At 40.0% G+C, this 144,179-nt stretch overlaps 2 protein-coding genes across 3 annotated transcripts; one reads left to right on the top strand and one right to left on the bottom strand.

Annotated features, from left to right (window-relative positions):
- Window positions 1-60,716: 60,716 nt before the first annotated feature.
- On the top strand, window positions 60,717-128,750 carry lrrtm4l1 (leucine rich repeat transmembrane neuronal 4 like 1). Of its 2 annotated transcripts, none has more exons than XR_007969646.1 (3): window positions 60,717-61,214; window positions 92,034-93,738; window positions 127,394-128,750. XR_007969646.1 is itself a non-coding variant. In XM_052117694.1 (3 exons), the coding sequence occupies exons 1-3, from the start codon at window positions 61,211-61,213 to the stop codon at window positions 127,457-127,459; spliced, it is 1,707 nt and encodes a 568-aa protein (XP_051973654.1). In that variant the 5' UTR covers window positions 60,717-61,210; the 3' UTR covers window positions 127,460-128,750. The 2 variants fall into 2 exon arrangements, 1 of the variants encoding a protein (XP_051973654.1); XM_052117694.1 differs by having other exon boundaries at window positions 92,034-93,670.
- Window positions 128,751-129,936: 1,186 nt separating this feature from the next.
- On the bottom strand, window positions 129,937-131,461 carry LOC127636386 (piggyBac transposable element-derived protein 4-like). The gene is made up of 2 exons (XM_052116834.1): window positions 131,279-131,461; window positions 129,937-130,606 (listed from the first exon to the last, which is right to left on the bottom strand). Exon 2 carries the CDS (start codon window positions 130,603-130,605, stop codon window positions 129,937-129,939), a length of 669 nt encoding a protein of 222 aa, XP_051972794.1. The 5' UTR covers window position 130,606; window positions 131,279-131,461.
- Window positions 131,462-144,179: the final 12,718 nt, after the last annotated feature.

The raw sequence follows: 144,179 nt of genomic DNA, 5'->3' as shown, positions 1-144,179 counted from the left end.
AGCGGATACAAAGAGAGAGAGTGAGAGAGAGAGAGAGAGAGAGAGGTACTAACATTGAGTAGGATGGAAACAGATCAACTTTGATGTTCTTAGCTTGTTGCAACATTCAGGAGGAGGCCTGTCTTGACTCTTAATGGCAACATAATCACGGCATTAAAGAAATAGAATGCATTGATTTTTGCACAATGCACCTGATTAGCCGGAAGCTTTATCTTCAGCTTTGAGTACCAGAATACGCAGCTGGGGAATACAGTTAAACGGACCCCTCGCACTCAATATCTCTCCATGAGGTGTGAGGTTTTTCTCGCTCATTTCCTCCACCACTCTCTTTCTCTGCCTCCCACCTCTCTCCATCAAGCCTCATCAGAAGCGAAGGATTGCGGAATTGCATCTGTCTATTTTTAGCATAAGCATGACAGATTTATACCTTCCTCCATTGGACTCTCACCAAATGGAACTTGAAATATATAACACTAAAAAGTTAGATGAAAAAGAAATGAGGGGATTTTTTTAGTTTCATAAATGTGACAATTTTTTCTGAAACGGGAAGCAGTAAGATGCCCATGGCTGCACACATTTTCATACAGGGCCTTGCCAACTGCACATTATAACATTCATTATGAATGAATAGCTTATGCGTGTGCTTTAATTGCCTTCTGTCTCACCATACAAGGATTTTTGGGTTTTGTGTAGGTGGAATATATGTGTTTGTTCAAGCAAGTGCTCTTTAATTTGAAGCTATTATTTTTTTCTCCCATTTTCTCCCTAATTTGGAATTCCCAATGCTCTCTATGTCCTCATGGTGGCGTAGTGACTAGGGTGGTGGAGGATGAATCTCAGTTGCCTCCATGTCTGAGACAGTCAATCTGTGCATTTTATCATGTGGCTTGTTGAGCGTGTTACCGTGGAGACCTAGCATGAGTGGAGGCTTCACGCTAGTATTTGGCATCCATGCACAACTCACCACGCACCCCACCGAGAGCGAGATCCACACATTATAGCAGCCACAAGGAGGTTACCCCATGTGACTCTACCCTCCCTACCAACCAGGCAAATTTGTTTGCTTAAGAGACCTGGCTAAATTTAAAGCTAATTAAAGTTCAAGCTATTTTTTCTATCTTAAAAATACTGTCTTTGAGCCATACTTAATATGCAGAGACAACTCTCAGTAAGTCATTTGCAGGTTGATTTTCCAACCTGGTCTCATGACAAGTTGGTGAAATTATGTTAACTTGACTTTAACCTATACCTAACCATAAAGCAGGATTTAATTTGAGGGTACACACATAATCTGGCTAAAATATACTCTTATATCTGAGAAAATACTTGCATAAACAACACCAAAGCGTACAATTCTGGTGACTTTGAGAGAAGCATTGTTTTTATTAACTATTGGCTAAAGCATTTCTAAAAGAAAGTAGCCTAACCGTTCAGAACAAAAGCATTTGCACATGGTGCAGTGTTCAAAGACATCTATCTAACAGTTGTTTACATTGAAAACAATTAAAATTGGTGCAAGCGAATGCAAAAACAAAGTTACCTCTCAAAAAGGCAGCCTATTGTTTCAGTTGATTGTAGAGTAAATATCCACCTCTTCCAGCTCTCTTTGTTCTCATAAATGTCCTGATGCTGTTTTACAGTGTGAGAAACCACTCCAAATGATTCAGTGAGAAAGGAGTCACAATAAATCGAACTGAATTGCTAATGGCGAGTAGAATTCTGTTGGTCACATGATTCTAAAATGGCCACCCCCATTAGAGGACCCCCTCCATGTAGAATAAAACTGCAGTTATAAGGTTACTGATATGACTGCTGATATGAGTGCTCGTGATTATACATTTCTTGAGGAGAAAAAAAATGAGTGCACCTTGAATCCACCACAAACTCAAGCATTATCAGCAGATTGTGTTGCACTTTTGACAGACATCAGTGCCTACTCCTCATAGCCACCCGGTGTTTTCTGCTTCTCATTTGCATTGAGTTGAGCATAGCTCAATGTTCTGCTGCTCGCATCACTCGCTTTGCTCCGCTGTCAAACCAACAAACCCCCACATGATCCTGCTGCTCAGCTCTCATAGAGAAAACTCCCACTTGAAAATGCCAGCTCACTTCACACCAGTGGACATACACATTAAGTTTTACTTGCACTGAAAATTAGTCATACTGTATTTACAGATGCAGTATCATCAGTATGAAAGCTTAAGGATGTTGGCTGATCCAGCATTAAAAGTTGCGACCACATCTCCATTCATAACAAGCTATTGCACCGTTTTGTTTATAATGTTTAAGGTATTTTGAAAAAACTGTTCATAGGTTTCTGGTCTTAATTGATGTCCCAGCCTGGTCAGGTTACTCTGTTTAGTGGTGTTGGAGGGGCTTTGGACACTCGTTGAGACCAGCTGGGTCTCCTGCTTAAACCAGCAAAGACCTGAAGAACATCTTAGGCTGCTTTAAGCTTTTTTTTTTTTGCATGGACAACCAAGCTCTGTAGTCATCCAAAAACATAGAAATTCATCCAACAAACAACATTATTACATTAAAAACGTAAACAGTGCAAACACTCACCGTCTTTCACACCTCCAAATATCCAAAGCATTAAAATCACATCAAAAGTCAATAATTACTGTACTGAAGGGTTAAAAGAGCAAAAACAACCACGATATCCTCTATCTGTTCAATTCAGTGTGATTCACAATAGAAGTAAGCAACTTTGCATGCTCCGGAAGCTGAGAAGGACATTGTTTTTATTGTTGTCCTTTGTTATTTTGCCAAGTTTTTTTTCCTCACGTTATCCATTATTAATATCTTAAAACTTAATGTCTGTATTTATTGTGAAAACCTTTAGCCTTGTAGCAATCCAGCCAAGTGGAAGATTCGATTAAAAAACATCATAATTGTGAATTGAGGTTAAGAAATATGGTAGCAGGAGATACAGGTCAGTAGCTTCAGTTATTGTTCACATCAACCATCAGAATGGGGAAAAAATTTGATCTCTGAGATTTCGACCGTGGCATGATTGTTGGTGCCAGACAGGCTGGTTTGAGTATTTCTGTAACTGTTTATCTCCTGGGGTTTTCACGCACAACAGTCCCAAGAGTTCTCTCAGAGTGGTGCCAAAAAAAAAAAAAAACATCCAGCGAGTGGCAGTTCTGCGGATGGAAAGCCTTGTGGATGAGAATGGTCAATGGAGAATGGCCAGACTGGTTTGAGCTGACGGAAAGGCTATGGTAACTCAGATAATCACTCTGTACAATTGTAGTGAGCAGAATAGCATCTCAGAATGCACAACACATCGAACCTTGAGGAAAATGGGATGCATTGGCAGAAGGCCACATTGGGGCACTTTATTAAGACCATCCTAATGTTCCTAATAAAGTGCTCAGTGAGTGTTTTAAAAATTACAGATCATATACTGTATGTGGGCATGTTTCCAATTGCACAATTTATTTGTGACAAATAGACTATTCTAAAGTACAAGTGCAAACATGGTGTCAGGATCCTGTCACTTTGGTCAGTCATGTTTATTGTGTGGTGACAGAATCCTCACACCCATGATCTGTGTTTTTGTTTGAGCACATGGCTTAGTGTTTAATTCCTGACTATGTGGTCTCTGTTTTTTGTTTGATCACATACTATTGCTTATGATGGTGTCTGTTTGCCATGTGTTCCTCTGTCAGTATCATGTCCAGGCCCTCTTGTTACATTGTAAATAGTTAATTTGCCTCACCTACCTTTCCTATTTAATGTTCCTGTGCTCTCTGTCCTGTTCCAGTTGGTTGTGGAAGTTCTACCTGTTTAGGAGTTGGTTTGGTGTTCTCCCTGTTGGTCTGTGTTTCGAGTTAGTCTGTCCATCTGTTCCTGTTTGAAGCCTTATTTCTATTTCCCTGCCGGTTCCTGTCTTTGAGGCTTTCCTCTCCAGCCTAGCCAGTCGACTACCCTCCTGTTCTGTGTGTGTGTGTGTATGTGTGTGCGTGCGTGCGTGCGCGTGTGTGTGTGTTAATAAAGCCCGTATTGCTCTCTGCTTTTGAGCTCTCGCACTCTTCTGACCCGCAACCGTGACACATGGTTTTTCATGTATACAAACTAATATGTATATTATATTCCATTGTACAAATATATGATACAGCACAAATATTGGCAAATACAGTTTATTGGCAAAAGTCACTACATTTTGCTGTGAAACTACATAACATAAACCAATGTGCTCTCATTAGTTTTTGTAGAAACTCATATGTAAAGTGTGGTTCTAGCACACATACACTTTATTATATTTGGATAGACATTTTCTTGAAGGGCATTAAATATTAATGTATTGATATCAATACCTTGATATGAACCTAAAAGGTTTCAATAACATTTCTACATCCCTATATGTAAAATGGTTTACATTTTAGATGCTGTACACTTTACATACAAGAGCCTATGAATACAAATGAGAATACTTTGGCTAAACTGTTTTGCTTAGCTTTGGAATATCTCCAGATACCATATTTCCAGATGTAAACTCTATATGATTTCCCCTCAAGAAAAAGCAACCATTTACAAATATAGACAGCAACAGCAAAGGAATATGATTATGTTCAGAAACAAAAATAAGACATAAGTCTCTTTCATAGCTGCTGGGTTTCTATTATGACCCTGCGGTATGGAATAAATGAGGCCTTATGGGGCTGGCAACTTTAAAAATGAATTTCTGTTCAGTAGAATATGCTGTTTCCCAAATGTGTATGTAGCCTAGACTTTCTGTTTGTTCTTTTTGGTGTCTTTTGAGCTATTCTGATTTAAAACTTTGCAAAGCAGTAATAGAGTGCAATCTTTTAATCTTCAAATGACCTTCGGGCTACTCTTATCTCTATAGTTCATATTCAAGAAAGATACACTGGGGAGCATTAAATGCGTTCACCTCTTTAATCTTTCGCCAACAATGGCGCCAGGCAGTGGGGAGAACAGGGGTTGAGGTTCAATACCACAGCTACAATATTTTTCTCACCCCCTTCCTCTTCTCTGGATTGATTTATCTTTTTTTCTGTTTTTATATGGTTTCACTCATGAGGAACCATTCCTTAACACCATATGATGATGGCATGACTGTATTGCTTATTGTTACGATTGAGGCAGCGAAGGCAGACGAAGGTTGAGGACCCAAATGCAGTTATCTTTATTGACTAGAATACAGGCAAAACACAAAGGAAAGCCCACAATGGGGAAACAAAACATAAACTAAAAAAATAGGGCAGGAGGACACATACCAGGCTACAACATACAACGAACGACAAGGAGTGAACAAAAAGCAGGGCTTAAATACACAGTGAGTGATGAGTGAATAAGACACAGGTGAGAACAATGAACAAAAATGGCAGTGATGATGGCAGGTGGATGCTGGGAAGTGTAGTACATTTAACAATGACAAGTGAAACCCAGGGCAGACAACAAGGGAATCGTGACACTTATTAAGCGTAGGCTAAAGTAATCTTAATGAGCAGTGGGTTGAATCTGTAGCCCATGGCTAAGTACTAAAATGCCAAGTATGTGCAAATCAAAAATAAATAGATACAGGGGCATATATACGACACTATCTGTTTTGTCAGGGATTTAAAGTAGAAGCCTGAAATATGAATGGCTAAAAGGATAAAACATACTAAGAGAATGCAATTTTTTTATCAAAATAAATATTGCTTAATATATTACAGGATACACAAAGACTCCATTTCCACCTTGTATTAAGATGCATTTCGGGTGATCTGATCACATTTGGTCACGCTAAATACAGGTATATACAGGGTCTAAAACGTTTTATGATTGGATCACAAAAACCACATACGAATGTGGTCAAAAGCGCATGTGACCAGATTGCATTTTAGGTGTAAACACTGATCCATCCTGTATGTGTCCCGGCAGCAGTGACACATACACCCCTACACATCTACCACCCCTCACCTGTCAATCAACCACTGTGCTAAAACAATAGTTTAAACTTTGCCTTTATGAGTGGCTTTTATAGGAAATAACATCCGATCAGAAAACGTTACAAAGTGGATACATACAGTACACAATTACAAGAGCTTCAGGGATCTTCTTTAGAGCATATGATATCAACACAGATGAGGCACAAACACCTGAAGCAACTTTAATACTGTTATTAGATTAACAGTGCCGTTTTTTTGTACTTTGTATTTTCTGACATTTTGAGTTTTATAATCATGCAGTAACACAGTGACAAAGTGAGTGATATATGTCATCATGAAACAGAGACGCTCCCCTCCAAATCAGGAGGGGAGCATGAATCTCCAGACGTTGCACTCTAGGATCGACCACATTCTGAGAGAAGGTCCAGCCTGTCGTGCCCTCCCATCAAAGCAGAAGTCGTACTATTTGCCTCCGTGGAGAGCGCCCACTGTCCCATTTGGTTCATCATGTACCAAGCCCCGCTGGGCATGGAAATGCAAGTATGCATTTCGCCTGGTTTACCTCCTTCATTCTGTCATCAGTAAAGTCCGAGTGGACATGGAAACCAGTTCTGGTTTCCGGAGATTATATAAATACTAGACAGCCCTCCATGGGAAATCCCACTGAGGAGAGGCCTTCTCTCTCAAGCACAAGGTATGATTTGGCATCCCCAGCCAGAGCTTTGGAACCTACTGTATATGTATTGACTCTGAACGGAGCACATCGAACGAGCCAGAATTGGATCAGTTGGTGATGAACACCATTTTACAGGCTACAGCATGGTCCACAAGACACCTCTATGCACTTAAATGGTGCATGTTTACAAATTGGTGCACTTCATGTGGTAAAGACCCGGTGAATTGACCCATATGAGATTTTGACATTCCTTGAAGAGCCACTGGACACTGGTCTTACCGCATCAACGCTCAAGGTTTATGTAGCGACTATCTCAGCATCCCACACCCTGGAGGGTGGCTCATCGATAGGCAAACATAATATAGTCATAGTGTTCCTTAGGGGAGTGAGGCATTTGAACCCCTCTCACCCTGCTATGTTGCCGGCTTGGGACTTCAATTTAATGTTGAAGGTACTTACAAACTCCCCATTCGAGACATTGGAATCTGTTGAGCTGCAGGTACTTTTCTTAAAGCAGTGTTTCGCAACCACTGTGGTGTGTCGCTGCTTGACGCTGGGTTCAGCCTTCAGAACCAAATTAAAACTGCCATGAGAAGTCATCTGTCTGAGGCAAAGACGCAAAATCTAATGACAATTGCCTCAGCATCTGTCTCCCTTGATGCGTTTGATTATGCAAAGGCGAGCACTCAGTTTAAGTTGATGCAGACCAGGAGGAAGATTTGAGTTGTTGATTGAGTTCTGTTCAGTTAATTTTCTTTATGTGTTTTGTTCATATTTTAATCTTATTTGTTTTTTGTAATATTGCGTTTGTTAAGAATGCAGACGAGGGCAGACGAGGAGTGGGGATCTAAATGCAGGTTCTTTATTTTACCAAGGTGAAAACAAACAAACAGGAACAAAAAAACATCCACGGGGGGAAAACTGAAACTAAAACATGAAAACATGGAAGGTACACGGAACTGGATGAACACGACGGGATGACAACGGCAAGACAGGCAACAGGGCAAACATGAGAAAATCAAAACATCCACGAGAGGGAACCAACATAAACATGAAAACACATCCACGGGCAGGCGAAACATGAAGAAACAACCATAACATTAACATTCAACGATCGACAAGGAACGGGGAACAAACAGGGTTTAAATACACAGACACAGGATGATCACAAACGACAATCAGGTGCGAACAATGACAGAGTGCTGGCAGTCATGAGGGCCGGGAATTGTGGGAAGTGGAGTTTTTTGACAAAGACTAGTGAAACACAGGGCAGACAACAAGGGAATCGTGACAGCGTTGTTCATATGTCGTGTTTTTGTGGCCTCAACTGTCACTGCGGGGAAAAAAACATTAATCTGCTTTGTTTGGTGTCTCTGTTTTTCATCTGTTCTCTTAAATAAATAAATGCATAATCTGATATAAGCTCATCCTGCTTAAAAATGTGAACTAAAATAAAAAAATATTAAATGTCGTATTATCATTAAAATCTGAAAATTAAAACGACAGGTATAGATTATGACAGAATTTTTACGACACTGTCCATCAAAATGACGGACAATGAGAAAGTCTAACACAAGCATTGTATGTAATTTTTATTTTTTTGCATAGCTGAATTTCAAACATTACAAGTAAACACGCTACTAAGACGGGGAGAAAACATGGACAGGTTCTTGAAAAGGAAAAATATTGACAATAGTTAGCCTATGTGGGATCATCATGTAGAACAGTACAATCACATATGACCAAAAATGTCTTTTTTCAAATAGTGATGGTGCTGTTTATTACATCAGTAATGTCCTGACTATACTTTGTGATCAGTTGAATGCCACTTTGGTGAATTAAAGTACCAATTTTCTTCCAAAACAGCTAAATCTGAACATTATTCCAAACTTTTGGCTGCCAGTGTGTGTGTGTATATATATAAAAGCAATATCACACAAGCAAGAGTGTGTTATGGCCCTATATCAGCACTGCTGTGATTCAGCCGCAGGCATGAGGCCACAGTCTGAGTGCCGTAGTTAATCACAGAAGTGCTGATTTAGTGCCATATAGCACAATTGCGAGTGTGCTTATATGCAACAATTCAATTAAATAAAATTCATCCTATTTTCTCAGTGGAAAAATATTCATTAGGTCAATTGTCCTATAAAATATACTTAATGTTTCAGAACTCCAAAATTTCCTCTCCAGTACAAAAAGAGCTTGCTTCAACAATTCTTTACACTGCAAAAACAACACTTTTTTTTTAAATCGGCTACATCATGGCGTCAGGATGTTCATTTGAATAGCCCCACCTCCACAACATATGTAATTGTTATGGTGAATTGATAAAGAGAGAGCGACTGAGGTCTTCAACACTAAAAGTGGTACTATTGTTACTGTAGTTTGCTTGAAGCAGGGGTCGGGAACATATGGCTAATTTTCGTGCAGAACATGTGGGTGTAATTGCAATGCTTGAAGTCATAGACACTGTTTTGATTTCCTTTCTCCCGAATTTGTCGTACAGCCTACTCCAGGTGAACAAGATTTGAAATTAACACCCGAATATTTTGCTGATGTACCAGCTACTGTGTAAGGCGTTTAATTTTAATTTTTTATGTGCGCCCAGGAGGTGAAATAGCACCCAATCTCAATCTAGTTTGTGAGCTCCTTGTTCAAATGCAGGTATTTCATGCACAAGTAATTTTGCTCATCTACCCGCAACAGGAGGGTTACCAGTAAGACGTCTCAGAGTGACATGTCAAAAGTAATTCTGTTAGTAAAAAATCATGCGCTTTAAGAAACACACTTTATATTTTTAAAAACAGACAAAAGAAAATCCATCAATGCTTCTGTCTGATTCACTGTTTGTTCAGAGGCATGCATCAGGACCCTGTCTCGTGGAACAAGCGCATGTAAAGTGTTATCACTCCTTTTTCTATGTTTCATTTGTCTGAAAACCTTTTGCAAGAACTATGTCTATGCATGTCTATGAGAATGCTGAAAATGATCTCCGATCATCTCGTGAGGTGCTGTGAGTTTAGTTTGTGTTATGAGTGTAGGTGAGCAAGATGGCAGACGAGGGGCGAGGATCTAAATGCAGCGAGACTTTATTTAAATAAAAGGGCAACACGAAAAAACACGAACAAAGGAAACATCCACAATGGGAGAAAGTAAAACAAAAACACGTAAGGTATATGAAGAGTAAAAAGGCAGGGTAAACATCGACGGGAAACACACAAAACAGGCATCCACATACATCAAAGACCGACAGGGGAATGGAGAAATAAACAGGGTTATATACACAGAGGTGATGGAACTAAACGATACGCAGGTGAAAACAATGAGTGAGTGCTGGCAGGTGGTGAGGGCAAGGAGAGTTGGGAAGTGTAGTTTTCTAGACAATGACTGGTGAAAACACGGACCGGACCACAAGGAACGTGACGTGCTGAGTGAAACAGAAAACACGGAGCAGACAACACAGGAACGTGACATAATCCCCCCTCAAAAGGACCGGATTCCAGACGGTCCTAAACAACAACAAAAAAATAGAAAAAACAAACAAAAGTTCAAGGAGAGGGGGGCTAGCCGAAGGGGAGAACAGACAGACCAGAGGGGGCACAAGGGACACAGAGACAGACCAAGGAGGCACAAGGGACACAGAGACAGACCAAGGAGGCACAAGGGGCAATCAGGAAGTCCACGGAGGCACAAGGGCACAGAGGCAGTCCATGGGGCAGGGACACGTCCAGGAGGCCTGGGAGGTGGCCTCAGGACAGGGACAGGTTCAGGAGGCCTGGGAGGCGGCCACAAGACAGGGACAGGTCTAGGAGGCCTGGGAGACGGCCACCGGACAGGGACAGGTCCAGGAGGCCTGGGAGGTGGCCTCAGGACAGGTTCAGGAGGCCTGGGAGGCGGCCACAAGACAGGGACGGGTCTAGAAGGCGGCCACCGGACAGGGACAGGTCCAGGAGGCCCGGGAGGCGGCCCCAGGACAGGGACAGGTCCCAGAGGCGGCGCTGAGAGGGGCTCTGGAGACGAAGCTGAGGGAGGCTCTGGAGGCTCAGGAGGCAGAGCTGAGGGAGGCTCTGGATGCTCAGGAGGCGGAGCCGAGGAAGGCCTAGGAGGCAGAGCCGAGGAAGGGGCACCATAGGAGGCTTTAGGGGGGGAGACCTGGAAGGCTCTGGAGGTGGAGCCAAGGAAGGGGGTGCCATGGGAGGTTTCAGGGGCGAAGACCTGGTAGGCTCTGGAGTTTCTGGGGGCCGAGTTTTAGGAGGCTCGGGATGCGGAGCCGTAGGATGCTCTGGAGTCTCTGGGAGCGGAGCCGTAGAAGATTCTGGAGGCGGAGCCGCAGGAGGCCTGGGAGGCGGAGCCGCAGGAGGCCTGGGAGGCGGAGCCGCAGGAGGCCCGGGAGGCGGAGCCGTAGGAAGCTCTGGGAGAAGGGCCGTAGGAGGCTCGGGAGGCGGAGCCGTGGAGGACTCGAGAGGCTCTGGAGGCGGAGCCCTGGAAGGCTCGAGGGGATTGAGAGGCAGAGCCCTGGAAGGCCCGAGAGGCTTGAGAGGCGGAGCCCTGGGAGGCTCGAGAGACTTGAGAGGCGGAATTCTGAAAGGCTCGAGAAGCTTGACAGGCAAAGCCCTGGGAGGCTCGGGAAGCTGGAGAGGCGGAGCCCTGGAAGCTCGAGAGGCGGAGCCCTGGAAGGCTCGAGAGGCGCGGCCCTGGAAGGCTCGAGTGACTTGAGAGGCGGAGCCCTGGAAGGCTCGAGAGGCGGAGCTCTGGAAGACTCGAGTGACTTGAGGCGCAGAGCCCTGGGAGGCTCGAGAGGTGGAGCCCTAGAAGGCTCGAGAGGCAGAGCCCTGGAAGGCTCGAGAGGCTTGAGGGGTGGAGCCCTTCCTCGGCTCCACCTCCTAGGCCTTCCTCGGCTCCGCCTCCTGAGCATCCAGAACCTCCCTCAAAAGGCCTTTCCTTTTCTCCTCCTCCGGGCAGACGAGGCTGGCCATGGCAGGCGTGGGCTCTGGATCGCTGACCGTGGCAGGCGGGGCTCTGTCTCACTGACCGTGGCAGGCGTGGGCTCTGGATCGCTGACCGGAATCAAGAGGGGTGGTTCCTCGGCAGCGAGTTTCTCTACCACGAGACTCACATACTCCCTCCACGTGTGCTCTCCGGGTTCCGGCGCTTCCCTCCGCCGGCATGATGGTAACCCGATCCAGTAGATGGATTTCAAGGAAGCGTCGTCGAACCCGGTGTAGATGGCGACAGTGGAGAAAGAGATGTGAGTACTCGTGAATGGTCAACTCTGCCTGGGCCAGTTCGGTAAAAACCGCTGTGTGACAACCGCCAAAGGAAGGGACGGCAGCTTAAGGGGTAAGCTTTTTATTTTACTAAATATACACATATATTTTGAGTCACAGTCTTTCTTGGACGGGTTGTCGGGTTCCCCATGCTCTGTCGCTGCTGGACTTTTATGCCGCTCTTCTCATGTTACTGAAATCAGACACAAGTGTTAGTCATCATTTAGCTCAGGTGTGAGCGCCCTTACCGCTTTTCTCTCCCGGACGGGCGCTTGACCACGCCCCCGCTGCCACATACCCCCACCGCCCGACTCAGGCCGGGGGCGTCTACCACTCTCCCCCCATTTCTGGAGAGGAAGTCAGCGGCAGCCATCTGCACCCCCGGTCTGTGGACCACCTTGAACTTAAAAGGCTGGAGGGCCAGATACCAACGGGTGATCCGGGCGTTAGTATCTTTCATGCGGTGGAGCCACTGCAGTGGGGCATGATCAGAGCAGAGGTTGAAGGCCCGCCCCAGCAGGTAGTTTCGGAGGGTGAGGACCGCCCACTTGATGGCCAGACACTCCTTCTCTACGGTGCTATACTTAGTCTCCCTCAAGGAGAGCTTCTGGCTAATGTACAGCACCGGGCACTCCTCTCCCTCCACCACCTGCGAGAGTACAGCCCCCAACCCTCTGTCTAAATGTCCGTCTGCAAAACAAAAGGGAGAGAGAAGTCAGGTGCATGCAAAAGCGGCCCCCCACAAAGTGCAGCTTTAATCTGTGTAAAGGCCTGTTGGCACTGCTCTGACCATTGGACCGGATCTGGAGCCCCCTTTTTAGTAAGGTCAGTCAGCGGGCTGGTGACATCCGAATAATTAGGTACAAACCGTCTGTAATAGCCAGCCAGCCCCAGGAACTGCCTCACCCCCTTTTTGGTCTTGGGTCTAGGGCAAGTCGCAATCGCCGCGGTCTTGTCAATTTGGGGACGCACCTGGCCATGACCCAAGTGGAACCCCAGATACCGTACCTCCACACGCTCAACCACAAGCACTTTTTCGGGTTTGCCGTGAGCCTCGCCGCACGCAGCGATCTCAGGACGGCCCTCAGATGTTGCAAGTGCCGTTGCCAATCATTGCTATAAATGATGATATCATCTAGATAGGCAGCAGCGTAAGCAGTATGCGGTCTGAGGATCCTATCCATGAGGCGCTGAAACGTGGCTGGTGCCCCGAACAAACCGAAAGGAAGCGTCACGAATTGGTGTAATCCGAATGGCGTGGTGAAGGCCGTTTTTTCACGGGATATTGGTGTCAAGGGGATCTGCCAATAACCCTTCGTTAGATCCAAGGTCGAATAAAACCGAGCAGTACCTAACCGATCGAGCAGTTCATCAACACGGGGCATTGGGTACGCGTCAAATTTAGACACTGCATTGACTTTTCTATAATCCACACAGAAACGTACAGACCCGTCGCTCTTGAGAACAAGGACGACCGGGCTGGACCAATCGCTGTGAGATTCTTCTATTACTCCCATGTCAAGCATCGCGTCCAATTCTCCCGAACTATTTTCTTTTTATGTTCGGGCAAGCGATAAGGGTGGCAACGTACCACTACGCCCGGCTCGGTCTCGATGTGGTGTTGTATGATGTCTGTGCGGCCCGGTAGAGGAGAGAACACGCTTGCAAACTCCTTTGTAGTTCGGAAACCTCTGCGAGTTGGCGTGGTGAGAGGTGGTCTCCACAAGGAACCGGGATGTTAGGATTGCAGGCTTTGTTTACCTCCGGTCCGAGCTCCGCCCTCTCGGAACTACCATTGCCAACGCCACAGAGGCCGCCTCTTCCCTCCACAATTTCAGGAGGTTGAGGTGATATATTTGACGCCGCCCCTCTATCGGCACGTTTAACTTCATAATCGAGGTCCCCTACTCGTCGTGGTGACCTCAAAGGGTCCTTGCCACTTGGTGAGTAATTTCGAGCTCGATGTTGGGAGTAATACAAGCACTTTATCTCCGGTGCAAATTCCCGTAGCTGAGCACCCCTGTCATACAGCCGGCGTTAGTGTTCTTGAGCCTGGAGCAAATTCTCCTGTGTTAATTGCCCCAGTGTGTGGAGTTTTGCTCGAAGATCAAGAACGTACTGAATTTCATTTTTAGCATTAGAAGGTCCCTCCTCCCAAGCTTCACGGATGACGCCGAGGACCCCACGTGGGCGTCGTCCGTACAGCAGCTCAAATGGGGAAAATCCCGTGGAGGCTTGCGGAACCTCTCGTACTCGCGAATAACAGGGGTCCAGCCACTTATCCCAATTCCTAGCGTCTTCGTGCATGAATTTACTGAATCATATTTTTGAGTGTTTTATTAAATCGTTCCACCAGTCCATCCGTCTGAGGATGGTACACGCTAGTGCTGAATCGACTTAATGCCCAATAGTTCGTAAAGTTCGCGAAGTGTTCGTGACATAAAAGTAGTGCCTTGGTCGGTGAGGATTTCTTTGGAACCCCCACCCGGAGATTATCTTGAAGAGTGCCCCGGCAACACTACGTGCTGAGATGTTGCTCAGAGGCACTGCTTCCGGATACCGCATTGCGTAATCCACCAGGACTAACACAAACCGATGTCCGCGTGACGTCCGTTCTAATGGCCCGACGAGGTCCATTCCAATTCTCTCGAAGGGAACCTCGATCAATGGAAGGGGGCTTAAAGGCGCTTTTGGGGTGGCCGGTGGGTTTACCAGCTGACATATGCGGCACGCCGCACACCACCTGCGGACGTTGCCGCCAATGCCCGGCCAATAGAAACGGGCTATTAGACGAAAAAGTGTTTTCCGTTCCCCTAGGTGACCGGCCATAGGATTATAGTGAGCCGCCTGGAAAACCATTTCCGGCGGCTCCGTGGAATCAACAATTGTGTCACCTCCTCCTTTGTTTGAGCATCCTGCGTCACTCTGTACAACCGATCTTTAATAACTGAAAAATACGGATATGAAATGGCGATACCCGGCCGGAGTTGCTGACCATCGATTACTCTCACTTGGTCAAAAGCGTGCTTAAGGGTTTCATCCTGCGACTGCTCCAAGGGGAAGTCCCCCTCAGGGAACTCCCTGAGAGGAGGGGTGACCCCTCGCCCCTTCCCTCGTCACTCGAGCAGCCGAGGACGGCCCCGCCCGCCTCCCTGCCAAAGCATCGCACATCACACACCTCTTCACTTTCATGCAGGACCCATCCGCACAAACTCCCTCTAATAAATTTCTAAAATTTGGCCAATCAGTACCCAAGATTAGCGGATGGGTGAGGCGGAACTAACCGCTGCCTCCACACTATGTTTTTCTCCCCGAATTTGATCGCTAAAGTCACCATGGGGTACTTGTGAATATCCCCATGCACACACCTCACCCTCACCCGCTTAGCTGTGCCCAAAGCCCCGGGTTGAACCAAGCGCTGGTGGATGGTGGTCTGATTACATCCGGTATCCATTAATGCTTGGTATGTATCCCCTGGATCCTTACCGGGACCCGATACGCTCCAGCCCGACCGGGGCAGCCTGCGGGACATCGGAGACCCGCACCACCGTCCCCACCTCCATCAGCGGACACTGATCCCGAAGTGGTCCGGTCTCCGCACCTCCAGCAGACCGGCCCAGGCGCCACGGCCGCACCCGTGCTGGCGGGCGCCACCACCTGAGGAGGAGAGCGGCTGAAGGACGGGGAAGGGTTAGGCGGGTTCTCCCACGGCCGGGAAGTTGGCCTGGTGTATCCTCCATGCCTGCGGGGGGCAGGAACGGGCCCTGGGGAGAGAGCAGAGCGAGAGGGAACGGGGGGGGGAGCAGGGGAAGACACAGGGGAAGGGGAGAGAGAGAGAGGGGGAGGGCTCATCCGCCCTCGGTATCGCCGCCAAGTGGTCCTCCGCGAGCTGAACAGCTGCCTCCAGCGACGCCGGGCGGTGGCACTGGACCCATTCCGCCGTTCTCCTGGGCAGTCGTTGCGTGAATTGCTCCAGTACCAACTGATCGATGACTCCCTCGACGTCGCGGTCCCCCGCGAGCAGCCACCGCTGACAGGCCTCACGGAGCCGTTGAGCAAACGCAAACGGGCGGTCGGACTTCTCAAGCTTCATGCTCCGGAAGAGCTGGCGATTCTCTTCCGGGCTCCGACCAACCCGTTGCAGAATGGCCCTCTTCTGGTCAGAGTAAGCCAGGAGGTTCGTCGCCGGCAGTTGTTGTGCCGCGAGCTGTGCTTCCCCGGACAGGAGAGGAATTAGACAGGCTGCCCACTGTTAGGGCAGCCAGCCCCAGATTTCAGCCGTCTTCTCGAACAAGTCGAGGAAGGCCTCAGGATCATCTGCTACCCCCATCTTCTGTAACGTGGGCGGGGGCAGCGTAGCGTGGGTGTCCGGGGTCGTGGCTGGGGCCGATGCAGCCTCCTGGCTGAGGAGGCTCCGGATAGCGAGTCGGTCCTCTGCCTGAGCCTGCATGATCTCAAAGAACCGCCGATCTTGATCCTGCCGAAGCTCAAGCAGGGATTGTTGGTGGCCTTGATGGAGAGTAGCGAGGGACTGGAGGATTTCCGCCAGCTGGGAGGACTCTATGGGGCGATCTTGTTCCATAACAAAAAAAAATTAAAAATGTTCCCGGGTTTCTGCACCAATGTGACAACCGCCAAAGGAAGGGACGGAAACAGGCGTCAGCTTAAGGGGTAAGCTTTTTATTTTACTAACTATACACATATATTTTGAGTCACAGTCTTTCTTGGACGGGTTGTCGGGTTCCCCATGCTCCGTCGCTGCTGCACTTTTATGCCGCTCTCCTCATGTTACTGAAATCAGACACAGGTGTTAGTCATCATTTAGCTCAGGTGTGAGCGCCCTTACCGCTTTTCTCTCCCAGACGGGCGCTTGACCACGCCCCCGCTGCCACACGCAGCTAGATCCATTTTTGGGTCAGTCTTTCTGTTATGAGTGTAGGTGAGCAAGAAGGCAGACGAGGGGCGAGGATCTAAATGCAGCGAGACTTTATTTAAATAAAAGGGCAACACGAAAAAACACGAACAAAGGAAACATCCACAATGGGAGAAAGTAAAACAAAAACACGTAAGGTATATGAAGAGTAAACAGGCGGGGTAAACATCGACGGGAAACACGGAAAACAGGCATCCACAAACATCAAAGACCGACAGGGGAATGGAGAAATAAACAGGGTTATATACACAGAGGTGATGGAACTAAACGATATGCAGGTGAAAACAATGAGTGAGTGCTGGCAGGTGGTGAGGGCAAGGAGAGTTTTGAAGTGTAGTTTTCTAGACAATGACTGGTGAAAACACGGACCGGACCACAAGGAACGTGACATGGAATGTGACGTGCTGAGTGAAACAGAAAACACGGAGCAGACAACACAGGAACGTGACAGTTTGCTTTATTTCCACAGAGCAGTTGTGAACTCAACTCTGCAGGTTCAGTAATGTGATATATACGATTTTTTAATCACTTTGTTATTTTAATAGCTTTTTTTTGTTTGTTTGGTTTAAAATGCAATTTGAATTTAGAAATGTATTTTGTTTACGTTTTTCGTTTTTCAATAAAATAATTAAATATTTAAAGCAAAATCAATAAAGCAAAAATATTCACTGACTGGGGGTTTGGCCATATAATTGGATAACGTGATATTTTAAAGGCGATTATTGTTTAAATATTTTTTTCACAGCCCAAAAGGGAAGTGAAAAAAGACCCACACGTGTACTCAATTCCATATTACAACATGTTACCTATTTATTTTTGAATATATGTTTTTTTGTGTGTTTTTGAGTTGTCTATGGGCAATATATAAATAAATTATTGAAAAACTTTTTTTTTGAAAGTAGTAAATTGTTAAGTTAGCTATGGCTCTTTTGAAAAAAAGCATCAACCAAAAATAAAATAAAAAATTCCTCCTTAGTGAAAAAAGGTTCCCGACCCCTGGCTTAAACTAATGCAAATATTAAGATGTCATAGGTCCCCAGACATTGTTAGTTCCTGGTTATAGAAAAGGGCATTTCTGCAAAGATTTCTATGTCTCTAATGCTTTACATACGTAAAAGCACTTATGTTTTATATCCTGTACATTTTTTACATTTTAGTTTCTATCCATATGTACAATTGTATGTTCAAATGTTGTATACAAATATCTGATTGATCGCCTTGTATATTTAGTAGAACAGAAGTTTTGTTGCCTGGGTGATATTGCTTAAATCAAGTATGTTTGTCCACCAACATTTCATAGAAGTATGACAACCTGTAATGAATGTTGGACACCAGCAGTAAAGCCCTTGAGAAAGCACTGTTAGCTCTCAGACAAACAATGCAGCTTACTCACTGAGCAAAATCTGTTCTTAATAACTGTATTATGAATGTGGCATGGATATGAATCAAAACACTGGCATACAGATTAACTTAATGCTAAAGGCTAATGTACCATCTGTTGATGCCTCTCAACTTTTAAGGTCACTGTAAATAAAAATTAACTGAATTCAAACAAGTATAGATTGAAGTGTGATTGATTATGGCTTGTTGTGGAAGGCCTGCGAGCTCTTGCCATGAAAATATTTGCAAATAAACCCATATGTCACAAGTAGGTCAATTTGTAACAGATAACTTGTTCTTGCAAATCTACCTGTTTTAATGTACGTAAAGTGGGCGGTTTTGTCAAGTCAATTATTTAGGCATGTATTGCAAGGGCTTAATCCACTTAAGCAGGAAAATAACACCCCAGCTGAACAAATGTCTATAAACTGATGAGCTGGGGGCAAAGAGCTTTTTTACCATAATTTTGGCAAAAAATCTTTGTATTAAAGGAAATGTGGTAGTCAAAGACATCGCATTGCTTCCCAAGGTTGGCTGGGGATTTTAAAGGGGTCAAGACATACTCTTTTTATATATATATAAATATAATTTTTATTGTCTTCCCTGAGGTCCACTTATAATGTTATTTTTTATGAATAAATTTTTTTGCACCAAAACAGCAATCATTTTCAACCCTTTCTATGGCCCTCTGTCTGAATAACTTGGTTTTAAGCTATCCTGAACTTGACTTTAATGTAAACTCACACTGTTGTGATTGGCTAATTCATGTTTATTCTATTGATTCATGTCTTTTATTTTGGTATTCTAGTCCCTTTTTCCCTTGTCATGTGATTTCATGTTTCTCTCCATGTTCATGTGTCTTGTTTTCATTGGTTTATTTTCTTATCAGTTCTAGTCTGTCATTGGTTTAAGGTTATTAATCTTGTTATATTGTTTCTTGTTCTGTTTGATCATTGGTTCATGTTTCCCCATGTCATGTATTTAAGCCCTCAAGTTAACCATTGTCCTTCATCTAATATTGTATGTGAATGTGTTTATGTAACTTTGTTTAACCAAGCCAAGCGCATGTTTATGTTTAATAGTCAAGTTTATGTTTTGTAGTCAAGTCAAGTCTAGTTCAGTTCATGTTAATGTTTTGTTTTGGTTTCATGTTTGATATATCACTCTTCAAGTAATATAATGCACTTGGGTTCCTTCATCTTCCCATCTTCATCATTGTCTATGCCAGCATCGTTACAGTGAAATTGTTAACTTACATTTTTGATTGTGTCCAATAGTGTTTTAACAGTTCAATTGCAAAGCTTAAATCATATCGTGACTGGTTCACAAGCAATCTACAATACACAAACGTAATACAATCCACAGAAACAATGGTCTTCACATCTCACATGTTCAGTGATAAAAAGAAAGACATTATTCACTCAAATCACACTCAAAATTATTGAGGTTTAAGGGCCCCAGCACATTCTCAGGGACGTTCGTTTTCATTCCTTGCTCAGAGCCAAAAAGAAGTTCAAAACAGCTGAGCAATGACATACTGTGTGCCAACATTCAGCCACTGGCTACACCGCTGGCGGAGGCGTTTAGAGGCACATTTTAATATGCTGATGCACAAGACTACATGCAAAATGTATTATCAGTGACTTCATGCCTCACTCTATTGAAATAAATCACATGATTTAAATATGCATTAGAAAATGTGTAATTTGTTCGGTTTACATTCTGAAATCATAACATGCATTAGCGGCCATCTTATGCACCGATTACACTGTTATTGGAATTTATGATGACACTGATACCACTACAAAGATGGGTGTCTAAAAGAGTGTTAATGTGCAGAATACAGACAAAAGAATTATAATAGGCATATCTTACTATGGGCAAATGTGTGAATGGATTTTGGCTGCAGATAGCACATGAGTGAAGCAACATATCAAACAATAGATTGAATGGGCACTTAAGAGTATTTGAGTAGAGTTGATTCCTTTGTAGACTAATTAAAAAAATCACATGCCATGGTCTTGGAAAATGTCTCTACAGAAACGATCGTACAGATGTAGGTACATTTGCACCAGATCGCTATAACTGTTCTTGTTGACAGATCTTAACTGACTGAACGGCAATTAGCTGTCGGCCTCAAAGTAGGTGGAGCGCCAGAAAATGCTTCAGTTATGCCAGATTTTGTTCTAAATTGTCACACACATTCGTAGTTCGATTTTGTAGGAAGTGTGCTGAGTCCTTAATGTTATTGATGTGTCAACCTATTTGATATGGGCTCTATTTACATTAGTTGATCAATGATTTGAATTGAGAGTGAATAATCAGCTTATCCTGATGATAGCTATGCCCCTGGTGTATATTTCCAAATATTTTTCTTGCATATACAAAATATACTGTACACTTCAATCCCTATATTTAATTCAAGTATTTGTAACCAATTAAATGAAAGCTTTAAAGCATTTCATGTTGCCTGCATTGAAAAAAATCTCAACATGTGTGAAGAGGTTTTCAAAGAAGCGTTATGCTGCATGTGCAAAGTTGATTCTGAGTCATTGATTGAGTGGGCGGACATCAGCCTACCTGCGAGTCCAGGATTTTGGCCTCACATTGAGAAGATATGTAGACATTCTGAACCGTTTGCCAGTCATCAGTGTTTAAGTTAGTGCATCATTATCCCTTCAAACAGCAATGCTAATGCAGAGCAAAGTGCGCCTTTCCCACACTGCCTGTCTGACATGACACAACAGAGGCACACACATGGTTTGCCCGACCCTGCTGGGAAGAGGAATTTGGGTCTTGCTGGCTCGATGCAACACAGGGATCAGGATAAAACACAAAGAGACACTTAGTAATGAAAGCTATTTAATAAAAAATCACAAGAGAGACCTGAGTGAAAGAGATTCAGTAAGAGTGAATTGCAGCCATTGATAGCATTGTTTATTTGAATGTGCTGTCTGTGTTGTTTTAGCACCTGATTTAGGAATTTTTTGAGGCAAATCATGTATCTGCATAAACACAGCAAAAAATTAAACAATGAATGCAATTTGCATAGCAAAATTCCATATTGCGGCATACAATTGACAGCCAGTCAGTTCTGAGGACTTGGATGCATTCGACTGCTTTAACTGGCACACTTTACTGAGTTTGTGTGTGATGGAGGTACCCGAATCAGCTCTTTAACTCTACACCACATGTCTGGATATATAGCCAGTAATAACACTTTTATCTACCATTTCCTCCTCATTTGATGAATAAAAAATATACACAAACATCTCTTTTAAATGTTACATTTTTGTGAATATGACGCAGTCTTAAATATTCCTAATTTACATTCTAATTTACAGTAGGCTACATTTACATTCTACTATCATCTACTTACCTTCATGATAGCTTTCTTCTGCTGAACACAAAAGGTGATAATTTAATAAATTATTAATACATTTAATAGCAGTACACAGTGACTCACTTTAATGCTTAATAACGCATCCAAAGGTGTTATAGAAGTAGTCCATGTGCCATATTACAAGTCTTCTAAAGGCATATGATCACTTTGTATAACAAATAAACCGTAATTTAAGTTTTTTTCATTCATGAGACACGACATCAGGACACGCAAGAACCAATGACGCGACATCAGGACACGCAAGAACCAATGTCGTTTGAAATTATTGACATCACACCATATTGGATTCAGCGCTGATTTCTCAACAATTTAATTTGAGAGTGAAAAATAAGTTAAATTACGGTCTGTTCACTATACAAAGTGATTATTTGTCTCTTAACTTGATTATGGATGGTTAGTAAAGACTCAGGTTATTAAGATGTAAGATGCCACTTTCACCACACTTAAAAGTGGTGCAATGGTTTAGTGAATTTGCCGTAAAAAATAAAATAAAAAAATCTGTAGATGGATGAAAGAGAATTATTTATTATGGTGCTTTTCCGCACATTTTGGCGTATTTAAAAAATAATTGTTATTCAAAATGAATTACCTCTGCAATATTTGAGTCCTATTGCGCTTGCATTTACTGATTACAAGATGCAGAGCTCTGAATATAAATGCTGTATGTGCTCTGCCAAACTAAAACATAAATTCAAAAAGAGAAATAGCATTTATTATTTATTAGCTTCTATCTTTAGCCTTTTTGATGATTCAGAATGCAGCAATGCGTTTGGCCTTCAATCAAAGTGGAACCACTTCACAACCCACTTGGTCTCACTCCACCAAGGAAGACTACAGTGGCAGGCCATGCATTTAAAGTCTAGGCCTTCAGTGTGTTTCATGCCATTAAGAAAACAGTTTCACAATGAATAAGACAACCTATGCCTTTGGGCATCATACATTATGTCGCAGCTAACTAGTAAAACCAACTGACATTTCAAAAACACGTCCACGTGAAATGAACGACACCTTAACAGACATACAAAAATCATAATTTTTCATATGAATCTACCAAGGAGGTCTATAATACTATCTACTAATATTTACAATTCAAATGTTGCTTGCAACAAATTTAGTTTCATCAGGGTACACGGTTATGCTGCGTTCAATTCAAGTTGGATGTGGAATATTCCTACTTGATATCTCCGACCATTAATGCATTCCATTCCCCGAAGATGATGTTTGAGAAAACAAAACTGCAAAGCTCCCATTAGCTTAGCAGGGGTTTGACTCTCATTAGAGATGTCTCCTATCAACCAATATTAAAAAACAATGCTGCAGCGCTAGCATTTGTGCTATAGGTGAACGATTATCAAAAGAGATTATAATGTTTTATACACCTGTTTCTGCAGGTGTTTGTTAAACAAGCTTTAAAATCATGTAATGTGGAAACGAACACATTTATCAATATTACTTAATAAAGTGAATATTTATCACTTACTTTGTATATCTCTCTGAGTGTCAACATGTTTGTTTGACATCATGCACCTGCATCTCGACGAAATCGTTGTTGGGAATATCTGCACAAGCCTATGAGTTTTGTAATTCTGTAAATCTGTAAATCCCAGGAGATCAGCAGATACAGAAATACTCAAACCAGCCCATCTGGCACCAACAATCATGCCACGGTCTAAATCACTGATCACATTTCTCCCCATTCTGATGGTTGATGTGAACATTAACTGAAGCTCCTGACCCGTATCTACATGATTTTCGACATTACACTGCTGCCACATGATTGGCTGATTAGAATATCACTTGAATTCTGTAGGAATTCCTAGTAGGAAGTTGTAAAATCGGATATTTGTGAAACAGTTGTCACACTTTGCTTGTAAGCATCAAGTATAAATTATGAATGGACAAACTTTGCATTTTTCTCTATTTGTTTGTAGATTAATTAAGAGTGGAAAGCAGTTAAAATGACATATACAAAACGGTGATTGAGAATTAAAGTATGAAAAATATATATTTATTTGGCATGTTAAGCCAGCAGAGAAGGCTTTGCTGGCCCTGAGAATTCACCAATGGAGGACTATAATATCTTTCTATAATATCTTAGAGAAGTTGATCATTAGTATTTCCATTCATCTTAATAGCGACTTTTTATTTATTTTTAGCAATTATTTTCATTTTTGCAGTTATATTTGAACCTATTGGCAAGGTACATTTTAGTGGAAAGTCAGGCATGTATTGCAAGTATGAAGTCAGTTTTTAATCACACGGGTGTCAGATTAATAATACTTTTTCTTTTTAGCAATAATATAATAATTTATATTTTGTTATCTAATGCAATGACATTCATACATTTTTAAGTGTGGCATAAGTGTCCAAATACTTTTTAGGGGCAAAATATGTATGAAACAAGCACTTACATTAACACTGAGCAATGCTGGCATGAATCCTGGAAAGATCATTTCTCATTAAATTGTGATGGTTACGGCAGGCCGGAGGCTAGCTGACTTCATCCTGGAACAAACCCATATGGGTTTAAAATAACTGACAGTGAATAAAGATGGTAAAGAATAATGTTTTTTTTTTTTTTTTTTTTAAGTTGTTTAAATATTACTGTGATACTGAATCACCAGATGTACAGTGTGTCATTCAAGTGTTGATCTTCAGATCATAATACATGAACAATAACAACTGAAAGACAACAAGCAACTTGTTTTTAGAGAAATGTAACAAAACTTAGAGAGATTATATGTACAATAAGGAAAAACTCATGTAAATATAGTAAGAAATATACTTTAAACTTGTTTAGCCTCTGAATCAGGGGCGATTCTAGGGTCAGAGCTTTAGGGGTGCTGAGCACCCAATGAGCCCCACTGCCACCACCCACCCTCTTTTCACACAAAAACAAAAAATATGTCTATTGAAAAATATCTTTTTATCATTTATCATTTTAACATTGGTTCAACTAACTCCAAAATCCAGATTTTTTTTTCATTCTTTTTTTTAGACCTTTTCAGAGCACCAGCTTAATTGTGAGAGTTCACACAGACAGCCCCCTGTAACAAACACAAAACCTTCTTCACTCAGCTGGTTTTCCTGACCATTAACTCCATGTGCCTCCTTTTGTATCAACAGTCATCAGATTGGTTAGATTAGATTCAAATTTATTGTCATTGAACAAAGTAACAGGTACTTGGACAACAAAATGTAATTCATCTTCTGTAAATTATTTACAAAAAAATGGTTCTTGAAAGGCTCTTTTTTGTGTGCCAAACTGAGTATGAGGGTATTGAGACAGCTTTAACTGTTTAGGACCAGTGTCCTTATCCCCTAAATCTGAACAGCTCTCTTCTGTCTCTGCTGCTTTGGCTTGGTGGTCTCTATGTTGCACTCCCTCTGTCTCTTCATTTCTTTCACTAGTCAATTCCCTCTCATCCCTTATGGACTCTCCCTGTTGTTTTCCTCCTCCTTTATTATGAAAAAATGTGGTGTAAAATAATGTTACAAAAAGTAAATGTAATATAGGCTACTTAATGCCAATAAGTTAGTATAGGAGTATGAGTAGTTACTGTTTTGCTTGCCACTATTCACTATATGTCAATTTATTGTTGTTGTTTCCTCACTTGGTTCTTCCTGCATGCTCTCCCTTTCCCTTTCTCCTTGTCCATCTCCCTCTCTTTCCCTTAGCACTGACAATCATACACAAATATATTGTAGGCAGGAGAGTTGAGGTCAGTTTGTCATGTCACAAAAATGTTATGGAGACCATTTACAGATTCTAAGGATATGATCAAAAGGCACACAGAGGCGTGCCATTTTAAATGTCTTTATTATTATTATTATTATTATTGGGCTTAGAAACGTTTTTAAATCACAAATTCCTTTCACAAGAGAAGCTGTATTCTGAAAAGCAGGGGACCATTGCCTAGATTAAGTAATTTGATACAACAACAGATAGCTGGTTTGCATTATCTGTTACTTTAGCTTAACACTTTTCAGAAGAACAAAAAAAACAAGGTCATAATGGACTGTCCCTAGTCTCTCACCTGAATCTGTCTTTTTTCTTTTAACCTCTTAACCAGCACCCCTATTTTTGAGAATTTTCTGAAAATGACATACCCAAATACAAATGTCTGTAGCTCCTAAACCATATGGTCCACATTCATAACTCTGATATTTTTTTAAACTAGACACTTTAAACTTTGTTACCCAAGAGTCATATTAATTCAAAAGTAGCATAGGAACCGAGTAAAACAAGGTCAAATTTACATGAAAGTGACTCACGATTTCTATGAATGAAATTCATTTAGGGAAAAATGTATCAGACTTTTATGTTAAAGGCCTGAAAACACCATAAAGATAAAACTGAATGTCTGACCATGTTCTGATTCAAATTTGAAGATGATACTCCCAAAAATGTAGTTTCTGTAAGCTTTTATTCAGGGAAAGTCTAGGCGTCCTTTCCAAAAGGCCATTTGGAGACTCCAAATGGACATCTGGTAACCAAATGACATAAGGAGTAAACACTACATACTACATACATGTATATCAATTCAGAACTGTTCTGCTCATCAAACCACACAAGAAAAAATTATTTCAGCACAACATTTTAACATTTTAACAAAATACTCTTTATTTTGAACAATTCTGATAGCAAAAACAGTGAAACAAAAAAACTCACTTCATGTATGCATTTCAAAAGTGATCGTTTTACAACTAATTAATAAATGATATAAAAAGAAAACAACATTTGTAATTGCAACAGTGTTTTTTACACAAATAAATTACAATAAACTGATAATTATAATAAATATCCAATTACTAAAGAAAAAAAAAAAGCAATTACAGTATTTACAGTATTTATGTTGATCCAAGGCAGTCACTAACAAGGTTTGTTACCAACTGGAAACCAAAGCCACTGAAAGACAGGAAAGATAAAGATAAAGATATTTTTGTTATATTATATGCATCATAAATATAATGTGTGTGTGTGATATAAATATTATGTCTTTATGTATAATATACAGCTATCACCTAGCTACTCGTGTAGCCTCGTGTCTTTGCTAGTCATTTTATAATCAAAAACATGATATGAACAGAAAAACTGCCAATAATTCATAACCATAAAAACTCAAGACGATGTGTTTCAACTTACCGATCTAATACGGGATCGAGTCCATGGAGAAACATCTCCTCTTCAGCCGAATCGACACTCGACACATTGCTCTCTCTGTCTAAGATGTCTGTTTCTGCGTCTTTCTGCTGTTCTTCGTCGCTACTCCTCATTACCTCCTCCAAAACACTCTCAACACCACAAAAACTCCTCTTCAGTCGACGATCCATGATGTAGATTGTTAGATATAATGTTAGAATAAATCCGCGCGTTGAAACGAGCTCCGTGTAGCAAAACAATGGTAAAAACTGTGCGCGCTGTGCGTAAAATGACGAAGAGCGCACGAGTGGACGCACTTGTATTAGACCTATGTATTAGACAGATCTTCTGAGGTAAACTAAGCAAACTGTCAATCACTGCAATCGTGTTTTAGTTGGTTAATACTCCCATCCATCAAAATTTTGCTGACCAGACATTGGGTGGCTTTTATCCAGTCAAAAACCGAGGTGCGAGAGTGACAGGTCCCGCAGCCTGTTGTTGCGCTCCCTTCATATTTTGGTCATTACAGAGCCTGTGATTGAAGGAGAGAAACAGGGAATGGCTCATTTTATCGGAAACAGTCCAAACTACGGGGAGAGATGGTTTTGAACATTGGAATACAAATTAGAATCGATATTTCATTGAAAGTGAACATGATGGATTACTCTAACTGGAAGCGCTCATGAAAACTGAGGAGGATATTTCCTTTTTTTTCCCTATTGTTTTGTTGTTTTGGAATAAAAAGTGGGATGCATTTTGAAGAGCAGACCCTTACATTGAAATGTATGCTGGTGTTTCTTGGATTCGTCCGAACTGATCTGAACCGTAGGAGATGAAAGATAAGTATTGCCGTTCATTTTGTTCATATTTACAGGGTCGGTCTGTCAGCATTTAATTTAACCCTTTCCTCTCTGGTGTATTGATTGCAAAAACAAGTTCAGAACGTGATTCTTGAGTGTTTTAGCTTTCAAATGATGCATAGTTTATGATAGTTGATTGAATATTTGTTATAAAACAAAGGTAATAAAATTATAAACACGCCCCCACGGCCCGCCCACGCCCCCCTGCTGGTATAAGGCGTTAAAGAACTGTGGTATGTCCATTGCTCACTGGCAGGCCACACACACGCGCACACACACACACACACACACACACACACGCACACAGAGAGAGAGAGAGAAATGCTAGGAGTTCAGGAGTTAAGCCTGGTTCAGGTTAAATCCTCTGTGTGTAAGGAATGAATAAATACAGCAAAAGAAAAACATTAAACTTTCTTTTATTGTCTAGTTTGATAGTCAGCCACAACTGAAAAATAACAGATATAAATCTAGGAATGAATAACAATTCATTTAAAAAGCCACAGTGAGTGTTTTCACACATACTGGTGGTATACAGTGATATGTTTGTTTCACTCTGGTCCAAACGCCAGGGCTTCATGTTTCCATGACGACTGACCAGAAAAGACGCACGTGATGTCATGTTTACATGACTCCTGATTGTTAAAATGAGTATCAAATTAACGATAAACTTTAACAACAGAGACACACGTACGCACTACACAGGTACGCAGTTTATTTGTCGCGCTACTGTTTTTGTTTCACGCTCTAGCAGTTAATAAACAGAACTGCATGCGTCTTGCGGAAGAACATTGTAACCGGCGCTACTTCTCTCCGTTTATGACTATGGATGAGTCACCCAGGTCCTGTGCTACTCCACAGCGGTGGCGACCCGCTGGACTAAAATAGTCCGAAAATAAACACTTATTATAGGTGTACCATGGTGATTCAGGATACTGACTCCAGTTCTCACCGATATGGTTTCGGCATCGGAACAACTCTAGGTAAAAGGAAAGAAGTTTGAGACACAGACAAATTTTAGAATAACAACATTCCTTACTCCAAGTTTTAGGGGTGCTGAATAGGGCTCGCCCTTGCTCTGAATTAAGGTTTCTCACACCATTATCTTTTGTCATTTAGTTTTTTAAATATACAATCTTTTCTGGAAAACAATACAAAACTACTGGGTTATGATCAGTGCTTGAAGTGGAACAAAAAAGTGCAAGTACTCTACTCTACGAAAGTGCAAGGGGGGCATTACTGAAAATAATTGATAATAAAAAGCAAATTTTCCTGTGTAATTTATTTGAAGCTTTGTTTTTCATTATCAATTTATATTTAGTGAAAAAAGGTTGTGCATATGAGCTAATATCACCTCTGTAACAGTTTTGACATTTTTTGTGAATTTTCTTTTAAGTCTGTAGTTTTGATGCACCCAGCAGCTAAACAATTATATACATAAATACATTTGATTGAATAAGACGTAATAAAATGCGCTCACTTAAAAGTTGCTGGTTCATGTTTTGGTGAAGCTTGTAACTGAACTATGTCCAGACAAGCTTAAACATGTGCGCTCCTCTGGAACCGCCGATGCTGTTGTTGCACGTGTTGAGTGTTGTTAAACTCACCGCAGAGTTTTACTCAGTAGAGGGCTCTGATGTTTACCGTGATTTTATAAAAATTATTTGGAAGGTCAGATAAAGTAATTGATGGACCTCATTGAATCACTGACTTACATTAAATAAAGACATTACATCGTACCGGGTGACTCTGAGAAGTGGTGGTACACAAGAAAAACTGCCAGTACACTGTGGAGTAAAAAGTGTAGGTACCGCGTACTGCTGCATACCACCCACTTCAAGCACTGGTTATGGTGCCTCGGAAGTCAATATTAAACCAGGTGCCTCCATTCAGAAACGCTGCCTGTTAACTATTTTTCGAATACACCCGATGAATGTTTTGACAAGCTTTGAAAAGCTCCATACCTTGAGTATGCTTTTACTTGCTCTATCTTTTACTTTTTCTTTAGCAATTAATTTTGTAAATGCAAAAACTGATTGAAATCTGGTGGGTAATGTACTGTATATACTGAAAAATTATAATAACTGTACAACACCTGTGGAGTCGAGGGCGTGGTCGAGCGCACGTCTGGGGAGAGAGGAAGAGGTAAGGAGGTTCCCCTGAGGTGAATTTGCTGATAATTACTGTTTCTGTGTTTGTAGTGAGAGATGGGGGAGATCAAAATGGTCCGGTGCTCAGAGAGAGAGGGAGAGTTTAATCTGAGTGCAGTGTGTGTATTGTGGAAGCTTCACTGTCTGGGTGAAAAGAAGCAGTTTTATGTTGGCAGCTGAAAAGTGTTGTTTTTGTTTGAGTTGCATCCAGAGTGTGTAAATAAACTCACCACTTCCTCCTTTATTTGCCCAACTACGAACCTTTGTTACACTGGTGCCGAAACCCAGGAAGGATACACTGCTATGGAGTCATCATCGCCATTCAAGGAAGTCTTCCATTCCCTTGACAGCATCCACCAGGCCCAACGCGAGGCCCTTGTGGATCTACAGGTGGAACAACAAAAGCATTTTGAGATGCTCCTTTGAGGTTGATACCTCTGGAGGGGGTCGCGTTCGCAGCTCGCGAAGTGGATGAGCTTTCGATTACAACATCGGAGAGTTCAGTTTGTTGCCATGCACAGTTGATGGCCATACTTGCCCGGGCGGCTGCGAGCGTCGGGATGGAGTGGAATTCCCAGCTCCCCTCTGAACCCTCGCGGCCTGATGTTTGGTCCCGGGGCTCTGAGCGTCGTTTACGCCTATGCCTCACCCCCGTACCATTCTTCCCGGAAGTGCATGTTGAGCTCACGCAACCGTGGTGGGCACCTTTTACTGCCCGGACCCGGTTCACGGGCTCATCCTCTCACACTACCCTCGACAGTGGGGCAGGAGGGGGTTCTCAGTTCTCATGCTCCTCGCGGCAGCCAGCATGAGCCTCCTCGCTATGGCATACCATGCCCAGCATGTGCCGCCCCCTGTTGACCTGCAAGCCCACTATACTGGGAGTGTTGTGGCTTCTCGGGCGTTGTCCCGAGGTGCCTCTCTAGCAGACATCTGTAGAGTTGTGGGCTGGGCAACACCTAATACCTTTGCAAGGTTTTATAACCTCAGGGTTGAGCCAGTTTCATCCCGTGTGTTATCAGGTGACACAAACAGGTAAGATCGGGTCAGATGGCCAGGTGTACTGCTTGCGCATAGAGCCTTTCCCCCTCCCTCTTGGAGGAGCAAGGTGAGCGCTTCCATCAGGATATACTGGACTTTGAACGCCGCTTCCAAGGACAGTATAACGAGAACATTATGGGAGGATACATTTGGGGGCTGATATGTGAAAGTGATTTACAGTATAATCGTAAATCTCGAAAAACTACTCGCTTCTAAATTTTTTGTAGTCATTGTTTTATTATTTTAGTATAAATACATGTTAATTTGGATTCATATGTTGTTTTTTCTGACATTATGTGAACGAAAAGACACAAATTCGCCCATTTTCTCATGTGTGCAGTTAATGGTTATCCTAAAACAGCAATGTTTTGACCAGAAATCTCCCTACAGAAGGATTGACTTAGAAATATCTTTTTTTTTAAATCTTGTAATAAATAGTTTGTATGCTCTTTTTATTTTATTAGCAAGAAGTCAACAGTAGGGATTACTTATATTATCCACCTTTACGGTCTAGCTACAATAGCTGTCCAGAAACAGAGCGAAATGAATAACGAATATGAATGCATAAATGAATAATAAACAATAGCATTATTGTGCTAACAGGTGTGTGTACATGTGCTGAATGTTCATTAGACGTTTTGAGAGATTGTTCATTTCTATTCAGCGTTGGCCTATGTGAATGCATAACATTGCGAAAGTGTAAAATAAAATGGAACTGTGTTTTTCCTGAACTGTCTATGTTTTCATGCAGTGATGCTAAATGGATCAATGCTACAGTGAAAGACCATAATTATTAGATAAGACATGTACAGTAGTGAGATGTTTTATCATTTTTGAAATTAATTATTTCATGATTTTCCTCTTCCTGCGTTTTTCCTGCCTGCAATTCACTTTCTTCTGAGTGTCTTTGCAAATGTGCATGTCTTTCCTTAAGGGGAAAAGTTGAACTTGTGAACACTATTTTATTATCAATTAAATTTATTTGTACAGTGCTTTTAATAATGCATACTGTTTTATAGTTGCTTTACAGTGAACATTAAACTTTTGTGTACAATGTATGTTCAAATAAATATGTTTATTTGTATTGCATGCCGTTCTTTTTGTACGGTACTGTGGCAGCGGTGGTGTGGTCAAGCGTCCGTCCGGAGAGAGGGAAAGTGGTAAGGGCACTGCGAACCTGAGATAAATTTTGTCTGTCTTACAGTGAGCACGGGGAGAGTGGATAAAAGAGCCACACCGCCAGCAGACCGGGAGAGAGAGCCTGGGTCTTAAAGCTGAAGTAGCATTGTGAAGCTAAAGAGTATTGTGAAGCTATTGTGTAAGTGTGAAGCTGACGCGTTGAAACGCACCAGTAAAAACACAAGTTACTCCATTAAATCTGCTTACCTGAGTTGATGAAACCTGGTTCCCCGTGTCCTCCCTTTACATTGGTGCCGAAACCCGGGAAGGAGGAGGGATGCTGGTCACGGAGTCCTTGACATGGCTGTCCACCTAGGAGAGCGCAGCTGCCATCTGGCGGGGAACGGCCGCTGACTCTGAGGCGAGTGGGGACTGGACTCCCCAACTGCCTGGAGTGATGGAGCCGCTGCCAGGGGCAGAAAAATGCCCTGCCGTCCCCCAGAAACGCGGAGGGGTCGATAGAAGACCACCATCTGCATCCAACCGCCTGGAGCGGTAGGGCCGCGGCCAGGGGCGGAGGAGTGTCCCCACGAGTTGCCAGGAATGCGGAGGGGTGTTCTGTCTGTCGGGGGTCATAGGTCTGACTCGGGTCTGCCCGGGGAGGACCGGAGGAACGAGGACCACGCGACGGTGCATCAGAGAACCGGTGAGTGAGTTTTTTTTACCCCACTCTCTCTCCTCTCTCTCTCTATCTGTCGCTCCGTGTTGGCCTTTGTCTTTTGCCTATTTTGAGGTTGTTTTTAACCTCCTGCCTCCTCTCAGGTCAAGCAAGGCGGGGATGACACACCGGCAGTTGGGGCGTAAGGCACACCCCCCCAGAAGCAATGCCAGGAGGAGTGTAGAGTGGAGGAGGGTGGTGCTGGGCTGGAACAACGCACGCCTGGTCCCCAATCAGCCTGTTGGTGGCACGCGAGGGATAAAGGTGGCTGATGATGACTGTTCGAGAGAGAGAGAGAGAGAGAGAGAGAGAGAATGACATGCAGCTGCTCTGTGTTTATGTTTGTGTGTTTTTTGTCTATTTCTTCATTAAACTATTATGTATATTGTCAAGTCGGTTCCTTGCCCATTAATCGCTTTACAGGTACATTTTATCGTGTGGCTGCTAAGACATCATCATTTCCTACACAAGAACAATAAATTCAATCTATTAACATGATCAGTTGTTCAGTCAACACTAAAACATTTAATGTAGGTTATAGCATTTAGATGGAGATTATGTATGTAAATTGACAATTATAAAGCTAGATTGAGCTTATTACACATTCACCTACTGCAAAATAATTGTATTTTATCTGAAAAACAGCCGCATTAGTGTCATTGCATAATTCCTGCAATACACAAGCATCCTGTTGTCTGAACCTCCCCTGTATCTGCAGTAAGTACATAATCTCGGTACAACAAAATCGTCAGGTTCTGACTAGACTCAATATATGCTCAATTTATGCTTTAAAATAAACATAATTATTTACAGTTCTCAAAACATATCCAACTTTACAGCTGTGAAGGCACTAATAGGCTACATACCATTTCAGGTTAGTCTGCTCAGGTTCTTCCATCGATGGATAAAGACTCAACAAAATAACTAAAATGCTTTTCAGTACCACTGCTCCCTATACGCATACTACGCAGTCTGCGTAGGACACCAACTCCCTAGGGAGGGCACCAGAAGGACCTGAAAGCAGCTGTGGAACACAGACGATCGCTTCACGCTCATATAATTTTTTCCTTTTAATAACATGAATCAATCATTTGGAACTTCTATTAATAAAATATATTAATTAGGGCTGTCAATCAATTACATTTTTTAATTGAATTAATTACATGTGTCCCGATTAATTAATCGTGATTAATCGCATATACAAATATATGCTGATAAAGCCCCTCATATAAATATAATTAAATATATAATGATGAAATAATGATACATAATTATCTTTAAATATGTAAAAAAATTATAATTATAATAATAATTAATATATATATATAATAAAAAATATTCTGATAATTAAAATGCATTACATTCTTGTGGCAGAAGAGTTAATCATTAATAAAACAATACAAAAAGCGGCTTTAGAATACAATGTATTGTTTATTACCATATCATTGATCATAAGTCAATCATTGACATACAGTTCACAGCAATCCATTTCACAAGTGAATTTGTTAATCAGTTTGGGATTTATTATGAGGGCTTGTTTAAGGACTATCAATTTACACCTGCGTCAGACATGCTTGTGTAGCATCTCGGGTGCGTTGCAACATAAATATAAAATTTTTAGGTCACTTTGTCAAGTTAAATATAGTTTAATACTTATAAGACATCTTGAGATCTCTTAGTTCGAATTTGAGCTCCATCAAGTGTTTTGAACGGAAGAACGTAATGCATGTCTGTGTTGTTCTGATGCTCAAGGGTTTTTTTCTTCACTGTGTAAACTGCGCATTGCCACACAGCTGAAATTTCACTTACTGCCCTCTGGAGTAAACAGGTGTTACTACAAGCTTGCATTTCTCAGGAATCTTCCATATCAGTGTGGGCATTGCGATTAATTGCGTACATTTTTTTAAAGCATTATTTTTACTCAAATTAATTGCACTGAATTAAGGCATTAAATCGGCAGCCCTAATATTCATATTTTGTATCAATTTGATTCCGAAGCACTGGCACTTTTGATATCTCTTCATTGTCAAAAAGCCTAAAGTCAGAATAACCGCAAACTTTATTATTTATTTTGTATACTTAGTCATCACAAAACATAACACTGAGATAAGGGCCCTAAACATTAACATAAGGTCACATTCCACGGGACAATTCAAAAGATATATATGGAGGAAAAAAAAAACATACGAACAAGTAAATGACTGACTGATTTGAATCACACTAATTTCATCATTTCACGTATTAATAGCACACACATAAATCCCAATGAATTAGTGATTAGCACAGTCACTGTATCTATTCAATGGTTCTTCCTATTTTCAAATTCTGAAATAGATCATCTTTGTTCTATGAGAGAAATGTCATGATTCATTGCTCTTTTCTTTGTAAACCTAGTTGCCTCAGCTTCTAATGTGTGCAATTCATTATTGTAAACAATACAATCAGCCTTTTCCACCCTTTGGGATACAGTAACAAATGAAGCAAGCCCATGAAGTTTTTTTTTATATATATATATTTATAAATGATCCAAGAACCAACAGTAGCATGTGCTGAATGTTAGCTGGATGCCTATATTGTTTTTCTAGGGCTACTATTCCCACTAGATCCCCATTCAACTTTGCGTGCATTGGGGACAAATAACATTACATAACAGTGGTTATACCATTTATTAAAGATTTATTTTTGGTCTATGAATGAGAGCAGCACAGTATATGGAAATATCTAATGGTATGTTAAAGAGCAGTCAATCAATTACACACCCTATCCTTCCGAATCCATTAGGGCAAATAAATTATGACTGAATGTTCATTTTTCCCTTTAAACCACTAAACAGTGTTTCAAGATTTTACATAAAGTGTCTCTCAAAGGAAGAGCCCTGGAGAGGTTCCCCAGATATCTTTGCGACAAAGATCTCTGGGGGACTCTCTGATTGTAAGGAATGCCTATTCCATAGTCATTAGTGTAAAAGAGAAGTTCTCTGGGTAATGTTAAGCACAAATTGCAGAACAATGCCCACAGGAGAATACTCTCAAATTCTGGTTTGTTGCCACAATGTCAAGACGCCCCCTGATAACCCCCAGCATGTTATCCATAAACAATGTTTATCCAAATGTCAGCAGGGCAAAGAATCAAGTACCAGCCATCTTTTTTTTCTGTCATCCATTATCTGGCTTCCAGGCATTGTCAAAAGTTGAGAAATCAATTAGTATGGAGGATTTTGACAGCAGACTCAACTGGCCTCATGATTGCCCTGTTAATAGAAGGAGGCAAAGTGTAAGTAATGACGACAGCCACCCACGACCCCTCTGTGCCTGAAAACATCTCTTTTTACAGTCCACCACAGCTCCAGGACGTTGGATCCAGGATTTGGAAATAGTTACACGAAAATGCATCAGCTTTGTGGCATCCAACAGTCAATGTGTAAGGACTTTAGCAAACCATTTTAATGAAATAGATTATTCATTGAGAAAAGAAAATTAGGGTGGGACTTAATTTTATCTATTGATTGTATCTAACAGGAATTGATTGGATTGTCAATAGTGGGAATTACATAACAGAAAGGAGTCAAACCTGAAAGCTAGATTAGGGTTGGAAAGGAGGGGTTGAAGAAGGGTTTTTGACATTAGCCAAAAATGAATTTAAAATCTAAATGTAATGTCTAATGTTAAAATATATGTTTTCTAATTGAACATTGCGCACTTAAATTCTTTGATCAGTTCATAAATAATTTATTTGATTTTATATGATTTATTTGAAGAACAGTGTCATGTCTATCCTTGTATTTTTCATCTGGTCGATGTTGATATGGGTTTTAGAAAGTAATTAGTAATGCAATTACATTTCAGACATATTAATTAGTACAGTAATCTAATTACAATGCAGGAGATGCAATAAGTAGATAGTAATTACTTACTTAGAGTAACTTACCCAACACTGTTTGGCAAGTAGTCTTGTAATAGGCTGAATAATGAGTCAGATGGTAATTTTCACAAAAAGAAACCACCAACAAAAATCAGACGCGAACCGGAGGTTGATTTCAGCTGTTCAACGTTTTCTTTCTTCTCAAATGTATAATTTCAATGCAAATCAATATTTTATGTCCATGCAGAGGCATTTCCAGCATTGAAGGACATCCGGGGCTTAGCCCAGACAATTTTATTTTCACACTAGCAACCACTTCTCTGTAGTCCAAAGCTGGTGAGAGGGTATTCTTTGAGTTTTGCTCTGGCTGGGCCTGTTTCTACAGTTCCTAAATCTTCCACTCTAGTTCTATCCTCGACTTACTCATCCTCTCTCCTCCCTGACTCATCTGTGATGCAAAAGAACAGATACAGCACATAACTTATTGCAAATCAGCTTCAAACACCTAATTCATCAAGTGCTACTTATTTCAAATTGTAGATCAATACCATTGAAGAAAATGTATTGGGAAGAGCAGATCAGTGGGATTGCCCTAATATCTTTCATGATTGTTGAATTGTCATGTACATTACCATAAAGTCATCACAAAAGAGTTATATTATAGTGAGTAAAGTGAGGTAAAAAAATACTGAATATAAATCATTTATATTTTTTGACATAAATAGTCAAAATGATGTATAAGATCCTAAGTTAAAGCAGCACATGAATGACTTTAGTCTAAGTTCATTGACACACTATGGCATCGAACTGTATATAACTCTCATCATCTCTATGAGAATAATTAATCTGTCAAAATCCTTTCATTAGGAGCATTGGGATAAACAATGTTTCACTTTTAACTTTAAAGTAAAGTGACTGATTAATTGTTACCAGTTTCCATGACTGATTCTAGCACAGCTGCTGCTGCTGCTCCTCAGTCTGTTGCTCATCTTTGCTACACTCTACAAAACTATTTAATCAAATCAAAGTGTATATTTCCTACAAATTAATATCACAAAACAAGTCACACATACATTTTATGCTAATGCTTATTGGTTATCCTTAGCGAAAACAACACCAGATAAACAAGAAAAGTACACTCCAAACAGGACTTGAACCACGGTCTCCGGCATAATAGGCAGGTGCGCTTATAACTAGGCTAGAGGCTACAACATGTCATGATAGTCAGTAGTGGATGTTTTGAGGTTTAGCCTACTGTGGATGAATGCCAGCTGGATGATGATCTTCAGACTTTACGGACAAAAACAAATGGGAATTCTTACCCACTGACTTATTTCGGGAAAAATCCCCAAAGCCTCATTTGCTTAATTTTTGCTGTCTTTCCTGCTAACTGCTGTTAACTCGCCACTAAGTAACGTTAGTTGATGTCAACGACTGTGCAAGCTCCTCCCCTACCTGCTGCATATTCAACAGAGAGGAAGAAACGGAGTCGCCCATAGGCTACCGACAGCAAAGAAACTTATTCTATAGGCTAGATTATGCCTATGTCTATTTTTAAAGGCTGTATGCAGTATGTGCAAAGCCAAAGCACAATGAAATAAGGCAACTTATGATTTCGGGGGTTTACATAGGCTTTTGTCCGGTTTCATATTTGTCAGTCAACTTTTCAAAATACATTCGGGGCTATACTCAAAAGTGGAAGCCCCGGCAAAATCGGCTGCCACCGCCTCTGTGTCCATGTATTTATTTATTTAGTTATTAGCAGTGTAATAAGCAGGATAATGTACAGTCAGCTTGTTGTTATCACAAAAATAAACCCCTTCAGGGTGTTACAAGTGTCATGTCCACTGTTGTCTTTTGTTTTTAGTTCCTGTTTCCTGTTTGGGTTTTTGTAGTCCTTTTGTAGTTCCTTTTTATGATTGGTTTTCCCCTGATTGATTCCCCAGCTGTCCCTCATTCCCTTGTTTGTTCCATTCTGTATTTAAACCCTGGTTGTTTGTTCAGTCTTTGTCGGTCGTTGTTTGTGATGCTTGATGTAGATGCTTTGCCCTGTTCTCCCTGTTCATGTTCCCTTGATGTCCTCATGTTTTGGTTTCCTTTTTCCCCTCATGGTTGTTTCCTTTGTTCCTGTCTTGTTTATTTTCATTTCGTTCAATAAAGAACCTGCATGTAGATCCCTACTCCTCGTCTGCCTCACCTACGAACATAACAGAACGACCGACCGCAATGGATCTAGTGGTTCTCCGGGCAAGCTGCCGCCTCCTTGATTTGAGGCAAGGAAGCCGCCCGGTGGAGGATCACGTTAGGGACTTCCTGGACCTAGCGAGTGCCAGCGACTTCCCTGACTCCTCCCTGGTGGTGTTTTTCAAGGCTAGCCTGACCGGTTCGCTCCATGGGCAGTTGCCACCGGCGACGCGCGGCTGGACGCTCCGCGATTTAGTGGAAGAGACACTGCTGGCATGCGGCTCGCCGTTCACTGTGGGTATGGTTCAGGAGGATCCTGCCTCTCCTCCCACAGTGGTGACCCTCCAGTCGTCCTTGGCTCGTCCTGTGTCGCCTACGAACATAACAACAAGACACCTTCACATCACTGTAAGGTATGGCGGAGGATCAGTGGCCTTAACAGATTCCCGAACAAACAAGAACTTACTGTTAAAAACCCCCCTAATTACTGAAATAGCGCCAACCAGCCTCCACAAGCACAATAAATGTATTGACAAAGAGACAATGAACTATTGACAGAGAACCGCATGTGACATCCGCATGCTCACCACGTGCTTATCGTGTGAAACTTTGAACGTAAAAATGTGTGTGTGTGTGTTTTTTCAGTTAAACACAGAACTGCATATTGCTAATGAAATACGTGTAATCCCTGTATGTTGTGTATTTCTGAGGTATATCAAACTCGTTAGAACTGTTTCAGTTGTGTGTTTTAAACTCTGAGGCCTCATATTTAATAGCCTCAGTGTATATTCCCTTATTAAGTGTACTAAATATACCTTTCTTGGTATCAAATTAAACCTTACGATTTGTCCGAGCTGAATTCGAATATAAGTTCTCTGTAGAATGATATTACGTGATGTTTTACTATCTTTTGAGTCATTCAGCCCAAAATCTCTTACTGTCATAAACATGCAAATGAGCTTTGACAAAGGAACTCTCTCATGCCCAGAGTAATGGAGGCCTTTACGACCTCCAAAGGAATGTTCAGAGAAGTGCTGACCCTCCCTTCATTCTCTTACTGAGAAAGAGAAATGAACCCTGTTAATCCTATATATATATTCTATATATCCATGTGATAAATATTGACATGTATCTAATGTGCCATCTCACATTTTCCCTTAAATGTGCTTGATCTATGTTTTCTTGCAAACTAATGGGTTAATGTTTCAGACTTTGCATACTATGGTTAACCAAAATCATATGTGTGGCATATTTGGTCTCTATAACTTGGTATTTTGAAGATTGAAATGACTGTGTACATGATATGTCGATAACAACAACATATTAGTATTAAAATATATATTTCCTATTTTCTTTCTTGCACATGCAATGGGCAATTTTACAACAAAGAGCAATAAACCAAATTCCCGCCTAGAACTCAAACCCTTCTTATTGGTCGAGCCAATGAGAGGTGGGACCTGTTTCCCGAGGGTATAAAATTGCTGCGCCCACTTCCTCTCATTCTCTTCTCTTCTCTCTCTTGTCGCTTATCTCTTCTTCTTCTTAGCTCTTCCTCGCTCACTCTTAGCCTCTCTTGCTTCCTGCCTTTCTGGTCCTCTGAGCCTTGTGCTCTCTCACTCTCTCGCTGAATCATGCCAAACTAGAAGGCCCCAAGGACTCCCAAGCGTGTGCCAGGCTACGTACGGCCTTGTCTCTGATTCTCACTGGTTCTCTCTCTCATCAAGACAACATCATCAAAGATCAACTGGAGCCTCAACAAATTGCATCAGGACAGTTTAATTCAAATGGGACATGCAAGTATCAAACTTAGTCTCATTATTTGATACATTAAGTATCCTTAACCCCTTTCTGAAAAGGGCATGTCAGAACTAATATGATGGTTTGCTCAGGCTGTTGATCTGCTGAACTTCAAACAATGCTATAACTTCTTGCCTTCCTGTATTCTGCTTCAGCCCTCTTTCCCTTGGTAAACTGTATGAATGTATGTATATGTATGTTAGAGTAGTTTAAATGTTTAGTCTAGTTAATAAAGTCTTGTTCATGTCACATGTAAAGTCGTCTGTGTCTCAAGCTCATATCTAAAGTCACTAATCATAGATTTTGACTACTTGCTCTTAATACTTAGTAAGAAAGACATTTCCCTTGCCCCGAAATGTACATTTCTATTAATTAATTAATTAATAACCAAAATTGAGTGTTCACGGGATGAACCGAGTATTTGGTTGTAATGTTAATGTAGCTACATCAAGTTAACCCGATTAACTGATCCAAATATTCATAATTGATTATAACAAGTTATGATTGATTATTAATATTTCATAGAGCTGATTCGCTACCTAATGGTGGAAGAATATAGAGCTGATTCGCTACATAACGTATTCACATCATTTTGCTTCACTTCACTGGAGTCATATGATTTACTTTTATGCTTTTTAGACCTTCAAAGTTATGTAAGAAAACATCCAATAAAAACAATAATGAATGAAAAGAATCACAAATCTGAATTTCTCAGCAAAAATGAATTGCATTTATTCATTTTGAAAAATAAAAAAAATGTCTGCACGATAATTCAATGTTAAGTATGCTTTGAGCCATTAAAGGGGCAACTTGAAGTTTAACACATGAAATTTGTTTTTTAAAAACAAGTCAAATGCTTCCAATACAAAAATGCTTTATAAAACACAGAGTGAGAGAGATTCTACTGCAGATTCTACTTACAATATTAACCATAAGCAAGAAGCAAAACAAATTCAGAGATGTCCATTAAATGTCTTCATGTTTAATAATGGTAATTTAATCATCAAATATTTTCTGCATAATTTACCTTTTATATGCTAGAGCTGACAGTAGCCTTTTTTGTGCAATATGTTGTGTCTGAGAATGAAATTCACATGTAATTGATCAAAACTGTTCCAAACTGATTTGAAGACAAAATAGGTGTAGACAAAAAGCACCATTCTTTGTTTTTTAAAGTGATTAGAAATCTAACCCCCCCAAAAAAAGCCCAACCTTCTCAAAACATTACCTCAATCTGAGCAACCCTATGTGCATGCTGAAGCAACATGCATGCTTACCTTAACCTCTTCTCATTCTGGTCTAATTTTAAAGAATGATGTAATAAAAATGATAATGGATTTGAAGATGACATGAGAACAGTTTGTAAAGTGGCCTTGTTAACAATATATTAAAAATGTAATGAGATGATCCAAATTGTGGGTATGACTCAATGGGAAATGCTGTGTTGTGACTTACAAATGCTTATTATACTGTAAGTTAGTTGCTAGTTATAGTTCAGGCACTCAAATTTGATTGGCTAAGCAATATTTGTATCTCTCCTCGTCTGTATCATGCATCATGACAATTTCTGTAGATTACATCATTACACCTAGCAGGTGGCAAAAAATTAGCATCTTTTATGTCAAGAGTGAGTCCTAGAGTCATTGACTAAACCAATTTGTTAAACAATGGAAGTGAACTTGAAACTTAAAAGATTAATTCAAAACACAGATTGGTTCACAAACGAAACACCACTAACATGAGAGCAGTGGAGAAAGCAAGTTTTTGCATTGCTTTGGATTCTATTGAGACTATTTTTGCTGGTAGAGAAGAAATGCACTAATGAAATGGACATTTTTTGTTTAATCTAAAACATAAGTAATTCAATATTATTTACTGGTCTATTGAACTATTACAAAAAAGCAATATCAGACTCTCAGTCGAGCTGTTTATTCAGTCATTGGGCAGTAGGCACAAAAGGCTGCAGGCAATCACAGAACAACAGCACTCTTGCTCGTGTGATATTGCTAAAATCATTATAAACTCATTTATGAGCATTTAACGCTTAAGGGTGTTATGCCTGTGCAACTAGCTTCACCAAACTAAATAGAAAGAAATTAATGATGAATGGTTGGATGAATGGTATAGAAAAAGAGTCACTGAACACTTCCTCCATCTTCCATTGGTTGGCCAAACAGAAGTCCTGCCCCAAACTCACGGAGGCCATTTGTTGAGCTAATGTGGCTATGACATGATGCTTAAGGCAAGCAATGTATTGATAGAACCACATAGTCACAGTTTAAACTGAATAAATCAACCTACAAATGGACTACTGTTAGTTGTCTCTGTATAATAAGTAGAAATACAAAGCATTTTGACATGTATACAAATTCAAACTTCAGTTTTAAAATAAACATGATAAATAACACTACATTTACATTTATGCATTTGGCAGACGCTTTTATCCAAAGCGACTTACATAGCCCTTATTACAGGGACAATCCCCCCAGAGCAACCTGGAGTTAAGGGCCTTGCTCAAGGACACAATGGTGGTGGCTGCGGGACATCCTGGTTACTTTCGTAACCTCTGTTCCCTGATGAAGGGAACGAGACGTTGTGTCGATTTTGTGAAACTAGGGGTCGCCCTTGGGAGCCCCAAACACCTCTGATCTTTGAGAAAGGCCAATGGGAATTGGCAAGTTTAATTTTTGCATGCAACTCCCCCAGACATATGAGTATAAAAGGAGCTGGCGTGCAACCACTCATGCTAGCTAAACTAGCCTGCCACAGGGCTAGGGAGGAAGGTCATCCAGGGTCCACAACTTTGTGAACATGACTGGGAGTAAAAGCAAACGTCTTCATCTCAGGGAGGGGAAAGGTGCTATGTGCAAAATGTACACCCAGTCAGCTGTCCTGGAACTTACCTGCTCATACCTGACAACACACAGGACAAGCCCGGCTCAACCCGGAGGTTGTATAACCTCGCAAAGGTGCTGGGTGTTGCCCCTGCATCAATCCCATGTCAGGACTACCCCTGTGAAGTTCTTTGAGTGCCTTAGCTTGGTGTGCTTGCAGGAGAGCCATGGCATGCAGGGTGGAGGTGGCCTGTCCAGCAGCACTGTAGGCCTTATCCGCCAGTGATGATGGCCTGGGCGGGAGCCTAGGATGGCTCTGTCAGGTGGCGGCGCTCTGTGGGCACAATCGCAACAGCCTGGTCCACCTGGGGAATCGCAGAGGAACCCTGGACCATGGTGCCCGCCACGATCACGTGAGCTCCATCATACCCCTCCAGGAACAAAGGTACCGGGTCGGGGCATGGCCGTGAGCAGCACTCGGGCCCAGGAATCAATCATCAAGCCACAAGGGTTCAGGGAGCGAAGGATTCCACTCCAGCCGAGTCCATCAACACAACGTTGAGTAAGTGACAGATAGGAAACTAGACTTTAATATTATTAGAGATAAGTGAAACAAGCTCATATTGACCTAAACATCTCTCCCAACATCTATTTTTGTAAACAAGTATTTTACCCATTTCAAAATATCAGAAATCAACAAACCAAGCCTTCTCAAAATAACACCTTAAATAGCACTTATACATAGCAATTCCAAGCTCTCTCTTTTATTTGAAAGCCACATACTAGACAGTCAATCAGAAATCATGTGTCAAGCCCACTGCCACAGAAAACTGTAAAGTGCCTTTCAATGTTTGTTGCAGTCATGTTTTCTCTGACATAAATATAAGGTTATGAAAATCCACTGGATTTGACTTCTGTCCTCTGTCCATTTAATCACAAAGACTCCATAAGAACAGCTCACTCCAGGGAATAGCCCTGCATGAAGACATTATTAGTGATGAAGCCTTCAACAGGGGACTATTAGGCCATGTACTGATTGCGGTCTCTTTGCTCTCTTCTGCTTTGTTTATCCTTATATCTCTTCTCCTATTATTTGACTAGCATCGGAGTTATTGGCCTTACAGTGTGGTGTAGGGGTGTTATGCTAGCTTGATCAATACATACAAGACAGCTACTGTGCAATGCAATTAATGTCTTCCCTGCTTTTTGAGCAAGCTGTTGAGGGCTGTAAATATCCTCCTTTTCCCTCTGTCAAGTTTAGTTACCCCTCACCACCTGTGACCATTTATTTGTGCACATGCACTTGTATGGTTGTATGTACATTTTATATAGTGCTTTATGCAATATATATGTCATGGTCAGTGGCGATTTATTTAAGACTACACAGGAAGCATAGCTTTCCCTAAAAATGTATAAGAAATGCTGAAATTATGTGTTCAATACTGTCAGAGGTGCAAAAAAGCAATGTATACACGTAAATACATGGCGGCATGTAAAGCGGGGCGTCGAGGGACACGCTAAAGGGGGCGCAATTACTCCAACTCCAAAATGTAATTTAATACATTTAATAATAATATTTTTAATAATACTGTTAGTTTTTTTTTTTTTTATAATACTGACCCCTGATGTAGAGAATGTGTTAATTGGTATAATAAATTACCAGGAAAGTAAAGATGATAAAAACATTTATAATTATGCTTAGCCTTTATCATGTTTTTTTAATGCCTGATGGAAAATTATCAACCTTTATAGAGCAATACTTCAGGCAGAATATTTCACCAGTCACAAACTTCAGAAAATTGTGCATCATGCATTAGAATGAGAACACAACTATTGTTTACAGTATCATAGATAAGTGACATATTTTAAAAGTTGGCAGTCACAAAAACTTATAAAATACCTATATTTTTTATTCTTTCTGGCAAACAGCCATGAAAGGGAATGTAAATTGTGGTATGTATGCTACATTTATAAATTGCAGCATCAAGTTTTATTATAAAGGGGAATAGCTTTCGCAACTCAGTACTCAATACTCACTACTCATGAGTACTTTTTAATGATCTGCTATTTTACTCTTACTTGAGTAGTTTTTAGGACAGGTACTTTTACTATAGTCAACCACATTTTTTTAAGAAATAACAGTACTTTTACTTGAGTATTATTTTTCTACCCCTGCTAAAAGAGTTTTCATGACCTCATCCTTTAATAACAAGCTCTTTGCAAACCCTACATTGCGACTGGTTTACCAAACAATAGGTGCTGAAAGTGCCACTCAAAATGTTAAGATTGGCTTTCATGAGTCTTTCCACAAATATACATATATATATATACACACACACAGTGGCAGGCCATGCATTATAAGTCTAGGCCTTCAGTGTGATTAATGCCTTTAAGAAAACACAGTTTCACAATGAATAAGACACCCTATGCCTTTAGGCATCATACATTATGTTGCAGCTAACTAGTAATGCCAATTGACATTTTAAAAACACGTCCATGCATGAAAGCCAGAACTTGAAAGGACACTTATTGCCTAATTTTAACTGCAGCATGACTGATTTCTGAAATGAACGTCTCCCGAAAAGACATTCAAAAATCATAATTTTTCATATGAATCTACCAAGGAGGTCTATAATACCTGGAAAAATCGATCTAATAATATTTGCGATAAATTGAGTTTCGTCAGGTTACACGGTTATGCTGCGTTTCATTCAAGTTGAATGTGGGATATTCCTACTTGATATCTTCGACCATAAATCAGGGCTCCAGTCTGCGACCAAATGGTTGCATTTTGCAACTTTTGAGACATGTGTGACCTGCAAATTTGATGACATTTTTATTTCATGTAGGAAAAACGAGGAGGGAGCAAGCCTGCCAGAGTTGGGTCCGTGAGTGATTAGTCAGCTGCGTGGGTAACGCCATCTACACTCGTTTGTCTCGCTTTCGTGGCGTCACACTCATCGTCCGTAAAAGTCAACCATGGCGAAACAAACCATTTCCGCAATTTTTTCCATCTACGGCTCTTCCGTAGTCAGAAGAGACCGTGGCGAAAAAGTCAAGAACACACTGTTTCCGACAGGAATGGCTGAGGGAGTTTACGTGGCTTAGATTTAGCAAAAACACCAACACCATGAACTGTATCTACTGCACTAGAAGTGGTCCACAGCATGCAGGGTAAACCAAGTTTCCAGAGGCAACTGGCACTGCACCGTTTCAACATGACACCTTAATGAAGCACAACAGCAGCTTAAAACATAAAATATGCAGAGACAGATACACAAATGAAATGGCATCACCACTTCCCGTTTCGCAGGTAGGAAGCTACCATTCTGTCATCTTATGGGGCTGCAATGGTAGTGAAATTCAACAAGGCCTATTTCATAGCGAAACAGGAAATACCATTCACCAAATTCAAGGGTCACATTGAATTGTTGAAAAAGAATGGCGTAAAAGTTTATCATACATACAGTAATGACACAGCATGTGCGCAATTCATTGGCGCTATTGCAGATTCAATCAAACAGAAGACCCAATAGAAGATTAAGGATGCCACATGTCTCTCATTCATGATCGATGGTGATATGGATGTTTCAACTAAAGAACGTGAAACAGTATACGCAAAGATCCTGCAACAAGGGAAACCAACAAATATTTTGATTGGCCACATGAAGTCCAGCATGCACATGCTCAAGGTATGTTAACTATAGTAGATGATAAAGCAAATAATTTGACTGCAGTTTAGTAGAGGCACAAGTTTTTTACTTATTCTTATGCTGTAATGACAGTAATAATACTTTGTTTACATTTCTGAATGTGCATTTGTTAAGCACCATTCAGTTAAAATGTGACTGTGAACTAAAATAAAACAACACATTGTAGCTTCTGTATTTATTACCAATGCATTTATCAGTAATACAGTTAAAATGGGGAACATGTGAATAATAGCCTTGCAGGTCGATTTAAGGTGTGAGCCCTTACATTTTCTGCCTGTAACCCTAAAATTTTCAGTTAGGGCTACAGTTCTCCTAGAAAGAATTTGGAAGATGACGTTTAAGAAAACAAAACTGCAATGCTCCAGTTAGATTTGCAGGGGTTTGACTCTCATTAGAGATGTCTCCAAGCAACCCAACTGATAAACAATGCTGCAGCGCTAGCATTTGTGCTTCAGGTGTACGATTATCAAAAGAGATTATAATTGACCATGTTTTATACACCTGTTTCTTTTGTTAAACAAGCTTTGATATCATGTCATGTGGAAATTAACTAATTTATAGATATTACTTAATAAAGTGAATGTTTATCACTTAGTTTGTATATCTCCCTGAGTGTCGACATATTTGTGTGACATCATGCTCCTGTATTTCGGTGAAATAGGAGTTGAGAATTTCTACAAGTTGTACATCTGACTTCAAGATGCATCCATTGCACTTTTCCTAGAAGTTGTAAAATCTGACTTTTCGAGTTGAATGTAAAGCAGCACGTCTTTTCAAAACTTGATCTGACACTGAATGCTCAAGCAGCCTAATTTACACTTTGAAAACTCCTGATGTTGTTGTAACAATGCAAAAAGCACTTACCAATTTACTCCTCCTTTTCTGTATAATAAATTAAGCAATCACACGGTCATGCAGAACATCTTGTGTTTTTAAATCCCTAAGGATCTCTTTCTCAACTGTGATGCCAGCAGTGATGACTGCCGACTGGTCAGACAGCTTGATCTTATTCTTTTCTCTCTGGAATTACATACATCACTCAAGGCCAGCAAGAAGGCCCTGAACGGGACATATCATAAAGGTCACACCCACCAAGAACAAATAAATCAATCTGATTGGCTGATGAATCTGTCAATCTAACATTAGTTGCTCATTCATTTGCACTGTTGAGGGATTCTGAAGAAATTATGAAGTAATGATGGGTCGTTCGCGAACGAGTCGGCTCTAAGAGCCGGCTCTTGTCGTTGAACGTTGGGAGCCATCTTGCATATCAGAAGAGACCAATCTATTTATAAAAATATAAAAAATATTAAGATATGAATAATCAAAAGATTTAAATGAATAGAATTAACTAATTCAAAGAGCGAAAAAAGAAATAAAATAATATAGGCCTAAATGATCAAGCGCACAAACATTCGTTCTGACTGTCAGCTCAGACTAACAGCCTCACCTGTTGTTCCTGTCAATCTGACACACCGTGTCAACCAATGAACCAAAGATACATGAGGGAGGGCGGAGCCAACTTATTATGTAGTTCAGATTGTATTCGTTTTGAATTGTAACATGTACTTTGTTTATAAAAATTAAAAAGTTATACTTTAAATGCACATGTGTAATAGCATCCTTATTTTTTACGTTTATTTCAATTTGTGGGATGCTGCTGTTTTGATAATTGATATATATATATATATATATATATATATATATATATATATATATATATTTGATATTGTGCAATATTCTATTATGTTGTTCAGATTGTATTTGTTTTGAATTGTTATATTTATATGCTCTTTGTTTATATAAAATAAAAATTTATACTTTAAAAGCACCTCTAAATCTGAGGCCATGGTTCTCAGCAGGAAACCGATGGAGTGCATACTCCAGGTAGGGAATGAAGTTTTGCCCCAAGTGAAGGAGTTCAAGTACCTCGGGGTCTTGTTCTCGAGTGAGGGGACAATGGAGCGGGAGGTTGGCCGGAGAATCGGGGCAGCGGGGGCGGTATTGCACTCGCTCTATCGCACCGTTGTCACGAAAAGAGAGCTGAGCCGAAAGGCAAAGCTCTCGATCTACCGGTCAATTTTTGTTCCTACCCTCACCTATGGTCATGAAGGTTGGGTCATGACCGAAAGAACTAGGTCAGCGAGTACAAGCGGCCGAAATGGGCTTCCTCAGAAGGGTGGCGGGCTTCTCCCTTAGAGATAGGGTGAGGAGCTCAGTCATCCGTGAGGAGCTCGGAGTAGAGCCGCTGCTCCTTTGCGTTGAAAGGAGTCAGTTGAGGTGGTTTGGGCATCTGGTAAGGATGCCCCCTGGCCGCCTCCCTAGGGAGGTGTTTCAGGCACGTCCAGCTGGGAGGAGGCCTCGGGGAAGACCAAGGACTAGGTGGAGAGATTACATCTCCACACTGGCCTGGGAACGCCTCGGGGTCCCCCAGTCAGAGTTGGTTAATGTGGCTCGGGATAGGGAAGTTTGGGGCCCCCTGCTGGAGCAGCTGCCCCCGCGACCCGACTTCGGATAAGCGGTTGAAGATGGATGGATGGATGGACTTTAAATGCAAATGTTTAATAGCAATCTTTTTCATAACAAACCTTATGAAATACATTGTGGTTAAGGTAGAGTATGATTTCATTTAATAATTTAATTATAATTATTTTAATACCAGTTATAGTCAAACTATCGCAAACTGTTTGACTTGATAAATTACAAAACATATATAAGAGCCATTTGTGTCAGGGTAGAGACCAGGAGATCGGAGGTAAGTGATTCAAATATAGTTTTATTCAAGTATAGAAGGTGAAAGGTAAGTATCAGGTGACTTTTCAGGTGCTGGTTTAGTGAAGATAGTTTGTTGCACGGAGAACAACTGGAAATCCAAATGACTTGGATTGTAGAACATTCACTCTGTACCAGTTCGTTGACTCCTTCTCTTTTCTAGGAGCAATCGGGCCGGTTTGATCAGATCTCAGACAAGGGTTCAGGAATCGGATAAGTGATCTGGAGATGGCAGAACAACAGTGCATAGGGTTAGTATGAATCAGGTAAGAAAACGGAATACTCAGGTTTTCAGAATCGACGGCGATATCAGGACTCAGGGAGAAATGGTCTGTTCCTGTTGGAGGCTTGACAAAGACTGGATACAAGGTGAGTGTTTTTATGAGTTGGCTGATGAGGTGATAAGTGATGACCAGGTGTTTGTGATTTAGAATTCTGGGGAGAGTGATCTTTGAGTGGTGGACTGCAATGAACTTGACTGATCTCTGACATTACCCCCCTCCAGAGTCCACGCCAGCTGACCTAGTACCTTGACGTCGTGGGGGTCTACCTCGGGGTCGTGGAGCAGGCCTTTCAGGATGAAGTTCGTGGAATTCTGTGAGTAACATGGGGTCGAGGATGTCCCTTCGAGGTACCCAACACCTCTCTTCTGGGCCATAGTCTTCCCAGTCTACCAGATATTCGAGTAGACCCCTACGACGTCGGGAGTCCAGGATTTCTCTAACAGTATAGATGGGGTCGGCTTCAATGGGAGGTACTGGGGGGTTGTCATCGTGCACTAGGTCTGTGGAGGGAACAGGAACAAGTGGATGATGGGGTTTCAAGAGTGAGACGTGGAATGAGGGGTGGATGCGATATTGGGCTGGTAAACGGAGCTGGTAGGTGACTGGGTTAAGTTGTCTTACAACGGGGAATGGACCAATGTATCTCGGACTTAGTTTACGACAAGGGAGTCTTAGACGGATGTCTCTGGTCGAAAGCCAGACCAGTTGCCCAGGCTGATATTCGGGAGTGTTACTGCGGTGAATGTCTGCGAAGTGTTGTTGACGGTTCAAGGCTTGTTGAAGATGATGATGAGTTTGGTTCCATACCCTCTCACTGTTTTGGAACCAAGTGTTAACTGCGGGGACTTCAGATGACTCACCGGATCATGGAAACAATGGTGGTTGATAACCCAGTACACATTGAAATGGTGTTAGATTCGTGGAGGTTTGTCGAAGGGAGTTTTGAGCATACTCTGCCCATACGAGATATCGGCTCTAGAGATGTTGATTCGAATGGCAGAAAGTACGAAGGAAACGACTGACATCTTGTATTTTTCGCTCCGCTTGACCATTTGCTTGTGGGTGGTACCCTGATGTTAAACTCACTGTAACATTCATTAGTGCAAAGAAGGCTCGCCACACCTTGGAGATAAATTGTGGCCCTCTGTCTGACACAATATCCTCCGGGATGCCAAAATTCCGGAAGACGTGTTCCATCAATAGCTCTGCAGTCCCGAAGGCTGTGGGTAAGTTCTTGAGGGGAATTAATTTGCAGGCTTTGGAAAAACGATCAATAGTTACCAGGATACATGTATTCTCGTCTGAGGGAGGAAGGTCAGTGACGAAGTCAACTCCAATGTGCGACCAAGGTCGTTGCGGGACTGGCAGAGGCATGAGTTTTCCAGTGGGTAAGTGACGAGGGTTCTTGTTCATGGCACAGAGAATGCATCCTTGGATGAAAGTCTTGATATCCTGTAACATGTTGGACCACCAGTATCGAGTTTGAAGAGTGGAATAGGTCTTATTAACTCCAGGATGACCTGTGCCGACAGACGAGTGTGCGGAGGAGATTAGAGAGGTACGAAATTCTTCGGGTACGTATATCTTTCCGATAGGACATTCTGGAGGACTGGGTTGGTGTTGAGACATTTCAAGCAGTTGTTCATTTAAGTCCCACTGAATGGGATTGACAAAAAAATTTTCGGGGAGTATACTCTCAGGTTCTTCGTGGGAAATTTCGGGGGCATGGAGACGGGACAAGGCGTCTGCTCGGACGTTCTTCGAACCTGGACGATAGGAGATCTGGAAATGGAAGCGAGTAAAGAAGAGTGCCCATCTGGCCTGGCGTGGGTTAAGTCTCCTTGCCTCTTTCAAGTACTGCAGATTCTTGTGGTCTGTGAGAACTAGGAATGGATGTTTGGCTCCTTCTAGCCAGTGTCTCCACTCTTCTAGCGCAAGTTTAACGGCCAGGAGTTCTCGATTACCAATATCATAGTTCACTTCTGCAGGAGATAGCTTGTGGGACAAAAATGCACAGGGCATGGGTTTAGGTGAGGAAGCAGAGTCTTGTGACAACACCGCTCCTACTCCTGTTGTAGAAGCATCTACTTCCACAATGAACATCTTTTCAGGGTTCGGGTGTTGGAATAAGGGGGCTGTGGTGAATGCGGTTTTGAGAGATTGAAAGGCATGTTCAGCCTCAGTGGTCCAGAGCAGTGTTTTCGGTTTTCCTTTGAGTAGAGAGGTCAGAGGAGCTGTAAGCAGGCTGTATTGATAAATAAATCTTCGATAGAAATTCGCAAATCCAAGAAATCGTTGTAACTCTTTGACAGACTGTGGAGTGGTCCAGGAAGTAATGGCTTTGGTTTTACGATCATCCATCTCTACTCCTCTTTCACTGAGGTGGTAACCGAGAAATTCGACTGAGGTTTGATGGAAGGAGCACTTCTCTGCTTTCAGGAACAGGGAGAATTCACGTAGCCGTTGGAGTACCTGAGAGACATGTTGCTGATGCTCCACCAAGTTTCTGGAGTAGATTAGGATATCGTCTATGTAGATAATGACAAATTGAGTCAGGTAGTCTTGGAAAACTTCATCCATGAAACTTTGGAAAACTGAAGGGGCGTTGACCAGACCATACGGCATGACGAGATATTCGTAGTGTCCTGCTGGAGTGATGAATGCAGTCTTCCACTCGTCGCCCTTTCGGATTCGAATGAGATTGTATGCACTTCTCAAATCCAGCTTGGTGAATATCTTGGCTTCTCGAAGTTGTTCAAGTGAAGAGGGAACCAATGGGAGTGGGTAACTGAACTTGACGGTTATCTTGTTTAAAGCTCTATAATCTATACACGGACGTAAACCTCCATCTTTCTTTGGGACAAAGAAGAAACTGGCGGCAGCAGGTGAAGTAGAGGCCCGAATATAGCCTTGTTTTAATGCTTCTTCAATATACTGTTTCATGGCTTCTTGCTCAGGAATAGCCAGAGAGTAGATTCGCCCCTTGGGGATGGATTCTCCGGGAATCAGATCGATGACACAATCCCATGCTCGATGGGGTGGTAACTTGGCAGCCTTGACGGGGTTGAATACATCTGAATATTGAGAGTAGCATGAAGGAATAGATACCGACAAGTTGTCTATGGGGCTTTCAATGGAGGTTGAATTCATCGGGATGGTGTCGGGCAAGTTGGCGATGGGCGATACGGGGTGTTCAAAACTCATGGATGAGCACAGGCAACCCCATTTCAAAATCTTACCCGATTTCCAGTCAATGTTAGGTTGATGTCGTATAAGCCATGGACGGCCAAGGATAATGTCAGTCTGGCTATTCTCAAGTACAAAAGGTTCAAACAGTTCATGGTGGGTGTCTTCAATACAGAGTAGAATAGGTTTAATTCGAGACGTGACATACCCCTGATTAATGGTTTCACCCGTCACTGCATGGATGGCGTATGGCTTGGAGGTGGCGGATTGTTGAAGTTGGAGTTTCTGACAGAGCTGCCCGGAGATGAAGTCTCCTGCTGACACGGAATCCACAATGGCTGTAGCAGAGACATGGAAACGTGTAGATTTCAGAATCACAGATATCGTTAACGGAGCTGATACAGTGGCGGACGTGCAGACAGAACTCACAAGCATTCTAGGAGGTCTTGTAGGGCATGAACGAAGAAAATGTCCTCCCATTCCACAATATAGACACAGTTTTAACTCTCGACAGCGAGAACGTTCAGCTTGGGACAGTCGATAGTTATCCACCTGCATCTTCTCGACAGTGACTTCGGAGGGTCGTTTATCGGGGTACTGAGGTGGTGAAAAGGTGGGTTGCTGGGCTTCGCGATAGCAGCCTTGAGATCTTTGGTGCACACGGAGAGCTTGCTGTATGAATTTCTCGACCCCCAGGCTATCATCATAAATCGCAAGTTGAAGGCGAGTGCAGGATTCAAACCACGTCGGTAGATGGAAATGAGCTTTTTCGTTCCACCCACTGGCGGCGGCTAGAGTGCGGAATTCCAGTGAATATTCAGCAACTGACTTCTTGCCTTGGTGTAATTGCAATAGCTTGTCACTGATGGATGAATCATCTACTGGACGCTCGAAAACTTCTTTGAAATGGTTTATAAATTCTTGTACAGAGGAAGTAACGGTAGATTCCTGCAGCCACAAAGTTTCAGCCCATCTTAATGCAGCTCCTGATAACTGTTGAATAATAAAAGCAACCCTCGACTTTTCAGTGGGGTATAACTGGATTTGTTGTTCTAGAGCGAGCGAACACTGTAACAGGAAACCGTTGCAATCCTCCGCCCGGCCGGAGAATGGCGCTGGACGGGAAGTTGGATTGGTGAAGCAAACCAGAGAAGGAGCGGGGTTTACGGAAGTGCTGGAAGCTGGCTGACTGGGATTAACAGCGGCGGCTGTCGGTTGTGCAGGGTTATCAATATTACAAACAGATTCCATCGCACTGTTCTTCTTCCCCTTTTTTCGGTCAAGCCTTCTGTCAGGGTAGAGACCAGGAGATCGGAGGTAAGTGATTCAAATATAGTTTTATTCAAGTATAGAAGTTGAAAGGTAAGTATCAGGTGACTTTTCAGGTGCTGGTTTAGTGAAGATAGTTCGTTGCACGGAGAACTACTGGAAATCCAAATGACTTGGATCGTAGAACATTCACTCTGTACCAGTTTGTTAACTCCTTCTCTTTTCTAGGAGCAATCGGGCCGGTTTGATCAGATCTCAGACAAGGGTTCAGGAATCGGATAAGTGATCTGGAGATGGCAGAACAACAGTGCATAGGGTTAGTATGAATCAGGTAAGAAAACGGAATACTCAGGTTTTCAGAATCGACGGAGATATCAGGACTCAGGGAGAAATGGTCTGTTCCTGTTGGAGGCTTGACAAAGACTGGATACAAGGTGAGTGTTTTTATGAGTTGGCTGATGAGGTGATAAGTGATGACCAGGTGTTTGTGATTTAGAATTCTGGGGAGAGTGATCTTTGAGTGGTGGACTGCAATGAACTTGACTGATCTCTGACAATTTGGGAGCCAAAAGAGCCAGTTCTTTTTGGTGAGCTAAGCCGAACGAGCCGGCTCACTGAAAAGTCATCACTATTCTAAAGGCCTGATATATATAGCCTATATATATATGTAACAATAGTTCAATATCTAATGATGAAATAATTATACTTAGTTATCTTTAAATATTTTAAAATTATATATATATATATATATATTCAGATAATTAAAATGCATTACATTCTTGTGGCAGAAGAGTTAATCATTGATAAGACAATACAAAAAGCGGCTTTAGAATACAATGTATTGTTTACTACCATATTATTGAACATAAGTCAATCATTGACATACAGTTCACAGCAATCCATTTCACAAGTGAATTTGTCAATCAGTTCAAGATTCATTATGAGGGCTTGTTTAAGGACCCATCAATTTCAACAAGCGTCAGACATGCTTGAGTAGCGTCCCGGGTGCGTTGCTTCACAAACATAAAATGTTTAGGTCACTGTGTAAAGTTAAATATAGTTTAATACTTAGAACACCTCTTGAGATCCCTTCTTTCGAATTTGGCCTCCATCAAGTGTTTTAAACGCAAGAACGTAACGCATGTCTGTGTTCTTAAACTTCTTAAACTACTTCTTATCAAAAAATCATCCATGAGCAGCAATGACAGCTTTGCAGATGCTTGACATTCTAGCTGTCAGTTTGTCCAGATACTCAGGTGGCATTTCATCCCACACTTCCTGTAGCCATAGATGTGGCTGTCTTGTTGGGCACTTCTCAATCACCTTACAGTCTAAGATCCATAACACTCTTTTCCAATTATCTCTTGTCCAATATCTGTATTTCTTTGTCCACTCAAATATTTAATTTTTTTTGTTTCAAATGTGGCTTTTTTTTTGCAATTCTTCCCATAAGTTCAGCACCCCTGAGTCTTCTCTTTACTGTTGTACATGAAACTGGTGTTGAGCATGTAGAATTCAATGAAGCTGTCAGCTGAGGACATGTGAGGTGTCAATTTCTCAAACTAGAGACTCTGATGTACTTATCCTCTTGTTTAGTTGGTCCTTCCCCATCTCTTTCTGTCCTTGTTAATGCAGTTGTCCTTTGTCTTTGAAGACTATAGTGAACACCTTTGTATGAAATGTTCATACAACTGACGAGTTTCAAGAGAAAGCTGATTCTTTTTTTTTAACTTTTGTTTTACCTAATATTGTCCTTAAGACATGCCAGTCTATTGCAAACTGTGGCAACTCAAAAACAAACACAAAGACAATGTTAAGCTTCATTTAACAAACCAAATAGCTTTCAACTATGTTTGATATAATGGCTATAAAGTTTTTTAGGTCAGTAATGCCCTGACTGTACTTTGTGATCAGTTGAATGCCACTTTGGTGAATTAAAGTACAAATTTCCTTCAGAAACAGCAAAACCTGTAAATTTTTCCAAACTTTTGGCCGCCAGTGTAGGTATAATTTCTGGGTACTTTTTACACCTCTGCTGGTGAAGATCTGCAAACGTCTGGCAAACATTTGCAGTGTATCACATGATCATTTGCATGTGAAAATAATGAGTTTGCGACTAGTTTGCCAGAACTCAAAATCTTTTGTAAGGGTGTTTTTCACGGTGCATTCTGGCAATTTTTAGGGAGTGAACATTTCAGTGCACTGGAACAATTCTGTGACAGGGACAGCCCTAGAAATGGCCAACTCACTTATCAGTGCCCTGACTACTGAACTTGGGAGCTGACTGAAATGCACTGTTAGCCATTTAAGCAAATAGCATCACTTGTAAGGTTTGTTGAGGCATGCTGATTGCCCCCTGCTGATGTGGCTCATGAAAAAAACAGTGCCCGTAACATGTAATCCAAGCTTAAATTGCTCCAATAGTAGGAAAATACTTTAATAATGGAATTTACATACGGTTCAGGAGACATGATGAATTGTGTTAATTTTTGTAATGCATTATTTTTTATATAAATTATCACACTAAATTTACACTGTAAATTGAAATCCCTAATAGATATAGATGTTGAAGATTAGTTAATTTATTAAGTGATGGTCTGTCTCCTGACAAAAGTTTATTCAGCATCCTAAGGCATTTCCTACATTGACTTCCATTCAAACCGAACAACCACTTTTGGGTGTTACACATGTTTAAGCTAAACTTGAAGGCTCCCCTTGGGCTATGTGTTTAAAGAAATAGAAAAAAGATTTTAGCCATATGAAAGTTCTGAATCACTCCTACTGAGCAGACAGAACTGACCAGTTATGAACATTTTCTTTATTACATTTAAAATGTCACATGCTTATTGAAGATACCCCAAAGGTAATGCATGTTATTTTCTCTAAACAAAGAAAATCACAGGCTAGAACTTTTTGCGAAGGCGCATGCTATTTAATGTGTGAACTTCAAATCAGAAGGCCTGTTATGGCGTGTTGTTATCGTGAAATATTTATGATGCCTTGGGAGAATTACAGAGAGGCCTGCAACTGGCTTATATCAGCACACCAGAAGCTTTCTGTGCTGTTTCAAGTCAAATGGTTGACAATTGGTTTCTTGTCGAGGCTCAGTTTTCTAGCACTGATTATCACATCTATCATTCACTCTCTCAACAGGCATGTAGACACCAAACGCTGACATTATGCATTTCATAAATCAGCAACCAATCACCAGAACCAGTAAATGGCACCAGTAAATGAAAAAAGTGTGTAAAGCGTGTTTTGTTATTGTCACAGACTCCTAAGCTATTGGTCTTAAGTTATTTATTCAATAGACTATATGCATTTTATATAGGCTATTAATCATTAACACATATATATGATTCAGAATTAGTGTCACATCTCAAGCAGCACTTAAATTACAAATCTTACTTTTCAAAATCTTTCATCTGCATGGTTTCGTTAACTACATGTCTACTTTTACAAACAAATCGAAACTAGCTGCAAACTTGCCGAACATTTGCCACTCGCTTTTTTCACAAGCAAATGAGATTTTAATTCACTGCAAATGTTTGCCAGAAGTTTGCAGCTCTTTGATTTGGCAACAATGGACCATTTTCTGCAAGTTTACCACAAAGCTCATTTGCATGTGAACATTATCAATGGCAAATCTGCGGCAAATTTGCCATGAACTCTCGATTTTCATAATGGGGTAGGTGTTTGGGAATTTTCATACCTTGTTAATGTTAGTGTATTACAAATTGTCAGTGTTTCAGTTACAAAAATCAACATCTCTTTTCTACACAGCTGTCTACACAATGCGAATAACAGAAGATATGCTACTATCATTTGTGACCTTGTTTTACCATTGTCCAATGCTTTGTCACCGGCAACATACTGTATGTGACTAATTGTACTTGCAGTGCTTAAACTGGATAATCCCCTGCTTGAATATATTCCATCCTTTTAAATTATCTGCATGTCTCCAATGCGGCAATATATCAAATACAGTCATAGCATTCATTGTCCACTCATACAGACTGCCAATATGCGATATGCAAATAAGAATTTGTTTTTATTGTGAAAATGTTGTCTGAGACAGGCAAGTTTTGAAAAAATAATAGGACAGAAAAATCACAAAGACCTTATTGAAAACATCAAAAACCTCAGTTACAACTTGTTAACAAAGCCCATTACAAAAATAATTGACTTACGGAGCATAAAATTAGATGGATTCACAGGTAAAGCCTGGGAAAAAAAATAATCAAAATGCATTTTTTGAACACACCGGCTTCATGTCAATATACCCACAAGGTAAAAAAAAATCCTAGGCTTAAAAAATATCATATTTCAACCATTAAATTCCTGTTAATGAAAGTATTTAGAATAAATTCATGGCAAGAACAGGTATTTCTTTATGAAGCTTTTGATCTCTTCAGCAGTGCTTTGAATCATAAACATACAGCAAGTCAGGTCACAGCTTGAATCAGAAGATGGTTCAGAATCATTTATTTCTATAGCTCGTTAAAGAGCATGAATGTTTTATAGTTGAATTGCTGTCTCTCCTTATCTATATGTTCAATGAATATCCTTAACAAGGCCAGCAGGGATGATGCACTTGTGTCAGTGTTGGTATTTGTAAGAAGTACCCTGAGCATAGAAACATTTCTAAATTACAAAATATTACGTAACAAACAATTCCTGTTTTAATGCATGCCCTTAAGAGCGCAGTCTGGTTAAGTCACATTGATTTTCTTCATATACGAATAGATTTTCAAAGATAGCTTAAAAACCTGAGGTTGTTTATCAATGGTACATGCCTTTGTTGAAGCCATCAGCCCATTATTTCTACTTATTTACTTTAAATTGTGTTTAATAGTAGAATTTCTTGTGAACAACTACACTACCCATGAGCCAGTATAAACAGATCTATATGCATTGCATTCATTGCATGGTTTTTGCGCCTGTGCGTACAGTTTAGTTTGTATGCTTTTTTGTATTGTTAAAGGAGAATAACAATAAAACTTGCGAGAAACAAAACTACATTTCTCATCATATGGTCACACTAGAATGATAAAATAGATTGATAAAGCATTTCGTTTCATTTGTGCTAAAAAAAAAAAGCTTCCTGCCTTTGCTAGTGAGTTAAAAAGAGAGAAAGAAATATGAAATTGCAAAACGGCTTTGTTCTTTCCGACTAAAATCACTTGAACACACGTCACATTGTATTTAAATTTTAGAGCTTTATTCATGATAAAGCACATATCTGTATATATAAAAATATTTTGCACTTTTAAACTTAAAAAGATTGCTTCTATATTTACAAATTGTTTTTACTATACTTCCAATGCGCAATGCTTCATGGGATTGTAGTTAATTCCCTCGTAAAAGACATTAAAGGATTTTCTTGGGTTCAATATGTTAAGTCTAATAGACACCATTTGTGGCGCAAATCTGGGTTACATTGTGGCACTTAAAATGGAAGTGAATAGGGCCAATCCGTAAACGTTAAAATATTCACTGTTTCAAAAGTATAGCCACAAGAAATAATGAATATGCCTGTTAACATAATTTTAGTGTGATAAAGTATAAATCACTGTGTCCTTCACTACACACCTGAGACATGGTTACGGCACTCTTCAATCTCAGAATTAGTGAGCTCTTTTTTTTTTTAAGGATTTTATAAAAACTTATGGAAATAATGAATAATTATTATAAATATGTGCTTAAATTAACTGTTTTTAATGTGTACAAATATAATATCATTGATTTAAATCAACATGAAAAGGTTCTAAAAATAACTTTGTGTAGAACCTTTACTTTCAAGAGCATAACAACTGCACATTTCACTTTTTGACACATTCTTCTTTTAAAGAACAATTATTTGTTATAGATATATTATTATAGGAGTAATATGCGTACGTTTATGTACACTAGTTGAAAGTCTAGCAGCAGCGTTCTGGAACATTTGTAGCTGTGCAGTGAAATATTGGCTTAATCCTGTATATAAAAAGTCACAGTAGTCAAAAAAGCAATATTGACATTTGATCGATATTCTTGATTTGACCAGGGCATTCGGACAGGGGGTTGTGTTGGCATTCTGTTTACTGATGTTTACTGCAGCAGGTTTGCCTTCAGGTCACCTTTATTATGACTGTGATAGACCCGAGGGCGGGAGTGCGCAAACTGTGATATTTCTCAGGGACTCGATTTAGCGGAGCTGCTCTCAGAGATTGTACTGCGGCGGCGGGCACAGATTTCCTCTCACACAAAGCCCACAGACGTACACTTAAGACTCAGTCTATTTTGGCTCTGCTTACCTCTGGTAGGCTACTTGGATGGTCGATAAGCGAAGCATGAATTAAACATTTCTTCTCCAATTATACGAACCAGAACAACTTTTGCTCTTTTCTGTTGACAGTTTTTGAGACTTGGATGCGTGGAGCGAATCAAATCACATTCCGATTGCAGCACGGCTATCATGTTTTTAAGTGCTGGTGGATGTATACCGGTTTGCCATTTTGTTGGATTAAACTGGGGAGGGGGCAAATAACACGTTTTCTGGGGTTTTGCGACATGGAGTCGAATCTGAACCGAAAATGATTTTTGTTCGGCTGTAATACTGCTCCGACCAAAGGTAAAAGTCTCTGTCCATCCTGGTGCCGTTGAGGAAATCCTGAATCTGTGCAGTAATCGACGGCAGGGATTAAACCAGAGCGGAATTAAAAGAGCGTGGAAGATATGGGTGAGTTACTCAGCATCCAGGAATAAAGTTTATCGATAACTATTGATGCGTATTCTTGAAAATAGTGATACATAGTGATTTCTTTTAAATAAAAAAATTAAACGTTTGTCCATTTGCATGTAATGCAGCTGGTGAACAATTATTCCCCCCAGATCTTTAATATTTTTAAACGAGTTGTAGCCTATATATTTGTTGTAGCCGTTTTTCATGAGAGTATAAAATCGCAAAGGTGTTTGTAACGTCGCCAAATCCACTTTTCTCGCGTATTTTGGCGTGACACTCTTATCACAATAGCACAGAATGATTTACTGGTTTACGTTTCTTTTCTTTGTTGCCACCAAATAAAGCCAAAGAAAATCAATAGTTTGAGCTCACCACCTTTCTTAACAAGACGAATGCCTTGAATTTGGATAGTCCAGTCACTGAGGCAGATTGAAGATTGCTGTTACTGTGTAATTCCGCAGAGGAAGATCTGTGCCTTCCTGTCAGATTCTCTGTGGGGTTTGACAGTGAGGAATAAACTTTAAGCAACCTTTATTATAAAGACCCCAACTACCATGTTAGGCTTATGTTTAATTTTTCAACCTTGTATCGGGTTAATATTTGTACCTGAATTGTTTTATTGTCTCATAGAACACATTTATTGCCTCACAATGTAAACAATGAAAACGTGCCGTTGTGAACTGAAGCTATTTCCTGAAATAATATTTCTCTTGAATAAAATTAGTTAATTTAGATGTTACATGTAACCAATTTTACCTGACAAAACATTTTACAGCATAATTTGAGACACATAGCCAAGCCTACTGGATATCTCACAACTGGTAATTTGTGTATGTTTAAATTATGTGCTTTAAGTTTTAAATATGTATGTTGTAAATCTTCAAAAGTTTTCTTTTTAAACCTTCCCATGCTCCATGTATTATTCTGACTAATTATGTCTTGGATTCCACAGTCCAACCTACCAACCTTTCTAATACGATTTCATATTTATTCCTGCTGAATGAATAGCAGAGATGGGCCATAACAAATCAGAATGATGGATTGAGTTTAGAAATGGCCAGTTGTCATGAAAGAGTCATGAATCAAATTCATTCTTGAGGATATGAACTTTAGTTCAGTTTGTAAACACTTGAATGCTCAAAGAGCCAAACAGGAGAGTTTTACATTACAACTGCTTCATCATTACAATCTCTACCAATTGTCAGTATTTGACACACTACCTTACATTCCAAGAAAAACATTCAGGTTTAATCCAGGATAAAAAATAATAATGATTCAAGCCATAGATTAAAGGAATAGTTCACCAAAAAATGAAAATTCTCTCATTATTCACTTACCCCGATGCCATCCCAGACGTGTATGACTGTCTTTCTTCATCAGAACACAAATTACGATTTTTAGAAGAAAATAGAGCTCTGTCAGGTGCTTATAATGGATGTACACTGGTGCCTGCATTTTGACAGCCCAAAAGTCACATTTAGGCAACATTAAAATAATCCATGCGACTCCAGTCGATCACTGAATGTCTTCTGAAGCAAATCAATACATTTGTGTATAAAATAAATTGATAATTAAAATGTTATTAACTTTTAAAATGCGCTTCCTGAGAGCAACTGACGCATCACGTAGCTGTTGCATGACATAATTTTGTCAGCGAGTTCACCGGATGTGGCGCTTATTTACAACAGAAGAACAAACATCACGCGAGAGTTTGACCATTTCAAACAGCATCAGAGCCCTGGATTTAAAGTTAAAAACATTTTAATTCTCCACATGTTTCTTAAATAAACCTATCAATTCCCTTCAGAAGACATTCATTGATCAACTGGAGTAGCATGGATTACTTTTATGCTGCCTAAATTTGACTTTTGGACCGTTATAGTGCTGGCACCCATGTACATCCATCAGGCCTGGCTCCAGCTTTAAGATGTAAGGTGGGACACAGGGCCCACTGGGTGGGCCGAACAGTTGGAGGGGTGGGTGTAGGTGTAGTTCTCAAGGTGGGTCAAGTTCATGATTGGGTGGGCCAGACTCACTCAGGCCCCCCTGTGGAGCCGGGCCTGACATCCATTGTAAGGACCTGACAGAGCCCTTATCTTCTTTTAAAAATCTTCATTTGTGTTCAGCAATACAGTCATACACAAGTGAATAATGAGAGAATTTTCATTTTTTGGTGAACTAACCCTTTAAAGTAAGAAGTTCATCCTTACTATTTTAGTTTGACTGGGTACAAAGTTTCTAGGCCTGGAAATTTCCCTCTGTTCTGTCAAAATACAAGTTTACACTTTCTACTCTCAATTTTCTAAACTTTAAGAAACTGTTACAGTAAAATTGCTTGTTTAAAGTCAGTTAGCCTTGCAACTTTGGAAATCCAAGCATACTGTACAATTGCACTGTATAGGCTTTGTAAAGGGATAGCTCTCCCAAAAAGGAAACTTCTGTCATCATTTCTGCACCTTCATGCCATCTCAGATGTATATGACTTTATTCTGCTGAATAAAAACAAAGATTTTTAGAAGAATATTTCAGCTCTGTAGGTCCTCACAATGTAAGTGAATGGTGACCATACCTTTGAAGGTCCAACAAGCATATTAAGGCAGCATAAAAGTAATCTATACAACTCCAGTGGTTAAATCCATGTTTTTAGAAGTGATATGATAGGTGCTGGTGTGAAACATATACATATTTAAGTAATGTTTTACTAAAATTGGCTCTTTTACTTCCACGTTCTTCTTCTTTTGTTTTTGGCAATTCACATTCTTCGTGCATTTAGCCACCTACTGGGCAGGGAGGAAATTTATAGTAAAAAAGGACTTTAAAATGTATATTTTTCTCACCCACACCTATCATATCACTTCTGAAGATATGGATTTAACCACGAGTTGTATGAATTACTTTACAGAGCTGAGTTGCTGTTCTAAAAATATTAGTTTGTGTTCTGCAGAAGAAAGAAAGTCATACACATTTGGGATGGTTTGAGGTTCAGTAAAAGATGAAAGAATACATTTGAAAGAATTACATTTTTGGGTGAACTATACCTTTAATATTTAATGAGGAAATCTAATTGGTCTCTGCATGCTTGTGTTTACAGTACAAGCTTCTGTTTTTTAAACTTCTGTGCCTATTCCACTCTAAAGGGGGGGTGAAGATATTTTATTTATTTTCAGAGCAGTCACCTCAAAACTTTTACCATTTTTAATATTAAAGTATCACTGTACAGCCTGTTACTTAAATGCAATTAAAATATATTTGACTAGCACTGCCAGCACTACTTGTTGAGATTTCTTACTGTAACACATCTACTTTGTTAATTTTACAGATTATGCTAATTGTACCATCGCAATTGTGCCATAAATAATGCTTTTAATATAAATCACTCTTTGTCCTTCACTACAAACCTGAGACATGGCTACGGCACTCTTCAATCTCAGAATTAGTGTGTGTAGAAAAATTTGCTTTATATGTGCAAGAGGTCCTTCATTTCTTTATCACATCTTCAGTTTAACTAGGTCAATATTGTTCGCTGTGGTCTGCACAGATACAATTCTACAAACCCAATTCTGAAAAAGTTGGGACATTCACCCTTTGCTGTTTTGAAAGCGGTACAACTACACAGTTTATGATGTTTTTCCTTGTGAATTTAATTGATTTTGAAAATGTACAGTAATTTCAAATCAGATGATTGCACATTTTTTTTAGTTGGGGTTGTAGATTAAAAAAAAAGAATTTAGAGCTTTGTCACTGTAACATGGTAGATGGGTTCCATCCTGCTGGGTAATTTATGCTTATTTCATGCCCCAAATATTTTATTATCCTAAAAAATGTTAAGACATTGGAGGACATATTAAAGAGCAGCTGCTGACATTGATATTGAAGAGCCACTGTGTGCTCTAAATAAGAATGGCCTCACTTAAGTTATCAAGATGTTCCTTTGTAATCAGACTGTGGGTACAGGAAATGAAGCACATTTGAGTTTTAAGGTTCATGAAACAAGAAAAGTCACACTTTTGAAGCAGTTGGCTTTAGGTGTTTCACATTTGCTAGTGAAAATAACAGTGCTTCATAAATAAGAGTGCGGCAACCGTCTAACCTTTGATTAGATCTTTTGATTTGAATTGGTCGGACGGGGGGAGGGTTTGCAGACTACTCGGCCGACCGGCCAAATAGTTTCGGTGCTCCTGATGACCAGTTCATCCCTGTTTGACATAGTCAGCAACGGTAGATATCTGATAACATCTGTAACTTTAACATTACTTATCTAGTGTTGGTGAGGTGTTGGGCAAATCAGCTGTTCCTACTTGAGCTAGCTAACTCATTCATGAAGCCATAGTTAAACCAGAGATAAGTTGGCTAGTTTGCTGTATTCAGTTAATTAACCACTTTGCTCTAATGAATATGCCTTTAATCTTGTAGAACATTGCTTTGAGTATGCAACATCTAGGCTTACATGTTAAACTGTATTATAAATCATATTGTCAGATGTGAAGACATGCATAAAATAACTAGATTTTTCAGAGAACAGACAGACACTGCCAGTCAGTGGAGATAGGGGAGCTTGAGAGGTATAACATGACCCAAGACAGATCAGTAGATTTATTTAGAGTTGACAGTTATTTTTTAAATGGCCAGACTTCTATAATTTCAGGGTGTGAATCGTCATCCATACAATGCAAATACATTAGAGTTGGTAATCTACCTTCATGACATGTAAACAAATAAACAATAATTTAAAAATTAGCTCACTGGCTCTCCAGTACTAATTCAGTAAACTAAATAATGTAATTTACCAAAATGGACTCATTTTAAGTTATGCAAGTATCCTGTTAAAATTATTATTAAGCCCATTATCTCTCCCAACCCTAGCAGTGCCCCTTAAGGTGCAAATCTGCCTAAAGACTAATTTTGACAACATTTAGGAGTTCACTAGCATATAGATGACCCCAAAGTAAACACACATGGACTTAAAGCAACAAAACTTTGATTTTGATTTCATGGGGTCTTATAATATAATATTTGAGGGGGAATTGTGACCAAATCATGGCCAACAGGGTTATAGTTTGGAGAGGCAAACAACTTCAGAAGGACTTAAAATACATAAAGTGCTGTGAGTCAAGTGTATCACTGTCATGCTTATAAGGGGAAGTTTTGGGTTTGTAGAGAAAATGTAGGCAGAAAATATGCTTTTGCACATTTCCATTTCCTGTGGATTGTGCTCATCAGCCATAATGGTCCCAGGTCAGTTGCATTTCATACAAAAAAGTACACTCAATGTTTCACTGAAGTGTGGTTAAGAGAGATTGGAAGTTCACATTCTTTCATATTTTACCCAGTCTGTTATAATGCTTACAGCATTATAATTTGTGTTCACTTGACAACTGTGCAAGCAGTGGGATGTCAGTTATGGATTTATTTATTTTTTAGATTTAAGTTCAAAACTAAATGTATATAAATACATGTGCATGTGTGTTAAAACCATTTGATTTCATTTCAAGCATTTCGGCTACAACTGCTCATGTTTTTTCCAGGTTATGCCATTATCCTGGTACTTTGGGTAATAGCTTTAAATTCAGCACACCATAACACTAGCATTTAAATGAAATATTAGCTTGTCACTGTGCCAAGGAATACGGTAGCTGAATCTGCTTTAAGTGCCAGCATCTTCCTAGCAGTTTGAAAGGGGCTGTCATAGTCGTACAGTGTTTTAAATGAGTGGCTTTTAAATGAACTAACCTTCGATGAGCTATGGCACATAGGCCTTCAATGTATTTTAGTTAGCGGAGTAAAAAAATGGTGTCTGGATAGATTTTTATCTGCAGTATTATTCACAGGTGGCAGACTTGCCACCATGGCCTGCCACAGATCTCTGATTCATTCTACACAGAATTAAATTTCCAGTCAAATACTATGCTGCTTATTCTCTTGGTTTGAGTCATTAGAAAGACATGCAGAATCAAGGGGGGAATTCGCTAAAAATCAGTTGCGCCTGCTGATATTGGGGTTTATTTGCACAATGTCTGCATTGTTTTAGTGCCCAATTCACTGAAGACATCATGCAAATCAGGTAACAGGGCAAAAACGGACAGATATTTTTTTGTTTTGCACAATATGCATGCCACAGATCAGTTCTGAATGCTGGTTGTGAAGGGTGCAACAGACTACCATGATCTTGCATTTTTACTGGGACCGTACAGCATCACTGCACCAATGTGATCCAGAGACTTGAATCACTCTTTCACCCACCTGGTATTAAGATGCATTTCGGGTGATTCAATCACATGTGGTCAGCCCTAAATACATGTCTAAATGGGGTCTAAAACGTTTTGTGATCGGATCAAAGAAACAACATACTAATGTGGTCAAAACTGCAAGTGTCCACATCGCATTTGAGGTGTAAATGCTATTCCATCCTGCATGCGTCCCAGCAGCAATGAAGCACCACCCCTCACTTGAAACAAAGACTCTCCCCTCCAAATCCAAACACAAGTTGTCACAGGATACGCATTTAAACAACCATGTGTAAACAGCCATGTGTCTCACCTGAACACATCTGATCGGATCACCCAAAATGCATCTTATACCAGGTGGAAACGGAGCCTTTAAAATGCTGAAATTGTGAAAGTTTCCACCCTGGTCTGGATGTATCACTTGCTGTAATGCTCTTCTCCATCATTTGATATAGACAAAAAAGTACACAAAAATTAATTTTTAAATAACATTTTGTTTAAGCACAATGTTAATTGCCACAAGTAAATAGTGCTGAGCTTTGTAAATAAAATGTTACATATAAAAATATCTGTTTGTGCTGAAAAGAACAACAATGACTTAATTTAAATACAGTGCAGCACTAAGAATTTAAAGTGCCAGTTATTTGCATATGCTGGTTATGTGCACGATCCACTAAAGAAATTGCGCAGATCAGGCAACGGCGTAAACACACCCACAAAATCTATGCTGGGAATTGACTCCACTCAGGGTGTGGTTCGGACTGTGTTTATTTCCTTAACCACTACACTACTACACATTTCAGAAGCCTTAACAGCACCAATTCAAATGACAGATAATAAAATATGTGCTGATAAATTATCATAATTTCTCAACTGAACCCAACACTTTTGTAGTCCGTCTGTAATCAGTAAAACACTCCTTTTAATCATCTGTATGAATCGCACAAGCCCTTCAACACATCAGACAGCTCTTTTCCAGACCACTATAGTGTACCAAAGGTAGTGGACAATTACACACTTACTTAAACCTATTTCTAAAAATGAACAACTGATGAGTGGTAACAGGCTTTTTTTTTTTTTTAAATGATTTGCAGTAGTTCTTCAAACCACAGGTGAATCTGCTTAGCCAACCTTCCTCAAATTCATCCTGTGGGATTGAAGCATTGCATACATTGGCCTATAAATGTATTTTAAGACATAATCTACAATCAAGTTTTTTTTAACAAACTGCACAATGATGACTAAGGCATTACAGATATTCCAGCCTCAATTTCTGTAATAGCATAATTTTCTGTAAAGCTGCTTTGAAACTCGGGTGGGCTTGTTAGGCACGTCAGTAATCTTCCACAACTTTTTATCCTCTGCCAATCTGGTGAACTCTTGCATTAGATGTTCTGGCCTAAGTGTTTAAGATCTTTGTACACTTTTTCTCGATATGAAAAGCACTGTCTACCACGTGGGTTCGATGTTACTTCCGACTTGTAAAGGGCATAGATTTTCGCCGGTTCGCACTCGTTCACAACTGCAGCTGTCTCGATCTAATAGTTGAACTGATTGGAATTTGGCCAGTTTTCTTGTAAAGTTCTTGATTAGTTATATGAGCTTCAGCTTGATTGATGCCCAGCATGATCCGATAACACTTTCTGGTCAAGATGTCGAGTTTGTGCTCCAGTGCCTCAGTGAGCGCCCAAGACTTGCATCCATAGAGCAGCACAGATATGCAAGCTGCATTGAAAAGCCGCAGCTTAAACTTCTGGGTGATCTCAGGATGGTTTTGAGCTTGGTAAAGGCAACCCAGGTGAGGGAGATTCGATTCTCAACATCTTTCTCGGTTGATACAATATAAGACCCCAAATACTTGCAGTCATCGACAATCACGATTTTGTTTCCATCGATGACGAGTTGTGTTGTGAAATGGGCTTTACATATACAAATTACTTGGAATTTAATTCATAGAAATTGTCAAGATTGCCATTCATGCTGTTATAAGTGAAAAGAGTGCTTTATATTGTGCTGTTTATTATGAGATTTAACTTTACCTCCTGTTTTGTTTTTTGGTAATGGAAAAAGAATTGAGTAAAGGAGTCTGGAATCAATTCAGGAATCTAAGGCGATTGTAAAATTTCTGGAATCGAACAGCCCTATCTGGTACAGGTACACTAGAGGCCTTCAACCCGTTTTTCAAGTTTTCAAGTAGGACTTGGTTCAGGTCAGGTATGGGTTTGAATTTACACCTTATTGTAAAGTGTTACCAAAAAAATAAACAGGCATACCTAACTTGTTTCGCACAAGCACTGTCATTCACAGACATGCACAAATGGACGGATGTGTTTTTTGTGAGCATCTGTTCTGTTTTCCCCTTGTTTTCCTATGTAAACACATGCTGGACGAATGTCTTTGACGGATGCAGCGGCACTTTTTAAACACCATGTCAAGTTAAAAAGAACTTCAAATTGTCAAGAACGCTTGTCAAGACACCTGCTCTCTGTTTCATTCTTTGTGCTGCATCTAGATTGTTTTTAGCACAGGTGTCACAAAGATTCAACAATCTGAACACATTCAGGCTGCATAGAGGTGACTGTTGCACTGTTTCATTTTATCACACATTGTTCTGCACCAAGCAAATTTTCAGCACAAAAACGGTCAGGGTTGGGGAGTAACAAAATACAAGTAACTGTATTTAATACATACTGTATTTAAACTTCAAAATATAAGTAACTGTATTTCATTACAGTTTAAATCATTGGCATTTAGAATAAAGTTACATTCAAAAAGTATTTTGATTACTGAAGAGATTACTTTGCATTTTATTGTCATTTGTTTCATTTAATAATTAGTCCTTTCATATGGAAAACATTTCTACATATAAATGATGCCATCCAAATTGCATTTGAACAGCGGTGAATCACTTTCTTATGATGTCACATTAATACGAGCAGACAGAGAAGTAAGTTTGAATTAAGTTTAGAGCAGAAGAAATAGACCTTGTGTAAATTGTAGGCTTTACGCTAAGTTAATATGCTATTTCGCGCCGTTTTACATGCACGTCGTTACAAAGCACGATCATATTTTTTGGAATCAAGAAAATTCACGTTGGATCATAATTAATTTTTTCTAGTAAGACCTTTAATATTCGTCAGGGGTGTCCGTTGTCACCATATCTGTTCCTGATATGTATTGAAATATTAGCAATTAAAATTAGAAAGAATATAGAGATCATAGGTTTGAAGCCGAATGGCATAGAGACAAAACTTACAATGTATGCTGATGATGCAACCTTTTTTATACAACCAAAACAATCTACTTTGGAAGCCTTGATTACAGATCTAAATATGTTTTCTAAAATATCAGGTTTGAAACCAAATTTTGAGAAGTGCCATATATTGAGAATAGGGACTATAAATGGTACAGATTTTAAGTTAAGTTGTTCGGCCCCTATTAGATGGACAAATGGCTCCGTAGATATTTTAGGTATTCACATACCAGACAATTTCAAAAATATTGTCAAATATAACTATGATAAAAAAATGCAAAAAGTAGATAGAATTTTACAGCCATGGAGGAGCAGTTCACTTACATTACAAGGTAGGGTCACATTGATTAACTCATTGGTAATCCCCCAATTTGTTTATTTAATAACGACCCTTCCAACTCCTGACACGTCCTTTGTTAAATGCTTTGAACAAAACATTTTTTAATTTTTATGGAATAGTAAACCAGATAAAATTAAGAGACAATATTTATACAATTCATATGAAAATGGTGGACTAAATCTAAAAAATTTTCAAGCAATGAATAGTTCGATAAAGGCTTCTTGGGTTAATAAAATATATAATCACAGACAATGGCTTACCAGTAAAAGATTATATAAATTTTTTTATTTCTTTGGTTCGGATTTATTTCCTTTTTTTCAACTAAAATCATTACATATCAAAGAAATATTTCAGAATCAATTAAAAGAACTTTCTCCTTTTTTTAAAGACGTACTTAAAGAATGGTTGAATTTCCAGTACCATTCTCCTGATACTCCAGATGACATGTTGAATCAGATACTATGGATGAACTCTGAAATTACTATAGGAGACCAACCACTTTTGTGGAATATATGTATTCAAAATGGTTTAATCTTTGTGAATGACTTTTTAGATACATCTGGTCACATTATTTCATTTTATGATTTCTCAATACAATTTAATGAATGTTTGGATTTGAATCGATACAATCAGATTGTTTCAGCAATTCCAACTGGCTGGAAACAAAAAATACAAAATAAACACAAGCAATTGGTTTGTCTCCCAAAAGTACGATGCTGGAAATGGTTACATAATATAAAAATAAATAAAATAATTTACAATTGGAATTTATATTCTGCAGGATTTGCACTTTTTCCTCACAGGGTCTGCCAGTACTGGGAAGATGAAATCAATGTATCAATTCCATGGAAAGAATATTTTAGATCAATTTATAACACTACAGTAGATTCATATTCAAGAATATTCCAACAAAAAAAAATTTTTAAAAGATAATTGCAACTAAAAAAAATTTATATTTATATCACATTGAAAATAATCCATATTACAGATTTTGTGAGGAAGAAGAGGAAGACCTATGGCATTTATTTTACTTTTGCCCAGTAGTATATAAATTCTGGTCAAGTGTCCAAGTTTGGTTAAAGACGGCTAGAATGGAATTCACCATAACACCTCAAACTATTGTACTTGGTCATTTTACAGGTAGTTTGCTTGTGATAAATACCATTTTATTAATAGGGAAAATGTTTATTTTTAAAACAAAAGTATCATCATGCTTGTGTTTAGGTTACTTTAAGAATGTTATATATATTTATTTTGTTTTATAAACAACACTGCATAAGATATTCAGGTTGTTCAGAGAATGTATTTTTAACTTGTGTATTTTGTCTTACAGTACTGGCAGAGTTTTATAGTCAAAACAAGTGAAAAAAATCTACCAGTGCTGAAGAAGTATTTCAAAGTATTATTTGAATATGTTACTGACCTTGAGTAATATAACGAAATATGTTACAAATTACATTTTACAGCATGTATTCTGTAATATGTAGTGGAATACATTTCAAAAATAAGGATTACACATTACAGTTATTGCTATCAGCTGTCAGTTACTGGCAGTTCGTTGGCCTGAATATCAAATGTTGCACCTGGATTATGAAATTCTGTGGCTGCAAAATCTCTACATTTTGTCTGAAAAGACCAAGAAGCTGAACTCTCACCAGTGCTGCACTGAACTCTGGCTAATACATTTAATAACCTGGCATAATGTGTACACCATGCCTATTACCTGAGTGATGAAAAAGCAGGTGATTCTTGTACTTCTTTGTTTGTGCTTATAGCATTTTTCCAGGAGCTTGAGGCTGCAGGTTGTAAGGTTATATTTTTTGTGTTGTTGCCTTATGGACAGTGCAGTGTTTGTTTGTAGGGGTTAATTATGCAGGTCAGTCTGCTCCAATTCATTACACATTTCCTGTTTGTTGCAGCTATTTATTGAATTTAACGTTCATGGAATGTGGGGGGCACCTAAAGCTACATGACCCTAAAATAATGATGCTTTACAGACAAATGTGTGTCCTTGTAGATAGGCAAATAATTTTTGCAATTTACTGGCAGAGAAGCATAACTATGAAGGTAAAATAGTGCCTAAATGGTTTGCATGTGCAGAGTGAGATCTGTGAAAGTGTAAATCAAACTGCAAGCGAAATTTAATTTAATTTAATTTGTGTGCGCACAGAATGTTTTTTAAAGGTGTAAATCAAGTTGCAAGTGAAAGAAAAAAATTATTATCAACACTTTAATGCTTGGCATAAATGTAATTAATGTGTTGTGAATTTGCAATTTAATATTAACACCTAGTAAATATGGTCTGTATTGTTCTGACTTTCTGTTTTTCGCACTTACACTTTTGGCAATGTTTTTGCACCTAAACATGCATTACCAAAAACATTGCAAACCTGCAATAAACGATATGCAAGCAAAGAAAGGGTGTCATGAACAATGACATGAATGTTGTTCATGACACCCTTTCTTTGCTTGCATTACGCTGATTGCAGGTTTGCAATGTTTTTGGCCATGTTTAGGTGCAAAAACATTGCCAAAGGTGTGAGTGTGAGAAAAAAGGATGTCAGAAGAATACAAACCACATTTACTTTGTGTTAATATGAAATTACAGATTCACAACACATGAATTAAACATAAGAAAGCATTAAAGTATTGCTAGTATTTTTTCTTACACTTGCAACTTGATTTACACCTTTACAAAACGTTATGTGCGCATGCAGTATATTTTTACGCTAGCAATTTGATTTACGCTTTCACAAATCTCACTCTGCAAATGCACACTTTTCTATAACTATTGTAACTTAATTTACATTTGTACAGATCTTACTCTGCACATGCAAATCATTTAGTCACTATTTTACCTTCATAATAACCACCTATAATAGTCAACAAGTCAGTTGTGAACACAGTGAGATGTGTCTGGGCCATTTTTGTTCTTCAAATAGCCTCAGGGGACATCTAATGGCAGGTTTGATGGTTTTCATTGCCATATGTTTACTCTGAGTTTCTTCATACTAACTGCAATGGATGACAGTGATATGAGATTCATTGCTGAGGTTCTGAATTGCCTGTCACAATTTAACCCTTAAAAGAGAGTATTAGGTGGCACAGTTGGGAGATGTAATAACAGGGATCTCTTTCTCTAAAATGTTCTTAACAGCACCAATGGAATTACAGTTTTGGTAAAACTGATGACTCTGTAATTTTCTGTGTATGCTTGGATGGCCTCCGTCTTGCTTTTTTAGCATTAGTATTGTATTGGCAATGAATGCATGGTACACGCAGTACGAGTCTTAAAACGTTATAGAGCTATGCATTTAGACTCCAATCAATTTCTTCTTTGTTGTGTATATTGCTGTATTCCTTTTACTGGCAAAGAACACTCCTGTTGCACTTAAAATGTATGAGCAGATTGTAATGAAATTGCCCATTTTGCATCATCTTTTCTGGCATAGGTAATACAAAATGAAACATATTTTAGGAGTAATAGCTCTAGAGTAATTACGTGTGATACAATGATTTAGCTCTAAATTGACTTATCAATTTTTGTGGAACAGTATAAATATATAGTTGTAAGATATTGCTGGTCATTAGTCACAGCTTAAAGTTGATGTGTGTGTGTCCAGGTATTCCCTACATTATGGGGACCAAATGTCCCCACAAGGATAGTAAAACCTGAAATTTCTGACATTGTGGGGACAATCAGGTGGTCCTCATGGGGAAAACAGCTTATAAATCCTATTATATTATGTGTTTTGGAAATTAAAAAATGCAGAACATTTTCTGTTAGGATTAGGTTTAGGGAATAGAATATAAAGTTTGTACTGTATAAAAACTATTATGTGTACGGAGAGTCCTCATAAAACATGAAAACACAACATACACAATAGATATGCACAATTCTGCTCCTCGTCTCCCTAATTGCCAGATTGACTTGTGATCTCCTAGCTATCTAGCATTCTGAGTGATTCTCGGAGGTCTACCTGCCTGCCTGCCCGCCTGCCTTCCTGCCTGCCTTGATCTGCTCCCAGACTGTTCTCCTCTGATTACCCCATTCCTCTCCCAGTTACCATCGTTTTCACCTGTCTTCAGGATTCCATGTTCCTCGCCCTTACCATGCAGTCTCCCTTCACTCTTCAGGGAATAGTTAACTTCCCTCAGCCCTCTGCCTTTGGAGCCTTCGCTGCTCATGCTACTGCCTGCATGTTCCTAGCTCTGCTTTGCCTGCTTGTCTTGCTACTTTTAAATAAACATGACATTAGTACACTTACCAGTTTTTTACTATAACGTGACAGGGTAATTAGTAGGGATGGGCAATTGTACTCGAGTACTCGAGTACTCGAACATGACAGCGACGATCGATCATAAAAACAATGATCGTGAGTTTAAAAAAAGACAGATTTTTTTCATTTTTTCTGATTGGTTATAGCAGAATTTTGGGCGGCACCTTGAGCTCTGATTGGTTAGCGTTGCCAGAGCGTGCGGTCCAAAGTCCAGACCAAAGAACAGAGAGAAACATGCCTTCAAATCTGCATAGTGATGTCTGGCTTCAATTCGACAAAATAGATGGAAATACAATTCAATGCAAGATGTGCAGCGCCAAACGGTTACACAAATGTACCACAAGTACAATGCATTATCATTAGTATTTGTACATAAAATGTCTTGCGATACCAGCGAGGCAACTCAGACGAGCATCGCATCTTTTACCGTCAGACAGAAATGCAACGTAGCCAGATCCACAAATAACAACAGCAGAAAGAACCTGAACACAAACTTATCCAGTACTGTCGCAACATTGGATCCAACACACAAACATCTGAATTTTCTTGAGACAGAGCTTCGAGAGAGAGAGTAAAGGAGCATCTGAAACAGCTTTACAGCACTGTTACAAATTCTGTCACACCCATACAAAGTGACTCTCTGCCTGATCGAGCAGCAATTACGGCGCTCGACACACTTTTTGGTGAGGATTACGGTGCGAGTAATTTTTGTTCGCGTGACAACGAAATCTACATTTACTTCAGTGAGCCACTGAATCTCCGTATACCAGGATCAATTTGTGGTGGAAGGTAAATGAGAATCGGTTTACAAGATAAGCATTGTACTTCGCTGTTCCTGCGACATCTGTTCCAGCGGAGCACCTTTTTTCCACCGCCGGGCTAATTGTACCTGTGCAGGTAGACCGACTCCTCTTTTTGAACAAAAATATGTAGGATGTAGCCTATGTTTAAGTTTCATCAGTCGTGGTAAATATACAGAATGTCTTTTTTCTGTAGCTTTGAAAATAAAAACTAAGCCGTTCGTTTTTGTTGTTGTTTCAAAAGCACTGTTGAAATAAGCTGCTAAAGTAATATTGAAGACAACGTTTAATTAAAAAATTACACTTGAATAAAGTAGCCTAAAAGCAATCACGATGAAAATCAACACCTTTTTGTCACAGTTTTTATTTTGTGTTGAAAATATCCTTTAAATTATATTCATAATTTATCAATAATCATCATGTGTTGTTCAATAATTTAAGTCAGTTTTACTCTGACTAAAATGTCATAATTTTAGCCAATATATAGGCGATGTCAGCAATCACTTGATGAAGTAGATGAAAATACTGTAATCAGAAATATACATAACATTATGAGAACAATATAGAATGTTGTGAATTATTTTTGCTTGCCCGTGTTTCAGCGCGCTGTTAGAAGCGCATCCACAACAGGAGTTACACTCTCTGACTAAAGCACGTAACTGCATTTGCATCCTTTTGTGCAGATACAAGTTGTAATGTTACGTTATGTTGTGTATCTAGGATATCTGATTAATCTCATAGGATGCGTCATAGAATGTGCTTCAGCTTACTGGAGTTAATTTATTATGCAGCTTCACCTAATGCAGCTATTCTATTTCAGATGTTTGTTTTTCGATAACATTGATGCAGCATAAGCAGTGTTATTTTTTATAGTTCATGTTTTCATTGACATGTTTTCATGTTATTTTATTTATTTAACATTTTCATAACAATCTTATATTATTTTCATTATCTCTATGACGGACACGCCCTGCCCCCGCTCACGCCCCGCCACTCGAGTACTCGTTTTTGAGACCTATCAATGATCGAAATAAGAAATCAACAAAAATGCCCATCCCTAGTAATTAGTCGTCTTTAAAAATGGTTATTTTTAATCCAAATAACACTTTTGAGAGTTAATTGTAATGTAGGTATAGTCTAATACAGAGAGTGCCAGAAACGGTCTTTCATAAAGTGTGCACTTGAAAATGTATTTTTTTATATTGTTCCATCAATGGAGGAATGGAATTGATGATAGCAAAGAGCCTATTAGAGCTGCAGAATGAGGAGCGACGAGAGCCCAAAAATGAATGTATTTTATGTACATATTTTAGAGAAATAATTTTTATAGTACACTGAACAACCACTTTATTAGATACACCTGTACACCTACTTATTCATGTGTTTATCTAATCAGCCAATCATTTGGCAGCAGTGCAATGCATACAACCATACAGATATGGGTCAGGAGCTTCAGTTAATGTTCACATCAACCATCAGAATGGGGGAAAAATGTAATCTCAGATGGGCTGGTTTGAGTGTAACAGGCGATCTCCTGGGATTTTCACTCACAACAGTCTCTAGAGTTTACTCCGAATGATGCCAAAACATTATCACCTCGAGAGGGGAAATGCTCTAATTCAAGCTATACCGTTCACCACCTAATGCCGAAAGGGAGTGGTGGGAATTTTGGGCACGTAACCGGGCCAGGGTCTCAAGATCATATGAGAGTGTCCTGGCCTGAATTCCAGGCATTCACTGGTGACAGAATACCTGCAGATCCCCAACCCTCTTGATAGAGGTGAGCACTACTAGGAGTGCCATCTCCAGCGACAGTTCACGTAAAAACGCCACTTCAGAGCGTACAGCTGCCTCATGGAGGGGGCTCTGGCCTGAGTGATCGTGTATATCACCGCTGGCGAAAGGCCTGCTAGGTCTTCCATGTTCCATTAGCCAGAAGTCCAGGAGCTAGATGTGGAGGTTCTAGTGGTCTGGCCACGGGTGCCGGATCATGTCCTGCCCGTGAGTGAGAAGGTGCCGCCTCAAGGAAATACGCAAGGGAGGGACTACTGCCAGGAGCATCAGGTCTGAGAGCCAAGTCCGTTTAGAGCCAGTACGGCACAACAATCAGGACTTGCTCCCCATCCTCTCTGACTTTGCACATTGTCTGCGCAACGAGGCTCACTGGGGGATATGCGTATTTGCACAGACCCTGAGGCCAGCTGTGTGCCAAAGCATCTGTGCCGAGGTCACCTGTGCCTCCTCGAATCTCTCCCAAATCAGCTGGACTACGTGGGGGTAGAATCTCCACTCGCTAGAGCGAATCCACTGCACAAATGAGCCCGGGAAGTACCACAGCCGAGTATGAAATATGCCACAGGAGCTCCTGAAATTGATTCAGCGGCACTGCTGTCTTCCGCTTGAAGGTTTTCAGGCAGGCCTGCACTGACTGTGCACGCTTGTTTGTGAGGCGTGCTGTCATGGTGACCGAGTCTAGCTCCATGCCGAGAAAAGAGATGCTCTGTACAGGGGAGAGCTTGCTCTTTTCCCGGTTGACCTGAAGCCCCAGTTGGTCAAGGTGCTGAAGCACAAGGTCCCTGTGTGCATACAATAGATCTCACGAGTGGGCTAGTATCAGCCCGTCATCAAGATAATTGAGCAACGATCTGTGTTGAAGAAGGATCGACATATGGAAGTTCAGGTGAAGGCCACAAACCAATCCTGATGTCGCACTGATTCCAGAATGCGCTTCTGCGTTAGCATCTTGAACCAAAGACTGTGTAAGGCCCTGTTCAAGGTATGCAGATCCAGAATTGGATCTCTTGGGCACGATAAAATAAGGGTTGTAGAAGCCCTTGTGCATCTCGGCTAAAGGGACGGGCTTTATCGCTCCCTTCGCCAGAAGGCTAGCGACCTCTGCCTGAAGGACCGAGGCATTCTCACTTCATACGAGGTGAAGAGGATGCCACTGAACCTGCTCTGGCGTCTGATGAACTGGATCGCGTAGCCGAGACGGACAGCCCTGATAAGCCATCGTCTCCACACCTCAGCCTGTTCAACAATGTAACTGGTTGGACTTATTGTTGTAGCATCTTACAATTCTTATTGGTGAAGGAGTGAAACTGTAACTGCAGAAGCAACTATTACTAATATATTCAGAAAATTAAAAAAAGAAAATCATCTATTTTTGTATAATTTTTTTTATTGATTAGGACCAAAAGTGGTAGGTGTAGATGATGTGACTAGTGTTTTTCAGGTTATAAAAAGTGTCTGATATGTGAATAATTCTATCTAATTCTATTCTCTTCCTAACTGTCACAGTAAGTATTCTGATCTTATCATTATTTCCATGCACATTTTCCAACTCCAAATCATATAAACTTGAATGCTTATTGGATTCAATCATTTTCAGGTGATATGTATTTGTGTAATGAGGGAGGATGTGGTGAAAGTGACTAACATCTTACATCAAGGTGTGCATAATTATTAGGTAGCTTCATTACCTCAGGTAAAATGTAGGGATGCACCAATTCCGATACCTGGATCGGTATTGGCTCCGATACTGTAGCTTTTATGCAGCTCGGTTATCGGTCCGACGAGCCCGACCCAAATCCGATACTGTGTGTTTGTCATGTTCGTTACTGTCAAGCTCAAAAAATGACATAAAATAACAAGAAAAACACAATTAAAGTAGTTCATATTACTCATGCATTTTATTCAAAGCCACTTGAAGATGTGCGATAGCTCTTTGAATCACAAAACGTTGTGTTTAATAAGTAAATATATAAAATGCACGCGCAGCTCCAGCATGAATGACGCTGCTCTGTTTACACACACATACACACGCAGCTATTTTTAGCCTTCACGCAGTGCGCAATATTTGACCGCCACTCACGAACAACATCTCGGATGTAGATGCTCAAAGATCAAAAGATGCATTTAGAACAGCACAGGAGGTGTTTTTTTTTTTTTTCTTTTTTTTTTTTACTAGAATTTGAATAAGAAGCAAATTAAACTACTATGAACTTGCCTACAAACAGACACACAGGACTTTCTGGAGAGTTCAGAATGTCAAAATAAAAGCGTGAGGGTTTAAAAGTTAAAGGTGCAAGACTGATATATATTACTATGCATTACTATTATAATAATATATTATTATTATTATTATTAGCATTTGTTTACAAATTATATTCATATTTAAGGTGAATGGGTTCCAGAAAATATATGTGTGAATGAAAAGTGAGCTAATATCTTACAACTAAATTGAACAAACAAGAGATTTGAATCCTTTAAAGTCCAGATACAAGTTGAAAAATATTTGCAAAAACAAAAATAAACAAAAAGGCTTCTTTTCTACTGATGACTTATGCTGGAATTTCTGTTAATTTTGCTGCTACATTATCCAGTATACTAGTTAATAATAAAGTTTTTCTTAATAACTTTACATTTATATTTAAATAATGTGTAGTTAGAGGTCTGTGTTTCTTTACATATTAAAGAGTTCTCCCAATTAGTTCCAAACAATAATGTAAAGATATTCTAAACTGAATATGCAAAATAACAACACTTGTATCGGATCAGGATCGGTATCGGCAGATACTGAGATTTCCGGTATCGGTATAGAAAAAGTGGTATCGGTGTATCCCTAGTAAAATGGGCCAAAAAAGAAAAGTCAAAAATTGTAAGTAGATAAGCTTTTAATGCATGACCATGGGACAATCAAACATTTTGTTGCAAATATTCAACTGGGGTGCAAAAAACACATGGAGAAGAAAAGGCGCAAATTAACTGCAAAATACTTGAGAAGAATTAAATGTGAAGCTACCAGGAACCCATAATCCTCCAGTGCCACCATATTCCAGAACTGCAACCTACCTGAAGTGTCCAGAAGTACAAGGGGTCAAGTGCTCAAAGACATGGCCAAGGTCAAGAAGGCTGAAACACGACCACCACTTTTTAAAGGTATTATGGACAGATGAAATGAGAGTGAATCTTGATGGACCAGATGAATGGGCCCGTGGCTGGATCACTAATGGACTCAGGGCACCACTTCGAGTAAGGCACCAGCATGGTGGAGTAGGGGTACTGGTATGTGCTGCTATCATTAAGGATGAGATAGTTGCACCATTTTGAGTTGAAGATGGACTGAAACTCAACTCCCAAACCTACTGCAAGTTTCTGGAAAGTACTTTCTTCAAGCAGTGGTACAGGAAGAAGTCCTCAGCATTCAATAAGGCCATGATCTTTATGCAGGACAATGCTCCATCACATGCATCCAAGTATTCCACTGCTTGGCTAGCCAACAAGGGCGTCAGATATGCCCAATTAATGACTTGGCCCCCTTCTTCACCTGATTTAAATCCTATTGAGAACTTGTGGGCCCTTCTCAAATGTGAGATTTACAGTGAGGGAAGACAATACACCTCTTTGAACAGCATTCGTGAGGCTGTGGTTGCTGCTTCAGCGAAGGTTGATCATGAACAGATCAAGAAACTGACAGACTCCATGGAAGGAAGGCTCATGGCCGTTATTGAAAAGAAGAGTGGAGATAGGTCACTGAATATTTTTGAAAGTCCAAAAATGTTATTTAATTGTCATTTTGTGTTATTTATTTGTTGCACTTACTTCCCTCCGAGTTTCCCTGATGTGGAGCTGACGTCAACTGCTCAGGCAACGCATTCCCAGCCAGTGCTGCACAAATCCCACACCAGACTACCCTATTACAGGACCCATTCACACACATTCCCCTTAATAATGTCTAAAATGCTGGCCAATTCATACCCAAAATCAGTGCTACCAGGGCTACCCACCTATATTCTATGTTTTTGTCCTTGGAATATAACAATAACATGCACTTAAAGATATTTGTGTATATCCCCATGCACACAACTCACCTTCATCCGGCATGCTATACCCAAAGCCTCACCTTGAACCAAGCTTTGGTGAATTAAAGTCTGATTGCCACACAAATCCACCAAGTCTTGGTATGTACCCCCTTTTGAATACTCACTGGTATCCGGTATATCCCTCGATCAGGGCCGGCTGATGATATGGAAACCTGGACCCACGGCACCACATCCATCACTGGGCATTGATACTGGATGTGTCCTGTTTCCCCGCAGCAGGCCCAGACTTTACCTCCACACCTGCGTCCCCGGATTTACCAACCTGGCAGGGAGGGGGAACAGAAACAGAGGGATTTAGAGCAATAGAATCCCCACCTGGTCTGGCCGGGGGTTAAGGATAGGAACATTATGGCAGTGGGAAAGGGAAGAGAGAAATGGAGGGAGCTGGACAGCCTCTTCAAGTGATGCAGATAGTGGCAGTGCACCCACTCCACCCTTCCCTTTGGTAGATGGTCAACAAACTGCTGCCTTTCCAGCGCCGCAGTCCTCATCCAGCAACCACCTCTGACAGGCATCACGGAGCTGTTGGGCAAAGGAAAATGGGCAGCCATATTCACAGAATGGCTGTGCCTGGATGTAAAAATTGTCATAGTCAAAGGCATATTTGTTCTGGAGCCAATCAGACCAGTTATATTCACTCAGACTTTTAAAATGACATTTATTTGCTGAATATAAAACAGAAAAGTAATGTCTCTCTTTGGCGTAGGCCCCGTCTCGAGGTCCGAAGAAGTTGTACTCGGAACCGTCATATCCTGCCGGAGATAGGAGGCAGGGGCGAGGAGTCTACCCCAGTGCAGTACGGGACTCAACTGGTGCTGGTGGGGTGGTGGAGGTTGCCATGTTAGCACACTGAAACAGCAATGCGATAGATTGTGAGCTCTTATCGACTTATAAAACAATGGCTTACATGTGATTGGCTAGGAATTAACCAGCTAATGGTGCGATGATGTACAGCTGCTAGTCTTACCGGTAGAACTCCGCTGTGCTTACATTTCCTGTCTGTCAATAATTTTGGGCATTCTCATAGTATTGTCATTGCAGTGAATTATACTCAGCCTACTTATTTTTTTTAATGTCTGTAATTGGTGTAACATGGCATTATTTTTAAGGTCATAAGGCCCATTACACCTATTTTACACCTATTCCCCATATTAAAAATATAGCCTATTGAAATAAATAAACAGATTAACATGGTACATAATCATAAGATTGAAGTGTGTCATGACAACCTTATTCTTGGTATACTACCTTCATTATTAAGAAATAAAATACATCAATAGACTTCCAGCCTTAAAAAAATTACAAGGACAAATCAGAGTACACATGAATGCAAGGATGGAGAGGAGAGAAATAATGTCAAAGAAGAATAAGGGAATGGAGTGGAAGGTGGGGAGTTTAGGTGGAGGGAGATATTTGATGAGTGGGATGAGGGTGCCGGTGGTACATTAACAGAAGCCACAGATAGTCACTGCTAGAGACACTACCAGGCTTCTTTATGGACACTTAAAGACTGTTGATATTTGAACTCAACAACAAAACAAACACACCCCTCCCTTCAGTGCTCCTTCAGAAGCTAACTATTCCAGAAATAAAAACTATTTTTAGAATTGAAACCAAATTTCGTACTGCATAAGACAGAAGCTAGACTGGAAGTCATTCATTTCCAATTGAGAGTTGCTCGGAGGCAGCATGGAATTCTGATCCACTGTGAAAGATTTGAGCTTCAGAATTGGATGCATTGAAATATTTCAACTTGTGTGGCTAGACCATATGTGTCCATATGAAGAGAGAAATATCAAAGTTTTGTAGCGTAACCTTTGTTCTAAACTCATGCTACTTTGGCAGATTGGACTGTGATATGGTAATGCTAACTGAAAATGTATCATACATTTAATTTAATTCATCCACCTGTTCAACAAAATCACACACAGTAATGTCAATGTAGCAAACCTCAGAAAACAAACTCACAAAACCAACAACCTTGCTAACTTTTTCACAGCTTCATTTGAATCTTTCTGTATTTATGTCTTGAGGGCTCTAATCATGGTCTGTGAGTGCCTTCACACTTGCAATGAATACAATCTATTTTGAGCAAATTGTAAGTTCATCATGGCTGCCACTTAGGGGCGAAATGCGACTCATAAATGAATGTTGGAAACATTGACAAGGTGGCTTAAGACTATACATTTTTGTATAAGAGAGTATTATATTTATTGAATATTTATATAGCATTATTTATTTATTACAATATAGTACAGCTTTATAATATTGTCTATCAATATTGGTTATCATTCAGAACATAAATAATGTTCAGTTTATCTGTGTAAGAATCTTAATATTGGGTTATCCCTACCAAAGCTGTGAGAATTTTTTTTTATAAATAGGTAACTGTCAGTTGGACAGAAAAACTAAATTTTAAATTTTACCATAAATAATCTCGAAATTCGAATAATATTCAAATTTGAAAGTCTGATTTTTAAATTGATGTTGTTTCCTTAGTCCACAAGAGAGTGCATTAAATGCATAGACCACACAGCACCATGTTATATTTCAAAGAACATTTCTGTCTGTTAAAAAAAAAAGAGCATTCCATTTTCAACTAATGTGCATAAAATAAATAAATCAAAAGTTTTAGTTGGTCCATATTCTGAAATGTCAAGTCAGAGGTAAAATGGGAAGAATGCTTCAACAGGCAGTCCACATGGTGTTACACTTGCACTGATGCCATAATATACTACTCCAGACTAGGGTTGCAACGGAATGAGATTTTCACGGTATGATAACCGTATCAGAAAATATTACACGTTACAATGACTCTTAAAAGAGTGAAAACAGAAAGTTTTTTTTTTTGGTTAAACAAACACTTAATTATGATTGAAACTTGAAACCATTTTTTTATAATTGAAACTTGAAACCATTTTTTTTATGGCTGTATGTGTAAAAAAAAGTATCCCTTTTGAAAATAAATCAAATAAATAGAATAAGAAAGCTAACAGAATTATAATAATAAACTGAATTATAAACATGGTAAAAAAATAACATGTAACATGTAACATGTAATAACATGTTATATAACTAAAGCATGTTGATTTACATGTTAGCATAGCATGTTAAATTAACTAATAAATGAAAAATAACATCAGCTGTGTGAGCTTTAAAGTAATGTCCTATGATTATTAACCATTAACATACTGTAGGTGCATGACAGACTTCTCCTGTCTGTACCTTTATCTCAGTGCTTCTCAACTGGTTTTGCTTCCAGACAGATTTACATTGGATATCAAGTGGCGACCCACCATAGTAAAAACATAACCTGTATTTAATTTATCCTGAGTCGCATTTCCTTTTATGCTGCATAGTTTTGTTCATGGATTTACATTACAAGGACATGCATCAAGTGACATTATTTTTGTTGTTGATGTCAAATCTACAGCAAGTTTTCTCGCCCTCTTTTAAAAATTGAAGAGCATATTTACTTATATGAGCCCATTATTATCCCATTTGTTTCCTAATTTCAAACATAATTCAAACAGATCATACATATTACACAGAAGGAAAGCTCCTCATTACCATGATTAGGTCAGTGTAGCTGGTCTGAAATAATAGTAATAATAACTAGATGGGTACATTTCCTGAAGAAAATGTGAGTGGTGCTTGCCGTGGTGAAACTCGTCAAACAGCATGCTGTAACTCGAAAAGAACAAAAATCACGGTCGTAAATAAATCAACCCGGAATTCTGTACGATTTTCTGGTGCAGAAATATGTGATTTGTTACTCGGTTGCTAGGGTAAGCCTGTGTGGTTGCTATGCAGTTACCAAGGTAATACAATATGCGGCTCCTTTCCATCCCGAGCGAAATAAGTCAACCCGGAAGTCTCTACGTTTTCCGATGCAGAGATATGTGATTTGTTACTCTGTTGCTAGGGTAACCCCATGTGGTTGATAGGCAGTTACCGTAGTGATACTTATGAAGTGTCCTTGCCATCCTGATTGGAATAAATCAACCCAGAAGTCTCTCTGATTTTCTGGTGCAGAGATATAGTTGTAGCTAAACGGTTGCTAGGGTACTCTGTTTAGTTGCTAGGGAGTGGCTTGGCAGCTGCCAATCGTGAAACTTCAAAGGCTGCTTGTCAGTATGAGTGATATAAACCAACTCCCATGCCTCTGTGACATTCAGAATCGAAGATATGCCTCTATGGATTTTGTTTGCTAAGGTGCTCGACAATGGTTGCTAGGGAGGGGCTAGGAAGTGTTGACGTGATTCATGATTGGCTGTTTGCTGCCCCGAGTCAAACGAGACCACCCTTGTGTTTCTATGACGCTTCTATCCGGAGATATCCCTTTGATGTCTTTCATTAGAAGTCTATGGGACTTGTTGCTAAGGTGCTTTAAATTGTTGTTAGGGCGTGGCTTGATAGCTTCACAATGATACCGAGAGACTGATTGGTCATCTGAGTAAAATGAGCCCACCCCCTTGTCTCTACGACACTGTGATCCAGAGCTATGTTCAATACAAAATCCCTATTTCATGGTCCGTCCTACACCATTGTAAGTCAATGGGGGCAACTTTGGGCTGCTCCTGCCCCCTAGGGGTGCAACTTTTACCCCATATAGAGGCATGCTCTTACAGAGCCTGCCAGCCTCTTCAAATGTAGCAAATCACACGTTTCTGCGAAATCCTCGCTCGGAGCTGTGATGCGTCAAAGTTTCTCGCAATGTTAAGTCTATGGGATTTTGCGGCCGCTTTTTGCCCCTGGGGCAAATACCGTACTCCGATCAGCTACAAAAGTCATAGCACACGTGTCCTCAATAGGCCGTTCGATTTGATACCTCATTCGTGGGTCTACGCCAAACGGTGCGGGACGAGTTAGGTGCCGAACTTTTGTACGGAGATATAAAAATAAAAACTAGATAGGTACATTTCCTGAAGAAAATGTGAGTGGTGCTTGCCGTGGCAAAACTCGTCAAATAGCCTGCTTGAAAAGAACAGAAATTGTGGTCATAAATAAATCAACCCAGAAGTCTGTATAATGTTCTGGTGCAGAAATATGTGATTTGTTAGTAGGTTGCTAGGGTAACCCCATGTGGTTGCTAGGCAGTTACCATAGTGATACTAATCAAGTGTCCTTGCCATCCTGATTGAAATAAGTCAAACCGGAAGTCTGTATGTTTTTGTGATGCAGAGATATGTGATTTGTTACTCGGTTGCTAGGGTAACCCCATCTGGTTGCTAGGCAGTTACCATAGTGATAGTAATGAAGTGTCCTTGCCATCCTGAGTGAAATAAATCAACCCGAAGTCAGTAGTATTTTCTGGTGCAGAGATATGTGATTTGTTACTCGGTTGCTAGGGTAACCCCATCTGGTTGCTAGGCAGTAATCATAGTGATAGTAATCAAGTGTCCTTGCCATCCTGATTGAAATAAGTCAACCCGAAGTCTCTACGCTTTTCTGATGCAGAGATATGTGATTTGTTACTCGGTTGCTAGGGTAACCCCATCTGGTTGCTAGGCAGTTACCTTAGTGATACTAATGAAGTGTCCTTGCCATCCTGATTGAAATAAATCAACCCAGAAGTTTCTCTGATTTTCTGGTGCAGAGATATAGTTACTGCTAAAGGGTTGCTAGGGTACTCTGTTTAGTTGCTAGGAGTGGCTTGGCAGCTGCCAATCATTAATCTCCAACGGCTGCTTGTCAGTATGAATGATATAAACCAACTCCCATGCCTCTGTGACATTCAGAATGGAAGATATCCTCTATGGATTTTGGTTGCTAAGGTGCTCGACAATGGTTGCTAGGAGGGGCTAGGAAGTGTTGAGGTGATTCATGATTGGCTGTTTGCTGTCCCGAGTGAAACGAGACCACCCTTGTGTTTCTATGACACTTCTATCCGGAGATATCCCTTTGATGTCTTTCAATAGAAGTCTATGGGACTTGTTGCTAAGGTGCTCTAAATTGTTGCTAGGGCGTGGCTTGATAGATTCAAAATGATCCTGAGATACTGATTGGTCGTCTGAGTAAAATGAGCCCACCCCATTGTCTCTATGACACTGTGATCCAGAGCTATGTTGAATACAAATCCCAATGCCATTTCATTTCATGGGCCGTCCTACACCATTGTAAGTCAATTGGGGCATTTTTGGGCAGCTCCTGCCCCCAGGGTGCAACTTTTACCCCATTTTGAGGTATGCTCTTACAGAGCCTGCCAGCCTCTTCAAATGTGGCAAATCACACGCTTCTGCGAAATCCTCGCTGGAGCTGTGACGCCACAAAGTTTGTCTCAATGTTAAGTCTATGGGATTTTTCGCCGCTTTTTTGCCCCTGGGGCAATTACCGCACTCCGATCGCTTATAAAAGTCATAGCACACGTGTCCTCAATAGGTCGCTCGATTTGACACCTCATTCGTGGGTCTACGCCAAACGGTGCGGGACGAGTTAGGTGCCGAAGTTTTGTACGGAGATAGAATAATAAAAAGTATAAAAATAAAAATAAGTATGTGAGATTACAATAGTGATGCTTTGCAAGCACCACTAATAAAAACTAGATAGGTACATTTCCTGAAGAAAATGTGAGTGGTGCTTGCCGTGGCAAAACTCGTCAAATAGCCTGCTTGAAAAGAACAGAAATTGTGGTCATAAATAAATCAACCCAGAAGTCTGTATAATGTTCTGGTGCAGAAATATGTGATTTGTTAGTAGGTTGCTAGGGTAACCCCATGTGGTTGCTAGGCAGTTACCATAGTGATACTAATCAAGTGTCCTTGCCATCCTGATTGAAATAAGTCAAACCGGAAGTCTGTATGTTTTTGTGATGCAGAGATATGTGATTTGTTACTCGGTTGCTAGGGTAACCCCATCTGGTTGCTAGGCAGTTACCATAGTGATAGTAATGAAGTGTCCTTGCCATCCTGAGTGAAATAAATCAACCCGGAAGTCAGTAGTATTTTCTGGTGCAGAGATATGTGATTTGTTACTCGGTTGCTAGGGTAACCCCATCTGGTTGCTAGGCAGTAATCATAGTGATAGTAATCAAGTGTCCTTGCCATCCTGATTGAAATAAGTCAACCCGGAAGTCTCTACGCTTTTCTGATGCAGAGATATGTGATTTGTTACTCGGTTGCTAGGGTAACCCCATCTGGTTGCTAGGCAGTTACCATAGTGATACTAATGAAGTGTCCTTGCCATCCTGATTGAAATAAATCAACCCAGAAGTCTCTCTGATTTTCTGGTGCAGAGATATAGTTACTGCTAAACGGTTGCTAGGGTACTCTGTTTAGTTGCTAGGGAGTGGCTTGGCAGCTGCCAATCATGAATCTCCAAAGGCTGCTTGTCAGTATGAATGATATAAACCAACTCCCATGCCTCTGTGACATTCAGAATGGAAGATATCCTCTATGGATTTTGGTTGCTAAGGTGCTCGACAATGGTTGCTAGGGAGGGGCTAGGAAGTGTTGAGGTGATTCATGATTGGCTGTTTGCTGCCCCGAGTCAAACGAGACCACCCTTGTGTTTCTATGACACTTCTATCCGGAGATATCCCTTTGATGTCTTTCATTAGAAGTCTATGGGACTTGTTGCTAAGGTGCTCTAAATTGTTGCTAGGGCGTGGCTTGATAGCTTCACAATGATCCTGAGAGACTGATTGGTCGTCTGAGTAAAATGAGCCCACCCCCTTGTCTCTATGACACTGTGATCCAGAGCTATGTTCAATACAAATCCCAATGCCATTTCATTTCATGGGCCGTCCTACACCATTGTAAGTCAATTGGGGCATTTTTGGGCAGCTCCTGCCCCCAGGGGTGCAACTTTTACCCCATATTGAGGTATGCTCTTACAGAGCCTGCCAGCCTCTTCAAATGTGGCAAATCACACGTTTCTACGAAATCCTCGCTCGGAGCTGTGACGCGTCAAAGTTTGTCGCAATGTTAAGTCTATGGGATTTTTCGGCCGCTTTTTGCCCCTGGGGCAAATACCGCACTCCGATCGCTTATAAAAGTCATAGCACACGTGTCCTCAATAGGCCGTTCGATTTGACACCTCATTCGTGGGTCTACGCCAAACGGTGCGGGACGAGTTAGGTGCCGAAGTTTTGTACGGAGATAGAATAATAAAAAGTATAAAAATAAAAATAAGTATGTGAGATTACAATAGTGATGCTTTGCAAGCACCACTAATAAAAATAATAAGTATGTGAGATTACAATAGTGATGCTTTGCAAGCACCACTAATAATAAATTATAATATTTATGAAAAAATAAGTACTAGCTGAATCACATCACACACTACCACTGTTGATATAAAATGAGGTCTAATAGATTCTACATTAAGATTATTTCATATGAAACTATAACATTTTGTCAAAATATAACAGTTACTTTTGCTCATGTAAAATCTTGAAACAAATTTGTAAAGGTGATGATGTGTAATGATTTTATTTTTCAGCGCAAAACACAGTGTTGCTCTTTTCCTCCTCAGGGCTGTTTGGCATGTCAGGGCTGCCTACTGTTTGACAGATTCGACTTGACTTCCTCTTTAATGCTTTAAACTAGAAAAGTCTCGCTAGAATTGAAATTGGTCACATCAGTTTTGAGGTCTGAGCTCCGCAAGCCTGGTTGTTGCACGCACGCGCCAGAAAGAAGAGTAGATCATGATCGCGAGCTGGTTCCGTTACACTCATGCAAAAGTGCAGATGAGAAGCCTTTAGCTGATTGCGAGATTATCATGAATTCTCATCGGCAGTCCTAAATAGGCTATCATTTTGACGGCTGTGTAAATATCTTTAATGTGAGAACCACATCATTGTTCTTTCCCTGCTGATCGCGACACAGTCCGAATAGAACTGCGACCCACTTTTGGGCGTGACCCACCAGTTGAGAAACACTGCTCTAACGCACACACCCACACACACACACACACACACACACACACTTATGTCAGACCCATCGCCTTCTCTCTGACATTTTCTCCACTGCATGTGTGTGTGTGGCACAAGTTGAGGAGTCTGACAGGCAGTCGAGAAGGAAAGGAGATGCGCACGCGCAGGTGAGATTCTCCGTCTGGTCGCATTTTTTTTTCTCAGTACCGTAGATAAGAAAATGTACATGGTATGATAACCGTCAATTTTCATACCGGGGCTTACCATGAAACTGGTATACCACTGCAACCCTACTCCAGACACAAGCTTTATAATAACAGCGAAATACCACATTGTTTTTTATTCATTACAGTTTTATGTAGGGTATCAATATTCCCAGAAAGCAGTGGTATTCGGCTGAACTGGATGGTGAAGTGGCTCAGACTATGAGCCCAGGCCAGGGGCTGTTCAATCATACGGAACACAACAGAATGGAACAGGACGTGAGAATCTCGAGATACACATTTCCAAGTTTAACTCCTTTACTGTTAAAGCACTTAAAAAAACTAATTGCTTAATCTAAGAAACATTTATGAGAAAGCAAGATGCAAGGGCCGAGTACCTCCACCAACTGTAAGGTGCTGTTCACACGAACGCTTTTGCAACCATCCATTTTCTTTTCTATGGAAACTGCGCTAGATGAACTTCTTAGTTTTGCTTTGTTTTTGTTTATTCAGCATCTCGTGCAGGATACAGTTTTTTTTAGAAGGTGTTTCTAATTAAAAAGAACTTTAAAAAGCATCTTGAGACCTGCTTTCTGTTAAACTGTATTTGTTGCGCGGTGTGTAGCCTTTTCTTAGCGCAAGAATGTGATCGATCTGAAGTCATCGTCAGTGCTTGGCAAAAATCCAAAATTATAATGCACAGTTTTAGCATTCGAATGTGCATTTTTTTTTTCTTATATTTGACGATTATTCAAATTTCGCATTAATTACTTATTCTGTTTAAACTATGATTACAGATTACTCTGAATAAAAACAAATGTTTATTATAGGAATATATGTGTGGATGGTAGAAGTATCTTCTCATATGAGCCTAGACAGCCTTGAACATTTTCCAAAATAATATTTGACTTGTTGATATATGTAATAATCTGATGTTATGCTGTTTATCTCTTCAGGTCCTGTTATGTGTGACAAGAGATTAGTGGGCCTCATCCTCCTGCAAGCCTCCTCCCTCCTGTTGTTCAGTTCTGGGGAAAGGATGTGCCCCAATAGCTGCCACTGCGAGGGCAAGATTGTCCATTGTGAGTCAGCTGGCTTCCAGGACGTCCCAGAAAATATTTCAATTAGTTGTCAAGGCCTGTCCCTGCGCTACAATGACTTGCACACAATGTTCCCCTACCAGTTTGCCCATCTTAACCAGCTACTCTGGCTGTATCTGGACCACAATCAAATTACATTTGTAGATAGTCGTGCTTTTCAGGGGGTACGACGGTTGAAGGAGCTGATCTTGAGCTCCAATAGGATTTCACTGCTCCATAATGTCACTTTTCACGGAGTACCTAACCTCCGCAGTCTCGACCTCTCCTATAACAAACTGCAGGAGCTGCAGCCAGGCCAATTCTATGGTCTTCGGAAAATGCAGAATCTGCACTTGCGCTCCAATGGGCTCACTACAATCCCTGTCCGGGTCTTTTTGGAATGCAGGAGCTTGGAGTTCCTTGACTTGGGCTATAATCGGCTTCGCATTCTCACTCGTACCGCATTTCTGGGGTTATCTCGACTCATGGAACTCCATCTGGAGCACAATCAGTTTTCGCGAATCAATTTCTTTCTGTTTCCTCGCCTTGCTAACCTTCGTACCCTGTATCTACAATGGAACCGTATTCGAGCTGTTAACCAAGGCTTTCCGTGGAGCTGGTATACCTTGCAGAAGCTTGATATTTCTGGCAATGAGATACAGACACTAGATCCTGTAGTATTTCAATGCCTTCCCAATCTTCAGGTTCTCAACTTAGAGTCCAACAAACTGGCAAATGTTTCTCAGGAAGTTGTGGCTGCCTGGATCTCCCTAACAACCATTAGCCTTGCAGGTAATATGTGGGACTGTGGGCCAGGCATTTGTCCTCTTGTTTTCTGGCTCAAGAATTTCAGAGGCACCAAGGACACTAGTATAATCTGCAGCAGTCCCAAACACCTTCAAGGGGAAAAGGTTATGGAGACCACCAAGAACTACATTGACTGTGATGATTATGAGATCACTGCTCAATCTCCTTTGTATCTGCAGACCTTTGATCCAAGTTTTGATCTTACCCCTGAACCAACAATGGCTCCAACAACACCTCCACCCTTGCCTTCACCTGCGTCTGAGGCACCCATTCCTCCTCCCCAGCCTCAACCACCTCAACGTCCCACCTTTCCCAGCCATAAAAATACAGACCCCAGAGACTCACGTCAATGGATACCCTCATCTTCAAATAGCTTTTTAGTGACACCAGCTCCTGAACAGGACAATGTGTCTTTTCACAAAGTGGTGATGGGTGGTGTGGCACTGTTCCTCTCAGTGTCTCTTATCTTATCAGTGATTTTTGTCTCCTGGAAGCGATACCCTGGTGCTACCCGACTGTTGCAGCAGAGTTCAATTGTGGGTCGAAAGCGTAGGAAAAAGAGTCAGGAACCAGAGCAGAGCATGAGCTCCCAGCTCCAGGAATATTATATGAGCTACAACCCTGCATCCACACCAGAGGCCTTGGAGGTGCTGGGCAATGGGACAGGTACCTGCACCTGTACCATATCCAGCTCCAGGGAATGTGAGGTATGACATGTGCAAGGCAGCCTAAAATCAGATCAGATCAAAACAAATGAACGGCTCAGGATATAGAGGTAAATTTTTCATTGTGCATGCTGCAAATATTCACCAGAGCAGGGATATGCACCCTTGACTCCTTAGATCCTTCATAATGTCTCATTTAAGGAATGTCCCATTTAGTCCACTTTCCGTGGCTCCAAATTTTCCTGTACATAGTACTATTTTTGTGCAAAGTGCAAAGTAAACTCAAACCAGGAGTCAATGGTTTCAAAAGCACTGCCCCACTCATTTGCACATTCTTGGTTTTGGTCTATTTAATTATTGCACTTATTTAAGGCTTATTATTTATTTTGTCATAATGGTTGATTAGAATGCTTTGTGTTTGGAATACTTTCTTACTTCACACTTGATTTTACTAACAATCATTGTCTATTGCATTTAGGAATTTGTATTATTACGCTGGTAATAGTTCACCAGAAATAACTTTAAAAAAAAATTAAACTGTCAATAATTCAAATTGCACAGCGATCTAATGATATATAGAATTTTACAACCCATTAGAGCATGCAAAATGGCTCCTTCATTATGGGATGAAATTAGACTAAAAATGAATATGTAATACAAACATATCCATCAGTTTAATAAATGTTGCAAATGTATCTTTCAATCCACAGATACATGCCTTTCAACTTGTCTCTGTAAAATTCAAAATTAAATAAATGTGCTGGGATTTGTACAAATAGAGACATATTTGTGAACACAAATGTTCCCTTTTGTATAAATGTATCACAAGTTGTGTATACAACCAAAGGAAGATGTTCCAAATCAAACACAAAATGGTCTTGTGAAGTGTTTAATGTAAATTTGTGGATCAAGTGGCGCATGCATTCATTGATGTCCATTTGAGTTGATATTGTTTGATTCATTTTAATTTTGAGACTTTTTCTTTGCTATTTTCACCATGGCTGACTCACACACAAACAATGGAATAGAACATCACAGCTAAAGCTCTGTGGCATTTTGCTTGAGGTTACCCTTCCTCTTTCCTACTGTGTGTCAATTGTCTGGGACTGATAGATACCTCTATCCAGGGCAAGAGCAATCTGGACATATATTAAGAAGAACATCCACACAGCTACAATGCTTTTATAAAACATGAATCATGTTTACAGATGATAAACTGAAGAGCACATACAAACATAATTTACATTAAGGTTTATACAAGATCTGCTGGTGTAAGAATTGGTTTCCACATTATTAAATGTAAAAAATCCATATGTTTTTTCATATGTAAGCATGATTCATGTTTTATAAAGGCCCCTGTGTGGCTATTCTTCTGCATTTTTACCTTGTTTTTATTTTTCCAATAAAAATGTAAAACCAACAGAGTATGAGTTGTACAATCTAATTGTGTTACATGAGACCAAGAAGTAACAGCTTCTCAAAGCGAAACCTAAGAAAGAACAGTGCCAGGTATTTGGATACTACAACATTAAGAACTGTACACATACTTTGACAATTATGCAGACAAAAGTTTCAGGATGGGTTGCACCAATAAGGAATTAAGCAGAGTTTAGATCTAATCCAGGGTTTGTTGATACAAATGTCATTTTAATTTGAGTTGTGTTGCACCACTTAATTTTCAAAATGGTTAAACAAATCAGAGATTAAACTTTTAAACCGAAATTAAAATCTTCATCTGCGATTAATTTTGTCTGTCCTGATTAATTTTTATAAGGAAAACAATTACGAATACCTGTCGCTTGTAAGCACCCTCGTTCTGTTTGAGAGATCCGTCTGTCCCATGTCTCCGCATCATACAGTGGGGAAGCGGGTAATCGCGCTGCTAACAAGATGAGCCATCGTATTTGCAAATGTAACCATGATTATTTTTAAACCAGCTTTAAAGTTTAGTGCAACAGAATGATCAGATTCCTTGTTGGTGCAACCCACTGTCAGTCTATAAACTTTGTTAAGATTAAAACAGCATATTTTAATGCTGACTGGTGCCAGAAACAACAACTTATATTAACTAGAATCGACTGACAAACGCATTGTCACCAGAAATTAAAAAAAAAATTCTTCAATTTTAAAATATGATATTATTCTTGGTTATATATGAGAGAAATTGAGACAAACATTTGATCCTTTCTGCTGATGTCAGACTCTGATTGTTTGAAGAGTGGAGGTTTGCTCATTGAACTTGTGAATAAACCACGCTCTACCTGATGATGCATCTCAAAATGAGTGGTAACTATTTTGCTCACACAAAGTTACGTGTGGATTGTGCAAGGCAAACCCTGCAGAAAGGAAGTTTTAAAATTTCAATGAATTAAAGGGAATCGACACAAATAGATGTCAATGAATGTGTATGAATTTCTTGTTCTAAAAATGCTAATTCAATGCATTTTTGATTTGGAACATTTCCCTTTGGTTGCACACACAAATTGTGACGTATTAGTGCAAAAAGGAACACTTGTATTCACGAATCTGTCTCTATTTGTTGAATTTCCAACATATTTATTAAATGATACATTTCAAGTTGAAATGCATTTTTGAGTTGTTATTATTATTTTAATTAATGGGTAGATGTGCAGACATTTATGAATACGTTTAGGATTTATACATTGATAGTTGTCTGAGTCAGCCAACAGAATCAACACAAATAGACAATACTTCTCAAGACCATTTTGTGTTTGATTTGGAACATCTTCCTTTGGTTGTATACACAAATTTGATACATTTATACAAAAGGGAACATTTGTGTTCACAAATATGTCTCTATTTGTACAATTCCCAGCACATTTATTACATTTGGAATTTCACAGACACAAGTTGAAAGGCATTTGTCTGTGGATTGAAAGATACATTTGCAACATTTATCAAACTGACGGATAAGTATGCATACATTTGTTAATCATTTTTAAACTAATTTCATCCCATACTTCTTCACTCTCTAATGTCATTATGGCAGGGCGGAGGGCGGGGCCGGGTCGTGATTATACGCACCACCGTCTGCCATCGTTCTTTATCCCTCTCAGATGCTTAATTAGCCTGATAAGGGACTGGGTGTGTATAATCACGACCCGGCTCCGCCCTCCGCCCTGCCACATTCCTCCCTCGTTCTCTCAGGCTGGGGAGCCCCCGGCCTGACACACATCTCCAGTTCCTCCGACCCCTCCGCGTTTCTGGGGGATGGCAGGGCTCTCCTCCGCCCCTGGCAGTGGCTCCATCGCTCCTGGCGGTCGGGGAGTCCACTCCCCACTCGCCTCACGGACGGCGGCCGTTCACCGCATCTGGGCGGTTGGTCTACTCCCTCCCCTGGTGGATGGCAGCGGCACTCCCCTGGGTGGACAGACTCCGCGACGGGCATCCCTCCTCCTTCCCGGGCTTCGGCACCAGTATAAAGGGATTCAATGGGAGGAGGCGAGAACCGGCTTGATAATATAAATAATATTTTAATGAGTAACTTAAAAGACACAAACACACATGACGGACATGTCCGTAAACTATCTCTCTCTCTTGTCGCACCACCATCTGCCATCGGCCTTTATCCCTCTCGGAGGCTTAATTAGCCTGATAAGGGACCGGGTGTGTATAATCAAGACCCGGCCCCGCCCTCTGCCCTGCCACAGTCATATATTTAAAAGAATATATCTTTTTATCTGTCCAAATCCATTACTGGTTTATTCAGCTTTTTTGGAAGATTTTAAAAGATGCATGCGCCACTTTTGGGAACCATGAACATCTAGATGAGAGTGTTTTTACCTGTTGATTATAGTTGGGGGCACTGGTTATGAAAGCCAGGGAATGTTTTTTTATTTATTTATTTTTAGGCCAATATTAATATCATTCTTAGCAGGGGCACAACTGCAACATCAATGTTGTTTCCCCCACCCCACCAAATACACACACATGCCCTAAAACACAGATATAAATCCTAAAACCCATAGGCAAACTAAGTGGCCTTTGAAGCCCTTTTAACTTTATATGAAAAAGTAATGTTAATGTGACAAAAAATGTGACAACTAGAATGGAACCATTAGTAACTCAACACTTTTCAAACTGCTTCAAAATGTTTCATATAATACAGTTTGGAACAAAATAAATAAATAAATAAATAATAATAATAATAATATATATATATACAAATTTACAACATAATGTGATGCCAATTCTTTAATTCAAACTTTTATATTTACAATTTAATTTAGAATTTGGATATGAATAGTCATGTACATAGCAATGAAGCTATTTAATTATAAAAACAAATTATTAATTTAATCTCATCTGCATCGTTATTATCCATCCAATCAGAAAAAAAAAGAAAGTAAGAAGAGGCTTTATGACTGATTCTGAAGCAAGCCTCTCCATCACACATTTCTTTGCCCAATTTTTTGGATTTAGTTAATAGTTGATCCAAGTGTTGTTTAAAAAAAAGGTAGTTTACTCACACCACATCCAATGGTTTCTCACATCGTCTTTGACAGCGAGACAACAATAGGCAAAAGTATGAAAGTGCAGTAAGTTATGGTTAGTAAGAGGAGCCCAAGTATAGGTTTGACATGGCAGAGGATCAATTAACAACTTTTTTAACAAGCCTTTCTCTCTAAATGTAAAGCGATCGGACACCCATTCCAAAACATAAGGCAACTTTTTGCAAAACCATGACAGAAAATATATTCGGAAATTATTTAAATGTATGTTAACTTCAAGCCTTTCTTCAAGATTTTCAGTAATATAGTGATAAGTTAAGCCTACCAATCTCTCTTTATCCACTTGGGCATTGTTTTCTTTGTGTTAATGTACTGTTTTAATTTGACATCTTCCTTTTTCTGTTCTGCGCCCCACAAAGCATTCCCAGTCTGACCATTTTTGCCATGTGACAGTTAGAGCAATGTCAGTAGACAGAGGGTGAACAGTAGCTATGAAGGACCTCTTGATAAAAAATATATATATATATATAAAAATGCATGTTTAAACCCATTTAAAATGCTAATAATATTTTAAGATAAATAAAAAATAAGTCAAATAAAAGTTCAATAAAATACATCCTTTTCATTATTGGTTAAAATTGTGCTTTTAGTTGTTTGTAAGTTATTATATGAGATTTTAAAAATATGATTCTAAATATGTGTTGCATATGTTGCTTACCCCACTTTACCACCCCTGATTCTTATGCTTGTGAAGATGCTGGTTTAAACAGCCATGCAAAATCCCATGATTTCAATCCAAATTGGAATAGGAGCCAAATTAATGGAGTAATTACCATAACCTTCCGCTGTACTTGAGTTCTGTGTTCCATGCTTTGATGTTGTAAAGTGCATTTAACTGCAAAAAAAATTTATCTTATCAGTGGTTGTGCACTGGGCATGTTTAAACTAAAGATATTACTTACACTTACAATATGTGTATTGAAAGAAAACTAAAATACTGAACTGGAAGTAATCTACTTATTCAAATTGGCTAATGGAAGTAACCAAACATGAGAGAATAAGAAAAGCTATAAAACTCTATAAATGTTCAGATTGAGGAATGAAATCACTGAGTTGAATTAATGAGACAATTAATATGAAATAGGACAAACAATGAGACATGTTAATACAATACAATAAAACAAAATTGGATTGTTTATTAAACAATACTAATTATTTCATAATTTACTCACTTCCATGTTGTTCCAAACCTGTATGACTTTATTCTCTGGAACACAATAGGAGATGTTAGGCAGAATGACAGCCTTGGTCACCATTCACATTCAAAGTCATGTGGGTTTGGAATAACATTAGGGTAAGTAAATGAAGACAGAATTTTCATTTTCGGGTGAGCTATCCTTTTAACTGGGGCTTCAGTATTTTGGTAAAATTTTTGTGTATTTTTGTAAGAATTGTTCCCAGGTCTTGCGCTAGGGTTTTGGGGGCCCTAAACAAAAATAGTGTATGTATGGGGCCCTACAGGTTTCTGAACCAGCCAAAAAAAAGAGAAATGAGATATTTTCTAAATAAAAAAGCTCTCATTTCAGAGAGAGAATTTTACCAATAAGTTACCAGAACAGTTAGTAAGGGCCATTCACTAGCAGTGTCATCGGTGGAGGTGGTTTGTGGTCCTGTCCCGAAATACTTTAATAGTGCTCCTGAGGAGAAGAAGGAAATTATACATACAAAAAATGGATGGAAGGAGCATTACAATAACAACCATCTGGGGTCTGAGGGTGTTTTGGGCCCTGGAGAAGTTTTGAGATGCCTTGACATTTGTGCTTTTTTCAGTTGCTTAAAAACATATTAATGGCTAAAGTCTGATAACACTTTATTCAACACAAACTGGGCTACAATAATATGTGAGCAACATGTGTGCACATGTTTGTATTTTTGAGAAAACAAAAAATGTAAGTCATTGAAATAAGGTAATATAACAAATACTAAACATTTGTCCACAAGACTTTTGAGGACTGGGTCTTGTAGCTTGTTGCAACAAAATGATGTGAAAACCATCCTGATCACTCATTCATACAAAACAATATAGTCCTTTAACTTTTATAAGACACATAGTGTTAGAAAAGCCATATGTGAGGAGGCATGGATAATCATGAATATTAATATGATTCACACCTGAGACCCTCCCCAGGGCCTATCAATGAGGAATGTGACTGAGAGAGAATGAATGTGAGGAGACTTAATGATCACAATAAAGTTTCTGTCTATACATTTTCTTTACATAAAGACTTTACTTGAAAACTTAAGACCTACACTACCATTTAAAATGTTTAGATTAGTAAGATTTTTGTATGTTTTTAAAAGAAATCTCTTCTGCTCACTAAGGCTGTTATTTGATCCAAAATACAGCAAAAACAGTGATATTGTGAAATATTTTTACTATTTAAAACAACTGTTTTCTATTTGAATATTATAAAATGCAATTTGTGATCAAAGCTGAATTTTCAGCATCATTGCAGCAGCCTTCAGTGTCACATGATCCTTCAGAAATCATTATAATATGCTGATTTTCTAAAATGGGCATATTTACAGCACATTTTACACATTTACACCCGAACACATATTTTCAAGCACAAGCTTTGTTGATGATAATGAGGCATTATAAACACTAATTAAAATATAATCTAAACATTCATATTATTTTTATATCATATTACATATTATATTTATATTATACAGCATACAATTTAAATACCTGCTTTAGCCGAAACAACATTTACATGTAACTAAAACTTGCTTATTAGGAGTCATATTTCAAATGTCAATACTCTGAATCCTGGCTGGCAATTCTGGAAACAGTCCCACTAGTAAAATATGTACATGTTTATATAAAATAGCATGTCAACTAACATAGCTTTGTTTCATACAGATTACAATGCAGGATACTATTTTAAATTTACATATTTTAAATTGTTTTAAATTTTAATTGTTTTATTTAAAATTAGACATTTTAAGTTTTATTTAGACATATGTTTCATGTTTGTGTGATAAGTATTTGCGGAGTTTCACTTCATTTTTGTGACGTGTTTCAGAAATAATCTTGCGGAGACAGAGACAGGTGTATTTTCTTTATTTTACAAAAGCACAAGGTTTTGTTGTTATTGTGAGTTTACACAAATAAAAGTAGACCCTTTATAGACTCTAATGATGTCTTACACTTATCTGTATGCCCAAAATGTCGGATTATTTTAAGTTGTTTCCGCTGTAATGATGAAAAAATCAGGCACACAAAAAGTAGCAAACAATATTAAAAGAGCTTCTGGCATGCACTATCGTCTGATTCAGGAAAACAGCATTTCTCTGATCCAGGTGGGAATGTTCGCTTCATGATGGCTGGATGTCTGTTACCTAGCTACTGCTCCTGGCAGTTGACAAACGGAAACAGCAGAGTGCTGCGCGCATCATCCTCTCGGCACCCACACAATTTAAAATCCTCCATCCTAGTTCCAAAATTAGGTTTAAGAAATTTAGAAAAATATACGAAACGAAACATACTACGTTTCATTGATACGGTTGTGTTTTGTTGATTAGAGTAATTGATTTTCAAAAAATAAAATAATTGGGGGTGGTGGGGGGCCCCGAACCAATCGTGGGGCCCTAAACAAATGTTTAGTTTGTTTATTGGGTCGGGCTGGCCCTGATTGTTCCAAAAACACCACCAACTAATAATTCTATGGCAAGTGGAGTGTTAGTATGACAGACTAATCTGTACCTTGTCAACTCTCTGTGGCGTTAGGGATTCTAAGAAAGTAATAAAACCCTTAACTGATCCCAGGAAGGAAATTCAGGTGCTACAGCAGCTAGACTTACTTATAAAAAGATTTTAAGGCAGTAGATTCTGCTAAGAAAAAAGGTTACACACCATGATGGCAACAGGGAGAAAGGAACCCCATGGAGTCCCATGAATTGGATGCTTTTCGTGATGACTGAGGGCCTAGACAGCAATACCTGCAGATACCACCTTTAAGAGATTGTCGAATTTAAATGCTGGTGCGTTAGTTGAATATGAGAATTAGATTGACGTTTGAGAGCAACGAATGCTGGAAAGATTTTTATTAAATACCATCTTAAATTTCATTCTCAAAGTAAGCTGGTATTTAAGCCTTGGAAGACTTGGAATACAGCACACTAGTCATATGGACAACTTTAATGGTCTTTTAATTATTTATTAATTTATTTATTCGATATGTGGTCTTGAAAGACCACTTGTCAGTGGTCACGATGAACAATGTGACTATTATTCTGCTTTTACTTTCCTTGAAAAAAAAAATTATAGCATATGCATCTGGAACAGAATGAGGGTGAGTAAATTATGACAGAATTTAAATTTTTGGGTGAACTATCCCTTTAAGCTGAAAATATGTAATTGCAACCTACTGGATTTGTATGCTGTAACCACAATGTAAACATAAAATCTTTAAGCCAAGGGCCTAACTTTTCAAAAGTTACATTTGTTCCAGTGAAAAAAGCCCAATTGGTTTGTCATAAATACATATATTACATATACACATAAAATCAAAGTCTGTTTCATTCACATTCCTGTCAGACAAACAATACTTCCAATATCACAGCATCACTTACCAGACCGTTCCATTCCTTAATAATGTAGTTACTAACCTTTTTAATTTCTTATGCTTATGGAAGCATAGCCTGCTGTGCCAGGTGCAGAGCTTTTTCTTTCAACTGTGCACAGTGAAGGCCATCTCTGTGGATACTGGTTAGACGAGCTGATCATGAGCAGGGTCCATGTATCACAATATGCACAAGCTTTTGCTCTCTAATGGAATCTGCCATGGCATGAATGAAAGCCCTAGCAGCTCTTTGTACTTGAATGACCTTATTCATCTGATCCTTTCCCACAGAGTGCATTAGTAGGATTTAGAAATGTTGGGTCTGAATTAGCAATACACAGTTTAGAGTTCACAGCATTGTGGTTGGGGAATGCTGTTTAAACACGCTCAACCATAACAGGGTGATACAGACATGGAATATTGATTAAACTCATTATTTAGAAATATCTGACTGCTGAAAGTTGCAATTTAATAATCAGAATTCAGTATTTCAGAGAGCCAATGCATTTTGTTTCATTAAGTGGACAAAATGGTCTTGCTTATCATTTACATAATTGTTGCCCTCAAATGTGCGTTAAATGCTTAGTAGTTTTATGAGTTGGAGACAACCTCTTAAGATAAGCTCAATCGACTGCATTTGTGGCATAATATTGATTACACAATAAAAAATCTACTCTTTTCTTAAAAAAAAAAAAAAAGCACTAATTGAAGTTACAGTGAGGCATTTACAATTGGGGTAAATGGGGCAAATTTTTGGAGGGTGTAAATTAGGGTGGCACAATTAATCGAAAAACTAATTGCTGCCACGACTATGTAATCGTGTAAACTGAGGATTACAGCATTCAATTTAAGTCTGCTCCTGTTGCGTCAATGGTTTGATTTATGAAACGTCAAAGACCAATCATAGCTGTTTAAATTAGTCCATATCAGTAATGACATCTGATCCTAATGCTTAAGTTTTAAACCATCTGAATGCCCAGATGCTTGCTTTATGTTCCACCTCTGTTTGTGGTGGCACACGAAAATGAATACTGAAGAAACATCACCTGACACTCAAAAAGAAGCTGTAGAATTAAAGCAAAAAGCATTTTGGAATTATTTTGGATTAATTGCATATTGCACCACTTGTTTTGAACGTAGATGTTAAATACAGTACAAATGAGCAACATGACAAAACTGCTCCTGTTCTAATCAAGGCATAGACGAGGTGTAAATAATTGATTTATTATGCTGATTTGACAGCTTTGTTTTTAATGAGAGCATTTGCGAGATTGCAGAACTTGTGCGGAGCGTCACTGAACTTGCGTCGAAATGCCTTTGGCTCAAGATGGTCGAGATGAGAGAGGACGTCAAAGCTCGGTTCCTTGACGTCCCCATTTCCCAGGCTGGCCAGTTCGGTGACACCATCAAGGACTTTGCCCAGCAGTTCTCAACAGCGAAGCAGCAGACGGAGTCTGTCCAACACATCCTGCCCCGGCATGGCTCAAGATCCCGCACCTCGTCTGCTCGTTGCCAAGGGCATCCTCCTGTGGCGACTTCACCGGCTCCACTGTGGCCCGCCCCCGCGGCCCCGCCCCGCCCCGCCATCAAGTCCACTGCAGGAAGCAGATGCCACGAAGAAGGCTTCGAAGCGACCTGGAGACAGGCGACCCATGGACCAGGAGACCTGCTGTTGAACAGACCACTCCATCTCCCGGTGGAGGGCTGGTAGGAGAATATTTTGTTCCCTTTTCATTTAATTTGGCCACACGCTCAAGTAGCTGCAGTACCCAAAAGTTTAACAAAAGAGCGGCTTATTCCCTGGGTCAAATATCCAATGAACATAGCCGTCACGAAGACCACTTTCCACCATTCTATTTTGGCAGGTCCGGCGTACCAGCAGCAGTCCCCCCGCCCCTGCGCGCCCAGCTGTGGCACAAAAACGCCCACACCCCTGCGGTTTTGATGTACTGTGGGGATGATGTACCACCTCCCCCCTCCCCGACCGATCCTCTGGTGGGTGTCAGGAACGAGGTAAATGCCTTGATGTCCCTCGCCTCAGCACGGCCACGGGGCACAAACCCCTTCAATGTGGCGCCCCACCCGCTGGTACGTCATATGAGATTGACCCCATTGGTCCCCCTCGCCTGGAGCATGGACGCGTGGCTTGTGCTTTCCAACCTGTTGTGATGGCAGACACGGACTGTCTGACTCGGCTACGCGATTCAGTTTGCCAGGGTCCGCCCAGGTTCAGCGGTGTCCACTTGACCTCGATGAAGGCCAAGAACGCTGCTACTTTGCGCGGAAATCGCTACCCTCCTATGGAAGGGTGCGATAGAGCCTGCCCCTCCAGCTGAGATGAAGAAAGACTCCCGTTCAAGATGCTGACGCAAAATGCACACTAGCGAGCATCCGACATCAAGATTTGTTTGCGGCGGTAGACCTGAAGGACGCGTACTTCAACGTCTCGATTCCACCTTGATGCACACCCTTCCTGCCGTTTACGCTCAAGGGTCGGGCGTACCAGTACAAGGTTCTCCCTTTCGGACTGTCCCTGTTCCCTCGCATCTTCACGAAGGCCAGAGGCAGCTCTTGCCCCTTTAAGGGAAGTGGGCGTTCCTATCATCAACTATCTTGATGACTGGCTAATCCTAGCTCACTCTCAGGATGTGTTGTGTGCGCACAGGGACCTGGCATCTCTTTTCTCAGCTTGGAGTTGGACTCAGTCTCGATGATGCCGTGCCGCACAAACAGGTGCGCACAGTCGGTGCTGACCTGTTTGAAGGTGTTCAGACAGAAAACACCGGTTTCACTGAAACTATTTCAGAGGGTCCTGGGACATATGGCGTCCTCAGTGGTGGCCACACCACATGGGTTGATGCATATGAGACCGCATCAGCAGTGGCTCCAGACTCGAGTCCCGAGATGGGCATGGTGCCGCGGGACACATTGTGTGGCCATCACGCTGGTCTGTCACCACCTCTTCAGCCCTTGGACTGACCTCACATTTCTACGGGCAAGTGTTCCCCTAGAGTAGGTCTCCAGGCGCGTCATGGTAATGATGGACGTGTCCAAAACAGGCTGGGACAATGTATACAATGGGCACGCAGCCGCCGGCTCCTGGATGGGCCCGCGGCCACGTTGGCACATCAACTGCCTTGAGTTGTTGACAATACTGCTCGCCCTGCTGAGGTTCCGGCCGTTGATCCAGGGCAAAAACCTGTTGGTTTGGACAGGCAACATGGCAACAGTGACATATATCGACCATCATGATGGCTTACGCTCCTGTTGTATGTCACAACTCATCTGCCGTCTCCTCCTCTGGAGTCAGCAGCACCTCAGGTTTCTGTGAGCCACTCACATCCTGGGCATCCTCAACACCGCAGCAGACGTGCTGCCATGATAGGTTACCCACAGGGGAGAGTGGAGACTCCACCCTCAGGTGGTCCAGCTGATTTGGAGTCGATTCGGGCAGGAGCAGGTAGACCTGTTCGCTTTCCCAGAATCCTCCCTCTGCCCGCTTTGGTACGCCCTGACCGAGGCAGGGTGCTTTCCTTCCTCCAGGAGAGGTTGGAGGGATGGCTGTTCCCCTCCACCTTGAAGGTATATGTAGCCGTTATAGCAGCGCACTACGACACAGTGGGACGGTAAGTCCTTAGGGAAGCACAACCTGATCATCAGTTTCCTGAGAGGCGCCAGGAGGTTGAATCCCTGCAGACCGCACCTCGTTCCCTCATGAGACCTCTCTTTTGTCCTTCAGGGTCTACGGGGAGCAACCTTTGAGCCTGTTGAGCCATTAAAGACTCTCCTGACTGTGCTCACGTCCATCAAGAGGGTAGGCGACCTGCAAGCGTTCTCTGTCAGCAAAACGTGCCTGGATTCGGATTATCTTAAGGCCCCGACCGGGCTATGTAACCAAGGTTCCCACGACCCCATGCAGGCATCAGGTGGTGAAACTGCAAGCGCTTCCCCAGGAGGAGGCAGACCCAGTCTTGATGTTGCTGTGTCTGGTGCACGCTTTTCGCATTTATTTGGATCGCACGCAGTGTTCTTTCTCTGCTTTGGTGGATGCACTGTCTCCAAGCAGAGGATCGCCCACTGGATCATTGACACCATAGCTATGGCATATCACACCCAGCACGTGCCACCTACCGCAGGGCTACGAGTCTATTCTACCAGGAGTGTGGCGGCCTCCTGGGCCCTGACCAGTGGTGCCTCTCTAACAGACATTTGCAGAGCGGTGGGCTGGGCTACACCCAATACCTTTGCGTGGTTCTACAATCTCCAGGTTGAGCCGGTTTCGTCCCGTATCTTGGCAGGAATGAACAGGTTATTCCGAGACAGTTGGCCGGGTGTATTGCTCCTCTGCCCCAGTCACCATGTTTGTAGAAACTCCTCCCCCGTTGGGTAGGACCTACCATTGGACTTCTCCACATGACATACTTCTGACAATGAAAGTGACGTATTTCCACTCAAAATACCCCCCCCCCGACGTGGTGTGGTCTCTGTGGTGTCTTCCCCTTGGGAGTGACCCCCCGACGTGGACACTGGTGGTCCCAGTCAGTTGACAAATTTTCACTCTTTTTGAAAAAAATAAATAAAGAGGAAAAGGGCACAACTGGGCTAGCCTGTCCCTTTTTTTGGGGCAGTCCACTTGTCCCTGAAGGGCCGTTCAATGATTATAACAAGCGTTGGGGAGGTTACATGTCGGCCTGGTGCGCTGGCTACAAGCCACACAGTAGTCTGTCCGTCTTGCACTGCCAGTTCACATAACACAGTTCAGCTAGTTTTTGTAGGGGACCCCTAGTGTCACTTCATCGACACAGCGTCAAGTGAGTGACAGATAGGGAACATCATGGTTACTTCTGTAACCTCCGTTCCCTGATGGAGGGAATGAGACGTTGTGTCCCTCCTGCCACAACGCTGGACAACCTGCTGAAATGGCTGGTACCTTCTCTCTCGGTTCCTCAGCACAAAACCTGAATGAGCGGTTCACACCTCCAGCTCCTTTATACCCGTATGTTCAGGGGAGTGGCATGCAAATACTTTTTTCCCCTGAATTATGTAGCCTATGGAGTCACTGAAATGTTGGTTTAAATAGCATGGATGCAGGATTGAAAATTTCAAATACTGACAGTGATATGACTGGCGACCTGTCCAGGGTGTCCCCCGCCTTTCGCCCAATGTTAGCTGGGATAGGCTCCAGCCCCCCGCGACCCTGTACACAGGATAAGCGGTTGACGATGGATGGATGAATGGATGGATGGATGGATGGATGGATGGATGGATGGATCAGTGATATGTTCTTGTTACATGAAAAATGTAACAAGATTAATTTAAACATAATCTGCTTTACCGCACAGCTCAACCAATGCAAAAAGGAGACATTTACTTGCACGACTTGAATAAATCTGCGTGCCACAAAATCTGGGGCTATGATGCGCGAATGGCTCGCAAGCACTGCACTCGTTTGTTGACTAGCACACTTTTGTCACACTTTAATAGTGTTTAGCTTCATATTGAGTGCATAACTAAATGGAACACATGAGGAAGGATTAAAGGAACAAATTGGAATTGCAGGTGCGAGAGACTGTATATAAAAAAAATACTCCTCTCTCTCCTATTGCTCGAGATTATTGAAATTAATCTAAATGAAAAGATGCTTATATCATTTGGCATTAGCCATGTGCTACGATTCAGTGCTCAGATGCTGCTTGAACCACCTGCTGGAGGCGATGACGGTTGGGGAGCGGAGCTTACTCCCACCCAGACTGGGACCTAAACTGGTGGAGATGGGGTGGGATGGGGGGTAAAAACACGGACGTATACAAACAATGGGAGACAGCTGGCAGGCATTTAAAGCAGAGGCTCATTTTGATTGGATGAGATGCCTGATAGATTAATCCCAAGATCTTCCTGATAGAACTATACTTACGCATACATTTCCTGTAGCACTACTGACGTAAAAATAGTGAGTGCGATTTTGGAAATTGCTTTTTCACTTTAAAATTAAATTTTTACTCCACTCACGCTTAAGTTTAGGGTTAAGTATTCCTGTTGACTGTATTACATTATTTACATCTAAAACACAACTCACGTTTGACGCCACTTTGTGGACATTTCACCCAGAAACTAAAGCTCACGCATTATGTTCAGACTGATTTCAGCAGCAGATATTTCGACCTACTCAAACATATCTAATTACTATAAAGCAATAGTTTTATATTGTATGTTATCCTTTTTAATTCGATTGATTTTCATATACATTTTTGCTTCAAATAAAAACATTTAATGTTGTGATTCATTTTGGAGCTGGTTGGTTTGGCTTAAGGCTTAGAACTCCTTATTGAAGAAGTTTTTGAAATGCCTGTGGAGAAAATTAATGGTGGCCATTCATCTCAGTCATTCTGCTTGTAAGCCATTTTCACCCTGTTTTATGATATCATACGAACCAGTTAAAACCCATGCCCATTGATTCCCATTGCCTCATCAGATTAAAGTGGCCATTAAATACTTAATGCCTCTTGATGTCAAAAGGGCCTCATTATGAATGTAATGAAATGTATGATTCACATTAATTTGCTGTTTTAATTTAAAAGCTGATCTTTTAAGAGCAGTTTCCATCCACACCTCCCCAAATTTCCCATTAATTAATATAGAAATTCATGCCTTGTGGAGATTAATAGGACATTGGCCTTATAAGGCACTGTGGATAAGAAAGTAAAAAGAACACAAGTTACACAGTTAGGCTAAAATGTAACAAGAAATTTCTGTATGTTTCTATGTTTACCCTTAAACAGGCCTTATAAAAAGGATAGTCCTGATTCTCAGTTCTGATTAGAGTTGCATTTGAAGCCATTGTAAAATGACTACAAACACACACCATTCTATATTAATGCACCAAGTTGCTATTTTGCCTGGCAACTGCAAACAGCTTAGATAAAATAACTACATTTCTTTGGCAGAATAATTGTTTATACTGATCATTATTGTTAATACAATTTTTACATTGGTGTCTTTACTATATAGTGTTGCCACCATTTAATAAACGCAATATGCCATTCAAGTCTGCATGTGTATTACAGTGATTTAACCACAGGTAAGGAGGTTTTTGTCACACCGCTATACATCATGCCAAAGAACACTTATTTTGTTGCTTTAACAGAGCATGACGGTTTTATATCTTCAAAAGTAAAGAAAAATTTGGCCAGGAGATTGGTCAGATGAAATAAATGATTATTTCTTTGATAAATTAAAAAAGTAAAGTACATTTCCCTATCTAGTGAACCAAGCATGATTGTCTTAACTCTTTTTAAGATGAGTGTCTAAACACTCTTTTGTTTTAGGTTTGAAACAATTCTAGGCTTGACCCAACTGGGTATTTTGTTGTATGAAATGCCTTGATTTTGTTTTATTAATAGCTCCAGCTGGAACCATGTCTAGCCCTCAGGCAAAGACAACTAAGGGAAGCCTGACTTTATAGAGTTTTAAAATTAAATTATGACAGCAGAAGACCGGATAAAAAACAAGAAACTGACACACTGCTTTCACATTTGGCCTGTGCAATGTTCATACTTTTCTAACTGTGTTAAAGTATTCTTGTGATGAGTACACACATATAGGATATTCACACTTTTATGCAATATCACCCATCAGGCTGAGATGTCATGTTAAGCAGCTGAGATGATATTCTTTTTTCTCCACAAAAAAGAATGGAAATCATTCAGCTGGGGGCCATAAGTGTTCACATTGGGGGGTGATGTGATGTGCCCTGCGGCACCATGCCCATCTCGGGACTCGTGTCTGAAGCCATTGCTGAAGCAGTCTAATATGAATCAACCTGAGTTGTGTGACCACGCTAAGGACACCATATGCCCCAGGAGCCTCTGAAATTGCTTCAGTGGGACCATTGACTTCCACCTAAACGACTTCAGACAGTTCAGTGCTTCCTCGTGAGGCATGCCATCATAGAGACTGATTCTAACTCCAACCCGAGAAAAGAGATGCTTTGAACCGGGGAGAGCTTGCTCTTTTCCCAGTTGATCCGAAGTCCCAACCGGCTGAGGTCTGTGGGGGTTACCCGGCGGAGCGGTTCCTATTGGGGTCCCCAAATTGCTCCCAGTGCTAACCGACATGGCCTCATACCCGTAGGTAGAAGGACCGAGGCAGGGTGCCACTAGGGTGGCTTTCCCTCTGACAAAGGAAAGCCGCAACCGCAACATTGCCATGGTCATGTTCTCTGGCCGTTGTAAGCAGAGAGGTAACGACCGCAACCAGGAATTATACACAGAAGGAAAGGCATCTTTAAAAATACGCTCTTCATCAGTGCCACACTTTTACGACAATGCCACATGATTTCAGTGCAAAGACATCTGATGTAATTGCTGTTCTTCTATTTAAGCACCTTAGCAAGGCTTTATTGATCAAAGACTTTTTATACCTCAGCTCCTTTATGTCTCACGTGCAAAGTACAGTATCAGATGGAGCTTATAACATACCCATGGCAAAGATGATTTTTATCTGTGAAACAACTGATGCATCATAGAATATATAATACAAGTGCATGCTGACTTACAGCAACATGCTAATGACAAAGAATCCTGCACAGACCACAGACCAAGTGCCGTTCACAAACCAAAATAGTCCAAAACAATTTCAAACAAGATGTTGAAGGATTTTGATTTTAGAAGAGAAGAGGAGAGGGAGTTTTTTGCCAAACCCTACCTATTTGAGCACAAAAACACAGATAAGGAACTGAAGGAGCTGGAGGAGGCTGTTAGTTATAAAGTATATAAGCATTGTTTTGTTTCTTTATTTGTCGTTTGATGTTGTGTGGATTATTTTGATGTACCCTAAATATACATTTTGGCGCATCAAAAAAATTGAGTACATTCACTTGCATTGTTTAAAAGAGGAGGGCTGAAATGAAATCCTAAAAATCTTAAATTCTGTTTTGATGAAGAAAGAAACTACATTTTCATTTTTGGGTGAACTATATTCTAAGTATCTTTGAATACGGCCCATCAGACAATGTTAGACTGAAGATTGATTTTCTCACAATACACAATCCGGTCTCACTTTTATATTGTGCCACAAAGGACAGAAGTACTTTTATGAAATAGCATTTGTGCAGCTTTTCTCATACTGACTATGATTCAACAACCGTTGAAATCTCTAATGAGAAATAATCCAGACTTTTCATGGCTTTATAACATTCGTCTTCTGATGTTCATTATACAGATATGCGTATTTGTGTGAGACGCCTTTCTACAATGTTCTATCATGTGGTAGTTTATTTGGGTTTTTGGTGGTTTTCTGCATTTGTCTGACTGGCTTGCTTTTGAGTCATATTATGATCTTAAAAGTGACTTTTCCACCTGTTATGTGCTTTTTATAACACATCTAGAGTATTGCTCTTGATTAGGGCTCCATGCAGTCATTCTACATTCATGATGACAGAGCATGCTTGAAACACTTAAAAAGAACAGATCTCCTGGAAACTAATTACCAGCAGTGAATATTATATTTTTAGATACATGCTTAATATAATTTCCAAGAATGTGCTAAAATAAGAGGATTATTTTTAATACAGTTATTATTTCTCAGGGATATAAAATGGAACAACTGGCACACAGAATGTAGATACATACAGCATGAATACAAGCATACTTTTGCGGTCTTTTGACTCCCAGCTATGACTTAGGGAGCCACTCTCAGTTATTTTGCGCCACTGAACGCCACTGACATACTGTAGCTTTCCATTAAATTCGACCCTAAATTACTTTTAGATAGACACATAAATATAACAAATAGCCTGTTTGGTTAATGATCCCAATCATGCGAGTTAACTAACGTTATCTATTTACATACTGTAGATAGTTAGTATGTAACTTGTTCTTCAAATGCTACATAGCTACCTACAGCAGAAAACTTGTAAAATGGGGTCAATGACGTTATGCAAATAGTTTTGTCCGGATCTTTTACGTTATTCAGTAATACATTACTAATGCAATTCACACAAAACAATGACTTAAATAAACCTCTTCTATGGTTAACATGCTTTTATTTACCTAGAGCCAATGTGGATCAATGCAACCATTTATGAAGGTGTTGCACCTTTCAGGTTTAAAGTACAGCTTATGAAAATATGAAAATATTTGTATTAAATTTTAAATGAACATAAAATACAAGCATTTTCACTAGTGGTCTACGATTTTGCACTCCACTGTTAGAAATCTCAATGTCAGAGTAAATTAGACTGCCTAATATTGTGTAGGTCACCCTAAACTCTAAAGATTGTTGTGCATGAAAATCCCAGGAGATCAGCCAGCCAATCTGGCACAAACAATCATGCTAAAGTCAAAACACTGAGATCACATTTGTCCCCATTCTTACGGTTGATGTGTACATTAACTGAAGCTCCTGACCCATATCTGCATGATTTTATGCACTGCATTGCTGCAACATGATTGACTGATTAGATAATCGCATGGATGATTGGTGGTGTCAGATCAGCTAATTTGAGTATTTCTGTAACTTAAGTATCTCCTGGGATTTTCACACACAAAAATCTAGAATTTACTCAGAATTGTGCCAAAATCAAAAAACATCCAGTGATCGGAAACGCCTTGTTGATGAGAGAGGTCTACAGAGAATGGCCAGACTGGTTTGAACTGACAAAGTCTATGGTAACTCAGATAACCCACTCTGTACAATTGTGGTGAGAAGAATATCATCTCAGAATACTATTATACAGGTTGGTGCTGATTTGGCAGTGCGAGGGAGACCTACACAATATTAGGAAGGTGGTTTTAATGTTGTGGCTGATTGTCTATATTTCAATAGTGTAACTGAAAAGAAAAGGCATCCATCAGGAATCAAATAGCATCCGATAGGAAAGAAGCACTATTGAGAACTAATCAATTACTCGTTTGTTTAACCTAGATAGCCATGAGATTAAATTGCAAGCAAATTGCTTCTCAGGTTTTTCTTTAGGGAGAAAAAGACCCTAGAAATCGCCCAAGTGTCTCCTTTTGAGTTTCATAAAAGAACCCAGAAATGTCACAAATTGTGCTTAGGTTCGCCAAGATACCAAAGTCTGCAATCAAAAATCAGAGCTTTCAGTATGATCCCGTACATTTCCATCTTATCATTCCAAGACCAAATTATCTTGCTATTGACATTACTTTTCTAGCTGTATATTCTTACAAAAGCTCCTAAGCTATGAAAGAGAAATTTCTTTGCGCAATATTTTTTTTCACTCTGGGATACTTTATACCACTAAGCATCATCATTATTAGCAGATGAAAATATGTTTGCGGTTATTCAAATAATAAGTCTCTCGTGTGAATTTCAATATTGCCTTTCTGAAGATTAGGAACAAAGATTAGCGATATCCGTCTAGTGGTGAATAATGTGTCCAGGCTCTCAGATGTGGTTCTGCAATAATGAGCTCAGTAATGCAAATGTAAACAAACACAGCCCCAGGGCTTCAAACAGACCTCTGCGGTCCTCAGCTCATGAGAGTCAAGGGTGGTAAAGCCGCAGTTAATGCGATTTGTCATAGTGAATAAGTCAGAGGGAACCAGTGCAAAATGCACACTTTACTGTAACACTAAACTTTTTCCTATATTACACATTATTGAGGAAATTCAGTTTGAATGAATTGAGCCCACTTATAGCCTTTATTTGCATGTGCTGTCTACATTATTTAGCACCCGATTCACTAAAGGAATTATGCAAATTACCAAAAAACATGATTGAGCTGAATGCAACTTGCATTCCCCATCTTGCAGGCCAGTTCTGAGTGCTAGGTTGTGTAAGAGGCAACAGAATACCGCAATATGTACTGCATAACTCTACTAATGTGCTCTAGAAACCTGAATTGGCTAACCTGATCTCATAGAATCGCATTACTATACCTAGATCTGTCATGGTCCTGTCACTATAACACTGTAGTGAGGAAGGCCCGTCAGTGTCTTTACCACCTCAGGCGCTTAAAGGACTTTAAACTGCCCTCTATGGTAATAATAAACTTTTACACCTGCACCATTGGTGACACCATCCTGGCACCATCCTGACAGGAAACATCACAGCCTGGTTTGGAAACTGCACATAACATGATAGACTGGCTCTACAAAGAGTGGTACGATCAGCTGAGCGCATCACCCACATCAAACTCCCTGACCTGGAGTCCATCTACAGCAAACAGTGCTGGACCAAAGCCAGGAAAATCATGAAAGACCTCAGCCATCCAAATAATGGAGACATATAATAATCTCTTTGTTGCAGTCAGGGAAACGCTTCCGCTCCCTGATGGCTAAAACGGAGAGAATGAGGAGGAGCTTCTTTCCTCAGGCCATCCATGTCCTGAACCAAGGACAACACCAGAACTAGGTTCACTGTTCAACACCACACACTTGAAGCAATATTCTTCAGCAATATTCTGACCTGTTGCAGGTCTACATTACTACATACAGAACATTACTGCACAATTGCACTTTACCCTGCACAATATATATATTGTCAAACTGTTGCTGCTACTCTACATCTATCACATTACATATTCATGCATACTTTGTACATATAGTATATTTCTCTTTCCCCTATTTTATTGTGTAATTTATTGTTTTTAAATGGGCATTTTTCAAATGTTTTTTTAAATTGTGGTTTTACTTCTATTTATACTCCTTATCTATATACAGTATATTTATACAATCTTTATCGTAAACTGTGGGGAGACAAGTCGTATCAAGAATTTCACTACCTGTTATACTGTGTATGGTTATGTATGTGACAAATATAACTTGAAACTAGATTTTAGCTAAATTCTTTTTGCATGGCTTGTTGTATGTATCGCGGCACATGACTTGTAATGCGACACATTTTAACGATTGCAGTGCTTAACCAAATACATTTACACACCTGTTTAGGGGTGATCTAATTGCACAATAGCTGCAGTATAGAGTGTTGCACTTGCGGGACCTGGGTACAAGTCCCACAGAGCATGTGGCAAAGTGACGTGGTTGCTTTAGAAATCCCTTTTCACATGTTACATTTGCTTTTTATGACACTATCACTTAGATTTAGGTTTAACCTTTAAAGTAGAGAGGTACATTTTGATAATTTTAAACTCAGTTGAGCATTACCTTTAAAACCTTATCTGTTTTTCATCTAACGTTTGCTTTTTATTACCCTATCGGTTAGGTTTAGGTCTAAGGTTTAAAGTACAGTACGTTTTGATTCTACACGAGACATGTAAGTAACCACTTAATATCATACCTGGATATTATATAATGCGCTTGTCCATCATTTGATCAATTACTGCTGCCGTGAGCAATAGAAAATGAACACAAACGTCTATTTGAAACAACACTCATCTTACCAACTGGTTTCTGTGGATGTCAATTGCGCTGGCAAATAGCACTGAGCACAATTTTTCATGAGCCTAAAGTGCCCGTGTTTACACTGAAAATAATGACTGAATGAATTTAAACACTCATGGCAGAAACTGGATTGCGATTGGTTAGTTACTAAGATGCAGTTTTTTGTTCTGAAATACCATGTGCAAATGTGGAGCAACTGTTTAGTGAATTCAACGCAATCAACATAAATCCAGGCATCACCAAAGAGACTCAAAAGAGCCTGGATCTAAAGTAGAGCAAAACTGACCACAGGTCTGGAACCTTGAAAACAACCTCTTTCTTGCATTTTGGATCTTTTTTCAGTTGCTTACTTTTTTATTCTTGTGCAATGTGAAAAAGAATGCGAGAGACACAGTGCACAGCAGCTGACCTCCCGTTGTTTGCAAGACACAATAGGGTAATTGGAGCCTTGGGCAGGAAACGAAAAGAGAAATAGTGTGGTTTTACTGACAGGTTGAACCTGACATATGTCTCACATAGCGCTTCATACTCCTGAAAAAAAGCAAACTAATTACTACATATTAATTAAGCCTCACTAATAGGAGCTAATTAAAATTCTACCCACGATGAAGTGAGGTTAATTTTACTTCCCTTAATGAAGAAAGAGGTAAATCCAGACTAGGTAATCACCATGGCCTATGTACAGATTGGAAGTACCTATGCCCATCCATTATTTATTTAGCTTGGCTGTAAACCATGTGTGTTGTGCCATTGCTCTGAGAGTTCAGCCAGGCAAGACTAATTAGCACACTAATTAGATAAGTCAGCTTTACTGCCGGGGGTTTCCGTGTATATTTTTGTTGGAATTTACAGTCACGTTCGACTCCTTTGCTCTAACGGTGGTCAATATCTTTTACCTTGATGGTTTCATGGACATCTTGGATGCTTTGATATTTTTGTGGCTTGTCTCTTGTCGGTAATCACAGGATTGTTGGGTTTCACTGCTGCAATCATAACAAATATAAATTTGTTGTTATGTTGTATTGTATGCTTCACATTCTGAAGTACAAGGTCAATCCCTAATGTGTTGTAAAATTTGGAAAATCTTTATGTTCTTGCACTTTCATTTGTTCTGGGTTACAGTGATGCACTTACAATGGCAAGTAAATGGGGCCAATTCAAAAACATTACAATATTCACTGTTTCAAAAGTATAGCCACAAAACATGAACCATTTGCATGTAAACATGATTTAAAATGGCTTACTAACCTTTTCTGTGTACATTTATATCCAATTTTACAACTTTGTTGCAACGACACATAACGCCATAAATTCCGCTAATAAAAAGATTTAAACAACTTTACAGCTCAAATAATACAGAACAGAAGAATTAACATAAATCCTTTTGTAAAATTATAAGCTTTAAGGGGGGGTTCTTCCCTTTTCTCCCCAATTTGGAATGCCCAGTTTCCAATGTGCTCTAAGTCCTCATGGTGGCGTAGTGACTCGCCTCATTCCGGGCGGTGGAGGATGAATCTCAGTTGCCTCCACGTCTGAGACCATCAATCTGCGCATCCATGCACAACTCACCACGTGCCCCACTGAGAGCAAGAACCACATTATAGCAACCACGAGGAGGGTAAACCAACGAGACTTTACCCACCCTAGCAACCGGGCCAATTGGTTGCTTGGGAAGCCTGACTAGAGTCACACAGCAAATTTATTTTTAAGAAAAGGAGGGGCGAATTTGTAGGAAAACTTCTAACCGACTGCTAAACACTTTCTTGATGCAATTGGTCCATGGCATCAGTAGGTGTGACCTAAAGCTCAGTCAGTATTCATTATGAACACACCGGCGTGCAAGACCATGTCATCTGATTTTTTGTTTGTTTGTTTGTTTGTTTAATTAGTCTACAAAAAGAATAAAATCTACTCAAATACTCTCAAGTGCCCCTTCACTCATGTGCCATCTGCAGCTAAAGTCATTCACACATCTGCCCAAATTAAGATAGGCCTCTCTTTTCATCATTATTTTGTCTGTATTCCGAATATTAAAACTCTTTTATGAACCTAGTAGTATCAGTGTCATCATAAATTACAATACAAGAGTGTAATTGGCAAATATTATGTCCACATATAGCGTGTTAGCGCATTAGCGTCACTTATTCAGAATCTAAACAAGACAATTTGCGCATTTTCTACTGCATTTATATTACTTTAAATTATCATTGAGTGGTCTTTTACTAATCTGGAGTTAATTCTACTCATAGAATGAGGCATAAAGTAATTGATAACACATTTTAATGTCACATTAGTTAAGGTTTCACATGTAGCATCCTCATTTAAATGTACTCCTAAACGCCTCCCTAAGCGGTGTGGCGGGTTTCTGAATGTTTGCAAACAGTATGCCGTTGCTCGATTGTTTAAAACTTATTTTTACCCCTGAATGAAGAAGAACTTCTCCAGAAGTAAACTACACTAGTATATGTATCTTTGATAGGGCCTTCATAGTGTATTTTCAGTTACAAGTATGTTGTTTTGTTATTTGGCAGCTTGAATGAAAAACCTTTTCAAAGATGCATAAAGAGAAATTTCATAATAAACGTTTGCGCATTTACACCAGTTTCATACACTAACCTGCAAACTCATCTACTCGTCACTTTGTTCATTCTTGAAGAAGTACAAAAACCGTCGTAGCTTTGGATCACCGAATCAGCTCGTCCTGTGTTTGTGTGTGTGTGTGTGTGTGTGTGAGTGTGATACCTCGACCTGCTTCAGTAAATGTTATATCACCCTCTTGTGGTCCCCCAACAATATTACGCCAGATTGTTAAAGAGAAGACCAACTGAGTAAATTGTAAGCATGCAAATTAGAATAATTTAAATTAATTCTAATTTAAATGTCGGCTAATTTGAATGTATCAATGCCTCAAAAATATATAGATACAATAATCTGTATCAATATCAATAATCAATAATCAATATCTCGACATTTTAACTTTTGGCCATATAGTTTATGTGTCAGGAATTTGTGTTTTTACTCTGACTTTCATTCTATCTCTTGATGTACTTGGCTGTAGAGCTAAGGGCTTATATTTTACTTTATGTATTATGCTGGTCTGTTTTTAAGCATTTGTTGTGAGCGTCTTGAAGTGTTTGTGCACTCTCTTTTTTGAGCACCTCCCATCTCCTTACTCAAGACAAAGAAGCCATCATTCACACAAATGATTGCTGTTTTTCTTTCCTTTTGAGCATTTTATTAATTTACTGTTTGGGGGCGTCAGATCTGCACTGAAAGGTTGCTGCTAACCCCAAATGTTAGAAAGGCACTTTAGAAGATAACAAACATTTAATTCAATGTGTCTCATCAATTTACTGGAAACAAGCAAGATTTCATCCGACAGCTGACAATGAAGGTTCTCATTTCCATGCATAGAAAGGCCGGCCTCTATTTTGTCCTCATTTCATCAAGTAATTACCACAATTTTGGTAAGAAAAGATGTCTTAAAGTTGATTCATCAGAGGCTTTAGTTGCTATTCCCATGGTTGCCACATTTGAAGAACCTTTGTTGAACTTGAGGATAATTGAGATAATGATGATTGTGCTCAATGTATATTGCTAATTAGTATTCGGGGTGGTTTGTTTAATCCATTTAAAACAAAGTACTCGTGACAGCAAGGTCACTTGAGCTCAGGGCCGCATTAAGGTACTGTGGGGCACTGGGGCTCAGTGTTGCGTGAGGCCCCCCTTGCAGTCTGATGGGTGTGTGTGTGTGTGTGTGTGTGGGTGGGGTGGACAGTTGCCAGACCGTTATTATTTAAACTTATGTTAGACCAGGGAATGACAACCTTTTGGATTTGGATTTTGTTAGAATATAGAATTTTACCATTTTGACAATACTAGTTCATTTTTAATGGTCCTTTCCCTGTTAATGCCATTTTTCATTTTCCTTGTTAATCAATGTGCCGACCCTCTGCACTAAAGAGCAAGCTCGTCCCGGTTCAGAGCATCTCTTTTCTCGGCATGGAGTTAGACTCAGTCTCAATGACAGCGCGTCTCACCAACGAGCGCGCTCAGTCAGTGCTCAGGTGCCTTGCTGTCTTTGAGCCTGGCACAGCGGTTCCTCTAAAACAATTTCAGTAGCTCCTGGGGCATATGGCATCCTCAGCCGTGGCCGCGCCGCTCGGGTTGATGCATATGAGACCGCTTCAGCACTGGCTACAGACTCGAGTCCCGAGATGGGCATGGCGCCACGGCACATACCATGTGACAATCACCCCTTCTTGCCATCAGACTTTCAACCCTTGGACAGGCCTCTGCTTTCTGCGGACTGGAGTCCCCTTGCAGCAGGTGGCCACACCGGTGCTGTGCAAGATCAGGGAGGACGAGGAACAGGTCATCCTGGTAGCCCCTTACTGGCCAACCCGACAGCACCTCCCTGGAAAATTCCCCTGAGAAAGGAGCCTCTTCCCCTCCTGGGATCTCTGTGTGGTCCTCTCGGGCCTTCAGAGACCCCCCTTCGAGCCGCTTGATTCAGTTGAGCTCAAAGCCCTCTCCCTGAAGACGGCCCTCCTGATTGTGTTAGCCTCCATCAAGAGGGTCGGGGACCTTCAAGCGTTCTCTGTCAGCGACACCTGCCTGGAGTTCGGTCCGGCACATTCTCACGTTATCCTGAGGCCGCGACCGGGCTACATGCCCAAGGTTCCTACGACACCCTTCAGGACCAGGTCGTGAGCCTGCAAGCAAGCTGCCCCAGGAGGAGGCATACCCAGCCTTCTCGTTGCTGTGTCCGGAAAGTGCTTTGCGTATCGATTTGGACTACACGCAGAGCTCTAGATGTTCTGAGCAGCTCTTTGTCTGCTTCAGCGGTTCTCTTCCCTAGCCTTCTGGCCGGCAAATTCAGTGGAGCAATTCACGGCCAGACCCACTATGAATCACAGGTACTCTCTACTGGGGCCGGGCTCCACGGGCTTAGTTCCCTTTTCAGGCAAACTCCCCGTAAGTCTGAGTTGCGGACCCGCATTTCCCTTGGGCAGCCCCGCTGCCCTGGTCGCTGTGCTTGTAGAGTCCCCCCTCATTAGGCTGGACCTACCACTGCGCCATTTCCCACATACGGCTTCAAAACCCTTATAGTGTATTTGCCACATGTTACCTCCCACTAGACTGGGCAGGATGTGGCCTCCGCAGGGGCTTTTCCCCCTGAAAGAATAGGACTGGAAGACCGCCTTCCCCGACGCGTTTCATAGCTTTAAGATTGCCCCAGCCATTTCACGTCCTATGTGAGAGACATAGTGAGAGAAAAGACGCGGCTGCCGGGCTATGCACTCCAATGCTAGTCATGTAGCACCTGTTCCCCCCCTCAGGGGTGCGGGGAACCTAAGGTCTGTATGTGACATCTCTTTGTGGGCGTTGGGGAGGGCTACGTGCAGCCGACACAGTTGCATCTAGCATGCAGTAGCCTGCTTGCACCTGTCTCGACAGTTCATGTAACACGGTCAGTGCCTGGCATTTTTAGATGGGACCCCTTGTGTCACTTCATTCGACACAACATCGAGTGAGTGACAGAAGGGGAACGTCATGGTTACTGTTGTATCCTACGTTTCCCGAGGGAGGTAACGAGACGTTATGTCCCTCCTGCCACAGCACTAGACCTACCACTGTAAATGGCCGTACCTTATTTTCGGCTCCTCAGTGCAAAATTCTGACTGGCACTCGCTGCCCCCCTTCCCTTTATACCCGTATGTCCGGTGCGGGGCATGGAAATTCTGACTGCCAACTTGACATTGGCCTTTTCTCCAGTTCAGAGGTACGTTTGGCGTCCCAGGAAGACCCATTGTGTCACTTCATTCGACACAACATCTCATTCCCTCCCTCTGGGAACAGAGGTTACAACAGTAACCATGATGATTCCCCATCATTGTGGTTTAGAAAACGTGAATATGAATTTAAAATCTCAAACATTGATAGCATTTGTTCTTATTTGCATTTAGCGTTTTGTTTTTTTAAGCCAAAATCCACAACAACCATGCTGCGTGACTGACGCACAGCGGACGCGTTTACAGTAGCCTATCGCCGGCTCGTGATGTGCAAATTTTTTGCAAGCGCTGCGCTCATCTGTTGTTTAGTGCGTCTTTTGATTAGTCTCATCACTCTTTTATTGTTTAGCTTCTTATTCAGCACATAACTACATAAACATTCTGCGTGATCGCGAGGAAGGATTACATCAAGAGGTGGACAGGCATGCAGGTGCGTGAGGGACTTCATCTAAATAAAATCCATACTCCTCTCTCTCACTATTGCTTGCATGCCAGTGATTATCCCTCCGTTTACCAGCTGCTGTTGGACAGCGGATCTGCATCCTTATCAGAGTCTCCACTGAAAGCCATTGCATTTGCCTTTATATGCGCTCCTCCCACGATGTTCGAAGCTGTAGAACATGGTGGCAGTGGACGTTGCGAATGGGGGCCCCCTTTGAGTCGGGGGCCCTGGTCTAAAGCCCAGGTTAGCCCGTGCATTATGCAGCAATGCGGCATAGCATCATTATCTTTATCGATCACATTCACACTGCAACTAATTTCGTATGTCTTTTCACCTTTTAGTGCTTAATCCTGTTCTGTATTCTACGACCAAATTAACTCCCATACTTTGCAACAGTATGCCTACAATGTGTTTAATACTACTAATAATGTTTTATTTTTCAAATAAATAGGGTTTACTAAGTGCTTTAGGCATACAGGAAATGTACAATGATTCTGTATCAGAAAATAGATAGTACTGGAAAAAACACCATTTAAGTAAACTTTCACTAGCAAGGAACACGCCGCAACAATGAAGATGAAGGATTTTTATTGAATGGTCGTGTTTGGATGAAATAGGGAGGGAAAGGATGTTGATGTCCTCGATCCGGCTGATCGGGGAGTCTTGGCAGGGAGACTCAGAGTGGGGGCTTCGTCTCGGTAGGTAGCAAGCCAGGTGACCGGAAGACCCCCAAGGTTTTAAATGAGCAGATACAGGCTTGAGCTTGACGGAGATCATTGAGATTATTGCGGATGTATGCGCGATATGCTTCGGATGACCAGCGACCTAGGACTCTGATCATTTCGTCCGAGATACCTGTGCTGGCGGCCGTGGTGTCTGCTCCGATCCGGAAGGAATGGATGGATGAAGTAGTGTTCGGGAGATATTCCGGAGATGCTGAGGATATTTTGAAAGTGTTTGTTAAACCAGAATCTTGTAGCCATTTTTTTGTTCTCTGCGAGAAAGAGTGGTTCTTGAGGGAATGAATGGTTGGCATATCTGGAAAGTATGTATTCGGAAAGTGGCTCGTATGGACTGAGGAAGGAGTTGAGGTGAAAAATGTAGATGGGAAATGACTCTCCTAGTTGGTCGGTTTTACTTTTCTTCAGTGTGTATATGAGAGAATCTGAAGTATGAGCTGTGATGTCTGAAAGGCTTGGGTGAATAGCAGGGTTGAAGGCAGTAGTAGATGGGGCGAATTCCGAGGACCTCAGGAAGCCGAATAATGCGAGGAGGAACATGGATTCCAGCCTTTTGTCGACCGAAGGACTCAAGTAGCCCGAGCGTAGCGTGAGGATGCATTGGCTAAGAAGGTCGGAAGTTAACGGCAAGCGTTTAGTGATGGGGACTGGTTCGTGTTTCCGTAGACCTTTGATGAGCATCGACACGTGAGAATGAGAAATGGAGCGGCATGGGTTGCCGGTAGCGAGTTTGTTGATAAAGTTGATTCCGGATAGGTAGGTCTGAATGGAGGATGCATGGATTTTTTGAATGGAATGGGCATGAGTGACAAAGTTGCAAATGGATCAAACCTCTGTCAGGGGAAAAGGGAGTCCGTAGAAGGAGTGGTATGCCTTGAAACAGTTCCAACCAGTCAGGTAAGCGGAGAGGGTACTCTGACCAAGGCCGTCGAGGATCGCTTCTCGTGAAGCGTTTGAAAGATCTTCCAGTTCTGAAAATGGTGGAACTGGCGTGGGATGGATATCTGATTCTGGAGCCAATGTTCTGAACTTCTGGAAGAAAAAAACGAGACAAAGAGTCAGTAATGGTATTGTGGTAGCCAGGAACATGAGCTGCTTGAATGAGAAACTGGTGTTGGGCGGATATTAGTGTTAGTCTGTAAAGAAATGGCATGATGGCTTGGGAACAAGATCGGCATTTATTTATGATTTTGACTACTGCCGAGTTATCTGAGTGAATGAGAATGGAGTGTCTGGATCATTCGTGACCCCAAAGAATGGCTGATATGAAGACGGGATACATTTCATAGAGTGCGGATGATCGGGGAACGTCTGATTGTTGGACGAAGCATCTAAACTCGGGTGGCCATTCGGAAGCGAACCAACAACCGCTGTAGTATCCCCCGAAGCCGTTGGAAGGCGCTGCGTCTGTGTACAGCTGAATGTCTACTGGTTGAGTGATGTAGTCATTATAGAAGAAGGATATGCCATTCCATGAAGATAGGAACTTTTGCCAGAGGTGCATTTCCATTTTACAAGCTTCGTCAAGAGTGACTTTGTCATGGAGAGAGGGGATTGTTGCTGCTTTTGTTAGGAGGTTGGAAAGGAAACATTTTCCTTTGGAATGATGCTATTAATGCTAGGAACGTTAGTGCGGGGGCTGGGGATCAATGGTTAATCTCTTTTTTCCCTAGTGGCAATGCCAATGGGGCTAATGTGAAACAGTGTCTGGCTCAGAGAGTGCGGACTGGAGGTTATGTGGGGAACAAACATTTTCTGGATTTATTTCTATACCTGGATGGAAACCGTTTTTGAATGGATTTATAGGCGTAAGGATGAAAAAAGAAGAAATAGGATGAGGTTGAAAAGATCAGTTGCGAGGTAGGTTTCTTGGGTATACTGCAAAGGAAACTTGATTTGGGTTGATTGATGGAGAGGAACTAGGAATGACAGGAGCTGTGCTGCTATTAACGGCTGAAGGAAGGGTAGAGGAATGGATGGTGGGATGAAAGGATGTAAGTGCGTGAGGATTTGAAGCTGTTTGTGAGCATAGGGTTGAAAAGAAGGATGTAATGATCTTGGACAGATCTGAGGTAGAAGGAGCAGATAATGCTGGAATTTGAGCTTGGACTCCACTAGGTGGCGCTGATGCTGCTGGCTGAGGCTGTTGTGGAGGATGCATGGTGACGTCACGAGTGACGGTGGGAGGATCGCTTGAGAATGCCGGATGTGTTTATATTTGCTGATGCATTGTTGGATGCTGTGTAAAATATGTATGTGTAAAGTAATCTTGATTTATTGTCGGAGCAGCTGAAGTTGATGCCTTTATCCTTAAGAGCTCGCTGAAGGCGGGCCACGGTCCAATCCTTAATGCTGTTCTTTGGTCTTGGAGACGTGCTGTGAATGCGAAAGCGAGCTCGCCATGGAGGACTGCGGGTGGATGAATGAGAGAGATGCTGTTCACGAGGAGATTGATCGCGTCGGCTACCGTGCCTGTGGCGATCTCTGATGGTAGTTCTTGTGAGCGGGTAAGAGTGGTCCTGTGATCAAGTCGGGGTTGGAGAAATCTCAGACAGTGAGCTTGGATGGTAATGCCCGCAGGTTTGAGGAATAAGAACAGCAGAACGCAGCCGGTGTGGAATTTGGCTATGTGAGGACTGTGAGACGATTTCCTGGGTGAAGGATCATTTGTTCGAAAATAAATCTTCGTCTGATTCGGAAGGGTTGATCTGAAGCTCGGGATCCATGGTAAGTGAGTCCGTCGAGAAACTGAGACAAAAACGGAGCTGAGGAAGTTGGTTCAGTATAAGTGCGTTGACGGGAAGTAGCTGATTGGTTGAGGTGTGGTCCACTCCCGAACTTTAGTTAACTTATTAACTTCATGTAAATGAATAATCATCTGTATATGTTTCATTAGATATTGTTTAAAATCAAACTAATTTACAAAAGCAACCAAATGCTGAAACTGTTAACCTGGGCATTTATCATAACAAAATATTATTTATTTAATTATTTATTGCATATAGATATTTGCTGTTGTGCACTCTGTTAACCTCAATCACAACTTCCCCAGAGAACACTGAACAAAAGACAAAAACATAAATAAATCAGATTTGTGAAATAACCCAAATAAATTGAAGTGTATAATGTGTTAAAAGGGATAGTACAGCCAAAAATTATAATTAAAAAAAATTATGTTTGACCATATGGCATACAATTCAATTGAAGTACAGAACATGTCTCTTTTAGTCTAAATCTAGCTATATCTAAATATTAGACGGCTATTAATATTAGTAATGCACCTTAATACTGGGATACCATAAAACTGTATTTTTTGTGTCAGTTATAATACAATATTTAAGTACATTTGCTTTTTCTGACAGAATTAGTTAGGTTTTCAGTATGTTTAAGACTTAGGGTAGGAAGGTCTATTCTGTTAATTTTAAACTCGATAAAGCATTAAACTTGAAAATCTCATCTGTTTTTCATCTCACACTTGCCTTTTATGACTATCAAACTCATTAGCGCATTAAAGGGATAATTCACCCAAAAATTAAAATTCTCTCATCATTTACTCACCCTCATGTCATCCCAGATGTGTATGACTTACTTTCTTCTGCAGAACACAAAAAATGTTTGAAGCTCCAAAAATGTCATAAAGGCAACATAAAAGTAATCCTTAAGACTCTAGTGGTTAAATCCATGTCATCAGAACCCGATAGGTGTGGGTAAGAAACAGATTAATATGCAAGTCCCTTTTTACTATAAATCTCCACTTTCACATTCCTCTACTTTTGTTTTTGGCTATTCGCATTATTCATGCATATCCCCACCTACTAGGCAGGGAGTAAAATCTATAGTAAAAATTTTATTAAATATTGATCTGTTTCTTACCCACACCTATCATATCGCTTTAGAAGATATGGATTTAACCACTGGAGTCTTCTGGATAATGTTTATGCTGCCTTTATTTGCACCTCTGCATATATACCCGACTTGCCAGTTTGTGATCGGTCATGTGACATGCATAAAACAAACCTGTTGCAACACATTAATGCTTGGCATATTTAAATATTTGTGAAGGAGAATGAGACTTGAAAGCGATTCTTGAACTGCCTTTTTGGGTGAATTATTTCTTTAACACTCATGCATGGTTGTTTCATTTCATGCAAAATTGCATGTAACAGACCAAATGTGCCTGTATCATTATCCTTGCATTATCATATAATTAGATTGGTTCTCTCTTTAATTAACATTTTGAGCTGTTCACTGTATCAGTATCAAGGTAAACCTGCTGTTGTATTATGCTAATCCTCTTGTCTTTTGTTTGTTAATGTACTTGCAGAATGAATATACCTGTCCCAGACCGTTACCTGGAGGTTGGATTGGAGACTTACCCACCATACACTGAAGGGAATGTTTTGTTCAACACAAAAAATCCACAGGTGGAGGATTTGTGCCTATCTGCATTTCATCAGTCATATAAACCTTCGTTCCCATGATACCACTCACACTGTCAGTGCTTTTTTTAATGGATTGCTCTGGATATCTCTGAAAATGGACACCTGAGAGACAGCCGCTGCTGCCTCAGATGCATATTTTACTAGAACACTCGTTCATTCATGTGGATGCCTCACTTTGTTCTTTAATGCACCTGGTGGGTGTCCAAACAAGTGGATGTAGTGCAAAATTTAAAATTTGACAATGCCTCTGGGTGGGCCATGCAGAGCTCTCAATTAAAGAGCCATGGAAAAGCCGGGAACATGATTCCAATGAAAGCTGTCCAGCCTTTGAAAAAAGCCAAGCATCAAAATGACTTAAACTATATTTGAATCCACTCAAACTGTATGTCTGACCTATATATAAACTATAAATATGATGGAACCTCAGTCTTTGTTAATATACCCTAAAATTTAATGACCTTACGCTTTGTTATTTAATGTAAATCCTCAGAAAATGTGTGTATCGGAATAACTATATATTAAAAATGACTTTGAGTTAAGACCTGTCTTATACAAGATTGGTCTGTACAGTTTTATTTAAGGAGAGCCCCAAGTTTACATGCCCTTCATAACAGATGCTGTTATGTAGACTAATTTAGACATGGCCTATGTACTCCTATGAATGACTCCTATGGGAAAAAGTGTGTGTGTGTTTGTGTGTGTTCAGTTTGTGTGTCAGCTATTGACCTGTTCAAAATCTGTTTGGGTTCCATCTGCCCCTCAAGCCTGCAATTTTGTCTCTTGAAAGTACAAATGTTCTGTAATTTTTATCTATGCTCCCCCTTTTAATTTAATAATTACATTTTGTAACAAACTGTGTAAAGTGTACCCCACCAAGTTATGTTTTATTATGAGAACGTTGTCAAAATCAATGGTGAGAAATACACATTTGTCAAATGGAAATTAGTATCGATCAACTTGTTCAATTTTTTATGAATATATTATTACACTTTACTCAACACTATGGATTTTCCAGCTAAAAAGAACATTAACAATTTCTTGAATATTGAGTAGGCTGGACAATTCACTTTTCATTGCACTTGCAGGAAATTAATATTGTAATTAAGTGCAATTGAGCTGTAATCAATCAAATCAAAATGTATATTTAAAATGTATATCATTTGGTTGCAGTCTTACAGCAACTCAGTAATTTTTTCTCATTAAAAAGATTTTCCTCTGAGCATATGAAATGAATGGTACTTTTGGGGGGAGGGGGTGTACACTCACATGAGATGAAAACTCCAGTCATATCAGTATCAGCCTAAATAAAGCCACAATTTATTCCACATGAAGCTGGATTGCATCATTGAGCTGCCATGTTGAAATCACATGACCAACTGAATATTTCTTGCCTTTTCTCTGCAACAACTCTTATTATCAGACAATTTTTCTCTCTGAATAAATCATGACATACTTTGAATATAATTATTAATTTATTTTTACAATGGAATTGGTAACCGTAATCTATTGCTTTTGCTTTAAACAATTTACAGAACACTCAGTTTTGTTCATTATGTATTTGTTATGTATTTACACTGTAGCTACTGTATATTGGACTGCTTTACATTGAAACAAAATTATATTGACTAAGTATATTAATTTAAAAGGCTTAAAAAAAACTATGTTAAAAGGTTCAAATACTTTCTCGTATTTCAGGTGAATAAACTGAGACAAAGATACGTAATCCATTAGGCTGATTATGATATTATGTTGATGCATCCTCTTGTTGTCTTCACCGGGAAATGTGCGACCATGTCCCGGCAGACATCCGTTGGTGGTTCACATGCCCTCTTGGCTGGGACCCCATTTGGTGGACCCCCATAAGCTGAGGACGGTCTCTTCTGAGCAGTCACAGGTCTCTGAGGTGTCACTGTTATGGACGTCAAAGGGCTCCCACTGGCTGAAGATGGCCGCCCTCTCCTTGGTGTGTTGACAGCCGTGTTTGTCAGGATGAGAGAGGATGCTAGTTGCGCCTGAACAGTCTTCTGTTCAGCATCTTTTTCTTGGGAATATTGAGAGCTTTGCAGTCCCGTTTGAGCCAGGCGTTGATCACAGCAAGGATAATGGTGTGCCAGAAGATGTAACTGTACCAGCGGTGCGATTTCATGGGGAACTTGTATTTGGCTGCAAATGAGTCCAGCAAATCCACTATGCAAGGTCACTATGTAAGGTCTCTCAACGTCAGTGTAGGATTTGGTGGCTTTGTTCCAGCATTGAATCTTTTGCACATGTTCAATGCCAGCAAAGGATGACACAAGTGTGACTGCCCTGTTTGCCTCACATATACTGCTTAATTCCACTGAAATTCCCCTTGAATGGAATCATCATCTCATCCACAGAGTTGTGCTCTTCGGGTACCACCTGCAGGCATTTCTCTCTGAATGAATCAAGCCATGGTCTGAGTTTCCACAGTTTGTCTTTCTTCATGCTCTCTCATTGTCAAGTTGTTGACAAAATGTAATGATGTCAGCAGAGATTGGAACCTGTGGCATGACATCACATCAGAAACAGGGGTGTACCGCTTGTCTGACTCCCAGTACATACGGACACCAGGCATTTGCATCAGGCCCATCTTCAGGTACATGCCAATCATCTGTTCAATTTCCTTGGTGTTTGTTTTTATAGTTGTTCCAGTCTTTTGAAAGCTGTACTGATTAGTTTGTTCTGTCAAAGCCTGAAACATGTCTTCTGACACAAACATCTGGAAGTACTCCAGTGGTGTGTGGAGGGAAACATCATCACTTGTCTCGTCCGGACCAGAGAAATCAATATTAGGACTGATGAAATCCTTTTTCACCCAGCGATACCGGTCCCGGGGGATAGTCTGTTTAGTTGGTTGACTTCGTTTGGTTGGCTCAATGTCCTCATCATCATCATCAGCTGGACAATCAGTGGGTCTCTGACTCTCTTTGTCCACTTCCTCAACATTTTCAACCACCTCCTCATCACTTGAATCACTGGTGTATGATTCAATGTCAGCATCACTCTCTCCATTTTGGATAGTATCAATGACATCTTGCACAGTGCAGTACACAACTCTCCTTGCTGATGTCATTCTGAAATGGAAATAATAGTTAGAGTATGTTCAAATATAACTAATTCCAATGCAAATGAGACCTATTTATGCAATACATTCCACTGAAGTCACACAATACTGTCTGGCTAGCCTAATGTGCTCTCTACTTAACAATCTAAAAGGAATATACAAACCCCCAGACCTCATAAATCCCCACTTTCCAGAACATTCACACCTGTCCCTGAACAATGCACCAAACATGCAACCCCTACATTCCAAAACATGTGCACTTGTCCCTGAACAACCATTCTCCAAAGCATTCCACAAACAGTATCTGCAAAGTCCAGATAAAAAACAGTTAACTATATTTGACTGCTAACAGAAATAACATTGATTTAGAATTATTCAAATCTGGTCTAAACTGAAAATTATTACAAATAACACATTTATAAAGAGTGAATAATCAAATATATTGCATTTCTGTAAGTATTTATCCTATATTTGAACATTTGAGAAGTGTAATGTCTCCATGTAAAGTGCAAGGTGCACATGCTATTTTGACTACCATTTTCACCCAACATTGTAAAGTTACAACAAAGACATAACAAGCTGAAAATCAAATTTGATGCATGCTTTCCACAATAACTTAGAATATGTAGCTCATTTAAATAATAACAAGCACAAAAAAATATATTTCTGAGATTTTACTTACTTCAATGTTGATATATCCAGTCGAATGAAACAAGGAGATGCACTTTCAGGAACGTTTGCAGGTAAAATGAGTTCAAGGCCTTATGGCCAGACCTATTTACACATTTACTATCCAATGGCATTGTGATGCAAGGCAATAGGACCCATTGGCTATGTAAATGTGGTCTTTAAAAAAAAGAGCTTTTGGAGAGCTAAAAGTGATGTTGTAATTTTACAACAATGGATCTTACAGGGTTAAGCGGCCTGACTAGCCTGGCACAGCAAAACTGACCAACCAATGGCATAAGTTTGGGGCGGAACTAGCTATCTGTTTGACCGATTGAAGATGGGGGGATTGTTCTGGAAACCTCTTTGAAAACAATTGTTATTTTTGCAGTTCTCTTTCGTGAGACTAGCTAGATCAGCTTTAATTTCTATTTGGCTTCCAGTGCTTCTCAACTTAGTCAAGTGAAAACCTTGTTGATACTCTCAGATCCATATTAGTCACATAACCCTGAAGGGAGCCTCCATGATTTGTACAAGCCCTAGCCCTGCAAAACAAAGAAAGCACTGCAAGTTCAAATCTCATCCCAACATGTCATAATTAGCACTAACATGAAGAGTTTGCCCTATGCCGAGTCCTCCAGAATCTTGTCAAGCTGTCCGATATGAGGTCCAGATGGCAAATCAACTCCTGTGTTTTCCTACAGTGTTCTCTCTCTCTCCTCACTCTCTTGCCCACTGAGGCTACATCTAAACAGACACAGCACTGTGTTCAGCCTAACTCTCCCCATGAATTATTCATCAGCCCCATCCCTTCACATTCGGCAAAGAGTCTTGACATTTCGCCCTGTCAATGGCCTCCTACTGGAAGAGTGTTCGGAAGGCCTGGTTGCATCCAGATATTGGCTGCTGTGTGCTCTAATAACCTCAATCACGACATCCCCAGAGAACACTGCACAAAAGACAAAAAAAAAAATCTGATTTGTTAAATAACCTAAATGAATTAGTGCATAATGTGTTAAAATGGATAATTCAGCCAAATTTGATAATTGATAAATAAAAATCAAATCCGAAAAAAAGTTTAGTTAATCGCTACAGTACTTCTCTTATGAATGCTCCAAGGAGAGGAGGATATCAAGATTTTCAGTGAATAACAACCTAAATTTTGGTCTTTCCACACAAACAGCTATAGTATTTTTACAGAGGACTTTGACTATTTATATATGTGTGTGGATTTTCATATATTTTTATGGTGCTTTTGCATCTTTTTATCCATCATTCACTGTAATTGCATTGTAATTTCAAATGTGGTTTGAACAACATGAGCAAATGAGTAAATGATGACAGAATTAACATTTTTGAATGAACTATAACAACAAAGCTTGGACTACTGTACTGTATATACTTGTTCCCTCTTTGTTAAATTTGTACACTAGTAAGTTTTTGTTTTGTTTAAAGATAAATCAAAAGCCTTGGGCTTTAAGTATCTTGAGCCATGAGATTTTTTTCTTAGATAATTTTTTTTTTTTTACAATAAAATGTAAACCTTTAAAAGCAGACCTACTGTGAGCCTCCAGGCTGTTCATCGGTGGTATATGCCTCTGTTGAAGTCATTTCAACTTTATTGTTTAAAAATCATGTTTATTAGCATAATTCCTGGTGAACAATGTAGGATCTGGTAGTATAAATGTCAGTCAGTTTGTCACTTTTCTTTATATAGCACATTTAAAACAATGACAGTTGGCCATAGTGCTGTACAAAATCAATGATTACAAAATTAAAAATGGCAAAACACAAGGAAAACATGAAAGACACAATGACACTAAAATAGTACCACTAAACCTGCATATTTCCATATGCTACAGAAAACAAATTGGTTTTAAGAAGAGATGAAATACCATCAAAATTTGGGGAAGACCTTATTAGGGGAGTTCAATTATTCCAGAGTCATGGGGCTGCTATCGAGAAGGTACGGTCACAATTCAGTTTTAGGCTTAACCTGGGAACAGCCAGCTGCAGAATATTTGATGACCGAAGAGGTCTAGAGGTGTGATGGTGAGAGAGGAGATCCCCAATATAATGAGGAGAGCCAGTGGAGCGAGGCCAACACTGGAGATATACTATCCCTCTTTTTAGTCCCAGTAAAAAGTCCAGCAGCAGCATTCTGGAAGGTGTGACAGTGAAGACTGAGAAATTCCCAGACAGTAATCAAGACTCGATTAAATCAAGGCATTAACTACAGTCTCCAGATCTTTGAATGACAGAAATGCCTTTAGTTTGGCAATACTCCTGAGCTGAATGAAACTGCTTTTGACCACAGAATTAATTTGTTTGTTAAAATTTAGATCAGAGTAAAAATAACACCTACATTTCAAACATGTGTCTGCAGATTTCTAGATAAAGGTCCCAGGTTACTGGATATTGTTTTTATAGAGCTAGGAGGGCCAAAAACTATGACTTCTGTCTTAGTTTCGTTGAGCTGGAGAAAGTTGGCTGCCATCCAACTTTTGACATCATTCAAGCAGCCAAACAAAGATTGTAATGCAGAGGTATCATCAGAGTGCAAAGGCATATAAAGTTGCATGTCATCTGCATAACAATGATATGACGTGTTATACTTTTGAAAAATGCTAGACAGAGGCAACATATATAAAGAAAACAGAACAGGGCCCAGAATGGAGCCCTGTGGTACTCCAAAGAAGTTTGGTGCAGAAGATGAGGAGTAACTACCGATCTCCACTGAAAAAGTTTTCTCTTTTAACCTGTTGATACACACCCCCTTTTTGAGCACAAGCCATGAAAATGACATACCTGAACTAAAATGGTTGTATTTACTGAACACTTTGGAGTATGGACACAGTTGTAGTATCTTTTGAAAGAAGACACTTTGGGCTTTATTTCTAATTAATATATGTTGTTATTAAGTTAGAGAAGCTGAAGTTTATAGTAATGGAAATATTTTGTGCTGAACATGTTTTTATTATTAAAAAAAACTATAATAAAAGTGCAGAAATACAATGTTCTCAAAGCCATAAGTCTAAAAAAGTTATGTTTCAAATTTGAAGATGATCTAACAAAAAATGGAAGCATACAGAGGCTCCACCTTTCAAGACGACACAAAATTTGACTGCACTGCTTGGCTATTATGAACAAAACTATGCCGCATTTTAAAAAATAGACTTTGGAGACAGGCTCATTTTGTTTATGAGACTCTAATATATAAGATCATATACAGTTTTACAACATGAATGCTGCTCAGATTGCATAGTTTGTTGAAGAACGATGATGAAGGATAAATCTTTCAGGTGAGATCTGTAAACAATGTAGAATATATCAATATTTCTCACATTTATGGACAAAAAGTGCTATTGGATGTTTTTCAGTGAACGCTTGTCATGGACAACTGACCCAAGTGTGGCGAACTGGATTCATCTGGCGATCGCATTTTCATAACAAAGGTATGAAGTCCCGTTTTGATATTTCATGTTTTCATTATTAATTTTTGTTATTTAATTTAATAACTAAATTGCTGTTTGTGGAGCATTGCTATCGTAAAACAGAGATCGGATATTAATGTTGAACCCTTAGACCTTTGAAAAGATGTATAATTTGTTAACATTAATTACATTTATAGACGGTAAATTATATTGTAAATGTAAGCAGAGTGACGTCACTCCCGAGTGCGGGGAAATTGCATATTAACAGGTTAAGCAAGAGGCAAACCAATTAAGCGCACTCCCTTGAATCCCAACCGACTGCAATTCAGGAGGATAGCATGGTCAATCATATCTAATGTCACACTCAGATCTAGCTAAATAAGGTCAGCATACTTCCCAGAGACAACAGTAAGTAATAGGTCATTAGACAGTTTTAAATGAGCAGACTCTGCGATCTGAAACCGGATTGATATTTATCAAAAATAGCATTTTCCTTCAAAAAAGAGGAAAGCTGATAAAAAACATCTTTCTCTTAGATTTTAGAGAGAAAAGGTAGTTTTGTGATAGGCCAATAGTTATTTAACAAGAATGGGACAAGCTTAGCCCTTTTAAGCAAGGGTTGTACCATAGCATGTTTAAAGTAGGATGGGACTGCTCCACTGATCAGACAACTATTTACTATAGACATAATTCTAGGACCAATAACGTCCAGCTCCTCTACTAAAGAACGAGGTGGAACAATATCCTAAGAGCAGAGAGAGGACTTCATGTTCCGAGCAATGCCTTTTAAATGAGGTAGTGCTACAGAGTCAAATTTAGTGAGACGAGATGAGCATGAATTTACCTCTGAATTTTGAAATGAAGAGGATGGAATGCTAGATCTTATAACATCAACCTTACTTATAAAATATTTAGAAAAAACAATCTCACAGGTTGCAGGAGATGGATCAAGAGAGTCAGTAACTGCAGGGATGAGTACACTGTTTGAGAATGTTTTAAAATAAGAATAGAAAAATATTTTGCTTTAGCAGACTTAAAAGCATGCTGATAATTAAATATGCAGTCCCTCATAATTTCATAAAAAACGTTATCTCTCTTCCACTTCCTCTCTGCCTTTCTCCACTCCTGTCTAAGAGCCCGAGTTTCATTGTTGAGCCAGGGCTGTACTCTAGTTTTGGGTTTTATAATTTTAACAGGCACAAGAGACTCCATAATATCCCCACAGACAACATTAAACATACAAATCAATTAATAGTATAGGCAAGTGGAGATATACTGGATGCATCAGTGAAAAGCCTGGATGTGGAGTTAAACGAGTGAACACGCTGGCCTACTGACACAGGGACTGAATCTGGCCTAATCAAGGATTTTTTTAAATGACAGTCTTGTGGTTAGACAGACAATTATCCTATTTTACAAACAGGGAGGCCTAAAGAAAGAATCAAATCAAGAGTGTGACCATACTAGTGTGTAAAACCTAAAACATCAATTATTTGTAAAAACTCTTTGGCCATAGGCTTTGTAGGACAGCATACATGAATACTAAAATCACCCAAAATAAGAAGCCTATCAACATTAGGTACAGTAGAGGATAAAATGTCTGAGAATTCCTATAGATGGGGTCTAAAGGGGTCTATAGATGACTGCACAGAGAACTGGATTGCAAACATCAACCTTTAGTAACTGCAGTTCAAAACTAGAAAAGGTTCCTGCCAATTAAGAGTGACATTTAAAACAGTTTTTCAAAAATAATGGCTTCACCACCATCCCTACCAGCCCTTAAAGTACTCACAAAATTACAGTCTTTGGGACAAGCTTCAGAAAGTGGGCCCAGTTCACCAGCACAGAGCCACGTCTCAGTTATAAAAAGAAAGTCAAATCCACGAGATGGAAATAACTAAATGATTTTGAAAGTTTTGCTTGAGATTGATTTTACGTTTTTTAAAGCACTCTTCACATCAGAATAATCCATTGAAGAATCCGTTGATTGATGGTGCGATGGTGAAATAACATGCTGCAAGTTCAGCAATGGAGTAAAGTCTAACAAATGCACACAGAATTAAAGTGTGAGTGAACCTTCAACATAATATGTAAGGAACTTTATAGTGGAATTAGCTGTGTTCAACCACCCTTGTAAAAAGTTTAATTGACAAATAATTAGATTATTTGTCTGAATAAAATTCTCCACCATTAAAATGTAATACAACGGCTCGTTATATCCACTCACAATTTCTATTGTAAGGAATTAGCTTTAGTAAGGAATTTATGATTAATTCACTTATTGGATTAATACTAGTCTCATCATATTGAAAATAAAATCACAAATATGTTGATATGGTTCGAGCTTCAGAGCACAAAATCAAGTGACAAGAATATTTATCAAAATATACCACAGTCAATTAATCTTTGAATATAAACAAGACTTTATTGCTAATCTAAAACATAAAACTAACTAACACAGAAAGACAAATATGAACAGGTTGGTAAGTGAGTTCAGATAGTAAATGATCGATACAGAGAAAACTGAACTTCATGGACTTCAGGGTCACCGGAGGAGGCTACAAGCCATGAGGGCAAGAGCGCAGAGGATGAAGAGATCTGAAGAGAAAGAGAGCTGAAGAGCAAGAAGAGAGCGTTTGTCTGAGACGGGACGGCTTCTGTACTGTACTTCATTCTGAAGATGATTGATGAGACTTTGTCTGTGACTCCCATTTCCCACTCAAAAAGTACATTTTAATCATACATTTTACATATCTCAGATACAACTGAATATATACAAATTAACATAAACATTGCTGAAATGCAGAATCGCAACAATAGTAAAAATGATGAGATTTATCTTGAATGGTTACCATTCTTAGTAAAATGACATGAATAAAACAAGATTAAAGATTATAATCATAAATTTGTCAGTTATAAGTGATTACAAATCACTACTCATTTGTGTAAGATCAAATTTTACTCTCAAAAATAGACTGTGCATTGTGCAGTGTAAAAACAATACAATGAAGTCTTCTGATGGGCTGTGGTGGCTCAGTGGTTGAGGCTCAGGGTTACTGACCAGAAGGTTGGGGGTTCAAGCCCCAGTACCACCAAAATGCCACTGTTGGGCCCTTGAAAAAGGGCCCAACAGTTGCTCTGACAATCCCCCCCAGGTTGCTCTGGGGGGATTGTCCCTGTAATAACTGCACTGTAAGTCGCTTTGGATAAAAGCGTCTGCCAAATGCATAAATGTAAATGTCTGATAGTGTTATAGCCCATAATACATGTATTTGAATTGTTAAAACCTAAGAAAAGTTGGCTTTGCTTGGATTTGAGAAGAGTTCAAAGGGATATTTTCAAAGACAGGAAGACTCTCTCTTGCCTTGAACAGAGTTTTAGTATGAGAGTGTCTTATATTGCATGGCATGGGGGGTTTCTTCAGATGAGTTGTCTTTCAAGTCATGTGAATAATTATTAACATTAGTGTTTTTGGGTATGTGCTATCTGGACAAGACTCCTTTGTTTGTTTTATTGGGCAGATGTGGGTCATCTCAGACTCCTTGGCACCAGCAAAGCACAGTCTTTAATTTATAATGTTGAGGAATTTTGGGTTAAAAGGTTGGGTTTTCCTGGACCCCTTCCCTTACTTTGTGACAGTTACATTTTAGGCAGATGTAACAAACTTCTCATTTAGCTGGGCAATGCCAGATTTTAGTCAGTCTCTTAGTTTTATGGCTTTGAGGAATTTCCGGTATAGACTGTAGGGCCACTGTATTATTCTCCTAATAATTTGTCTGCCATCTGTCACTACAACAACTACAATACCCATGATCCATCAGAGATAGATGCACCAATTAGAGAACTGTGACCAACAAAGCCTAAAAAACAGGTCAAACAGCCATCTTCCTTGACATAATGTGAATGACGCAATCAAGTTGGTCTCTTTTCTATACTTATAATAAACAACCTAAAATTAATAGTTTCATTTATTTATATAGATTTTATTCAATTATGTAATTCGCAATGCTTCATAGGATTGTAGTTTGTGCCCTCCTGAAACGGTAAGTACCTTTATCTTTTTGTCCAATTTTCAAATACTTCTTTGCTTCAAATTAAAGTTTGTTAAGTGGTTATTCACCTTGGATCAGGTTGGTTTGGTTCATGGCTTAAAACCTTTTAAAGGAGAATTTTATTAAGAGCCTTTAGAAAAAAGTAATGGGAAAAATACTTCCGGAACCAAGATGGCTTTGCATTTTTAATCAATGAGATTAATTAAACGGTCAATTCTATCACATTTATTTAAAGGTGTCATGAATTGTGATAGTGCTACTGCTGTGATTGGGTAACATCTTTGCATGTGGTTAAGTGTAAACACCCCCACCATTATGCATGTGTGGGGTTGTTTTTAAAACTATGGATGGTTAAAAAAATGACAACCTGAGGAATTGTGCAACTGTTCAAACTAATACACAAGCTTCTAAAATCACTATGATCAAATCAAATACTCAGTACTCATCTAACTGTCAGTAACATAGGAAGCAAAACAATTTACATGGATACTCACACTTGTTTGTTGCGACATCAATGTCAGGTCTAATGTAGTTGGCACTGCATCAAGTCTCTCTGCAAAGCCTGCGTTGAACTGTCTTTTTTGTGAAAGAATCTTTGGTAAAATTAAGCGAGCAAACAAACACATTCTTACCAATGTGATCCAGGACATCATTAAAAATAAACATCAGCCACTCTTTCTTAATGTTGGTATCCAATTGGGAGTTTGGTATCAAATGCAAGAGATCTAGTGTCCCACAACCTGGCACTGCAACGTCTTGACATCTTAATGCCCATTGTGAGGCCTCCTGTTGCTCCAAAAATAATCTTACTGTTCTAACTGCAAGACCATTGGGCGGACCTAAGCTGTGTCGACAATAAAGTAGGCATTGACCTGTTTATGCAGAGACTGCCCTGTGCTGATGTAATACCTCACTATGATGTATTAGTGAGGAGGAAGTAGAGAACAAGCCATTGCAAAACCAAGGCAACTTGGTTTCAATAAAGCCTTATTTTTAACTTAATAACTTATTTTGGACTAATGAGGATTATTTCGGTTCAGAAATTTACAGTATGTTTTTATAGTGCTCTGAACTCATCTATGTCAAGATATCATGGTAAGTTTGATTTTCCAATTCATGACCCCTTTAACACATTTACCTAATTTGACAGTGTCAAACATCAATTGTGCCAATTGGAACATCAATTGTGTCATCCACATGGCAGAGGAAAACACAGAGGGAAACAATCACCATGCAGACACACAGGTAAAAAAACACAGCAGACCCACCAGAACCATGACAGTCTCTCCTTTCCAAATCCAGGTTAGCTAGCTCGACCTGGATGGAACTCACATGGATCACAGGATAAACTTAAAGTCACACCCAGCTGTCGACAGAATTCTGTCCAAAACTTAGAGACAAACTGGGGTCCACTGTCAGAAACCACGTCTGTCGGGAGGCCATGACTGCGAAAGATGTGGTCTACCTCGCTGAAGGCAATTTGTAGAGGGGAATAAAATGGAACACCTTCGAGTAGCTGTCCACAACGGTCAAAATGACAGTGTTGCCATTGGATGTGGGTAAACCGTTGAAAGTAACGGTCTCGAAGGGATCAGAAGACTTCCTGCAAGCGGACCAATTGGAAGACTTCCCGCAAATGCACACCGGACAGGCCGAAACAAACTGATGAACATCCAGTGCCAGCGTAGGCCACCAGAACAGTTGCTTTACTAACACCTGAGTGCAAACAGCTCCTGGGTGACAAGCAAGGTTAGACTAATGGTCTCACTGGAGGACATTGGTCCAGAACGATTCAGGAATGAATAACAGTTTAGTTGGGCACCCTGCAGGCATAGGAACGTCACGTAAGGCTGCGCGGACTTGGGACTCCACTTCCCTAGACACAGCAGCTACCACCATAATGGGTGGAAGAACTTATTTGGAGAAGTTGAGGTGCTCTCGATTTCAAAAGAGCGAGATAATGTGTCAGGCTTGCCATTCTAAGAGTCGGGGGTGATACAAGATAGAAAAATCTAATCTGCCAAAAAACAGTGCCCAACGAGCCTGTCGAGAATTTAGACATTTGGCAGAATGGATATAGTCTAGGTTCTTGTGATCGGTCCAGACCACAAAAGGAACCCCCGATCCCTCCAACCAGTGACGCCACTCACCCAAAGCCCTTCTGACAGCCAGAAGCTCTCAATTGTCGATGTCATAATTTCGTTCTGCTGGAGATATCCAATGAGGAGAAAAAGTGCAAGGATGCAACCTCTCATCCGACAGGGATTTCTGAGATAAAAATAGCTCCAACCCGAACTCTGACGTGTCAACCTCCACCACAAACTGACAAGACGGGTTGGGATATATTCTCAGGTGGTAAATATTGCATAGGCACAACTTTTTGAAGACTTTGGCCCCCTGCAAGAGTTCGAAGGCCAACGACATCAAAGGCAAATGTATCGGTTCTTCACCGTGATGTGGTTTAGCCCTCGATAGTCTATCCTACAGTGGCCGAGAGAGCTCAACGTGCTGCAACCTAAAGAAGACGCATGCAAATAAAAAAACACTCGCAAATTAAGAAAACATCTTCATCAGTTTCACAACACACGTGTGCTCCAAATACTCACAACACAACAAAATACAGAAACGCGCTGCAAAAGTTCACAACACAACCAAATACAGAAACGCGCTGCAAAAGTTCACAACACAACCAAATACAGAAACGCGCTGCAAAAGCTCACAACACAACCAAATACAGAAACGCGCTGCAAAAGCTCACAACACAACCAAATACAGAAAGCAGCTGCAAAAGCTCACAACACAACCAAATACAGAAGCAGCTGCAAAAGTTCACAACACAACCAAATACAGAAACGCAGCTGCAAGTAACACAGACCACAACGGAAATGTTTCCGGGGAACCAAATAAGTGACTGAACCCGGCTGGGGCGTGCTTACAGCAAAGAACTGATATTGACAAGAAGTGAAAGCCTATATTTTTTTTTTTATAAATAAACTATAATATTAAAATAATATTGTAATATATTATATATAGAAATAATATTATAATATTATATTGTAATATTATACTTTTTTATAGTTCTTCTACTCTTTGCTTACAGCTCAAAATTCTACTTTATTTTATTTATTTTAACTTTTTTTTCCCCGCAAAACATACAGAGATTAATTTTTTATGACATACAACTTGTATACAATATACAAAATGTATTAACAATATGTTCAATGTCATCAGAAATGAGAAAAGAACAATGAGCTGAAAACTAAAATAAATAAAAAAAGATAGAGAAGAAGAACATGAAGGAAAGATATTAATCTTTACATCAGTTACACCAGAGCCATTCTCTCCATGGCTCTGAGTTACACTATACAAATTACATCATGTTATGTTTAAATTTTCATAAAGAAAAGTTTCATAAGAAGGTGTAGGTAATGTAGGGTCCAATGTTTTAAAGTTGAGACACTGACACACAGATATATAACGGATATATAAAACGCATATTTTAACAGTTTTTTTGTAAAGTAAAAATAAATGTATTTGCAACCGTTATGTTAACAGCATTATATTTCTGTCCTCAGAACAGCTATTCAGCTGATGGACAACGTGCTGCATTGTCATGGGAACATCCCAGGTGAAAATAATTACGTTGGAAGTTGTCTTTCATTGCTCCCTTCATCAAGTGCGTTCCAAACGGCTACATAAATGACACACTAGTGCCATGCTCACTCCAAAGTCCCACTTGAAGAGCTCTGCCATCTGCCCTTCGAAGGGAGTAGGGCATAGGGATGCTCACGTGCAATGAGCACGTCCCAGCCGGGTTCGTCACTTATTTGGTTCCCCCGGAAACATTTCCGTTGTGGTCTGTGTTACTTGCAGCGCGTTTCTGTATTTGGTTGTGTTGTGAGTATTTGGAGCACACGTGTGTTGTGAAACTGATGAAGATGTTTTCTTAATTTGCGGGTGTTTTTTATTTGCATGCGTTTTTTTCTATTTGCATGCGTCTTCTTTAGGTTGCAGCACGTTGAGCTCTCTCGGCCACCGTACTATCCAGTGTCTTAATGAGTCATCCTCCTTTCTAAAAAAGAACCCCACCCCAGCTGGAGAAGAAGAGGGACAGATAATACCTGCTGCCAGGGAATCACTGATATACTTCTCCATGGCCTCCCACTCCAAAGCCGAGAGCGAATAGAGAGGACCTTGAGGTGGAGAAGTGCCTGGCAACAGATCAATCGCACAGTCATACGGACAGTGTGGAGGTAGAGAAGCAGCCCGGAACCTGCTGAACACTGCCCAGACACACAGGAAAAAATGCAGCAGACCCACCAGTACCATGAGAGAACTTGTTTAAAATAATAATTCATTAATTTAACAAAATACTTTGTTACTGTTACATTTAATCAACAAACATTATTGTCACTATGACATTTTTTACATTGTTGAAAAGTGGTTATGTTTAGGGGTATGGATAGGTTTAAGAATCTTAAATATCTATAAATAAGTACAAATATATTAATTTATCATAAATATATTTTTACAATTATATTTATAATGGATTCATAAATATTTTAAGTTTCTAAAGCTGTAAATACGTAAAATAAATTATAATAATAATTATGTTTTAGATGCTGTCAAAGGATCCAAATTGTGTGTTTTAATGTAAGGGAGACCAGGGCAAGTTGTCTCACACAGAAGTTTTTTTTTATATAGATGTTGGGTGAATAAATGAACACAATAAACCACAGTGGCATACAGTAAGGCAATAGACAACAATACTGTATAATAAAACAAATTTAATATATACACACACACACACACACACACACACACACACACACACACACACACACATATAAGAGGAAAAAATAACAAAAGAAACAAAAGCATATATAGGTACAGGTACAGTGATATGTTTAAGCAATAGGTTAATTTAGTGTGATATAATAGTAATCGTTACTATTAATAAAATCACTGAGAGAAGAATCACTGAGGTATCAAGACAATTTGAAACAATCATAGTAATAATAATAATAGTTTTAGTAGTAGTAATAATTATAATAATAATAATAACAATAGTAGTAGTAATAGCAGTAGCAGTAATAGTAGTAATAATAATAACAATTGTATTAGTAATAGCAGTAGCAGTAATAGTAGTAATAATAATAACAATAGTAGTAGTAATAGCAGTAGCAGTAATAGTAGTAATAATAATAACAATTGTATTAGTAATAGCAGTAGCAGTAATAGTAGTAATAATAATAACAATAGTAGTAGTAATAGCAGTAGCAGTAATAGTAGTAATAATAATAACAATAGTAGTAGTAATAGCAGTAGCAGTAATAGTAGTAATAATAATAACAATTGTATTAGTAATAGCAGTAGCAGTAATAGTAGTAATAATAATAACAATAGTAGTAGTAATAGCAGTAGCAGTAAT

This window comes from Xyrauchen texanus, chromosome 44 (genome assembly GCF_025860055.1).
Source record: "Xyrauchen texanus isolate HMW12.3.18 chromosome 44, RBS_HiC_50CHRs, whole genome shotgun sequence".
Lineage (NCBI taxonomy): Eukaryota > Metazoa > Chordata > Actinopteri > Cypriniformes > Catostomidae > Xyrauchen > Xyrauchen texanus.
Note: the sequence above shows the minus strand (reverse complement) of the source record. Positions and strands in the feature narration are given on the sequence as shown.

Bases quoted from the DNA above. Each gene is read 5' to 3' on its own strand.
- lrrtm4l1 (XM_052117694.1), top strand. The intron at 93,671-127,393 runs GTATGACATGTG...ATGTACTTGCAG, and splicing joins CCAGCTCCAGGGAATGTGAG to AATGAATATACCTGTCCCAG.
- LOC127636386 (XM_052116834.1), bottom strand. From the start codon at position 130,605: ATGACATCAGCAAGGAGAGTTGTGTACTGCACTGTGCAAGATGTCATT.